Below are 144179 nucleotides of genomic sequence, written 5' to 3' on the forward strand. Positions count from 1 at the left end.
CAAGATTGCTGACAGGACCCTGATATAGCTGTCTCTTATGAGGCTATGCCAGTGCCTGGCAAATACAGAAATGAATATTCATGACTGTTGGATGTTCCATCTATTGGATGGAACAAAGGGCCCCTAATGAAGGAGCTAGAGAAAGTACCCAAGGAGCTGAAGGGGTCTGCAACCCTATAGGTGGAACAACAATATGAACCAACCAGTACCCCCAGAGCTTGTGTGTCTAGCTGCATATGTAGCAGAAGATGGCCTAGTTGGCCATCATTGGGAGGAGAGGCCCTTGGTCTTGTAAAGATTATATGCCCCAATACAGGGAAATTCCAGGGCAGAAAGCAGGAGTAGTGGGTTGGGGAATAGGGCTGGGGGAGTATATAGGGGACTTTGGGGATAGCATTGGAAATGTAAATGAAGAAAATATCTAATAAAAATTGTTAAAAAAATTATGTGCATTTGTTTATCTGTAGGTTAGGTTAATACATTTTTGTTGTTGTTCGTATTTAATGGAGCCTTCAAAGCCAGGTCCTTACAGCAATTAAGACAAGAAAACGCATATGTTACTCAAGAAGAAAAATAACTACTTATAAATTTCTTCTTATTTGGAAAAATTGAGCTATGACAAGAATTTCTTTTAGTACTTAAAAGGTGAACAAATTGGAAACATAAAAAATAAGAATTAATATCCACATATAGCACAAATAAAATGACTAAGCTTTTAAATACATAAGCCCAGAGAGAATTAGAAGAATATACAGTCTTGTGATAACACTAGTTATGGGAAATCCCTAAGCCATATGAATTCAATTCTTTATTATTTTCTTCTGTCAAAACAGTTGCATGCATTTTCTGTATTTTTGTTATGCAAATAACTATTTTCATATTATTTTTTTAATTAATTATTTTGAAATTTGAATTTTTCCTGCTTTCATGTGTAAACTAAGTGGTCAGCTACTACACTTTATAGGTCTATAGGCATATTTATTTAACTAAACTGAATTATAATAATAACTTTAAAAATAGTCATATCAGCAATGCCCAGACAATACTTATAGAAAATATTCTTCTGATTCCAGTAACTGGATATACTTTAAAATATCTCTTATTTGAAAGCAGTTTTTATTTTTACAGTAATAACTTTGTAGTTTTTGACTAATTTATAGGTCCAACATAAGTGAAATCAAGTCTATAGATCAACATGAAAATATGGTAATGTTGACATACTGTTAAAATTTTAATGAAAGAAAAGCAAAATAACCATGATACATGGCTTAAACAAATAGCTATACTAATATAAAATATTTTGGTTATTTGTAAATTTCTATTACACCAATAGTAGCTGTACTATAAAGGGTCCATTTTTTTCTGATGCTGGTGAAGGTTATATGTTTGAGTGTTAAGTAAATGAACACAAATACATAAATTTAGACTATTGCTTCTCAGCAATGTATGTCAATGATAAAAAGGAAAAGTCCTCAGTTTGGAAGATAAGTGGTAACAACCTGGTCGTAACTGGCCACATTACAGAAGCATCAAACGCTTCTTACTCAGAAATCCCACATTCAGCTTATTACGAAGTTATTTTCACTTGTTGTTGTTGTTGTTGTTGTTGTTTTTGAGACAGGGTTTCTCTGTAAAGCTCTGGATGTCCTGGAACTTGCTCTGTAGACCAGGCTGGCCTAGAACTCAGAAATCCACCTGTCTCTGCCTCCCAAGTGCTGGGATTAAAGATGTGTGCCACCACTGCCCGGCTTATTATCACTTTCTTATAGAGAATTGGTTTTTGGTATGAGTTCTCAGCATCAAAGTAGAATCAAAATGTTCAGTAATGATCACTTACTGCTATATGAATATTAATCATGATGAACAAACACCAGGACATTTTACTCTTTTCCGGTATCTATGTATGGTTATTAGTCATAGCTGTATGGATAGATGACCTTAAGGCTCCCAAATATAGAATAATTCAAGTACTTAGAATTTTAACCTACAAAATAATTTTGGAGAATAATATTTGGCTACTAGATAGCAACAAATTTTATTATTTCACCTCTAAAACAAGACAGGTAGACTACTGAGATTGCTCAGTGGGTAGAAGATCTACCTCGAGGCCTAAAAACTCTCATCACTGGGTCCTGCAAAATGATAGGAGGGGATTGAAACCCCCTATCTTCTAAGTTCCAGATGCACTGAGGTCCATGTGAACCTGCGCACATGCACACAAATATACACAAATAATAATAATAATAGTTATTAATACATTTAAACTTTGAAAAAGAAAAATATTGTAGGCTAATAGCCCATATTACAATTATGAGTATTTTTTTTAACAAGCCACAAAGCTGGAGGCCTATGGTGATGACTGATTTTACATGACTTCTGGCTCTGTTACAGTATGCACATAACTGCTAAAACATTATTGGTGGGTTGCCGGGAGCCATGGACTCAGCCATGGCCTTGTGGATATTTTCTAGCTTACATAAACAATCCTGAGAGAACATTAGTGGTCATAACAGTAGAGATGTTTGTGGAAAAAGAGGACACTGTGACTGTTGGTTCCAGGAGCTGAAGATTGCCACCTGACCTTCAGAGAACCCCTGGGCTCTTTCCCCCTCCCTTGGAGCCTCCCCTTGCTTATGCTTATATTGCCACTCCTGGATAAAGTTTTCAGAGCTTGATCAGTATGATTGACTTGCTCTCATTCTTCTCATCTCCTTTCCTCCCACTCTTTCACTCCCTTGCTGATTATCCCTGCATGTCAGGACAAACTGGTGCCCAGCCAGCATGTGGCTCACAATGAGTTGCAGTTTCATTAGGAAGTGAGTGAAGATCCTCACAGAGATCACTGCAGTGTCACCCACACTGTGAGACTGACCCGAGAAAGGTAGGAAGAGTGGTTAGACTATGGGACAAGCATTAAGTAAACATGAATTGTTTTTAAAGGGATCTCAAGGAATCCCTCAAGACACAAGGAACATGGGTTAAAAAAATATGTTCACAGCCAAGAGCTGCTCCAGGTGAGAGGAATATGGTTTAAGATACAATAAAATAAATAAAAAAGAGTAAAATACAAAACTACAGAAACAAAATAACAGATGTTAGAAAAATTCTTAGCTCAAGTACATTTATTTTGTTCTTAATTCCCAGAAGTAGGAATGGTAAATATGTAAATGAAAGAATTAGACAAGTTGAGGAGTAATTAAGAAAGTTAGAAAAGCAGGGCACTGGGGAGAAACTATCAGAAGCTACCACTGTGCCCCCTCTCCCTTCTCTGGCAGAATTTCCAAAAGAAGGAGATAAAGAATTAGACTTTGAATGAGAGAGAGAGAGAGAGAGAGAGAGAGAGAGAGAGAGAGAGAGAGAGAGAGAATGGGTTTCAGAAAAGCAGTTATCCCCTGTTCAGGACCTTTTAACAAAAGAGAAGGATTATGGAAATAAGCTATTTCAGAGCTCTCCTAGGGACAGGAGGAAACCAGGAGACAGGAGACTTCCTGCTTCCTCTCTGGCTCCTATGGAGATATTCTTAGTTCTGGTTAGGATATCTGGATATCAAGTTCTCTTCCCTCTCTGTCTGTTGTCTGTCCTTGGTGCACCAATTTGTCTATATGTCTGTCAATTTATGTTTGCTTTTGTTTTGTTGTTTGAATGATTGTTGTTCTGTGTTTCATGCTGAAAGAAAAAAAATGATTAAAACTTTATCTACTGGCTGTCTATCCTTTGATTTAGTTTAACTTGTTTAAAAGGCACTCTCAATTTGCAGAACAGAAACTGATAAGTTACACTGCACTGTGGCTGGGAGTCAAGTACAGCTGGAAAAGCCCTGCTAGAGGCTGATTATCTATCTACACAAGCAGCTCTTAAAGGGGCCAACAGATTTTGCTCGAAACAGAAAGTTAGCTTAAAATTGGTAACTCAGGGTTGGAGTCATTCTAAACAACACGTGGCATGAGCGAACTCAGGAAAACAAGTCTTTAAAGATACTTCTAAATTGGGATAATATTTTGTGTAATTCTTATTCTAGAAACTAGATTTATAAGGGATAGAATTTAAAATGATGTCTCTTCAATGAGGTATTAAAAGCTGCACTGTCATGCTTTCATATATAAGAGCTGGCAGCCAAACTTTGTAATGTGAAAGTGATGATTTTGGTATTGATTTTAAAGAGGATAGATTGTTTAAAATTGGATTTTGCTTTCCAAAAGTTTTGCATATATTCTAATATTGCAAAAGAAACTTAAAAATTATGGTTAAAATTACCAGTGTTCCATTGACTGCAGTTTGCAGTTTGATCGCAAGCTCAGGATTTTAAACTCAGCCATATATTGTATTAGGATGATTACAAGAGTTTATCTTATGAGAACACTAATGCAGCTCCCTGCAGCCATCCGGCCATACAAAGCAAACACAGACTTATCTGGATATATTTATCTTTGTACAGAAATTGGACCCTCATACAATCAGTTTGGCCATGGCTGCTGCCTTGCAGGGGACTACAGTATAAGCAATCCTTCCAGCACTAAGGTTATAAGGAATGTTTTAAGTGTAAATCTTCTTAAGAAAGACTGTCCAAAAATTAGAGGCATAGACAGACAGTAGAATTGTTCCCCTGGAATCTGTCCTCACTGCAGAAGGGATAATCTTGGGGCCAGGACTCTGGCAGTATGCTCAGATTATATTTGAGTTAATGCAAAGCTCAGAGCAGCCTCAGTGAGGCTTGTGTGGCATTTCTTTTGTTTTGAAAACCCTGGTAGGGAAGTTTTAGGACCTCATCTCTCCTTGTCTCCCAGGAATTATTTTTAAGCAAAAACATTTTTACAGATCTATTCAGATGTTGTTCAAAATAAAGTTTAAGTTTAAGATATGAAATATCAATGAGGCTGTGGAACTTCTAAAGGCATTACAATCTGTCCTGCCTACTCCATATAGAGTAGAGGAAGTTTCTGTAATCAATTGTTATCAATTGTAATAAATGCTAATCAAACATTAGCTGCCTATTTTAGTTATTGTATCTCAATGTGCCCAGAAGTTGCCAAGGATTTCCTGGAATAAACTAGAAATGGACTTGGTAAACTGAGGAAAGGTCATCCTGATTTATCAATGTAAAGATGTATTATCCAGCCTTTCAAGGGCACAAAATGGAAAATATGAAGGAGTAGTATTTTGGCTGTCTCCTAGATCTGTCCCTTCTACTCGGCTTTTGGGCCATTATTAATTTCCTGATTCTTTAGCCTTTTGATTTAGACTGGAACTAAACTACCATCTTTCCTACAATTCCAAACTGCAGATAACTGGTTATGGGACTCATCAGATTTCATAGTCACATAAACCAGTCCTTCATAACAGGTTTCTGTCACCTGTGATTAATCTTTCTGTTTTTCCATCTGTCTGTCTACCCATTGTCTTTTATTAATTGTTTCTCCCAAGTATTTCATCACAACTGTTTCATCAAATAAAGGGCTAAATGTCCCTGGGTTTGTTATGCACATGAGAGACATATTATTCAAATGGATATATATTTGAACAGTTAAACACCTTTCAAGATAGACAGATACATGTTCATGTTCTCTGTGATGGTATTCAGCTGCTATTATAGCATATGTTGCCTCACAAATAAAGATACTATTGTTCATTGATGATATGACAAAACTTACAGAGTTGTAGGAACCTCTAAACTGATGTCATCATTGCATGTGATGTGCTCGTCCTCATGGTTATCATGGTTATCAGTAACTAAAGAGTTATTTAATGGTTCAGCACTATACGGACCTAGAAGAAGGTCTCATAATCCCCTACTCTCATGTACTTCATTTCTATAATAAGTTAACTGGAACCACAAAGTTTTATTGGTTGGCAACATTTATAAAGGACTGTTAGGTCTGTTGACAAGAACTGTACAAGGACAATGTGAAGGGAAACATTCTTTGAATAGTTAATTGAAATGAAGACATGGTTCTCAAATCTGTATTTTTCATGTTTTAGCATTTCTCTGAACTCTAGAATTCATAACTTCATAGAGTTCATCAATTCTCACATTTTCAAAAATATTTCCTTTGACATTTATTATCCTATAGCAAATTCCTTCACATTTTAATTTTACAAACTATTTTGGAGGAATTCTCAGGTTGCACCTTATTCTATATTCATGAAAATTGTTATCAAATATAGTTATATGTGATCAGCCCTCTCAGATTGGTGACTAACCTAAACTTTGGTTTTGTTTAGCTTGAACAGCTTTAAAAACATTAAGAAATAATATTTCCAATAAATTACTGACATATAGCATGGCTTCATAAAATGAAGCCTCTCTCACCATGTTACTCTCAACCACAACTAAGTAGGGCAGGGTTACTACATTTAGAAAAGAATGTGCCCATCAGAATCCCCATGGCTTATTTTCCTATAGGATTGGCCTGACAAGTATAGGTGTTTGGTTTTATAGTCTCTATTTTCATTACAATGAACCTTTGTTTCTTATCAACAAATAGATACAATTCAGAATAGAAAATATATAGAACTAAGACTATATCCTCTTTAAAAACAGTGAGGTTTTTTTTGCAGCCCAGAGAATTTTGTTTTTCCTGATAATCAGTAGTACTAAAAGTAATGGTCTTAATGCCATACTAGCATCAAGATAACCATTTCAATCAAGTAAATACTAATAATAATGGTAATAGTAATAATAACAGGTTGGTGGTGGTGATCTCATGTGCAGTTTCTTGGTTGGATGTGTTTGAGGAAAGATCATTCAGGAGAATGGTCCAAATCCTGTGCAAGCACTTTCAGTCACAGATCATACAAGTTTCCAGTTAGTAGTTTAGAGGAAGCCAAAATAAAACCAACTATATAATTTGGGGAATGAATCTAAAGCAAAGTACTTACAATATGATATGATTTCTATTGATTGAAACTGAGTGAGTTTCACCTTTACTAATATGATTTTCAACAAATTGTAGAAACAGCATTTTTCAAAGAAACATTTTTCAATCACTTCTGTTTTTAGATTAAGCTCTGAGCAACCACACTGTGACTTGACACATGAGCTTGGCTAGACTTTAATATTCTTTATTGTAAAAAGAATCACTAAATTTATAGTTTGATAGTTTCTTTCATTCAAACCACAGCGGCTAAGCATTAAGACCATTAGGATATAGAACGTATAAATAAGTAAAGATGAATAAAGATAAATTATAGCACAGAAATAGATTACTTGTAAATGAAATGTTTTTCTTTGTGTCCTGAAAGAACTGGTCTAGTTTAATCCATTTAGAATATTTTACAAACCATTACAGACCTTTCTGAGAGTTTAGCTACTGAAGGAGAACTTAATCCTGTTTCTTACTTTAATCAAACATTTCAGCATGAATAAACCCGCTCAATTCTAAGGGTCATTTCCTCTAAAATTATTCATAAATCTTCTATATCATATGCAAGAGAAATGTAAAATTGAATACTTTTAAAGTCTTGAAATTAAACCAGTCTACGGTTTTAATGTTGCTTTGGCCTGTGTGCAACTTAAACAGTCCTTCAGGAAGCTAATCACACATGAGCAAAGCATGCTGGGAGAGATCTTCTGAGATGTTACTACAAATCCAGAACCAGTCATCCTGGTTTCATTTCTAGGAACATGCTCTTTACTTTTCTAGATAGAAAGTATTATGCCCTGAGGAGATGACTCTAGAGATCTTGGGACTCTTATAAAAACACAAGAACCTGAGCTCAGACCTCAATATCCCACCTATGAAGAGTCCGTATGGCCTCACATGTGTGCACTGAGTGGCAGAGCTGTGGAAGCAGAGAAACAGCAGATCCCTTCTCAAAGATAAGAGAGCCTAGAGCAGTCAATGAGCTACAGTTTGGAGAGAAAAGAAACATGTCTCAAAACTCAGATGGAAAGGAATTAAAGAAGACATGTATTGTCAAGTGCTAGCCTCCACATTCATATACACTCACCCCCCACACACATGCACAATGCATATACTCACATGAATATGTACACATGCACAAAGACAAAAGCCTTTAATCTTCAGCAAAATTTTCTACTATTTCTAATATGTTCTGTAATCTAGAGCAAATTATTTACTTGACTAGGCTTTTAATTAACCTCAAGATTAATTAATATGCTAGTCATTTGAGCTTTTAAAACATCCAAAATTAATTATGTGTGAACACTTTAATGTTCTGCAATTTGAATTTGTGATTTTGAAGTAATTGCAGATTGACGGAAGTGCTGCAGACCAGTGAGGTTCCATTTCATCCTCACTGGATTTCTGTCAATTTGAATGCCATATGTTCTGATAGTTTTTAAACTGAGATATTAACATTAGCATATTATAATCAGCTAAACGTTCAACTCTGACTAGTTTTCATTGGTACTCCTTCTAAAGCCGTTCATTTTGTCTTGAATCTAATCCCAGATTCCATCGTGAATTATGTTTTTCTTTATTCTCCATTAGTTTATAAAGATTCCCTTTCTTATTTTCATGATATTCACTCTTCTGATAATACTACTAAAGAATTTTTTATGTAATGTTTTCTCATGAATTGAGAAGGTTTTAAGTCTGAGGTAAAAATATCTCATATTTTGTGTTCTCTTTCCATGTCATCATCCCCTGGGTACTACTGGTCCATGGTAAGATGCTGTTTACTGCATTTGTATTGTCAAGGGAATGATACCAGGAATTTGTGGCCATGTGTTATAACCAGTACACAGTTAAAGTACAGTAATGATATGCCATTACAAGAACTCTATATTCACATATAACAAATGAATTCTCATTTTAAATATTAACAACATGAAAATGAATGTACATTATTTCAGAAAGAATAAAGTAGTACATAAGATGAAAAAATTATTTCATTGTGGATAGCCATTCACATTGTCAGTAAACACCCCAAATATAATATCAACATGAGTGTGTTTTATTTATATGTGTATACCATTATGTAATGCATATTTCCTTTCAATATTGTTATACTCTTTTATTATTATTATTATTACTATTACTATTATTAGGTATTTTCTTCTTTTACATTTCCAGTGCTATCCCAAAGTTCCCCATACCGTCCCCCACCCACTCCCCTACCCACCCACTCCCACTTCTTGGCCCTGGCATTCCCCTGTACTGAGACATAAAAAGTTTGCAAGACCAGTAGGTCTCTCTTTCCACTGATGGCTGACTAGGCCAACTGCTAATACATATGCAGCTAGAGACACGAGCTCTGGGGAGTACTGGTTAGTTCATATTGTTTTTCCACCTATAGGGTTGCAGATCCCTTTAGCTCCTTGGCTACTTTCTCTAGCTCCTCCTTTGGGGGCCCTGTGATCGATCCAATAGCTGACTGTGAGCATCCACTTCTGTGTTTGCTACGCCCCTGCTTAGCCTCACAAGAGACAGCTATATCAGGGTCCTTTCAGCAAAATCTTGCGAGTGTATTCAATGGTGTTAGCGTTTAGAGGCTGATTATGGGATGGAACCCCGGATATGGCAGTCTCTAGATGGTCCATCTTTCGTCTGTGCTCCAAACTGTGTCTCTCTAACTCCTTCCATGGGCGTTTTGTTCCCAATTCTAGAAAGAGGCAAAGTGTCCACACTTTGGTCTTTGTTCTTCTTGAGTTTCATGTGTTTTGTAAATTGTATCTTATATCTTGGTTATTCTAAGTTTCTGGGCTAATACCCACTTATCAGTGAGTACATATCATGTGAGTTCTTTTGTGATTGGGTTACTTCACTCAGGATGATGCCCTCCAGGTCCATCCATTTGCCTAGGAATTTCATAAATTCAATTTTTTTAATAGCTGAGTAGTACTCCATTCTGTAAATGTACCACATTTTCTGTATCCACTCCTCTATTGAGGGACATCTGGGTTATTTCCAGCTTCTGGCTATTATAAATAAGGCAGCTATGAACATAGTGGAGCATGTGTCCTTCTTAGCAGTTGGAACATCTTCTGGATATATGCCCAGAAGAGGTATTGTGGGATCCTCCAGTAGTACTCTGTCCAATTTTCTGAGAAACCCACAGACTGGCTTCCAGAGTGAGTGTACAAGCTTGCAATTCCACCAACAATGGAGGAGTGTTCCTCTTTCTTCACATCCTCGCCAGCATCTGCTGTCACCTGACTTTTTTTTTTTTTCGTTGTTCAAATTTGTTTCCTTTTATTTCCAACTTTTTGGGGGTACCTTAAATTGTAACTTCCAAGAACCTGCTTCTACTAGGGGAGGCAAGCTGACTTTAACTGTTAGTTTTAAGTAGTTCTTCATCAGCATGCAAGACAAGGCCCTGTAAGGTGGGAAATTTATATAAAAACCTTTGATAAAAAACTACCTTTCTGCTGCAGCCTCCCACTCTTAGGTGTCCTTTGCTGTGGACCTGGGATTTTCCTCCTCCTTTTCATTCCCTAGGCATTGTTTAAGTGGTTCTTGTTTTGGTACAATTCCCCATAATATTCCAGAAAATACTGTTCTGTGAGTAGACGGAATAGTTTTTGCTTCTTCACATCCAGTGCAGAGCTGTAATTGGAGACAGATTTCCACCCACAAAGACTCAGACTCCAGATGTTAAAACATTTCCCAACATCGACTTAGTACAGTGATGGCAACACCTCCCTCTCACCCCTCCCAGTAGGGTTGGAATTGTACTGTATTCCCTACTGGTTTACCCTTCCCCCCTGTAAAGGGTAGCATTTTCCCTGGGTGCAGAGGCTCCCATAGTCTCTAAGACTGATGGACCCCTAGTTTTGGGACTGCAGCTTAAGTGTATTAGATTAAATACCATAAAAAGCTGCAAGATGCTCTTTTAAGGGAAGAGGAAACTGGTCAGAGAATCGCCTCCAATTTTCATCCCCAGCTTGGTTTTTAAATCCATGAAGGATCTTACAGAACATGTCTCTGAGATCGTCTTTTGGGTTAATCCATGATGCAACAGCATCACAAAAAATATAAAATCTTGGATTATGCCACTGGGATTCACACTGATCATGGTACAAATTCCATGGAATGCTGAATCATTTTTTCATCATCTCTTAAGTTTCTCAGAGAGATACACCAGAGTCTTATAAACTGCTGTAGCATGGGGGCCACCTCTTGAGGACAAACGTAACCAAGACGACCAATTGTTATTGCTGTGTTCTCCAACAGCGTCTTTGGGGTGTTGGGTCTGTTAATGATCTCCACAAGCTGGTGCAACACCATAGGGATGTAAGGCTGCATCTCCATGCCCACTTTAATTGATATTTCCCCAATCGCTCAGGTGGCATTGTTGCAGACTGAAATAAACTCTGGATTTAGATTGGTTCCCAATATTGGCATGAAATCAGCTATACAAGGCTTAACATGCTGGAAGCACGCTTTAGTCAGGTCACCTAGCAATGCAAAAGAACTCTGCCGAACTTCGGGCATTTTATCCTGCATGCACTGATACATTAGTGTCAGGATGTTACTTCGGGCCACTAGATGCTCAATGTTTCCTCCCAGGCCTTCAGCCAGGCCACTGAGTAAGTCAAGAGCCACAATCATAAAATCTTTATCTGGAGCTTCATACTGTTCTGGTTTGAGCATGGTTTAGCATAGCTTGTGCTAGTGTCTTCTGTACTAGGTTTACACAACGCTGATATACAGGTTCACAATATGGAAGGAAGCCAGACTGCAAGGCTGTGGCAACAGATGAGAGGCACTCAAGCAAAGGGAAAAGATCCTTGTCTTCATCCTTCAGCATGTTCCATTTCTGGATCAAAGGAGGCATTAGCGTCTGAATGTATTCTGACTTGTTTAAGTGATTTCCCACTGAATCTGCCAGTGTCCCTATGGCATCATACAGAATGAGCAGGTTCTTATGCTGGTATTTACTGAAGGCAAAGACAAGGGCAAGGTAAGGGACGAGCTCTGTACAAGCCTCCTCTTCTAATGTCACCTGAATTTTTGATCTTAGCCATTGTGACTGGTGTAAGGTAGAATCTCAGGGTTGTTTTGATTTGCACTTCCCTGATGATTAAGGATGCTGAACATTTTTAAGGTGCTTTTCAGCCATTCGGTATTCCTCAAATGACAATTCTTTGTTTAGCTCTGAGCCCCATTTTTTAATGGGGTTATTTGATTTTCTGGAGTCCACCTTCTTAAGTTTGTGGACTTATATGTATTGGATATTAGTCCCCTATCTGATTTAGGATAGGTAAAGATACTTTCCCAATCTATTGGTAGCCTTTTTATCTTACATGGTGTCTTTTGCCTTACAGAAGCTTTGCAATTTTATGAGGTCCCATTTGTCGATTCTCAATCTTACAGCACAAGCCATTGCTGTTCTATTCAGGAAATTTTTTCCCCTGTGCCCATATCTTCGAGGCTTTCCCCCACTTTCTCCTCTATAATTTTCACTGTCTCTTGTTTTATGTGGAGTTCCTTGATCCACTTAGATTTGACCTTAGTACAAGGAGATAGGAATGAATCAATTCACATTCTTCTACATGATAACATCCAGTTGTGCCAGCACCATTTGTTGAAAATGCTGTCTTACTTCCACTGGATGGTTCTAGCTCCCTGGTCAAAGATCAAGTGACCATGGGTGTGTGGGTTCATAGCTCTGAGTGACTCCAAAAAGAAACTAGAGAGAGCACACACTAGCAGCTTGATAACACACCTAAAAGTTCTAGAATAAAAGGAAGCAAATTCACCCAAGAGGAGTAGATCGCAGGAAATAATCAAACTCAGGGACAAAATCAACCAAGTGGAAACAAGAAGAGCTATTCAAAGAATCAACCAAACGAGGAGCTGGTTCTTTGAGAAAATCAACAAGATAGATAAACCCTTAGCTAGACTCACTAGAGAGCACAGGGACAGCATCTTAATTAACAAAATCAGAAATGAAAAGGAAGACCTAACAACAGATCCTGAAATCCAAAACACCATCAGATCCTTCTACAAAAGGCTATACTCAACAAAACTGGAAAACCTGGATGAAATGGACAAACTTCTAGACAGATACCAGGTACGAAAGTTAAATCAGGATCAGGTTAATGATCTAAACAGTTCTATATCCCCTAAAGAAATAGAAGCAGTCATTAATAGTCTCCTAACCAAAAAAAGCCCAGGACCAGATGGGTTTAGTACAGAGTTCTATCAGACCTTCAAAGAAGATCTAATTCCAGTTCTTCACAAATTATTCCACAAAATAGAAGTAGAAGGTACTATACCCAAGTCATTCTATGAAGCCACAATTACTCTGATACATAAACCACAGAAAGACCCAACAAAGATAGAGAATTTCAGACCAATTTCCCTTATGAATATTGATGCAAAAATACTCAATAAAATTCTCGATAATTGAATCCAAGAACACATCAAAACAATCATCCATCCTGACCAAGTAGGTTTCATTACAGGGATGCAGGGATGGTTTAATATATGGAAATCCATCAACGTAATCCATTATATAAACAAACTCAAAGACAAAAACCACATAATCATCTCTTTAGATGCAGAGAAAGCATTTGACAAAATCCAACACCCATTCATGATAAAAGTCTTGGAAAGATCAGGAATTTAAGGCCCATACCTAAACATTATAAAAGCAATATATAGCAAACCAGTAGACAACATCAAAGTAAATGGTGAGAAGCTGGAAGCAATCCCACTAAAATCAGGGACTAGACAAGGCTGTCCACTCTCTCCATACCTATTCAACATTGTACTTGAAGTCCTAGCCAGAGCAATTCGACAACAAAAGGAGATCAAGGGGATACAAATTGGAAATAAAGAAGTCAAAATATTGCTTTTTGCAGATGATATGATAGTATATATAAGTGACCCTAAAAATTCCACCAGAGAACTCCTAAACCTGATAAACAGTTTCAATGAAGTAGTTGGATATAAAATTAACTCAAACAAGTCAATGGCCTTTCTCTACACAAAGGATAAACAGGCTGAAAAGGAAATTAGGGAAACAACACCCTTCTCAATAGTCACAAATAATATAAAATACCTTGGCATGACTCTTACTAAGGAAGTGAAAGATCTATATGATAAGAACTTCAAGTCTCTGAAGAAAGAAATTAAAGAAGATCTCAGAAGATGGCAAGATCTCCCATGCTCATGGATTGGCAGGATCAATATAGTAAAAATGGCTATCTTGCCAAAAGCAATATACAGATTCAATGCAATCCGCATCAAAATTCCAACTCAATTCTTCAATGAATTAGAAAGAACAATCTGCAAATTCATCTGGAATAACAAAAAACCTAGGATAGCAAAAACTCTTCTCAAGGATAAAAGAACCTCTGGTGGAATCACCATGCCTGACCTAAAGCTGTACTACAGAGCAATTGTGATAAAAACTGCTTGGTACTGGTATAGCAACAGACAAGTAGATTAATGGAATAGAATTGTTAGTCTTTTGAAAATCTTCAAGATTTATACTTTTTCTTATTTGCTTGTTCTGACTGGATCTTTCAAGGTAGCTCAGGTGGTAATATATATTAATAACATAGATATGACTGATAACACATAGATGTTGTGATATCTACATAGTGAACATTTTTGCTGATGCTAGAAAATAGGAACTTTTTGAAATAATTGATATAATATACTTCTTTATTTCCCAAAATTTAGCTTGTCTTGTTTCTCAGTATTGGTCTTCAATTGTTATCCAACCCTAAAGAATTATTCTTCTTAAAGTACACATTTATACTTTATAAATAGATAATTTGGGGGGGTGTTTCGAGACAGGGTTCCTCTATATAGCCCTGGCTGTCCTGGAACTCACTTTGTAGACTAGGCTGGCCTTGAACTCAGAAATCTTCCTGCCTCTGCCTCCCGAGTGCTGGGATTAAAGGCGTGTGCCACCATGCCAGGCTAAATGGTTTCTCAATTTTAAAAAGTATACACTGCTTACTAGTGATGCAGGTAAGGTCCTGCTTTTCAAATGATTACTTGGAATTGTGCACACAGGCATACACACACACACACACACACACACACACACACACACATATAATTTAGCAAAATGATTCATGTGAAATTTTATTTCATTTATTCAATAGTCTCCTTCTTAATTTCTTTTCTTTTCTTTTTTTTTTTTTTCTTTTTTTTTGTTTTTTCGAGACAGGGTTTCTCTGTGTAGCCCTGGCTGTCCTGGAATTCACTCTGTAGACCAGGCTGGCCTCGAACTCAGAAATCTGCCTGCCTCTGCCTCCCGAGTTCTGGGATTAAAGGTGTGCGCCACCACTGCCGGCTCCCCTTCTTAATTTCTAACAGTCTTGATCTTATCAAATATTTGTTGACAATTAAATTTATTTTTAATCTCTTCCAATCCTTGAATCATTTTACATATTGTTACCTAGAGAAAGTTTTAATTCACTTAGGCAGTAAATCATATTGATTTAAAAGTGATGCAAAGATCACTATGCAATCTATACATTTTATTTTAATTTGCATGCATATATATGTATATATGATACATAAATATTAATTTTCAATAAAGTGGCATGAATTATTCTAATTGTTGTTGATAGTGTGTATGCATGTATGTGTATATTTGTGTGTGTGTTTATATATATGTTTGAAGAATACTATCTGCTGGAGTTCTACAAGCATTATTTTAATATTATTTACTTCATAATGTTTTGGGAGAAACAAGACAAAGCAAAATATTTACACTTGTCTTTCTTTATGTTTGATTTTGTTTGTTTGTTTGTTTGTTTGTTTGTTTTGTTTTGTTTTGTTTTTCCAGACATGGTTTTTCTGTGTAGCCCTGGCTGTCCAGGAACTCACTCTCTAGACCAGGCTGGACTCGAACTCAGAAATCTGCTTGCCTCTGCCTCCCACGTGCTGGGATTAAAGGCATGTGCCACCACTGTCTGGCTCCTTTATCTTTGAATATCCAACGTTTCCAAGATAATCCATGATCTCTCTAGGGATTCATTATAAAGCTTACTCTGAGTTCTTCCAGTATTTTGTGCTTATCTGTTTCTGGAAGTCTCTACACCTTTGTTTCCAATGTCTTGATCATTGTTTCAATGCAATGATATACTAATTTAAATATGTCTTGATATTTAGTAAGCAAGGTCTGGTCTTCTAATTATTCACTAAAGCAAATTATTATGGAGTATTTAGATCCAAAGTACTAGTTCAGTGCCAGTTTTGTCCTCTTGGCAATGTGACTTTGGCTAGCTTATCAGATGCTGTTCCTCCGTCTCTTTATCTGAAAACTCACTGTCTTGGTGGTTTCTGTATTGGAGTTTTATAGATAATAAAAGTATCTTCTTACTAAAAGATTATATCTAACAAAGAATTCTTACTAAGCTTTATGTATGTCTTGGTTTTATGCACCTCTTATCCTGTTAGATAGATTTTATGAGTAGCACTTAAGATAATTTATAATTGTTCTCTAAATTTTTAATGAAATTTGACTAGTTTTATATAGAATTTACATTATTTACCTGTGTTTTAAGTTTAGCCTTGCCGGGCGTGGTGGCGCACACCTTTAATCCCAGCACTCGGGAGGCAGAGGCAGGCGGATTTCTGAGTTCGAGGCCAGCCTGGTCTACAAAGTGAGTGCCAGGACAGCCAGGGCTACACAGAGAAACCCTGTCTCGAAAAACCAAAAAAAAAAAAAAAAAAAAAAAAGTTTAGCCTTATCTGGGCAACATTAACCCTTTAGTGGGTTTATTTAATTTTTTCTTTATATATTCTTTATTTTTAATCATTTTAGTTGTTTTATTATTTTTATCTCTCAAAGTCATGCCTTCTCATTATGACACATTCATATAAATATGTCATTCTTCAGTACAACTCTCTCTTAATGAAGATGATACTGGTATTGAAGCTTTCCAGAACATTTCTATAACGTAGCTTTAGAAGCATTCATGAATGGGAAGAGGGGTAATGTTAAATTAATATAAGTAAATCCCTCAATTTACAACTGTAGCATGTGTTTCTCAGAAAACCTGAATGATTCTTAAGTCTCGTGTAGTCAAAAGCAACCCTAAACTTCCTGCTGATAGTTGTTGGTTCTTTTAGATGCTTGAGTGTCTCTTATCAGGGCTAGGATCTAACAACGTGGAAGAGCATTTGGCCTGGAATGTGATAAGGTCTAGATTTTATCTTCATATCCATAAAACATAAAGTAAAATAACAACAATGATAATAACAAAATTTATTGGGAAATTAGAATATAATTCCACTGAAAATTATTTATTTTCATTTTGTGATTTTGAAGGCACTATTTCAGATATTTCCAATTCAATGTCTCAATGTACCTCCAGGATAATAGAAATGTGAGTTGGAGCTTGGAAGAGCATTAACAAGATAATTATCATGATTCTCAGGTGAGAAAAATAGAATATGTGCATAGCTTTTAGTATGTTTCAAAATTCTCCTCAAAAGTACTGCTATATCCTTCCCAAATTGTAATTCATTTTTACTTCTATACAGTCTGCTAAATACTCTCATACTTGGTAATAGTTGAATGTTAGGAGACATTGAACAGTTCTGCATAGGGGTTGATGTAGATTCTGGCTAGCATAGCATTCAGAAAGTCCTTTCAGGTGTTGGGGTGGGAATGAATTAAATTGTTCTAATTAGGTGATTTTTGAAAATACCTACTCTTGTAGTAAAATTCAGCTTTGCTGTAGTTTGTCATTCATAACTCTAGCTAGCTCTCATCAATTCTGTAAAGTCTCCTTTTATATACACCAGGGCAACAGGAGAAACTACTCCATTTTTGGCTTTCTACTTAAAGGGATCAGAGTCATATAATCACACCATGATTTAATAAAAGGCTCCCAGGTGACTTGTAATATGTGTATCAGCAAGAACTTGCACTTGACAGTATTGTATATAAAATATAAGTAAAAGTCCAGGTTAACAGAAGAAAGATAATACCTCTTTTCTCAGATCATTTTGATTCCTTGACCAGCCAGATCATTGACCACAGGTGAAAAAAAAAAAAAAAAAAAAAAACTTTCCTAAAGAGACAAGATCATTCTGCCTTTGTTGCTTATTTGTAGCCCATTTCCCAGTAATTCACCTTGGGACTTATAATTTCTAATCTTCTTTGGAATGCACCTAAGCAGAGAGATATGACTGAGGGATGCTTCCATATCAGTATTTTGTCACAAAACTAATTCACTGGTGGAATGATATGATTTCTGCTTATTGTCAGATAAGAAGTGAAATTTGCAATATAGAAACAAAAGCTTTGAATATATTATAGAGGAACAGATTAGAGTAATTATGCATTTAGATAAAAAATTTAATTATATAGGTGAAAATTGGTTCTGAGCAGGCTATTTATATGAACTATTCAACACATTCACACATTCCATGCCTTTTTATTTTCTTTGTTAAAAATTGAGATGAGATCTTATAGAAGTTACTGACTAAATTACATGTTTTATAATCAATGCAAACTATTCATGTTTGTAGCTATATACATGGACTTTTCTCGACCTCCATCAGAGAGGCTTCTTTTCAGAGATGACAATAAAGACTCAAAACTGGTCAGAGTCCCGAGAATAAAAGACTGAGAGGTCAACACTCAGGACTTTGGTATCAACCCCCTCTCCACTCAGCACCAACGCTCAAAGAACCCCAGGAAAGAGGAGGCAGAAAAATGTGTGGGCCAGATGAAGAATACAATGAAGTATTATGAAACACTGTGCTATAAAACTGTGCCATTGCACTCACATTACTTGTTAAAGTAATTTTTAAGAGTGAAAGCATAGAGTTGAGAGATATAGGAAAATTGGAGGGGTGAAATGGAGTGGGTGTGGTCATGTTTTACTGTGCACGTAGATATCATTTTAGGAATTAAAGCTATTGTAAAAGTATATATAGTGTGTGGTGTGGTGTGTAAACATTTATGCCAGTTGAATGGAGAAGGAATTTTTCTGTTTAGTTTCTTATTCTTCCAGAAGAATAGAACTAGTCATGGAATGGTGGCTTAAGTTCTATTTGATTTAATAGAAAAGGAGACCTTTCATTTCTAAGCATGGGAAGAAATCAGATGTTGACCCAAAGCATGAAAGGTGGGCTCACCATCATAGCATATGTTACCCCTCATTGGAAACTACTTTTCTTAGATTTCTTGTTAGATATGTATTGTGTAGTATCAGATGAAAAAGAATATGTAAGCTGCCAAATGTTAACCATGGCAATATGTGAGTGAGACTAGCCATCTTCTAGTTCCGAAGATGCTATAGTGGGGAAGATGGGCTTGGGCTCCATAGCAATGCACTTTGAAAACCTCTAGCACCATGTCTGTTAATTGTCAAAAAATGTGAGATGATAAAGACTCCTATCTCCACCTAATAAAACTGGCTACATTCGGAATTAAATATACATGTCTCACTTCCAGGAAGAAAGACAAAGATAAGAATGAAGAGTAAGAACCTAGAATGTCATTGAGTCAAGGAAGAAAACAAAACCCAGTTTCCTGAAGAATTAAAATCAGGTAAATGGTGAATAAGGAACAAATCTTTACATTGGGCAGTGGTAATGGGGTTGAATGGAACAGTACTGGTAGAGGTAGGGTGTGTGGATCTAGAATGTGATGGGTCTGTGAAACTGGGACATGATTCATAAAAATCATAGACTTACTTATGACACATAAGTTAGATGAGGAACTAAAATTCAATTTGTCAGAAAAACTTCATCTATTCAGAAATTATACTTCTTTATTGCACAAGTATAAAATAACAGATGATTACAAACCCATTTCTTTTTTTCACAATTTTTTATTAGATATTTTCTTCATTTACATTTCAAATGCTGCTCTGAAAGTCCCCTATACTCTCCCCTCACCACAATCCCCTACCCACCTACTCCCACTTCTTGGCCCTGGCGTACCCCTGTACTGGGGCATATAAAGTTTCCAAGACCAAGGGCCCTCTCTTCCCAATGATGGCCGACTAGGTCATCTTCTGCTACATATGCAGCTAGAGACATAAGCTCTGGGGGTACTGGTTAGTTCATATTGTTGTTCCACCTATAGGGTTGCAGACCCCTTTAGCTCCTTGGGTACTTTCTCTAGCTCCTCCATTGGGGGGCCCTGTGTTCCATCCAATAGATGACCATGAGCATCCACTTCTGTATTTACCAGGCATTGGCGTAGCCTCATAAGAGACAGCTATGCCAGGGTCCTGTCAGCCAAATCTTGCTGGCATGTGCAATAGTGTCTGCATACAAACCCATTTCTATGAATTTAAAACAGCCCGATTCAGTGGGGACATACCCACTGAAGTGCAGTGTCCCATTAACCTACAAAGTAAAGAGCTGATATTTGATTGTGGCAAGGTTACCAAGAATGAAAATGTTCCTGTGAATTTGTCCTTTGTATTATATTAGATTCTTTTTCCCCCTATAACTTCTCTTACAAATGATCCTGCTGAGAATCCCTGTTGTAATTTTCAATGTGTCCATTTGCAAAAATGCTTAAAGGGCTTTAGGCTTTATAATAAAGTTCGACCATTATGCTACATAAACTCTCTCATTTCCAGAATGATTTTCAGTAACTCTTATAAACAATTTCTTGAATAAAACTTAAGCCCATATTTTTTTCTGAGAGATCTATCTAGTCTATTGGGATCAGATGCCATCTTAAAGGACCTAACCTAGGGTTGAATTCAAGTTAACTAACAGGCTGATTCCTAGTGCCAGTTTTCAGGTTATTCCATGACAAAACCTGTTTCTCCAGGTTATTTATTCCTCAACAAATCGGCACCTCTAAGTTATAAGCCTGCCTCTGACACTTCACTTCCTAACAACCACCAATCAGGAGGAAAGCAGAAGTTAAGTTTCCAGTTTGGCTCCCAGCACCAGGCAATTATGCTAAAGGCCATAATGGCCCCCCAATCAGATTTGTGCCAGGCTAGATACCCCCTTCTTGTCTCTATAAATGCTTGCCTAAAACTAGGCTCAGGGCTCTATCTTCCTGCTGGGTCAGGGTTGGCAGGGAGCCCAAGCTGTAGCTTGAATAAAGAAACCTTAATGTGATTACATTGGAATGGGCTCCTTGGTGTTTTCTGGGGAGTTCATGAGTGTTTCCTGACACTAGAGTACCCTCCAATAAAACCAGAGCTATCTTAGTCTATTTTGCTTTTCGTAGAGTTGTATCAGCTTATAACGGCACACACCAACTGAATTTATGCCCATTTGTTCTTGAAAAGTTCTTAGGTTTATTCATAATACGAATGATTCAGCACTCATTTTGTAAAAAGAACTGACCAGAGCCATTTATAGGAGGTGCTCAGCCAAGTAAGTGAGGATGTCAGCAGGTAGCAATCATGACAGCATTCAACTTCTCTCATAAAGATTACACACACTTCTACCCACTGGGCATCCCACTGACCTGGTGCATTCTCAAACCAGTATTCTTAATTGAGTTAGGATTTGCACTTGTAAATTTTTGTTACCCAATAACTCACAAAGATTTTTCTCCTTAGTTTTACTGCATAATTAGTTAAAATGTTCTAAACAGTTCTGTGCACTTCAAATTGAATATACAAACTTTCAGATAGCTTTAATGATATGAATAATAGGAATCACTAAAGCTAAACTCTACATACATTGGGATAGAAGAAAAACAATGGGCTTCCTTATTTACCTAAAAGACAGGTTCATTTTAAATAATACAAATGTTTTTCATATTCCACCAACAGGTTATGATAGAAAATGACTTTGCCCTGGTAAGTAAAGTACACAAAATTCGGGGCCTTGGTATTTCAACTGATACAAAGTAGTAATGTCTGGACCTTATAAACTATACATAGTCATATAATTGATAAATATGTTATGATTGCTGCCTCAATGAAGCTCAATAAGTAGATGTGTTGATCATAATAACCATCTTCCTAGCCAGGCGTGGTGGCGCATGCCCTTAATCCCAGTAGAGGCAGAGGCAGGCAGATTTCTGAGTTCAAGGCCAGCCTAGTCTACAAAATGTGTGCCAGGACAGCCAGGGCTATACAGAGAAACCCTGTCTAGACAAAATTAAAAATAAAACAAGACAAAACAACAACAACAAAAAACATCTTCCTGATGATTCCCCCACATGCAGAAGGGAGCATGGCTCTTGCACCTTTTTTGAAGCACCCAAGAATTTTCTGTCTATTGACTCCATTTCACCTGATAAAACATCTCATTTTTTTATGTACTACTTAAAAACATACTGTTCCAGTTTTAAATTAACATATTATTTGAGTATAATATAAATCTGTCTTTGGATTTAGTTTTTTGTTTGTTTGTTTGTTTTTGTTTTTTTGTTTGTTTGTTTGTTTGTTTTTTTGATAGCTCACACTGCTGTAGTCTGAATATCTGAGTCTCCTTAAGATCCATATGTGATGATCATAAGGGTTATTACCAATCATGAATAAGTTTAGAACTTTGATACAAGAAGATGAAAAGCTTGCTTGTTTGTTCTACTATGTGACCACATGGTTATAGTGAGCTGTGACTTCTCCAGTTCTCATATACAGTAATACAATAATTTAATCAAGTATTCTGTTCATTTGAAACATCTTCAGAACTTAAAATACAGTAAGTCATACTTGAATACACAGTAAAATTAATGAAAAATACACTGTCATAAATGCAATTAATTTTTATTATTAATTATTTTATATTACAAAATGTCAGGATATCACTCCACCTTTTGAAGGTAAAGACATGCACAGTATATCTATGGAATTTCTTTTCCTCTTTATGTATTATATAGTTGTGATTTAAAATTATCCCAGAATTTGATCACTAATAAAATATTTAGCTCACTTCGTTAAAAAAAAAGTTAAATCCATGAAATCACCAGAAGTGAGATTACAGGTTAAATAGGTCTCAATACACTTAATTTAGCTAAAGCCACAATTGGTAGGAGGTTTATGGACTGCCGATTCAGCTTTTCCTTGCTTGATTCTATCAACAGGACATCATTGTACCAGGATCCCCAAATTACATTAGTCTGGAGTATAGGACTCACAGGTAGAGTTCTAAAGATTTGCCATTACAGACAATCTGAGCTTAAATGATTTTAAAAACAAGTAGTTAGCATGAAAACATAAAATATTTTTAGATATATGTGCCTATTTTTTACATAAAATGTGTAATTATCATGTATAATAGAGCTTTAATTATGATAATCACAGTTGGTTCAAAAGGTATCCTCCCAGGATTTTCATATTTTACATGAATTTTAAAGTGCTTCTGAGGATGAAGTTCATGATGATCTTAACAGTTTTGTTGAAGGACAACATTGTTAAACAGGCTAGCAGTCTCATACTTTAGTGCCCTTGATTTATTACTGTTGTGTGTAGTAGGCCATCAAGGAACAACAGAAAACCTTAGAATGCAATTCCACCAAGCCAGCTGCAATGAATCCTGCAAGGCACAGTAGGAGCAGTAGGCAGTGTCTGGGGAGCTCAGAATCCACTTGTGCTAATACCTTTCCTCCTTTGGATAAGACACATGAGTATTTATAGCTTAAAATTGGCCATGTTGAAGATATTACACCACAAAGGTCTGCAGCACAACAAATAAACTCAGTCCACTTTCATCTTTCCATATTCCTCTAGAGAGCTGGCTCTTAAAGATTTATGGGAACGCTGGTAGATACAAATTATGAGTAAGAAGTTTCTAATAAATTTTCAAGTATGTTTTATTTAGACCTATACTCTATTGAAATGTCATTCTTATCTAGAATTGTGATGAATGACTTGAATAAGGCCATGAGAATGAGCCACAATCAATAGCAATAACACTGCCCGTGCTTTAGGCATCAGACTATAGATTATGTATTAATTTAACCACTGAATCCGTTCTTGGTTTTTCTCTGTATTCAATATGTGGCTGATCAGAAGTTTTGAAGGTCAGAAAAAAAGGTCTTCTACTTAAAGAGCCTGTATATGAAGGGGGATGGGCGACAGGTGCTGGGAAGAGAAGGGAAAAGGTTATGAGTGCAGGAGGGCCGGAGTTTAAATCTTCAACACTCAAATAGCAGCAAGCTATCCCCACATGTGACTATGCCTCAATAATCTGTGAGGAAGAGACAGGAGGGAACTGCAGCTTGTTGGCCTGCCAGCCAAGCAGAAATGTCACTTCATGTCTGTAGAGAGACCCCATGTTAAAACATCAAATTAAGAGACTTCATTCATGTCTGTAAAAAGAGCCGATGTTCAAACATCAAGTAAAGAGCCAAAGAAGAGGACATCAGTTTCTCTGAATTCCGCATGTGCATGCATAGTTAAACATACATACATACACACATGCACACACACACACACACACACACACAAACCAGCATCATCTATACACACAAAGTAGCCAGCTAGCTAAGTAAATAAATAAATAATACATACATACATACATACATACATACATACCTGCATACATACATATGTACATACATAAGAGACAAATACCAAACTCAGAATACTTTTAAGGTACAAATACAGAGAAATGCTCAGGTTAATTTAGGCATGTTAAAAAAGGCTCCCAATGGAGAAGCTAGAGAAAGTACCCAAGGAGCTAAAGGGATCTGCAACCCTATTGTTGGAACAACATGATGTACTAACCAGAACCCTGGAGCCCTTGTCTCTAGCTGCATATGTATCGAAAGATGGCCTAGTCGGCCATCACTGGAAAGAGAGGCCCATTGGACTTGCAAACTTTATATGCCCCAATATAGGGGAATGCCAGGGCCAAAAGAATGGGAATGGGTGGGTAGGGAAGTGGGGGGCGCTATGGGGGACTTTTGGGATAGCATTGGAAATGTAACTGAGGAAAATATGTAATAAAAATTAAAAAAATTAAAAAAAAGAATAAATCTTAGAAAAAAAAAAAAAAGAGATCTATACCAGATCTCTTTGAGTGTTTCTTGGATGTGTGGAGGAGGTAGGATCTCACTGCTGAATATCATTTTGGAATTTTACTTGAAGAAATATTGTATATTAAATCATCATCAACAACAGAAAGACTATTGATATCAAGGATTCTCAATTTAATACTAGATATTTAATTTTCTTTTTAATTAATTAATTTTTTATTTACTTTATATCCCGATAGCAGCTTCCCCTCCCTGCTCTCCTCCCAGGCCCTCTCTTCCCCCCCCCCCAACCCCATTTCTCCTGCTTCTCTTTCTCAAAAAAGGAGAGGCCTTCCATGGGTATCAAGTTGCAATAGGGCGAGAAACATCTTTTATTGAGGCTAGATAAGGCTTAGTAGAAAGAGATCCAAAGGCAGACAATGTAGTCATAGACTGAGACAGCCCCTGCACCCACTTTAGGAGTTTCACATGAAGACTCAGCTACACAACTGTTACACAGGACCTAGGTCTGTGCCATGCTTGTTCTCTGGTTGACAGTTCAGTTTCTATGAGCCTCTATGGACCCAGGGTAGTAGGAATGAGGGGGAGCGAGCTAGCTATGACAACTAGTAATGGGGAATACAGAGCATGAACTGATCTCCTGTAGACTTCCAATGCAAGACTTCCAATGGAGGGACTGGGAAACTAACCTAGCCACAAACCTTAAGCTCACAAATTGTCCTGCCTACAAGATGTGCAGGGGTAATGATGGAAAAGAATTTGAGGAAAGGACCAAAGAGTAACTGGCCCAGATTGAGACCCATGTAATGAGAGGAAGCCCACCCTGACACTATTAATGATATTCTGCTATATTTGTAGACAGGAGTCTAGCATAACTGTCAACAAAGTGGCTTCATCCAGCAACTTATAGAAACAGATGCAGAGACTTAAAACCAAACATTAAGCAGAGCTTAGGGAATCCTGCAGAAGAGGGGAAGGGATTGGAGGAACCAGAGGGATTGTGAAATAAAAGAACTGTTTTCAACATAATTTTCCAATGTAGGTAAAAATATGCAAACAACACAAAGGATAAATCTGTCTGATAAACAATATAGTCTATTTCAAACAGAAAATGTTATCACCCATTGAGCGGTTCCTAAGAAGAAATATCAGACATGCTACATAGAATATTACCATGGCCATTCTGATCACTGTATAATGAATTTTAAAACCAGCTAAATGGATTGAAGAACATGATTTTGAGGGCTAAATGGGAAGGTTACTCAAAGAAATAAATTCTCAATTAAAAATAATGAGCACTGCATTTTCAAATACTTACCCAGACTTCATCGTATTTAATCCTATCAAATACCCTCTCAGGATGGAAATGGCTTTATTATCTTAATGCACATAACTCTCAAGCATGTTATTTAACTAATCATAGTTTGAAGACTCAGGCAAAAGAAAGATGGGTATAAAATTGATCATAATCATTCCACCTCAAACTTACAATTGCTTCCTGTTATGAGATTTCTTTCATTCTCTCTTTTTCTTTTTCTTTTTCTTTCTCTTTCTCTTTCTCTCTTTCTCTCTCTCTCTCTCTCTCTCTCTCTCTCTCTCTCTCTCTCTCTCTCTCTCTCTCTCTCTCTCTCTCTCTCTCTCTCTCTCTCTCTCTCAGAATTCCTTCAGCCAGAATTGAAGTGCATTCATTACTCAGCTATAGTTATGAACACAGTGAAATGTACCATGATCCTGAGTGGTTTGTCCTAACAGTAGAGTTCTCTGACCTTGTGATATATACGGTGGGTTCAAAACTGTGGGATTTTTTTTTTTGACATTTTATCACAGATCTCTTTCCTTTCCATGAAATGCATAGGAAAAATGTAAGAAGTGTCTTTCTGAGTGCTTTATAGGCAAATAGGTTTCTAAGAGTTTATAGTGACAAGGGGATGAGCCTGTAAGAGTTACTGAGCATTATTTCAGGAAAGGGAGCCAAGAAGAGGGGAAAAAAGTGACTCTTAAGTATGGATAACAATAAATCACTGGGGGAACTGGAGTTAATAAATCAGAAAAGAATCAGATAGGAAGGAATGCTTAACAGGTAGAAAGACTGAAGATTGTGGTCACATTAAGAGGTTTGAGTTTACACAATTGGCTACAGTTCAAAGTGATAAAAAGGGCAGTTGATTCCAGGTACATGAGTGTGCATATATGTGTCACATGTGATCCTGTATGTGTTTGTGTGTGTGTGTTTGTGTATGCAAGTATATGTGTCACATGTGTGTATGTGTTTATGTATGCATGTATGTGTCACATATATGTGTGCTTGTGCATGCAAGTATGTCATATGTGAGTGTGTGAGCATGCACATATACATATGTGAACATGCATGTTCGTGTGTGTGTGTGTCTGTATGTGTATGCTCTCAAGCATGCAAATGCTTGAACTTCTTTTTAAAAGAACCTTTCTCTGAGTTCTGAAGTCCACTTTTTTTTGTGGAGATTCTAATGGCTAACAAGTTGCCTATGGTTCTTTGCCAACTAATAGATGGAGAGCTTTCTTCCTTTAAAAAGAAAAATCATCTGAGCAGCTGTGCCTTCTCCTCAGCTCTGAGAACTGGCTGAGAGGTCAGCCTGGAAAACAGCCAAGGTTCCTGTGTTAGCTGATTCAGCTGAAGTAATGTAGGTGGGCCTTCACACACAACAGGGAATCTGAGAGCAAAATTATCTTAGCAGTGAAACTGTAAATAAACCAGCACTCTCTGCAGGAGCCTGGCAAGTGTACCAGCTGCCTCCAGCTCATCTCTCTCTCTACTCCCTGTAATTATGACCTGCAACCTCAAACTGTGACTCAATAAACACTTCCTACCTTAAACTGCTTCTGTCAAGTATTTCATCACAGCAATTTGAAAGACAACTAATACACTTGACTGTTGTAATCAATGTTAAATAAGGATACTATATTAACCAAAGAGAAGGAAGGGGGAAAACCTGCTTTTTAAATTTCTTATGACAAACCTGAAAATTAGAGCTTTCCCAAAACTTCCTCAGATGAGCAATGATATTAACCTGTTTTTGGTAAATTTAGAATTCCTCACATTAGTGTGGTAATAGCAATAAGTGTCCACACATATTAACCTACTTCTTTGTGCTCAGCACCTTGCCAGAGGTTTAGAAAACACAGACAGCACAGGAAACATAGGTAGTGTCCTAACAATCTACTAGGGACAAAGTATCAGGAAGAGGGTGGTGAGGGTCAGAAAAACAAGGTAAGAGTGCAGTCTATATACACACACAGCAGTAAATGAACTCAGCAGGTGGTATTTGTAAATGTACATGTGATATATGCGTGTATATACACATACACACATATATGCATATATATGTAACAAAATTACTTAAAGCTAAGAGGCAACCCATTTGATGAGTCGGAGACACAGGAGGAATTAAAGGGAGGAGGGGGAAATAGTCCTCATTTATAAAATACACAAAAATATTAAATTATTTATAAAAAGAATAAAACTATCCCAAAAATGCTAACATTTACTCTCCACAGTAGCCTGTCCCATAGGTTACCTACTAGTACTTCTCCCAATATGAACGCTTTGGGTGACTGTGCTTGGGAGTCTGATTTTCCCCGAGTGGAACCAAATCACTTTCCTATTTGCCTCCTACTGCCTAACGGACATAGAACAATTTTCCCACAAGTTGACACCAAAAACAAAAATGAAAATTGCAGTAGGGAGCCACTGGACTGTAAAATGCAGTAAACTCGTAAATGGTTACTCCAGAGCGGTGCTTAAGGCTGTGGAGGATTGCTTACTACAAGATACATTGTAAGTGGTCTGAGATCCGTGAAATCTCCTTTGCTGGGTATGACCTTTAGCAAGTACAGAAGATGGGAGAAAGATGCTTACCAACGCTGACCCACCTATAGGGCACTTTCTATTAACTCTCTGTGGTCCTCAGTACAGGGTAAAGTTCCAAAGCCTAAGTACTTAAACATCAAAGTTTCCTGTTTGCGAGTCAGAATTTTGAAGGGGTCATGAGAGAATCTTGTGAACAATTAACCACAGGGTTTCAGTCATGTTTAGCAAATATTTGGTGATTAGGGGTCTTTAATATACTTTATAACATCTAAACGCAGCAAGCCACATGAAACTGCAACCAAGTCCTTTGACACGCGTGTAATTATTTATGTGCAGAGAATGGGGAGCAATACGGAAAGCCGGGCTACTCAGGTGGGACTCATGGAGCAAAGCCACGGTTTTCATGATGCTTTTGGTTAATGATGTGTCAGGAAGTGTAGCAGCTCCCGCGTGCATGTCCCTCACTGGAGGTTTTCCTGTTATCAGTTCGGAAGCTTATGTTACAGAGAATGTCTCATCTACAAAGTCACCAGTATTTGGTCTTAGTTTTCTTGGTATTAACGTTTTGTGCTTTGTTTTGTTTTTATTTTTATTTTTAAAAAGTTTCTGCACCGTATATTTTGATTGCTTTTGTCTCCTTCAACTCCTCCCAAATTGTCTGCACTCCCTACCCACCTAATATCATGTCCTCTCGCTCTCTATCTCAAAACAGACAAACTACAATAAAAACAAAAAGACAAAACACAAATGTTAAAACAAAACAAAAGGAAGGTAAAAGCCCATAACAACCAACCAACCAGTCATAGAGTTCCTTTTGTGTTGGCCAGAACCTCTGCGGTGGAGAGTGATTGGTATGCCCAGTGGAGAAGTCAGCCCTGCTGTAAGAGAAGCACCAAGTGTGTGGACAATGTTACTGTAAGATATTATGACAGTCTGATGATGGAGGGCAAAGGAAAGAGGGCAGAAGAGATTGACACTGTCATTGGTAACATTCCTATTTCTTCATTGTCTCAGGTTTCGCACGGCTAAAAAACCTGGCCACAATCAGATCTGGGTCAAGGTCTGACGGCAGAGGCACTGTCCGTTTCATCATGCCTCACTTCAGAAACACCTCTGTAGGGATACTGCCTCCTGTGCCTTTATGGACATCCTTTCCCCCTATAGCTCTACACAGTGAAGTGAAATGTGCTGTGGGATGCTTTCATTGTTAACACAACAACCCTAATCAGAGCAGGATCATGCCTCATTTAAAAAAAAAAAAAAAAAAAAAAAAAGGCCAGTGAGCCACTGTCTATACCGAAGTCAGTCCAAAGAGTCTCAATGAGGGGCAGACAAGGACTCTGTTGGTGTGAATGCCACCTCTTTTCTTTTGCTGTGTGTCTCCTTGTATAGTTCTCTCACTGTGGAACTTCACTCTTGGGTACCAGACAGTCCCTGAATGCCACTGCCTACTTAAGATTTGAGCTTCCACATTACACATGCTTTATTTTTTTTCTTCCCAAAATATAAATAGATTTCCCCCACAAATTATACAGCAGGAATTCTTTTCAGTTGCCTTAAAGAAAGACAGTTATTTTCATCCAGCAAAGTAATGCGAACACTATGAGCGTGCAATATGGCACCCGATTTTTAACAATCATGTTGCTTTACCACAGCGGTGAGAAATAGGCTGCTGTCATTTTTCTCGTTCTCAGCCTCTATGTTATAATAGCAGCGGTGTTATCTTGAAGCTATATGAAAGAAAATTGCCACTTCTGCGGATCACGGAGTAAAGGTAAAACAAATGAGAAACCAGTGCCAATTACATGCGACATGTGCTCCTGTTCACTTAAGGACAGATTTGTTGTGTTTATAGAGGTGAACAGCACATCTTTTCTCTAAGGAGAGCCTTGCATTTCTTCTGTCTCATATATAAAATTTCAGTAGACAAGTCCCTATGTTAGCATACGCCCTCCTCCCTCATAATGAAAACAAAAACATAAAACCTAACTTTTATTGTGCAATGGAAAATCGACATTCTAATCTACATCATCATCATCACCATCAAATCTTCTTTTACAGTCCAGTCGCCATCCTCTCCTTGTCCACCCCCAGACAGCTCCCCATCCCATCCCTCCTCTCCCATCTCCAAGGGAATATCCTGACCCCACCAGACCTCCCCACTCCCTGGGTCCTTGAGTCTCTTGAGGGAGGGTTAGGTGTGTCTTCCCTCACTGAGGCCAGATCCAACAGTCCTCTGCTGCATATGTGTCAGGTGCCTGCTATTCTTATTGTAATTTTGACAGCTTTAGAAATCTTTGTTTACAAACCTGAATTGACAGACAACAAGGAAAGCCAATTATCATCTGCTGCAAAACACTTAAATTCTTCCTAAGGAACTATGTGTCTTCTTATTTTTTGAAGCAGATTTTAATTCTAGTTAATGCTGGGATAAAAGAGAAAGTCCAGAGTTTTTGCATCCTATTGGTCTCAGAACATGTTCACATACCAAGACATCATATTTCAAGTCCATTTTGCTTGCGTGGGTTTCACTACTTGGCATTGAGATTGTTAAATAAAGAAGGAAACACTTTGATATATTCATTAATTTTTCTAATTTTGATAAAATATGCATAATGGTAATATAGAAAAATTTACCATGTTAAATTCTAAACATATAATCTAAAGTTTATAGTATATCTATTTCCTTTTTAAAATTACAATACATATCCTAAAATGATGGTTAAGCAGTATAATGAATAATGATAATCAGCATCATTGACATGTTTTGATGAAAATTACAATTTTATCCTAAATTATCATTGCTTTGCATATTTGTATATCATTTCAGTGTCTCGCTTGACAGAAACCAATTGTATTCCATACCTGTTTCTACACTATAGAAACATGCTACTTTGAAATTTTGGCTATATATGGACATGCAACTAGAAAATAAGTATTTCAATTGTTGCTTAAAATAATTGTGGATTTTTCATGTAGCCTATAAGGTTTTAAAAAAGAATGAGTACACAAAAGATACATAGCATCATATTACAACATAACAGGATTTAAATAGTTCAGGCATTATGATCAGAAACTAATAAACAGAAATAATGAAACCGAAACCTCTTGTACAAAAGGATGCCATCATTCAACTGAAGAACCCACCTACAGAATAAAAAGTCTTTACTAGCTAGACATTAGAGGAATGGTGTCTAGAATATATCTGATAGGGTTAGTATCATAATATATCTGGTAGATGAAATAAAAATGGCTGAGAAACATTTTTTTAAATGCTCAACATCATTAGTTATCAATGGAATAATTATTAAAACTGCTTTGGAATTTTATCTCATTCCAATGATAATGACCAACATAAAAGAAAACACACACACACACACAAAGCAAAACAACAAAAACTGCTATACTGATGTAGGAAAATGGAAAGAAACTCCATAATCTCCTCTAAGCTATGGAGTGCTCAAACGTGTATAGTCACTACAGTCATTATGGAGATCATTACAGAAATTCCTCAAAGATCTACAACTAGATCTACCAAGTAATTGAGTTATGCCGCTTATTTTAATAGGATTTTTGCTGTGATAAAACACCAAGCTACAACATAAAATAAAGGAATGTGGAAGAAACAAGATTATACTGATCTGGAGGCTTCATCCCTATTGCCTAGGTTTTCAAAGTGCTGGAAGATGCTACACAGATTTCTAGAAAAAAAAAAAATCATCAGTCTTACCCAACAGTGAATCTTGCTGACATAACAATGAGTAGCCTGGGAAGACAAGCCCACTAATGAAATAGTGGCATGAGTGCCCTGGCAGCAACCAAGCACTTTACTATTTTACATAAGTCCACAGCACAAGTTGAAACCCATATCTGGTACCAATTTAAGGGCCAGGAACCTATAACAAGATAGATCATTGACAGTAGAGTATACTACTACTACTGTTACTACTACTACTACTACCATTTTTCAAAATGGACATAGTATTAAGCTGACTCTTAATGACATCATTGTATCCAAAGATCAGTAAATATATCAAAATAAGGGATAGTGAATTATGGCTGGGCAAGAGATGTAAAGAGACACAGTGAGAACAGGGCATTCTGATACAATGGCTATTAAATCAATTGTATATAGTGTTAAGATAAGTCTCATCTAAACCTGTGGGGTTAACTATGGCACATCAACACTGTGAAATAGAAATGCAAATATTGTGAAACTATATTTTTTTTAAAAAATTACTTCTACATCTGTCTGTCAAGTTATATTAAACATTTTTCTTTCATAAAGACTGAATGCACAATTATTTAATTAAAAATAAAGTGGCTAGCATTATTTCCAAGTGGTAAACATCAACCTTGATTGTCATTGTTGCTGCCATAGTTTAAATAAGAAATTTTTGAAGAGTAAATTTTTGCATTATTCCATGTCTCTTCATATTCTATGGTGCTTACTGATTCTATCAGTATTACTAGCTCCAGAGTACTTGAGAACCCCTTCACCTGCAGCCTATTGCCATTGGGATAGAATTTACAAAGATTATAATCTTTCCATTTCCCACAGAGCATCTGAGGAGTTAGGTTCCCTTCCCTATGCTCCTGCACATTACTGTTTTGTAGAAAAAAAACAGAACAAAATATATGTATTATGGACCCTAACATCTATCACAGATAGGTAAGTCCTGGTGAGCAGTCATTATGAAGAATATCTTAAACATAAGTACATAACAGAACTAAATTCACAGAATTTAAAAATCAAGCAAATTAAAATATCAGGCACTTACAATATATCATGGGAAATTCTTAAAACTTTTTAAGGGCAATGGCATGCCTGCTGATCACTTTCTCTACTCTGATCTGATTTTCTGGGTAGCTCTGGTGAGAGTTGGTGGGCATTTGTAGAAAAAAAAACAAGTTGGTAATTATCATGAATATATGATCTCAGAAACCAAAGTATACTAGGAATAAGCTCTTTCCACAAATAATTTCTGAATTTAAGAGTACTTCAGTTAAACATTACGTTCAACTACTCCTTGTTGATGAATAATCATGATAGTAGATTTTGTTAAATCTCGTTTTCTAGCCCTAAAGCATTTTAACATGCATGATCTCTTTCAGGAACTGAATTTCCCACAGTTTTAGGAACAGGAGCTCTAACTCATCAAAATGAGATAATTTACCTAATATATTGAATAGGTGTCAGGTTTGGGCTTTAGGCCATGGCTCTTAGAGACCCAGCTAATGATCTTTTCATATAATGGTATTTCCATTCTTAAAAAGAAAATTTAGCATTTTGAAAGGATGTTTATATTTCAAGTTCTGAGTTCACTGGTAATTTAGCAACCTAAAAATGTCATTAAGAGTAATGGGGAAATTGGAATTGTAATAAGTACAGTGAATTAATTTTGCAGCTTAAGCCTAACTCAGAATGCCCAGTCATTACTGAAAAAAGCTTAAACAACTTCTGGGTCAATGTGAGTTGTATTTATCCCTTAAAGTGATGACATATTTTCTTACTGCTGACTTAACTTAATTACTATATTTTAACCAAGTGAATTTAAAGCAATTTCCATTATAATATTTTGGAATAGAGATGAAAGAATGTTATTTTTCCCCAAAGATAAATAACTACCCAAGATGGTAATAACCTGCCCCACTTTTTTCTATTTATTGCATAGCAGCTTCTCTGAATGAAGGCTCAAGAGACTCAGGAAGTCAGCAAATGTCTTGTGTCTGGGAAAAAGCTGAAACTTGCAAGATTCACAAGGTTGTCTCTCCAGAATTACAGAAGCAGTAAACCGCAGCCCGCAGGAGACTGACCAAAAGGCTGAGGAGAGGACATTATTTCAGAATAAGAGTCCAGGAGGTAGGGAGAAGGTGGATTTTATTGCAGTTGACTCTGATTTATTAAGGAATTTCTGATTCTTGAATTAATTAAGGTGTTGTTGAATTGTCTCTAATGAAGCAAGCCTAACTTCAGGGTTGCATCTTTAGTGGGTTTACACCCTTTTAGGGTGGTCTTTGTGCTAATACAACTGCTTGTGAGTTATCTCTACTCCTGGGAATAACATTTCACTCATCCTCTTGTTAGTGGACTGGCTACTTTGAGGTTCCCTTTGCACTATGCACTTAGGCGTGTGTTCTTGGACTCAAAGGGCTCTCCCAGATAACAGCTACATTTCTCCTCAATCATGAGAAAACCTCTGACAAGGAACTTAAAAGAAGAGCTTTGACTCGAAACTCCAAGAGATGGAGTCTAACATGGTATAGAAGGCTTGGCAGCTAACAGGTTCATGGAGGCAGGAGATCAGTGGATCAAGAAACAAAGATAAGTCTTGAAGCAGGGGTAAGCTCCAGTACACTGTCTAGCCAAAGGGGATTTATAAAATGCCTCCATGACTTGCTTATTGCAGGCCTGAAAACCAAACCACCAAACAAACAGTAAACTAAAATAATTCAAATCTGTTGCAATGTCAAGGTATAACCTTGTCTTGAATGACAGAAACAGTAACTCCAGCCTATTTCCTCCTCCACCCTGGGAAAGCATTAAAGCCATTGGCCCATAAATGGGAGAAGGAAACTAAATAGCCACAGTTTGAGCTTATTAACTGACTATCTGTCCCCAGTAACAGTTGTGACACCCCCCCCCGTAGCAGTGAGTTTCTAGTTCTCTAAAATGCAATCTGTTTACTCTCATGTGCAGTGGGTCTTTCTGAATCTATTACATGAGAAAGAGCAGAGATTACGCTTTGCCCTCAGTCAAGCCAATCAACCATTCGGACAACTTCAGACCAATAGAAAAAGGGATGAAGGATCACCAGGTGGGACAGTCGAGGTCCAAATTAAAAACTCAAACTTAGAATTAGTGGCACCCCCAGACCTGGGTGGGGTCCCCTACTCTACCAGAGAAGTCTGCAGCTTTAGCCAGTGAACTTTACTTTTAGTTTGGCCTAAACTTCCTTCCTTCCTTCCTTCCTTCCTTCCTTCCTTCCTTCCTTTCTTTCTTTCTTTCTTTCTTTCTTTCTTTCTTTCTTTCTTTCTTTCTTTCTTTCTTTCTTTCTTTCTTTTGTTCATTTGTTCTCTCTTTCATTCTTTCTCTCTCTCTCTTTTATTAGATTTTTTTGTTTATATCTTTTTATTAGATATTTTCTTTATTTACATTTCAAATGCTATCCTGAAAGTTCCCTATACCCTCCCCTCGCCCTGCTCCCTTATCCACCCACTCCCACTTCTTGGCCCTGGCCTTCCCCTGTACTGGGGCATATAAAATTTGCAAGACCAAGAGGTCTCTCTTCCCAGTGATGGTCTAGGCCATCTTCTGCTACATATGCATCTAGAGACATGAGCTCTGGGGGGTACTGGTTAGTTCATATTGTTGTTCCACCTATAGGGTTGCAGACCTCTTCAGCTCCTTGAGTACTTCCTCTAGCTCCTCCATTGGGGGCCCTGTGTTCCATCCTATAGATGACTGTGAGCATCCACTTCTGTATTTGCCAGGCACTGGCATAGCCCCACAAGAGACAGCTATATCAGGGTCCTTTCAGCAAAATCTTGCTGGCAAATGCAATAGTGTCTGGGATTCATGGCTGATTATGGGATGGATCCCTGGGTGGGTGGAGTCTCTGGATGGTCCATCCTTTCATCTTAGCTCCAAACTTTGTCTCTGTAACTCCTTCCATAGGTGTTTTGTTTTCTATTCTAAGGAGGAATGAAGTATCCACATTTCGTTCTTCGTTCTTGATTTTCCTGTGTTTTGCAAATTGTATCTTGGGTATTCTAAGTTTCCACTTATCAGTGAGTGCATATCAAGTGACTTCTTTTGTGATTGGGTTACCTCACTAAGGATGATATCCTCCAGATACATCCATTTCAAATGCTATTCTCTTTCCTAGTTTCCTCTCTTAAAGTCCCCTATACACTTCCCCCACCCTGCTCTCCAACTCACCCACTCCTGCTTCCTGGCCCTGGCATTCTCCTGTACTGGGGCATATGATCTTCGCAAGACTACGGGCCTTTCCTCCCATTGATGGCCGGCTAGGCCATCCTCTGCTACATATGCTGCTAGAGACACGAGCTCTAGGGGTAGTGGTTAGTTCATATTGTTGTTCCTCCTATAGGTTTGCAGACTCCTTCAGCTTCTTGGGTATTTTCTCTAGCTCCTTCATTGGGGGCCCTGTGTTCCATCCCATAGTTGACTGTGAGCATCTACTTCTGTATTTGCCAGGTACTGGCATAGCCTCACAAGATACAGCTATATCGGGGTCTTGTCAGCAAAATTTTGTTGGCATATGCAATAGTGTCTGGGTTTGGTGGTTGTTTATGGGATAGATCCCCAGGTGGGGCAGTGTCTGGATGGTCCTTCCTTCCGTCTCAGCTCTGAACTTTGTCTCTTAACTCCTTCCATGGGTATTTTGTTCCCCATTCTAAGAAGGAACGAAGTATCCACACATTGTTCTATCTTCTTCTTTGGCCTAAACTTTTATTCTGTCTTTTAATTCTGTAACTGAGAAAGAAAAATGCCTATCTGCTGGACATATAATTTTCTTCATAAAACTTGGACTGTTTCAAGTTAAGGCATATGAGACAATTTTGAAGGCTGATGTGATACTATAAGTGGAGAACTCTGCATGTGATTTCATGTTACTATATGAAATGTCGGCACATCAAAGATGATGAATAAGAGCTGTGGAGAAGGGTTATCTGGTAAAAACCATGCCTAACAAGCATGTGGACTTGGATCCCAGTCTTATCTCCTCTTAAAGCCAGGAAACAAATGCATTTTTTTGACAACACATAGAAGAACACTTTAAGATTGTGGTGGTTTAAATATGCTAGGCCCAGGGAGTAGCACTATTAGGTAATGTGGTCTTGTTGCAGTAGATGCAACCTTGTTGGAGGAGGTGTGTCATTGTTTGCATGGGCTTTAAGACCCTCTTCCTATGTTCCTGGAAGCCAGTCTTCCCCTAGTGGCCTTCAGATGAAGATGTAGAACTCTCAGCTCCTCCTGCACCATGCCTGCCTGGATGCTGCCATGCTCCTGCCTTGATGATAATGGACTGAACCTCTGTAAATGTAACCCAGTCCCAATTATTTTCCTTTATAAAAGTTGACTTAATCATGGTGTCTATTCACAGCAATAAAACCCTAACTAAGACAGAACTTGGTACAGAGACTGGGCTATTGCTGTGATAAGCCTTACCATGTTTTTGTTTGAAGGAATATAAATTTTAGGACTTTGGACTTGAGAAGTCATGGAATGCTTAAAGTGGGGCTTAATGGATCATCCTAGCAAATGTATGGAAGACTGCTGCTGAGAGTGATTTGAACTGTGCAGACTGGCAGAGGAGGTTTCAGTGGAGAAGAATTTCATTATGTGTCAACAGACTGATTTCGGGATATTTTGGTGAATAATGTGGCTGCCTTTTGTTCTTGTCTGAAGAGTCTACCTGAGGCTCAGGTAAAGAGATTTATATTAATTTGCAATGACAATGGAAGTCACAAAGAATCCCAGAAAATACTTGGTTCTCTGGTTAAGTCTAATAAAGAGTGTTTCGAACAAGCAGAGAAAGCATAGAAAGGAAAAGTACAAAATGTATGGTTCATGTAATAAAGGGGCACCAGGAAGTGAAATGGGGCTGAATCCTATGTTCATTGAGATAAAAATATTAAGAGAGTGGTGACTTTGTGGCAAGATCTTGCCCAGCCTAGTGTACTGTTTGTACATTTGCTACTGAACAAGAAGTAGTTATATCATATTACTATTTTCACTTTTAATTTGGAATGAAACCAATGCAGAAATGAAAGACATAGGCTTTTGATCTGAATCTTAACGCATAGCAGCCATGAAAAGTTTAGGCCCATGCATGGTGCTACACTCCTTTTTTTTTTTCAGTGTTATAGAACAGTAGGACATTTAATAACCCTGATGTTAATCTTGATTTATGAAGAAATAATAAAATATGTTAAGAGTATCTTCAGGGAACAAGACTATATCTATATGCATTTCTTTTTTTTAATTTTTAATATTTTTTTATTTTAATTCCAATAGACAGAGGAATGAAGATCTCTGAATTCGAGGTCAATCTACAGAGCAAGCTCCAGGACAGCCAAACGTAGGCAATGAAAAAGTTGGAAAACAGAAAGCTGATGATAATGTAATAGAAGGGGGAGGGGGCATGTTCCATCCCCAGCAAGCAGTAGAACGTAGCAGCTTTGGTCATGTGATTCTGGTTTTAGAGTCAAAAATAGAAGGAACTACTGGGATAACTGGTGATTGTTAGCTGGAGCTACAATGTGATTCAGAAGTTACTAGTGATTAAGCAGAGACCAGTGGGCTGGTGAGATGGCTTAACAGTTAAGAGCACTGAGTACTCTTCCAGAGGTCATAAGTTCAATTCCCAGCAACCACATGGTGGCTCACAACCATCTTAATGGGATCTGATGCCCTCTTCTGGTGTGTCTGAAGACAGCTGCAGTATACTCACATACATTAAATAAATCAATCTTTTTTTTAAATTTTATTTTTAAAAAGAAACAAGCATCACTGAGAACAGAGAAGTATTTTCTTTCTTTCTTTCTTTCTTTCTTTCTTTCTTTCTTTTCTTTTTTTTTGGCACTTTGTAAAGTGCATTTATTTATTTATTTATTTATTTATATTTTTTATTAGGTATTTTCCTCATTTAGAGCACAAGTAAGCCATGTTCCAGAGATAGCCACAGCTGGACTTGATAATATATAAGAATCACCCAGGTCTTACTGATTTTGAAGGCATGAAGGGGTACTAGAGAGCAGCTGAGACTTGGCACTATGAAAACTCAGGCAAGGCCATTGGTGGAGGTGCAGCCCCAGTTGCAGTTGACAGCCCAGGACTGAAGGGGTCATGTAAATAAATTGAGGCTAGGCACCATGAAGGGAGCCTATCAGAGACATTGGTGAAAAATTGCAGCAAAAATAGTCCAGGATGTTAGAGATTCCAGTACCATGAGATGATCACCAAGAATCATAGCAGCAGTGGAGTGGAGTTGATCAGAGCCTAGAGTGCTACAGAATACAGAGCTGGAGAAGTGATGCCAGCCCTTTGTGGGGAGCACAGAAGATCATGTGTAGATCCCAGGCATTGGAATGAGAAGCTGTAAAGTTGAAGCTGCCTTGGATACTTCAAGTTCTTAGTGATGTTAAAGTACTTTAGGATACCAGCCTAAAGTTGCTAACAGGGAGTGTAACCACCCCAAAAGAGTGAACTTTGTTGCTGCCGAATGTCAGATCTGCCAACAGAACTCAACAAAGATGAAAGGAGTTAGAAATCTGAAGAGGATTCTGACATGGAGACATTGAGTTTGGAGTTTTCCCAGCTGGTTTTCTGTCTTGCTCTGGGTTAGTATTTTTGGCTTTATATGGGATTATTATTAAGAGACTGCATTAATCAGAAGAGACTTTGAACTTTGGATTTCTAATACTGGTGAAACTGCTATTGACTATGGCAACTTCTAAAGGTGGATTAAATGTATTTTGCATTACTCTCTGGCTAGTTATGAACCCCATAGGCTCATGTGTTTGAACAAGCATAAGGATGCCAAGTTTTGGAATGTGGTGTTTTGAATATGCTTGACTCAGAGAGTGGTACTATTAAGAAGTGTGGCCTTGTTGGAAGAATTGTGTCACTGTGGGGGATACACAAGGAGACCCTCCTCCTAACCATATGGAAGCCAGTCTTCTCCTGGAGGGCTTCAGATGATGATGTAGAGCTCTCACCTCCTCCTGCATGGATGCTGCCATGCTCCTGCCTTGATGATTATGGACTGAACCTCTGAACCGGTAAGCCAGCCCCAATTAAATGTTGTCATTTATAACAGTTTCCTTTGTCATGGTGTCTGTCTCCAGCAGTAAAATACTAACTAAGACAATGATTTCAATAGTGTTGCACAGTTACACAGGCATTAATTATAAAATAAAAGTGTATAATCCATAAATAATCAACTATACATAAGTTTTGATGTAAGTAACTAGCACAAGCACACATGGACACATTGATATGAATATGAAATACTCTAGTTGTAGGCTTAAAGGTTAATTTTAATATGACTGCAAATTGGGTAATATGATTGTGGATACTCAGTATATGTGCTCATTGCTGCTGTTAGGTCCACCAAGAAACAGGGAAAGTCAACAGCCTCAGTCTTCCACTTAGCAGATATAAACAGTTCATCATCTCAAGCTCAGGACTCCACTTGGCCTTTTGTTCAGTTATTAAGTGTGAATTTATCTTCTTGGATTAAACCAAAATAAAGGCTAAATATTTTATAAAAGTTGACCAACACATCACATATTTAAACATAGCACTTTTATTTGCTAATTATTGTACTAAGCTGTGAATTATGGGTTGGAGGAATACATCTTAACTACAGTATATTCATCGAGGGTCCTCATCCCTTGGAAAGACTAAATCTTCAATATCTGTAGTTTCAAATTGTCTATGACTCTTTATCTAGAGGAAAGACCCTGAGGTAACTCTTATAGGGATATGACCCCAATGTGATTATTACACCAACATTTACATGTCAACTGCTAGTGTCATTGTTCAAGTCTTGTTGAAGCTGCTGTATTGTTGAGATTTCATGGATTCAACTTCTACAATCTGTCATATATAGAAGACATTATATCAGCAGATACTTAGGTTGTTTTGGCTCTTACAGTATTTCTACACTTCCTGCAATGTTCCCTGAGTGTAAGGTACAGAGGTAATGTAGATGGATCCACTATGATGGTCACTCCATGGTCTGTTCTCTGAATCTTTCTGATTGTCAATAAAAATAAAATACATTCCCTGGTCTGCATATTTTAAATCTGATTTAATTTGTGACTATTGCAAAGGGTTTTGATTGGCTTAGAGTAGAAAATGCTCAATTTCTTTTATTTTCTTAAATTTATTTTTTTATTTAAACTCCAGATTTTATCTTCCCCTAATCTGACTGTTCCACATCCCATATCTCCCCCCCACCCTCTGTCTCCACAAGGATGTCCCCAAACCCATCCCTGACCCCACATGACCTCTAAACTACCTGGGGTCTCTAGTCTCTTGAGGATTAGGTGCATCATCTCTGATTGAACACAAATCCATCAGTCCTCTGATGGATATGTGTTGGGGAGCTCATTTCAGCCGATATATGCTGCCTGTTTGGTGGTCCAGTGAGCCAATCTCCTTAGCCCTAGAAACAGAGGATGCAAATTTTTCAACACAGAGCACTTTTCTGTTATTACTCTGGTTCTGGGAGGTGGTTTGCTACAACTGCCGATTCCAAAGGAAGAAATGAGTTTTTAAAGAAAGTTATGTTGCAGGGCAAGCAGTGTAGCTTTCCTGTAATTGTGAAATGGAGGTGAAAGGTGAATTGGTAGCTGGAGGAGCATTGAGAGCTGAAGGGGAGCTCATGAAATAAAATGTTATGTATGAGATTTATGAATTACCTGAGGCAAAGAGCACTATAAATATAGTGGATGGAAAAGTTTGATTCGAAATGATCTCAGTAGGCAGAAACAAGAGGCATAAAACACGATGTAATTTCACAGGAGCAGATATAAAGTCCCACATTTAGATTCAAAGAGTTGGTTTTATATAAATAAAATCTAGATATCAGGATTTATAGCCGTTCTGCCGAACTGAAAGGAGAGAAACATGAAGTTTTGTTTAGCTTCAAGTTCAGTAAGACCTGACAGCGTTACACTGCTGCCAAGAATGTAACCCATCCCACTAGGGATGTTTTAGAGGAAAGTTGACTGTAGCCTTCCATGTTCTATGTTGATAGGATTAAAACTGTATTACTCCTACCACTTTGGAATCCAACACTTTAAGAGTGGCATTAATAACCTCAAGGGATACTGAGCGAGATGAGTAAGTACAATACTATATTTAAAACCTGGACAGAATGAACTCTTCCCTAGTTTTCACCACAGATGAAATGACTTCAGGGATATGATAGCCTCCTTTTACTGTGTTCTGATGGCTCAAAGAAAAGCTAAATAAATAATTCAAGCACATAAAAATATAGAAATTTGTCAGTGGCAATACATAAAAAGGAGGTAAATATAGCATTGTAAAAGAATCACTTCTGCTCATGAAAAGATTGCTAAAATAGTGTGGTTTATATTACTGAGTGATATGGTGAGTAGTAAGTAGTAGGGCTCTGAATAGCAGTAAGAATTCCCATGTACTAGTTCCTATTGGAACGCTTAAAAATATAACTTGATTATACATATATTATATATATATATATATATATATACTTTATTATTATTTTTATTAGATATTTTCTTTATATACATTTCAAATTTCAAATGCTATCCCAAAAGTTACCCATACCCTACCCCCCCACACACACTCTCCTACCCACCCACTCCCACTTCTTGACCCTGGCATTCCCCTGTTCTGAGGCATATAAAGTTTGCAATACCAATGGGCCTCTCTTCCCAGTGATGGCCTACTAGGCCATCTTCTGCTACATATGCAGCTAGAGACACAAGCTCCGGGGGTACTGGTTAGTTCACATTGTTGTTCCACCTATAGGGTTGCAGATCCCTTTAGCTTCTTGGGTACTTTCTCTAGCTCCTCCATTGGGGGCCCTATGATCCATCCAATAGCTGACTGTGAGCATCCACTTCTGTGTTTGCTAGGCCCCAGCATAGCCTCACAAGAGACAGCTATATCTGGGTCCTTTCAGCAAAATCTTGCTAGTGTATGCAATGGTGTCAGCGTTTGGAGGCTGATTATGGGATGGATCCCCATGTATGGAAGTCTCTAGATGGTCCATCCTTTCGTCTCAGCTCCAAAATTTGTCTCTGTAACTCCTTCCATGGGTGTTTTGTTCCCAATTCTAAGAAGGGGCAAAGTGTCCACACTTTGGTCTTCTTTCTTTTTGAGTTTCATGTGTTTTGCAAATTGTATCTTATATCTTGGGTTTCTAAGTTTCTGGGATAATATCCACTTATCAGTGAGTACATATCATGTGAGTTCTTTTGTGTTTTGGTTACCTCACTCAGGATGATACCCTCCAGGTCCATCCATTTGCCTAGGAATTTCATAAGTTCATTCTTTTTAATAGCTGAGTAGTACTCCATTGTGTAATTGTACCACATTTTCTGTATCCACTCCTCTGTTGAGGGGCATCTGGGTTCTTTACAGCTTCTGGCTATTATAAATAAGGCTGCTATGGACATAGTAGAGCATGTGTCCTTCTTACCAGTTGGAACATCTTCTGGATATATGCCTAGGAGAGGTATTGTGGGATCCTCCAGTAGTACTATGTCCAATTTTCTGAGGAACCGCCAGACTGATTTCCAGAGTGGTTGTACAAGCTTGCAATCCCACCAACAATGGAGGAGTGTTCCTCTTTCTCCACATCCTCGCCATCATCTGCTGTCACCTGAATTTTTGATCTTAGCCATTCTGACTGGTGTGAGGTGGAATCTCAGGGTTGTTTTGATTTGCATTTCCCTGATGATTAAGGATGCTGAACATTTTTTCAGGTGCTTCTCAGCCATTCGGTATTCCTCAGGTGAGAATTCTTTGTTTGACTCTGAGCCCCATTTTTTAATGGGGTATTTGATTTTTTGGAGTTCAATATAACATATAACTTATAATGTACATATATAATATGTTGTTCATATTAATATTATATATTATTTAATGTATTATATATTATATAATGTATGATATATATCATATATTGTATATATGATATAATATATACTTCATATTATATATATTTATATATTTTTTGTATACCTACATCTGTATACATATTAAATGTGTGTATATATAGTATACATACACATACTTTATATATAATATACATTCTATAGTATATTATATGTCACATATAAAATATCTTATATCATGTCTTATAGTTTATATTTTATTTTACATTTTATATTATATATTAAATATGCATATAATAAGTAAACCATGCTTTTTGTTCTAGTTTAGGTAATTTATGAGTGTATTAGACTATTTGTTGTCTTTGTCTAGCTCATTTAGTTCAACATTACAACATTATTTTGTAATTTATTAATACTGATTCTATAAACATGTAATTCCTGAGTTGTAATTCCTATATTAGCTACCATATTTTGCTTTATATTTTTATAAATTTATGAATACTTGTGTTGTTCCTAGTTTCAATATAGACTCACACTTTCATACTTGATAACTACCTAGGTATAAATGGTTGGACTATAAGGCAATTATGGAATTACCAAACTCTTTACCGAAGAGAATTGTGTTAGCTTATGTTTCCACAGAAGTTGGTAAGTGTTCCAGTTTGTCAAATTCTGATTAGCTTATCCTATTTGAGACTGTCCAGGATGTATAATGCAATATTGGTCTGTAGTTTTAATGTGCATTTCCTTAATTGCTAATTATGTTATTTTTTTTCTTGTGTATAATAGCAACCCTTCATCTTGTTAAAGTGTTTTTGCACATTTTCTAAAAATAAGATTTCTTGATATTGCAAATTCTGGACCCAATTCTTCCTTCAGATTTTATATGTACTAATATTGCTTTAACTAAGTAGGGTTTCAAGTTGGATTTCATTGACTCAAGAGATTAGTTTGAGGAAATTACTTTTTTAGAAATAGGAACCCTGTTGGCTTGCAAGTATGTTATAATTCTCCACATTTTGTTTATTTCTCTTTCCTCATCATATTTTGTAATTTTCAGTATGAGAGACTTATCTATAATGTATTGTTTTATCTTTAATTATTGGTGTTCTTGTTCTTACTGTAAATAGAACTATTCCATCATTGTAAACTCTAACATACTTTCCCATACGCAGAAATTAAATTCGTGTTTCCATTTTATATGCTGCAGTTTTCTTCATGATACCATAAAATTTAATAATATGTCACATATTACCTTAGAATAAAGAAAATGGTTCATACAAAATTGATGGCTTTAGAAATTCTTTAAAGGTGTTACAGTATAGCTAACAATGATAACAGAATACATACTACAAAATTATTTTCTTTTAATTAAACTAGCAGATAGATTCACAATATGGAAGACAATATGAAGGAATAAAACTTAAAAAGATCAAAAGATACACACCACTTACAATCATTAAAATTCTAGATATTCTGTTTTCTTTGTTGGGGTATGCATACTTTATTTTCTTTCCCTAAATTTTTGAAATCCTCATACAATCACAATTTTTTTTCTTTTCCTCTTTTCTCCTTCAGCCTTCGTCATGTGCCCACATCTCTTTCTCTAAGATTCATGGCCTCTTTTTCTTTAATTGTTGTTAGACATTTCTAAATATGTAAGAACAACCTGCTCCTCAGTCTACATATTACTTACATATTGTTTTGGACTGAATACTTGGTATGCATAACAAGTTTGAGGACTCTTCTCTGGGAAAGACTATTTCACAACATCCCTTAGTTGCTGGTCATTCTATATCTATGTCATTTTTTTTTGCATTTTAAATCCTTGACAATTGAGGGTGTAGCATGTATGTTCCGGTGTGCATGCACATGAATGTTGTTCAATCATTTTTTACCCAACTCATGTTTCGAAGCAGGGTCTCTCACTTAAACTTGGACTCATGAGTAAGCTAAAATGTCTGGGCAGCTACCTCCTCTGACCCCCCTGTCTCTGCCTCTTGGTACTTAAGTTATAAGCAAGCAGCACCTGACATGACTTTTATACCATTGGTGCTGGAGATCTCAATGAAATTGCACAGCATGTTCTCACTGACCACCCCTTCATTGTATACTTATTAAATTCCCCATCATTTCATTCTAACACATAAGTTCAATTAGCCTTTGAAGGACTTATAAGTGAACTGTTTTTGAAAAAGAGTAGGCATAGACATGAAGTCACAAAGATACTGCTTTATAAATCAGTTTTACATTGACTTGCACACTAGATAGGAATTCAGACTTCCTTGTCTTTCTGTGAAGGGAATAGGTTTTTGCTTTTACACAATTTTGACAAAAATCCAAGCCTCAATGCAAACCCTTTCTCCTGCAAGAGGCATCATGTATTCTTGTGTGTGTGCGTGCATGAGTGTGTGCGTGTTGTTAGAGGTATGTTTTCTAGCACTGACACATGGGTTCTGAAAACTAAGACTGTATTTTATATTTAATTGGATTCCATTCTGGTCGCTGACATTAACTCATGTTTTGAGAAGTTCTTTGTCAATGCTTCCTTATAGAGAGTCACATTTTATAACATAAGACTGAAATTTGATAACTAGTATGACAGGTGTGGAAATATAGGGCTAGCTCAGCTAACTGTATCTGTGTTTGTAAAATGATAGAATAAAATCTGATTGATGGTTTTTGCTGTGATATATAGAAAAAACAAAAAAACAATCCTACCTAAAATGAAGCAACACTTTGATGAGAGGTGAGGACTACTCTTATTTGTTGATACAACTACTTAGAATGCACTGGGAAGTTATATGGCTCTAGTAATAGTTGATTCTCCTTTAAGATCTCTGATGCAATTAGCCCTAGGTAATTGCATAAGTTTCTAGTACCTGGCATGATTACCCTTCTGTTGAGTTGGCCTTAAGTACAATTAAAAAGCTATTGGTTACTACCAAAGTATGAGTGCCTCTATGACACCTTTAGGAATATCTTCCATACTGGTGAGTGTGGTTCATAGATGTTACAGTTTGGTAGACCTATTGTGGTACTATGGAAACAATCCTCAGGGAAAAGGCTTTCAAGTCAGGTCAGATCCAGTTGCAATCCTTGGAGCCCTGTGTCTACAATACATAGTATCTTTAGCAATAAAGACTTAATTTAAACTTTGGAGAGGCAAGACTGGGTGATAGCAATAGCCTATATTGTTTTGGGTGTATCTTGCACTCCCATGATCAACAACTCAAATGAGATTTTATATCCCTAACTCTGGGGTTTTGTTAGATAGTATATGGCTCCTGAAGCAGGAACATCAGCACACCAAGTGGCATAGCTATTAAGATATTTACCTATTTCTGAAATTTTATTTTTACCATATATGTTTACATTATATAGATATATTACATATAATAATTATTATATATATATCACATGTGGTAAATATGAAAAAATATGGTAAATATGCAATAAAAAATTCCTTAAGGCTTAGGCAGATATACTTAGTGTTATTTATTCCTAACTACCTTTCCTTCTTACATTGACCTCTACTCCCTCTTGAGTCAAAGTTCCTATCCCCATTTTTTATTTCCTCCTTTATATCTCTTTATATATCTTATATCCTCCTAATCTGCTCTTTATTTCCATCATGATTGGTTTTTAGTTACTTTAGAAAAGGTTTTTTCACCTATTATTTTGCATCATAGTCCATCATGAAAGGAAGTCAAGGCAGAAACTCAGGGAAGGTACCTGGAGCCATGAGCTTACGGAGTTATTGAGACATGTTTCCTGTCTTATTCTTTATGGCTTGCTTAGCATCAATTTTTTTTTTTACACCAAAGTTCTGCCTGCCCAGTGGTGGCATCACTCACAGTGGGCTGGACCCTGCTATATCATGCATTGTCTTAGTTAAGATTTCCTATACTATGATGAGACACCATGACCAAAAGCAAGTTGGGAGGAAACAATTTATTTTACTCAAGATTCCACATCACTGTTCATCATCAAAGGAAGTCATATGAACTCAAACAGGAACATGAAAGCAGAAGCTGATGCAGAGGTCATAGAGGACTGATCCTTAATGGCTTGCTCCTTGTGGCTTGTTCACCCTGATTTCTTTTAGAACCCAGGACCATCATCCCAGGGATGGTGTCATCCTTAAAAAGCTCAGCCTTAAATCATTAATTGAAAAATGCCCTACAGGCTTTTCTACAGACAAGATGAGCAAGAACCCGTGGCATTTCTATTTCCAGGTCCGGGTTACCTCACTCAGAATATTTCTTCCTTTCTTCCTTTCTTTCTTCCTTCCTTTCTTTCTTTCTTTCTTTCTTTCTTTCTTTCTTTCTTTCTTTCTTTCTTTCTTTCTTTCTTTCTTTCTTTCTTCTTCCTTCCTTCCTTCCTTCCTTCCTTCCTTCCTTCCTTCCTTCCTTTCTTTCTTTCTTTCTTTCTTTCTTTCTTCTCTTCCTTCCTTCCTTCCTTTCTTTATTTTTCAATTTTTTATTAGATATTTTCTTCATTTACAATTCAAATGCTATCCCAAAAATCCCTTATACTCTCCCCCACACTGCTCTCCAACCCACCCCCTCCTGCTTCCTGGCCCTGGTATTCCCCTGTTTTGGGACATATAATCTTTGCAAGACCAAGGGCCTTTCCTCTCAATGATGGCCTATTAGGCCATCTTCAGCTACATATGCAGCTAGAAACACAATCTAAGGGGGTACTCGTTAGTTCATATTGCTATTCCTCCTATAGGGTTACAGGCCCCTTCAGCTCCTTGGGTACTTTCTCTAGCTTCTCCACTGGGGGCCGTGTGTTCCACCCAATAGATGACTCTGAACATCCACTGGCATAGCCTCACAATAGTCAGTTATATCATATGGATCCCCAGATGGGGCAGTCTCTGCATGGTCATTCCTTCCATCTCATCTCCATGCCTGACCTCAAGCTGTACTACAGAGCAATTGTGAAAAAAAAAAAAAAACCTGCATGTTACTGGTACAGCAATAGACAAGTAGAACAATGGAATAGAACTGAAGACCCATAAATGAGCCCACACACATATGATCACTTGATCTTTGATAAAGGAGCTAAAACCATCCAGTGGACAAAAGACAGCATTTTCAACAAATGGTGCTGGCTTAACTGGCGGTTGTCATGTAGAAGAACGCGAATTGATACATTTTTATCTCCTTGTAATAAGCTCAAGTCTAAGTGTATCAAAGAACTCCACATAAAACCAGAGACACTAAAATTTATAGAAGAGAAAGTGGGGGAAAGCCTCGAAGATATGGGAACAGGGGAAAAATTCCTGAATAGAACAGCAATGGTTTGTGCTGTAAGATTGAGAATTGACAAATGGGACCTCATAAAATTGCAAAGCTTCTGTAAGGCAAAAGACACTGTCTATAAGACAAAAAGTCCAGAAGATGGACTCCAGAAAATCAAATAACCCTATTAAAAATGGGGTAAAGAGCTAAACAAAGAATTCTCACCTGAGGAATACTGAATGGCTGAGAAGCACCTGAAAAAATGTTCAACATCCTTAATCATCAGGGAAATGCAAATCAAAACAACCCTGAGATTCCACATCACACCAGTCAGAATGGCTAAGATCAAAAATTCAGGTGACAGCAGATGCTGGTGAGGATGTGGAGAAAGAGGGACAATCCTCCATTGTTGGTGGGATTTCAAGCTTTTACAACCACTATGGAAATCAGTCTGGTGGTTCCTCAGAAAATTAGACACAGTACTACTGGTAGATCCAGCAATTCCTCTCCTGGGCATATACCCAGAAGATGTTCCAACTTGTAATAGGGACACATGGTCCACTATGTTCATTACCAGCCTTATTTATAATAGCCAGAAGCTGGAAAGAACCCAGATGTCTGTCAACAGAGGAATGGATACAGAAAATGTGGTACATTTGCACAACGGAATACTACTCAGGTATTAAAAATGAATGAATTTATGAAATTCTTAGGCAAATGCACGGGTCTGGAAGATATCATCCTGAATGAGGAAACCCAGTCACAAAAGAACTCACATGATATGCACTCACTGTTAAGTGCATATAATCCCAGAAACTTAGAATACCCAAGATACAATATGCAAAACACATGAAACTCAAGAAGAAGGAATACCAAAGTGTGGATACTTCGTCCCTCCTTAGAATGGGGAACAAAATACCCATGTAAGGAGTTACAGAGACAATGTTTGGAGATGAGATGGAAGGAACGACCATGGAGAATTGTATTTTCTAGTTCTGCCCATTCATGTGCACATTTCAAATTTTCTTTTTTATTTACAGCTGAATACTATTCCATTGTGTAATGAACTATCTTTTCATCATGTATTCACTTATTACAAGATATTTAGTTTGCTTTAATTTTCTAGTTATTGGGAACAACAGACTGTCAATGAAGAGTTTTGAGCAAGTGTCTGTGAAGTCTTATGTCGTGTCCTTTGAGCACATGCCACAAAATGATATGGCTGGGCCATAAGGCCGACTTATTTTAGGTTTCTGGGAACTTTTCACACACACCTTACACTAGATAGATATAAATTATGTAAAGCCACAATGTCTTAGAATGCAGAGAACAATTAGTGATGTAGTTCAAGAGTTAAAAGATACATCTACAACACAAGTCCTGTACCTGAGGATCAGGGAGCATCACAGAGGAGGAGGTGGACACACTGATTAGCTAGAGAATCAGAAAACATGTAGTAAAAATGTATCTCCTAAACAAGACAGGTATGCTACACTCATGAAATCTCATTCATAGGGCTGCCAAAGTAAGACTTGAACAATGATAAAACCATGGTAACATAGAAAATACCATCTCATAAGCCCCCATCCCTAGAAAAAAGTGCACGCAACTGATAACTACTGACAGAGGTAGAATTAGTCTTCCCAAGGGAAGATACCCATACTTAGTTAACCAATATCAAGTAGTGTGTGCAATATGAACATACTAAGTGGATGCAGTAGGATGTGCATGTATGTGTATATTCTTTGAATATGTATGTGTGTATCTACATGTATGTGTGTGTATCCATATCCATCTATATCTATACAAACACATACATATATAAGCTCATATTTTTTACAACAACTTTAGTAAAAGTTAAACATCCCCTAGAGCTCACCACCCACCACAGGTACTAGAAAAAAAGGTTAATAGGAAACAGGGATGGTGGACCTGTTTAGAAATTGTTCTTTGGGGCTATTCAATCTTTGTTCTCAGCTTGCTAGTCTTCTATCAAAATAACAATCATAGTCTTCTATCAAAATAACAATCACTAGCGGCAGTCCAGTCCATTCACAATCAACACTCAGGAATCAGCAATGGCAGTTCAATCCAGAAACCACCAGGCTCTGCTAATGGAACCAGGCCCAGGTCCAAGGAAGCAGCAAGAAGCCACAGGAACCTCATGAAAAGTTCTTTGGTAAGTTTTTTTCTATGAACTCCCCACAAACAAAACTCAGCAATGAAATGTAAGGTGAACAAATACATGAAAGTCATCAGGGAAGAATAAATAGGCACAGCAAAGAAGACCAATGCTCTAAGTCCCACTGTCTGTGGGGTCATATTTATATTTCTTCTAAACATTACTCATCCTTTCACGTGTCTGTTATAGCAAGACGTCCTTTCACCTGTGTCTACTTAAGCAAAACATTCTTTCACATGTCTACTTCAGCTAAACATCCTTTCACCTGTGTGCTCCAGCAAAATATCATTTGACATAACTGTCTTTCCAAAGAAACTAGAAGTTTCTACTTGTGTGTGTGTGTGTGTGTGTGTGTGTGTGTGTGAGTTCAAAGAAAGGAGGTCATAAATTTGATATTAAATAAGTAAAACATTGGCAGGAATGAATGAAGGGCACATGGAAATGTTTGGAGAGAGGAAAGGAATCTGTGAAATGATATAATTAAATTTAAACTTAAAATTAATAGATTAATAATGAAAAGATTCTATTGACTATTTTCTTGTCTGACTGGCTTAAAATGTTAGCTTACTTCTCACTCTACTCTGTTAGCTGTGACAATTATAGGTTTTCTTTTATAATTTCATATTCTGTGCATATGGACAGCACTAATTGAACTTGTGTTTAAAAAAAACAGAGTATATGAAATGCAAAGGATCTGTGTTGGAAGAAGGAGTGTGGACTGGAAATGATCATGATATACTCTATAAATATATGAGATTGTCAAAGAACAATAAATAAGGGTCAAAGTTATAGATTGCAATAGATAGTGAATTGAAAGCCAATCTTAAATATATCACTTAGCCATCTAATAAAAATAGATGCTTTTCTCAATGTTTGATGCTATAAAACCTTTTAATATAGTATTCCAATATGTGAATTAATATTAATGAATCTTAGCAAAGGTAACTCCCACTTTATTTTGAGGCAAATTGCTTATGACAATATATGAAAGATTTTTTTCTGTTGATAATGGTTATCAGACCCAGAGCCTCTTATATGCCAGGCAAGCATCCTATCAACGAGGCTAGTGTCAGTCCTCTACTTCATTTTTATTTTCAAAATAATATTAAATGATTTCTTAGAGTGATGTAGAGATATTTCAGTGGTGTCTCTTTCAAAGAACCCCAATTCTATTTGTCCACTTATATGATAGTTCTTGAGCATCTACAATGCCAGTTCCTACAGATTCAATTCCTTGTCTGCTCTCTAAAGGGACCAGGCACTAGAGACACATGATGTGCACAAACATATGTGCAGGCAGAACACCCATACATGTAAAATAATAAAATGAAAATAAAATTTTAAATATTTTCTGGTTAAATTAATTCTGTAACTCTTAAGTATAAGATAGGTCATACAAATAATTTAAAAATCAGCAATATATGTACATAGCTAGTTATGCTCATGTATTGTAAGTTTATAAACACTAGAAATTTATACACAGTTATGAAGGTCAGGATGCCCAAGTTCAAGGAAATAATAGATGTAACTTTCCTTTGCCTTCATGTCTGGCATTTCCTACCCATGTTTCAAGTGGCTGTTGGAGCAAGGGATACCTTTTGGGCATCTTCTTTCATACTTATATTTAAAAGTTTTTTATGCATGAATAATATATTCACATGTATACATACAGGTTTAAATCAGGTTGAACATTTCTTTCTTCCCAAACATTTATTATTACCATGCCTTTACAGGGCTAATAAGCAAATATTTACTTGAAACTTTTCATATATAAATTAAATTATTGTTATTTATCATTACTCTCTCAAGAAACCAAAGCACAGAATTTGGTTTTCATGTCTAATTATAACTTGACAAATAGATTGGTTAATTTTCTCACTACTGTGACAAAATCCCTAAGCTTAAATAAGGAAAAGTTATTCTGGCTCAGATCTCTAGAAACATAGTCCACAGTGGCTCAAACAGAATGGGAGCTGTAGAGCCATGGATTCTGGTGGTGGGAGCTAACAATATAGCTTGTTCACACTAAGGCAGATCAGGAAGCAGAGAGCTATGGCTAGACCCAGAAGCCAATGACACCACCCAAGGCCTGCTCCTGTGATCTTTATTGAATTTTTCAAAGTAGGCCACATTACCCAAAGTCCTGAAAGCTCCTAAATTAATATCACAAGCTGCTAGGTTCAACTGTTTATTGAAATCCAGCTCAGGGTGAGGCCCCAAGTCCTGACACTATTACTGAGGCTATGGTGTGCTTTCAAACAGGGATCTAGCATGACTGCCCTCTGAAAGGCCCAACAAGCATCTGAAAGAGTCAGATGAGATGCAGAAATTTACACCTAACCAATGGACAGAAGCTGGTGACAGAGTGGTTGAATTAGGGGCTGGAAGAAGATGAGGAGTAGAGCGACGCCATAGAAGACCAGCCATCTCAACTAACCTGGATCCCCGGGATCTCTCAGACATTGAGCCACCAAACAGGTACCATACACCAGCTGATATGAGGCCCCCAACACATATACAGCAGAGGATTGCCAGGTCAGGACTCCGTCAGAGAAGATGCACCTAACTGTCGAGAGACTTGGGGCCCCAGGAAGTGGGGAGGTCTGATGGAGTTAGGGGGTGTGAACATCTTCTTGGATTGAGGTAGGAGATGTGGGATGTGGAACAGTCGGAGGGTGGACCAGGAGGGGGATAAAGTCTGGACTGTAAAAAAGAAAAGATTAAAGAATAATAATAATAATAAATGAATCTGTGAGGAACATTTCATAATCATCTCTCTGCTTCAGCCCCACTGCCCCCCCCCCCCAACAACTACCACACTCAAATCTCAAGACATCTATAGGTTTTGGATTACACAAATGAGAGAAGAGAAATTTAAATTTCTGTGCCTGGCTTATTTATTTAATCAATTGACCTGTTTTATCTGTACCATCACAAATGATTGAGATGTTTGCTTTTATAGATAAATGGTATTTTAATATGTACACATATACAATGCACCCACTTCTCATTTATAATGTGTTTTTAATGGTTATTATAAATAGTGATGTAATGATCATGAAAATATAGACTTTTTGAATATACTGATTTCAGTTTATTTTTTAAAATATAGTCAGTAGTATGATTATGAGTCAGGTGGCAGTTGTATTTTTAATTTTTGGAAAGCCTCTGTAGTTTTCCAGTGACTGCTATTATATACTTTCCCAGCAACACTATGAGAGGATTCTCTCTGCAACCTTTGTCATTTGAAGGGTTGTTGTTTTGTTGCTAGTTTAATAATTAGATATCAGTTTCTTTCCTAGCTAAAAATGTAGTTGAAGCATTTACCCCAAAGGAAGAAAATTAGAAGAAATAAGAAAGCAAAGAGCAAATGGATATTTTATCTTAAATAGAAGACACTATTACAACATAGAATGATTCATTGCAATGTACTAGTGATCTGGGTTTGTTCCATGCTGCCCTCTCATAACAGTTATTGTTCAATGGATAGGTAGGAAGAATATTTTGCTCTTCAAAATGCATATAGTATATTTTCAAAACCATCTTCAATGTAGATATCCCTCTCTTTACAAGTGTGGAAACAAGTTAGGATTTTAATAATTTATCACGGTATATTTGATTAGTAAGTGTTATGACTGATATTCTTTTCTGTAGCGTTAACTTCAAATCCCAGTGCCTTCTGCCCATCTCACAGTGTATTTCAAATTCAATTTCTTTATATGTGAAATAAGGGGCCTGGGTCAGATAATCCTCCAGCTCCTTCTGCTTTGCAAATCTCACCAAGGGACAATGAAAGTCTTCTTTAAATCATCTATGTGTGACCTTCACATGGGAGGAAATCAGGACAGTTGGATTTCTACCTGCCCGTGTTAGCATCTCACTTCCTGGAATTCCCAACACCAGTATTTTATCTGAGTGTGATTTTCATCAATTGATTAAAACCATTTTTTCTTGTAAAGTAGTTAAATCAGCCAGAAAAAGGTACAGATTTAATTTCTAATGCTAGAGTAGTGCTGCTGGGTAATTTTTCACTAACCAGAAAATATACCTTCATCTCTCACTAGCCTGGCTCATATTTCTTTTATTAATTCAATATGGAGTTCATAGCACAGTGCCTTTTATGACTATTAATTCACAACTAGTCATCTCAAGTTTCAAGTGGAACTTCCTGTTAAGAGTTCCATGAAAAAATCTGTAAAATATGACTATGATTTTGTGCCTTGAAAATTCATCAACAAAATTACAACTCTATAATTCATGATTAACTGTTTGCAACTTCCATGTCTGACAGTGTATATTTCAAGTAAATTTCAATAAAGGCAATGCAAATATTTCTAAATTAACTTTTGGCTTTGTGTTGTAAACTGCTCCCTGTATGTGATACTTTTATTGCAATCTAATGAATTAGAAGTAAATCATTTATTAATAAGTAAAAGCCCATTGAAAAGTGATTCAAATTTGGAAAATAACATTTATAGAAGACTCAAGTGTCATTTCCTTATATAATTTTTCAAGATAGTTGAGGAAATTATGTATAAATGCTAATTGAGCTACCCCACATGGCCTTTGTGACATCCTCCTCAAATTCTACTATATGTAAAATCTCTGCAAATAATTTTATTTTTAAAAACTTCTTTTCCTAATCTGAAGGTTATAAAGATAGATTTATTTATTTATTTATATACTTATTTATTTATTCAACCATCTGTTTATATATTAGTTTAAATAGATTCCATACATTCCAAATACCTTCTGAGAGGTAATATTTAAAGTATTTTTTTATTTTGTTTTTCTTTGTAAAAATATTTTTAAAAAATATCTTTAACCTTTTTTTTTTGGTCCAGTCATTATCCCCATCCTGTTCTGCCTTTGACAGTTCCTCTTTCCATTCCTCCTCACCTATCTCTAAGAGGATTTCCCCACACCCCCAAACACATACCAACACCCACCTACACTATGCCAGGCTTCCTCATTCCCTGGGACTTCAAGTCTCACGAGAATTGGGTGCATTTTCTCTCACTGAGGCCAGACCATGCAGTCCTCTGCTGTATGTGTGTCAGGGCCTTGTATCAGCAAGTGTATGCTGCTTGTTGGTGGCTTAATGTCTTGAGAGGTCTCAGGGGTACAGGTTTGATGAGACTGTTGGTCTTCCTATGGGGAGCCCTTCTCCTCAACTTCTTCTAGCCTTTTCCTTAAAATATTTGTTAATTTAATCAAGCAGTGCTAACTTAGTAACAACTAGATTCCATGCAGTGATTTGAATAATAGCATAGGGCCATAAAGAAGTCTGTGTTTAAAGTAAAAAGTCACAATGGATGGAACCCCTCTAGAGAGATCTAATTGAGAATAAAATTAACTGTTAAGAAGTTTGTAAAATAGAATTCTAGGTGTAAGAGGATAAATGTGATGATGTTGGAGCAAAAGAAACCCAGGTATGCCTAGACGATGGAAAAATAAGAAGTTTAAAAAAATTATTATATCGAGATGCAGGGTGAAAGTGATCAGGGCTTTGAAATTCCTAGATTTTTGTTTCTAAGTATACATGAGAGCTTTTAAGAAAAGAAATAATTTAGCCCAGTTTGTTTTTCAAAATGATACTCTCTAATAAATGTTCATTGTATGTGGTATTTGCTTTCATAAATGCATTTTTTTACCATATACATTGTATACCATATACATTTATCGTGTCCTCCCTCTTTTTTCCCCTTCCTACTATCCCCCCTCATTTGCTGAGCTTAGCATCTAGTTTCAAGCTACACACACATCCACACAAATACTACTTAATGTCTCTTAATTAAACCTAGGAACTACAAGTGAATACAAACATAAGATGTTTGTCTGAGTTGGGCTCAATTCCCTTAAAGTGATTATTTCCAGTTCCATTAATTTTGTGTGAATGGTATCATTTCATTCCTTGTGTATTTATGCCACTCAGTGCTTGATGGACACCTAAACTGATGGAAAAGCTTTACTATTGTGATTGATGCTGCAATAAAAACAAATATATGAATATACAAGTAACTGTGTGAGAGAAACTGTGGGATCCCACAGTTTGGTCTCTCACATCTGTTATGTTTGTTTATAATCTTTAGCATATGTACCCAAAGTGGTTTAGATGAATCACATGATTATTTTATTTTCACTGTTTTGGGGGAACCTCCATGTTGATTTCCATAGTAGCTAAACCAATTTATGATCTGTCCTGCTAATCCCTCCAGCATTGTTGTTTATGCCCAAGACTGTTTTCATTTTCTGTGGTCATTTGTGGATCCACAAGAATTTTGGAATACTTCTCATATTTCTATGAGGAATGATATTGGAATTTTTACTGTTGTTAACTCAGTTTGGTAAAAGGCTCATTTTCACAAGGTTAATTATACTAATCCATTGTAGAGGTATCTTCACTTCCTTGGCTAAGCATCTTTTTCCTCAAAGGCTATTTTACTGGCACTGTGCTCATAATAACCTTCTCTGTATGCTTGTTATTGGTGTATAGAAAAGCTCTTGATCTGTGCAAGTGTATTCCTTATCACATTGCTAAAACAGTTTATTATTTTTAGAAGTTCTCTGTTAGAATCTTGGGGATCTGTCATGTATAGTTTCATGCCATCTGAAAGTAGAAATCATTTGATTTCTTTTTCTTTAATTTTTTTCTTCTTGATTATTGCTCCATGTAAAACTTTGAGTGCAGTAGGAAAAGAAGCAAGGGTAATGGACAACTTGTCTCATCCTGCCCTTAGTGGGATTCTTTCTAGTTTTTCCTCCATTCGGGGGGATGCTGGGTCTGTTTTTTCTAGATGTTCTCTTATACATTTATGTCTATTATTTTAAATTTTACAAATATAACAAAATATGATGTTTGCCTTTCTAAGTCTTGCTGCAGCTTTCTTAATATGTAGCAGCACAATGATTGATATATACCCATTCTTAGTAGGTATTAAAAATATATAGTGAAGTATTATTCGTCTATGAAAAAAGTTAATAACATCATTTGTAGAAAAATGGAATGGGAAACCATCATGTTAAGCAAATTATGCCGTCATTTGGATAATAGCTATTCTCACAAGGTTATATATATATATATGTATATTTGTGTGTGTGTGTGTGTGTATTACATGTTTCTATACATTCATATTCATTGAATGCTTTGATTACTTTCATGTGTACAATGTGCTTCAATTGATTGTCAGGAACATTCGTGTTGCTGGATATTGTTTATTGCCATGGTGATTTTATATTTGTGTCTCCTATTTTGAGAAATGTTCAGGAGTTAGGCATCTTTACTTTATGATGATTTTTTAGAGTTTATAATATATTTTCAATATTAATTCTGAGTTTATTTTGAATATTAATTCCTTATCAGACGCTTATACTCATATTAATGACGCATGTGTTTTAAATAAGATAAGACACTATGTTTTATTTTTTTAATTTTTAATATTTTTTATTATGTATTTTCCTCAATTACATTTCCAATGCTATCCCAAAAGTCCCCCATACCCTCCCCCCCAATTCCCTACCCACCCATTCCCATTTTTTTGGCCCTGGCGTTCCCCTGTACTGGGGCATATAAAGTTTGTGTGTCCAATGGGCCTCTCTTTCCAGTGATGGCCTACTAGGCCATCTTTTGATACATATGCATCTAGAGTCAAGAGCTCCGGGGTACTGGTTAGTTCATAATGTTGTTCCACCTACAGGGTTGCGGATCCCTTTAGCTCCTTGGGTACTTTATCTAGCTCCTCCATTGGGAGCCCTGTGATCCATCCAATAGCTGACTGTGAGCATCCACTTCTGTGTTTGCTAGGCCCCGGCATAGTCTCACAAGAGACAGCTATATCTGGGTCCTTTCAGCAAAATCTTTCTAGTGTGTGCAATGGTGTCAGCGTTTGGAAGCTGATTATGGGTTGGATCCCTAGTTATGGCAGTCTCTAGATGGTCCATCCTTTCGTCACAGCTCCAAACTTTGTCTCTGTAACTCCTTCCATGGGTTTTTTGTTCCCAATTCTAAGAAGGGGCATAGTGTCCACACTTTGGTCCTGTTTTCAATGGTTTTGTCAAGCATACTGAGTGTTATTTATCATTTCTCCTTCCCTCTCCTTTGGTATAACCTGGTCACTCCACTCCCAGTTAAAGTACACCACACTTTTGTCCATTTCCCCTTCCATAGCATATGCATCCGACTATCTTCCTTTCTCCAGCCCCATCTCCACACCACCATGATCCTTTCCTGGTATCTTCAATTACTCCTGATTACCATATCACATCCAAACGTTCAGAACTAAGATACCCTTATTGGACAGAACACCGTGATGTTTGTTTTTCTGGGCTGGAATTAATTTTTCCAGAAAAATATTTCCTAGGTCTATCAATTTACCTGTAAATTTTTTTGTTTTGTTTTTTTTTTACAACTTAATAGAATTTCATAATGTATTTACAGCACATTTTATTATCTGTTCATCAGTAGGATATTTAGGTTGTTTTAATCCTCCAGTTATTGTAAATACAATACCAAGGAATATGTATGGAATAGGCACCACAGTTACACAATGGCAGAACTTTTATGTTGGGAATAACTAATAGAAGTCTAATTGGTCTTAGGAGCTCATCATTAGGAGGGAATTTATGCCTGGTAATGTAAACCTAGCTAACTACTATGGCTGGTGAGTCATGAAACCTGAAGAGAAACATACACCTGTCACTTTATCAAGCCAGTTTAATTGAAAACTGCTTTCTAGATGGCCTAGTCGGCCATCACTGGAAAGAGAGGCCCATTGGACTTGCAAACTTTATATGCCCCAATACAGGGGAATGCCAGGGCCAAAAGAATGGGAATGGGTGTGTAGGGAAGTGGGGGGGGGTATGGGGGACTTTTGGGATAGCATTGGAAATGTAATTGAGGAAAATACGTAATAAATATTAAAAATTAAAAAAAATGCTTTCTAAATACAGCCACAGATAAGTGTAGCTCTCACCCACTGTCAAAGAAGCCTCATTCCTGATACATGGAAACCATTGCAGAAAGCAGCAAGTAAAGCAGACATCGACTGAATATGGATTGCCCAATCCCGACTGATACATTGACATTCCAAACACCTAAGGCTCAAAGAACATTGCAGAAGGAGATTTGAAAAGATTTTAAGAACCAGAGGACCATGATGACTGCTCTGAAATAGTGAATTTTGTACAGGAAATGGAAGTGGCACCCATGAAACAAAACAAAACAAAACAAAACAAATAGTTTCCTAAATAAGATCTTCATATTAACACCAGTTGATGAGGTGTTGATATGGATTAGAGAAATTCTAACCCTTATGTGCCCAACCATTAAAAGAACTAATAGCCAATCAATGGCTGCTGAAAGAGAGAGAAACTATCTTCTGTGCTTAAGGACAAAATCACTGATGAGATATCCAATACTAAGTGGTCAGTCTTAAACACAGATTTGTATGGATAACACCTAACAGACTTAGTAGATTGCATGTATAACCAAAGTAGTTAAAATTCACATTCATAAATTTGGTAGGGACAGGCACAGGTACAGAAGGAGTAGAGAGAAGAAGAATACATAGAAATAATGTGGATAAAATACATATATAGCTAATACTTAAAATAATTAACCTAGAAATTATAATAAATGAAGAAAAGACAAATGGTTTCAAAATGTTGCAAGTGTCTCTTTCTTCTGTACCCTCCCTGGGTACTAACAAGTTCAAAACCATTTAAGGAGGTGATATAGTGAAGCAGATAAAGGGGCTGTCCACCAAGGCTGGTGATTTACATTTAATCCAGTTAATACATGAATAAAGGAGAGAGCTGACTACCATAAGTTACCATCTCAGCTCACAGCATGTGCTGTAGCACAGTTATCCCTCAGTCCACACAAAAAAATGCATAGATGTCATTTTAAAATTGACAAAAAGCACAGTACAAAACGACACCTGCCTTTAAAAGGAGCATTTGGGAGGCAGAGGCAGGTGGATATCTATCAGTTCAAGGTCAGAATGATCTATAGTATTTCAGGCAAGCTCTGCTAATTAGTGAGACTTTATGTCAAGAAATAAATACAACATTGAAAAGGGATTAGAGTTCATGTCTATTGGTAATTCTGTGACTGGTAGGTTTTGAATTTGCCATTTAGCAAGCTAGCTATGCTATTCACTATTATTAACTCTCTATACATCTTCTTGAAAATGCTTTTTAAAAATCCCTTAGAAGACATTGATTGTTATTGGTAGACTCTTTGCTTTGATGCTGAAAATGATTTTTCTGCAATTTATAAGAAGCTTCACACTATAGTTCCCATTTTCATATCCAAATTGTTGTCTGACAAGTACCTTCATTTAAGGATCCCAACTGAACATACATTGAAGTTAGTCTAGCTTCTTTCAAAACAAATCAGTTGCTAGAGAACAAATCCTGCTTGTTGTAATTAGAATTGGAAATGTCAACTTGTTTGAGAAGAGTTTTCTAGAACATCACATGGCCATTTCTGAAACATCATAATGTGTTGCTGTATTGACCAGACATCAACAGACCATCTGAATGTTAATGTCTGCTGAAAGGAAATTGGTATTTCCATGTTCACAAAGAGAGTCAATTATCCAGATTTCAATATGAATGCCAAACAGCAAATGTGTACCCCAGGTCCCTCACTCCATGCCCTATAATTGCTCCAGAAATCACTCTGTGATTGTGAACACAGCAACTAAAACAAATCTTAAGAACTTCCATGTCTTGGAGCCAGACATCCCTGTAATTATAAAGTCTCTGCTTTCTAACCACAGTGGCTATGAGATTTATGAAGCTCATCGAGAAAGAGGTTGCATTTGAGAATACTGCCATACTCTGTCTGAACCAAAAAATTAATGGCACAAGAAACTGTCCAAAGGACAAGAAGTAATGGCAACACTCCAATTTTCAATAATCGCTCTGGTATTTAGTACTCTACGATAAGAGATGGTTTCTCCAATGTATCATTCTGCTAAAACAAAAGAGTACTTGCGAGGAAAAGAAGAACCTTTGAGTGTTCTTAACAAGAAGTTGAAAAAAGATCTTAATATTGTGAAAGGAGATGAAAAAGAAGCTGTCACGGTTAGCCCTTAGTTTTTAAGGCTTAATGGATATATTGAGATATATAGTAAAAGCAGGAGCCTTCAGTTATCAGTGTTTGAAAAAGAAAATCGTGCAAGGGTGTGTGGACTCTGAAAATAAAATGTAAATTAATGTTTACTGTTCTTAAATTATAAAGGTTCCCAATCTTTTTTTAAAATTTTTAATATTTTTTATTACACATTTTCCTCAATTACATTTCCAATGCTATCCCAAAAGTCCCCCATACCCCCCCACTTCCCTACCCACCCATTCCCATTCTTTTGGCCCTGGCATTCCCCTATATTGTGGCATATAAAGTTTGAAAGTCCAATGGGCCTCTCTTTCCAGTGATGGCCGACTAGGCCATCTTTCGATACATATGCAGCTAGAGACAAGAGCTCCGGGGTACTGGTTAGTTCATCATGTTCTTCAAACTATAGGGTTGCAGATCCCTTTAGCTCCTTGGGTACTTTCTCTAGCTTCTCCACTGGGAGCCCTGTGATACATCCAATAGCTGAATGTGAGCATACACTTCTGTGTTTGCTAGGCCCCTGCATAGTCTCACAAGGGACAGCTATATTTGGCTCCTTTCAGCAAAATCTTGCTAGTGTCTACAATGGTGTCAGCTTTTGGAAACTGATTATGTGATGGATCCCTGGATATGGCAGTCTCTAGATGGTCCATCCTTTCATCACAGCTCCAAACTTTGTCTCTGTAACTCCTTCCTTGGGTGTTTTGTTCCCAATTCTAAGAAGGGGCATAGTGTTCACACTTTGGTCTTCATTCTTCTTGAGTTTCATGCATTTAGCAAATTGTATCTTATATCTTGGGTATCCTAAGTTTTGGGCTAATATCCACTTATCAGTGAATACATAATGTGTAGATTCCTTTGGGATTGTGTTACCTCACTCAAGATGATGCCCTTCAGGTCCATCCATTTGGCTAGGAATTTCATAAATTCATTCTTTTTAATAGCTGAGTAGTACTCCATTGTGTAAATGTACCATAATTTCTGTATCCGTTCCTCTGTTGAGGGACATCTGGGTTCTTTCCAGCTTCTGGCTATTATAAATAGGGCTGCTATGAACATAGTGGAGCATGTGTCCTTTTTACCGGTTGGGACATCTTCTGGATATATGCCCAGGAGAGGTATTGCTGGATCCTCCGGTAGTACTATGTCCAATTTTCTGAGGAACCGCCAGACTGATTTCCAGAGTGGTTGTACAAGCTTGCAATCCCACCAACAATGGAGGAGTGTTCCTCTTTCTCCACATCCTCGCCAGCATCTGCTGTCACCTGAATTTTTGATCTTAGCCATTCTGACTGGTGTGAGGTGGAATCTCAGGGTTGTTTTGATTTGCATTTCCCTGATGATTAATGATGTTGAACATTTTTTCAGGTGCTTCTCTGCCATTCGGTATTCCTCAGGTGAGAATTCTTTGTTCAGTTGTGAGCCCCATTTATTCATGGGGTTATTTGACTTTCTGGAGTCCACCTTCTTGAGTTCTTTATATATATTGGATATTAGTCCCTTATCTGATTTAGGATAGGTGAAGATCCTTTCCCAATCTGTTGGTGGTTTTTTTGTCTTATTGATGGTGTCTTTAGCCTTGCAGAAGCTTTGCAGTTTCATGAGGTCCCACTTGTCAATTCTCGATCTTACAGCACAAGCCATTACTATTCTATTCAAGAATTTTTCCCCTGTGCCCATATCTTCAAGGCTTTTCCCCACTTTCTCCTCTATAAGTTTCAGTGTCTCTGGTTTTATGTGAAGTTCCTTGATCCACTTAGACTTGACCTTAGTACAAGGAGATAGGAATGGATCGATTTGCATTCTTCTACATGTTAACAACCAGTTGTGCCAGCACCATTTGTTGAAAATGCTGTCTTTCTTCCATTGGATGGTTTTAGCTCCCTTGTCGAAGATCAAGTGACCGTAGGTGTGTGGGTTCATTTCTGGGTCTTCAATTCTATTCCATTGGTCTATTTGTCTGTCACTATACCAGTATCATGCTGTTTTTATCACAATTGCTCTGTAGTAAAGCTTTAGGTCCAGCATGGTGATTCCACCAGAGGTTCTTTTATTCCTGAGAAGAGTTTTTGCTATCCTAGGTTTTTTGTTATTCCAGATGAATTTGCAGATTGCACTTTCTAATTCGTTGAAGAATTGATTTGGAATTTTGATGGGGATTGCATTGAATCTGTAGATTGCTTTTGGCAAGATAGCCATTTTTACAATGTTGATCCTGACAATCCATGAGCATGGGAGATCTTTCCATCTTCTGAGATCTTCTATAATTTCTTTCTTCAGAGACTTGAAGTTTTTATTATACAGATCTTTCACTTCCTTAGTTAGAGTCACGCCAAGATATTTTATATTATTTGTGACTATTGAGAAGGGTGTTGTTTCCCTAATTTCTTTCTCAGCCTGTTTATTCTTTGTGTAGAGAAAGGCCATTGATTTGTTTGAGTTAATTTTATATCCAGCTACTTCACCGAAGCTGTTTATCAGGCATAGGAGTTCTCTGGAGGAATTTTTAGGGTCACTTATATATACTATCATATCATCTGCAAAAAGTGATATTTTGACTTCATCTTTTCCAATTTGTATCCCTTTGATCTCCTTTTGTTGTCGAATTGCTCTGGCTAGGACTTCAAGTACAATGTTGAATAGGTATGGAGAAAGTGGACAGCCTTGTCTAGTCCCTGATTTTAGAGGGATTGTTTCAAGCTTCTCACCATTTACTTTGATGTTGGCTACTGGTTTGCTGTAGATTGCTTTTACCATGTTTAGGTATGGGCCTTGAATTCCTGATCTTTCCAAGACTTTTATCATGAATGGGTGTTGGATCTTGTCAAATGTTTTTTCGGCATCTAATGAGATGACCATGTGGTTTTTGTCTTTGAGTTTGTTTATATACTGGATTACTTTGATCGATTTCCATATATTGAACCATCCCTGCATCCCTGGGATGAAACCTACTTCGTCAGGATGGATGATTGTTTTGATGTGTTCTTGGATTCGGTTAGCAAGAACTTTATTGAGGATTTTTGCATCAATATTCATAAGGGATATTGGTCTGAAGTTTTCTATCTTTGTTGGGTCTTTTTGCGGTTTATGTATCAGAGTAATTGTGGCTTCATAGAATGAGTTGGGTAGAGTACCTTCTGTTTCTATTTTGTGGAATAGTTTGTGAAGAACTGGGATTAGATCTTCTTTGAAGGTCTGATAGAACTCTGCACTAAACCCTTCTGGTCATGGGCTTTTTTTAGTTGGGAGACTATTAATGACTGCTTCTATTTCTTTGGGGGATATAGGGCTGTTTAGATCATTAACCTGATCTTGATCCAACTTTGGTACCTGGTATCTGTCTAGGAACTTCTCCATTTCATCCAGGTTCTCCAGTTTTGTTGAGTATAGCCTTTGGTAGAAGGATCTTATGGTGTTTTGGATGTCTTCAGGATCTCTTGTTATGTCTCCTTTTTCATTTCTGATTTTGTTAATTAGGATGCTTTCCCTTTGCCCTCTAGTGAGTCTGGCTAAGGGTTTATCTATCTTGTTGATTTTCTCAAAGAACCAGCTCCTTGATTGGTTGATTCTTTGAATAGTTCTTCTTGTTTCCACTTGGTTGATTTTGCCCCTGAGTTTGATTATTTCCTGCTGTCTACTCCTCTTGGGTGAATTTGCTTCCTTTTGTTCTAGTGCTTTTAGGTATGCTGTCAAGCTGCTAATATGTGCTCTCTCTAGTTTCTTTTTGGAGGTACTCAGAGCTATGAGTTTTCCTCTTAGAAATGCTTTCATTGCGTCCCATAAGTTTGGGTATGTTGTGGCTTCATTTTCATTGAACTCTAAAATGTCCTTAATTTCTTTCTCTATTCCTTCCTTGACCAAGGTATCATTGAGAAGAGTGTTGTTCAGTTTCCACGTGAATGTTGGCTTTCTATTATTTATTTTGTTATTGAAGATCAGCCTTAGTCCATGGTGATCTGATAGGATGCATGGGACAATTTCAATATTTTTGTATCTCTTGAGGCCTGTTTTGTGACCAATTATGTGGTCAATTTTGGAGAAGGTACCATGAGGTACTGAAAAGAAGATAAATCTTTTTGTTTTAGGATAGAATGTTCTGTAGATATCTGCCAGATCCATTTGATTCATAATTTCTGTTAGTTTCACCATGTCCCTGTTTAGTTTCTGTTTCCATGATCTGTCCATTGGTGAAAGTGGTGTGTTGAAGTCTCCCACTATTATTGTATGAGGTGCAATGTGTGCTTTGAGATTTATTAAAGTTTCTTTAATGAATGTGGCTGCCTTTGTATTTGGAGCATAGATATTCAGGATTGATAGTTCCTCTTGGAGGATTTTACCTTTGATGAGTATGAAGTGTCCCTCTCTGTCTTTTTTAATGACTTTGGGTTGGAAGTCAATCTTATCAGATATTAGAATGGCTACTCCAGCTTGTTTCTTCATACCATTTGCTTGGAAAATTGTTTTCCAGCCTTTCATTCTGAGGTAGTGTCTATCTTTTTCTCTGAGATGAGTTTCCTGTAAGCAGCAAAATGTTGGGTCTTGTTTGTGTAGCCAGTTTGTTAGTCTATGTCTTTTTATCGGGGAGTTGAGTCCATTGATATTAAGAGATATTAAGGAAAAGTAATTGTTGTTTCCTGTTATTTTTGTTGTTAAAGTTGGCATTCTGTTCTTGTGGCTGTCTTCTTTTAGGTTTGTTGAGGGATTACCTTCTTGTTGTTTCTAGGGTGTGGTTCCTGTCCTTGTATTGGTTTTTTTCTGTTATTATCCTTTGAAGGGCTGGATTCGTGGAGAGATAATGTGTGAATTTGGTTTTGTCGTGGAATACGTTGGTTTCTCCATCTATGTTAATTGAGAGTTTGGCTGGGTATAGTAGCCTGGGCTGGAGTTTGTGTTCTTTTAGTGTCTGTATAACATCCGTCCAGGATCTTCTGGCTTTCATAGTCTCTGGTGAAAAATCTGGTGTAAATCTGATAGGCTTGCCTTTATATGTTACTTGGCCTTTTTCTCTTACTGCTTTTAGTATTCTATCTTTATTTAGAGCATTTGTTGTTCTGATTATTATGTGTCGGGAGGTATTTCTTTTCTGGTCCAGTCTATTTGGAGTTCTGTAGGCTTCTTGTATGTTCATGGGCATCTCTTTCTTTAGATTTGGGAAGTTTTCTTCTATAATTTTGTTGAAGATGTTTGCTGGTCCTTTGAGTTGAAAATCTTCATTCTCATCCACTCCTATTATTCGTAGGTTTGGTCTTCTCATTGTGTCCTGTATTTCTTGGATGTTTTGAGTTAGGATCTTTTTGCATTTTCCATTTTCCTTGATTGTTGTGCCGATGTTCTCTATGGAATCTTCTGCACCTGAGATTCTCTCTTCCATCTCTTGTATTCTGTTGCTGATGCTCATATCTATGGTTCCAGATTCCTTTCCTAGGGTTTCTGTCTCCAGTGTTGCCTCATTTTGGGTTTTCTTTATTGTGTCTACTTCCCTTTTTAGGTCTAGTATGGTTTTGTTCATTTCCATCATCTGTTTGGATGTGTTTTCCTGTTTTTTTTTAAGGACTTCTACCTGTTTGATTGTGTTATCCTGTTTTTCTTTAAGGACTTGTAACTCTTTAGCAATGTTCTCCTGTAATTCTTTAAGTGAGTTATTAAAGTCCTTCTTGATGTCCTCTACCATCATCATGAGATATCCTTTTAAAACCAGGTCTAGCTTTTCAGGTGTGTTGGGGTGCCCTGGACTGGGAGAAGTGGAAGTGCTGGGTTCTGATGATGGTGAGTGGTCTTGTTTTCTGTTAGTAAAATTCTTATGTTTACATTTCTCCATCTGGTAATCTCTGGAGTTGTTATAATTGTCTCTGTTTAGAGATTCTTCTTCTGGTGCTTCTGATTACCGTCTATCAGCAGACCTGGAAGACAGGCTCTCGCCTCTGAGTTTCAGTGGTTAGAGCACTCTCTGCTGACAAGTTCTCCTCTTACAGGGAAGGTGCATAGATATATGGTGTTTGGACCTCCTCCTGGCCGAAGAAGAAGGCCCAAAACAGGACCTTTCCCAGATGCTGTGTTGCTTTTGCAGGTCACACTCTCACCTGCGCAGACTAAGTTCCTAAGTTTGGCGGAGTCCCGGATCCAAGATGGAGTTCCCTGCTCCTGAGGCAGAGGGCTCCTGTGCAGGGCAGACCACTGTCTTCAGGCTGGGAGGGTGCCAGATGTCTGTGGCCCCAAAAGGGTGCTGCCTCAGCAGCTCTGTGGCTCCTGCCTGTCCCAGAAGCTGTCTGCCTCTTTGGTGCACACTCTCACCTGTGCAGACTAAGTTCCTAAGTTTGGCGGAGTCCTGGATCCCCCCAATCTTTTAAGAATAATGTTGGGAGGCCGTTGGTCCTGTGAAGGCTAAAAGCCCCAATGTAGGGAAATGCTAGGTTGGTGAGGTGGGAGTGGGTGGTTGCCTCTGAAAGCTCCCTCATAGAAGCAGGGGGATGCAGAGGGGAATGGAAGAGTGGATACGGAGTTTGTATTGGGGAAACCCAGAGAGTAGATAACATTTGAAATGTAAAAGAATAAAATATCCAATAAAAAGAATAATGTCAAGGGGCTTTTAAAATTAGTAACATGATATCCATGCCTCATTTATGCTTTATGTGTTCTTCAGTAGAGGCTAATTTGCTGCCCAATGCTCAGAGCTCCATATTGACAAAATAAATGTGTTCCTAAATGTTGACTAGTATAGTGGCTCCTGATCGAAGCACTTGGAAGCTTAAGAAGTTACAAAATACTTTCTTAGTATCACGGATAAAGATATATTTTCTCTCAAAGAGATATGTTAAGGAAGGAATATAAACACTTTGGTCTCTGAGATGCAGAAATGATAAGACACAGGTAACATTTTCTGTAAGACTAGGGAGTAGGCCATAAATGCTCTTAAAAAGATAACATAAAATTGTTCTATGTCTAAATGTTCTACGTTTTATTTTATTTTTAATTACTGAAACACACATTTAACTTCAATAACTTGAAAAATGATATGATTTCATTAGCATAATATAACTTAATTTAATCCTTAAATCTACATTAATGTTACAGTGTAGCAGAGGAAGTAGCTTCAGACAGACCATATACACCTATTGTTTCATTTGCCCAGAATCAGCCACTGTCCACAATTTTTAAATATGTTAATATATATTTAAAGGAAAACTTAGTAGATAGAGCCTATGAAACAGAAAACACATATTCACATTTATTTATTTATTTATTTATTTATTAAATGTATTATTGTAACTGCTATGTTTTATTCCTTTATGTCAATGTATAGAAATTATGAATTATTTTTTCTTTTGTGTGTGTGTGTGTTTTTAAATTGGGTATTTATTTCATTTATATTTCCAATGCTATCCCAAAAGTTCCCCACATGCTCCCCCACCAACTCCCCCACACACCCACTCCCACTTCTTGGCCCTGGCATTCCCCTGTACTGAGGAATATAAAGTTTGGACGACCAATGGGCCTCTCTTACCACTGATGGCCAACTAGGCCATCTTCTGATTCATGTGCAGCTAGAGACAAGAGTTCCGGGAGGGTACTGGTTAGTTCATATTGTTGTTCCACCTATAGGGTTGCAGATCCCTTTAGCTCCTTGGGTACTTTCTCTAGCTCCTCCATTGGGGGCCCTATGATCCATCTAATAGCTGACTGTGAGCATCCACTTCTGTGTTTGCTAGGCCCCGGCATAGCCTCACAAGAGACAGCTATATCTGGGTCTTTTCAGGAAAATCTTGCTAGTATATGCAATGGTGTCAGGGTTTAGAGTCTGATTATGGGGTGCAACCCCAGGTTGACAGTCTCTAGATGGTCCATCCTTTCATCTCAGCTCCAACTTTGTCTCTGTAGCTCCTGCCATGGGTGTTTTGTTCCCAATTCTAAAAAGGGACAAAGTGTCCACATTTTGGTCTTTGTTCTTGAGTTTCATGTGTTTTGCAAATTGTATCTTGTATCTGGAGTATTCTAAGTTTCTGGGCTAATATCCACTTATCAGTGAGCACATAACATTGTGAGTTCTTTTGTGTTATCTCACTCAGGATGATGCTCTCCAAGTCCATCCATTTGCCTAGGAATTTCATAAATTCATTCTTTTTAACAGCTGAGTAGTACTCCATTGTGTAAATGTACCACATTTTCTGTATCCACTCCTCTACTGAGGGACATCTGGGTTATTTCCAGCTTCTGGATATTATAAATAAGGTAGCTATGAACATAGTAGAGCATGTGTCCTTCTTAGCAGTTGGAACATCTTCTGGATATATGCCCAGGAGAGGTATTGCGGGATCCTCCAGTAGTACTATGTCCAATTTTCTGAGGAACTTCCAGACTGATTTCCAGAGTGGTTGTAACCACACCAACAATAGGGAAGTGTTCCTCTTTCTCCACATCCTCACCAGGATCTGCTGTCACCTGAATTTTTGATCTTAGCCATTCTGACTGGTGTGAGGTCGAATCTCATAGTTGCTTTGATAATGCATTTTCCTGATGTTTAAGGATGCTGAACATTTTTTTCAGGTGCTGCTCAGCCATTTGGTATTCCTCAAGTGAGAATTCTTTGTTTAGTTCTGAGCCCCATTTTTAAATGGGGTTATTTGATTTTCTGGAGTCCACCTTCTTGAGTTCTTTATAAATGTTGGATATTAGTCCCATATCTGATTTAGTATAGGTAAAGATCCTTTCCCAATCTCTTGGTGGCCTTTTTGTCTTATTGATGGTGTCTTTTGCCCTACAGAAGCTTTGCAGTTTCATGAGGTCCCATTTGTCAATTCTAGATCTTACAGCACAAGCCATTGTTGTTCTATTCAGGAATTTTTCCCCTGTGCCCATATATTTGAGGCTTTCCCCCACTTTCTCCTCTATAAGTTTCACTGTCTATGGCTTTATGTGGAGTTCCTTGATCCACTTAGATTTGACCTTAGTACAAGGAGATAGGGATTGATCAATTCACATTCTTCTACATGACAACAACCAGTTATGCCAGCACCATTTGTTGAAAATGCTGTCGTGTTTCCACTGGATGGTTTTAGCTCCCTTGTCAAAGAACAAGTGACCATAGGTCTGTGGGTTCATTTCTGGGTATTCAATTCTATTCCATTGGTTTACTTGTCTGTCGCTATATCAGTACCATGCAGGTTTTATCACAATTGTTCTGTAGTAAAGCTTTAGGTCAGGCATGGTGATTCCATCAGAGGTTCTTTTATTCTTGAGAAGAGTTTTTGCTATCCTAGGTTTTTTGTTATTCTAGATGAATTTGCAGATTGCCCTTTCTAATTCGTTGAAGAATTGAGTTGGAATTTTGATGGGGATTGCATTGAATCTGAACATTGCCTTTGGCAAGATAGCCATTTTTACTATATTGATCCTGCCAATCCATGAGCATGGGAGATATTTCCATCTTCTGAGATCTTCTTTAATTTCTTCCTTCAGAGACTTGAAATTCTTATCATACAGATCTTTTGCTTCCTTAGTTAGAGTCATGCCAAGGTATTTTATGTTATTTGTGACTATTGTGAAGGGTGTTGTTTCCCTAATTTCTTTCTCAGCCTGTTTATCCTTTGTGTAGATAAAGACCATTGACTTGTTTTAGTTAATTTTATATCCAGCTACTTCTCTGAAGCTGTTTATCAGGTTTAGGAGTTCTCTGGTGGAATTTTTAGGGTCACTTATATATACTATAGTATCTTCTGCAAAAAGTGATATTTTGACTTCATCTTTTTCCAATTTTTGTCCCCTTGATCTCCTTTTGTTGTCGAATTGCTCTGGCTAGGACTTCAAGTACAATGTTGAATAAGGTAGGGAGAAAGTAGGCAGCCTTGTCTAGTCCCTGATTTTAGTGAGAATGCTTCCAGCTTCTCACCATTTACTTTGATGTTGGCTACTGGTTTGCTGTAGATTGCTTTTATCATGTTTAGGTATGGGCGTTGAATTTCTGATCTTTCCAAGACCTAATGACACAGATGTATTCAAATTCCTCATCTACTTCTTTATTTCCTCATCAATAGCTAGTATTTTAATTAGTGTGAGTCCTTAATATTCATGAGATTTATTGGCTATGCCCAATCCCCTTAATCACTGGCAACAACATTTCCATTAAATTCTGTGCTTCCCAATACACTCCTACTGATCCTGGTGTTTAAAAGTAATGCTACTTCCTCCTGATGGCATGTTTTTTGGCACAGCTATAATCAACCAAAAGTGATCAAGTGAAAACTGTGGTTTCAAGGTTAGGAGGAGATTTTTTTCTCCATCTTTACAAAAATGTAGTCAGAGAACTAGCTGAAATTTACTAGACAAGTCGTATTAGCTAAGTGATTAGAACATTCTCTCTGTGTGAGACCTTAGGATGAATACAAGTGTCTCTTACTTTTGCAAGTAGGACTGAAGATCTGTGCATGTTATATGTCTTCCCTAGAATCATATTGTATCTTTTAATTCAACCAAGTCTTTTTCAAATATGCCTGTTTGAGGATATTTCAAGAATCTCAGTGATCTGCATTGATAGTATCTTATTAAGAATTTCATTAAATATGAGACTTCATTTTTATTTACAGATTACTCTACCATCTTTAGCCCTCTTGCATTACAAGACCCCATCATTGGCAAGGTATGCCTGGCAGACTTGCTAGACAACTCTTGCTCTAATCTCAATGAAAACGTGTCCAGTCTCTGAGTATGTTAGTGAAGACTGAAAGCAACAGCATTCCCAGCTGCAGTCTCTAAGTTCAAAGATTCACATCAAGTTCTGACAGTCTTAGTGGAAAAGGTGCAAATGGTAACACCATTATCAAGACTACATCTGCAAAGACTTCACAAAACTAACCAGGTCTTCATTTCTAACCTCCAACACACCTGTATCTAACCTAACCATGGAAGATAGGTTGCTTCCCACCCTATCACCTTTCATAGTGCCAGTAATAAGAAAGATACCAGATGTTCTAAATAACTGTTAGCAGCTCACAACCCTGGGTGATGTGACCAGAAACACAGTGTGAAATTTCAGACTGTGGGCTGTCATGTGAGTCCTGTACCAGGTAATTCAATACTGTTTTTATTTCTTTTTATGGATTAATACTTTTTAATAAAAACAGCATTAATGAGACATAACTGCTATACAAATAACTGTATATATCCAATCTGTACTGCTCGATGAGCCAGGACACATGTAAAACTTTCCAACTTTATCACTACCACAAAGGTAATATACTCAAAATCAAATAATGTTTTCTTGTGTTGCTATTGTAATTCTTTAAAAAATGATAACCCATTGCTTACTGAAGATATCAGTATAAAGCTGGGTTTGTGAATGCATACCCAATAATCAGAAGATTGAAGCATAAGGATCAAGAATCCAGTCTGGGCTACATAGTGAATTCTAGGCCAGCAAGGGCTACACAGGAATATACTGCTTTAAGAAAAAATGGCAATACAGTAAATTATTTATTTTAAACAATCATTATCCTAATACACATTATCTTTCCTTTAGGAGGTCAAATAAAATCCTTTCATTTAAATTGCTTGAAATAAGCATTTCTAGATGTAATGCAAAACATGGCTGATTGCCATATTTCTAGTGCTTTGTGGATTTAGATGAATTTAGTGTAAGACATCCATATTACTAAATGCTAATGTTCTGTTTTAACATCAGACAAGGTATTCATCAATTGCTGGGTATCTCTAAAGTTTGTATCTCTAAAAAAATCAGTAACTAAAATCATTATTTTTGTTTTTAGTTAGTTTTTAATTAGCATGAATGCAATGGTTTCATATATGCCATTCATATATACTTTGTTCTTATGGATCTGCCTCTCTAAAATCCTGTTCTTTAACGCTACTCTAACAATCCTCTTTTACCTTGCTTTCATTTAATAAGTATTCTATTATTAACCTCTCTGAAATGTATTCTTTCTAACCTTCTTATTATCATGACTAACACACACAGACACACACACACACACCACATACAAAGTCAAATACCCACAGAAATAAAAATATTGGACTTGTATGTAAAAGAAAATATATTTTAGTAATTTGGATGTAGCTTATTTCACTTATCATAATGAATTCCACTTCTATCCACTGTCCAAAAGGGGTAATTTCACTTTTTGCTTGGGGCAAATTAAATTTTGCTGAAGTATGTACAACTGTTTTTTTTTATTATTATTCATTTTTACTAATTGTTGATTTATTATTGAATATATCTTTATTTTATTTGTTGATGAATATGTAGGCAACATCAGTATCTTGACTATTGAGAAGAGTGCAAAAATAAAAATGAGCAAATATGGGGATGGGGAGATGGCTCAGGAGTTAAGAGCACTGGCTGCTCTTCCAGAGGTCCTGAGTCTAATTCCCAGAAACCACATGGTGGCTTACAATCACTTATAATGGGATCTGATGCCTTCTTCTGGCATGTAGATAGAGTACTCATAGTAAAATAAATAAATAAATAAATAAATAAATAAATAAATAAATAAATAAATAAATAAGTCTTTTTTTAATGTGCAGATGTATCTGTAATATAACACAGAGACCTTTGGGATATATATCCAGAAGTTACATATCTGCAATATGTTTCCGTTTTAACCTCAGTATTTTAAGAAGCCTCTGTGCTGGATTCTACAGTAACTATAACACTCTACATTGCCACCAGTGGTGTATGAGAATCCCTTTTCTATAAATCCTAGCCCACAATGGTCGTTGTTGTTTCTACTTTTATTGATTTAATTTGTTTTTATTTTCATAATTTTATGTATATCACCCTGATTATTCTTATAAAACATCCTCTTGTTTCCCTCTGAACTCTGTCAATCTCTCCTCCTCTCTTAGGTAATGTCTTAGTTAGGGTTTTATTGCTGTGAATAAACACCATGACCAAGGCAACTCTTAAAAGGACAACATTTAATTGGGGCTGGTTTACAGGTTCAGAGGTTCAGTCTAGTATCATCAAGACAAGAGCAAGGCAGCATTCAGGTAGGTGTGGAGCAGGCAGAGCTGAGAGTTCTACATCTCCATCTGATCCTGGTGAATCTATTCTTTAGCAATAAAATCTTAGCATCAAGTTCTGGTGGATAGCCAAGAGTATTGACAATAGCCTGCTCCATTATCTCCATTAACCCTTTAGACCTCTGCATTCTCCCTTGTTATCCCTCCATTAAACACTACTAAATTCCCATCTGGTCACTTCAAAGAGAACACACGATTTAAAACTACCTTTCTCAGATAAAAGAAAACATGTTGACATTCAATTGTCTGTGTCTGAGTCACCTCATACAGACCACTTATAGTTTGATACATTTACCTGCAAATTTCATGATTTTACCATTTCAATATATATTGTTTTATTAAAACACAATTGAATCATCTCCCATTTCTTTTATGTCTTCGACCTCTTCTATGTACCCTTTTACTCATTTCTTGCCAAATTAATGACCATATTTTCTTTATTTTTGGTGTGTGTGTGTGTGTGTGTGTGTGTGTGTGTGTGTAGAATCTGATTAATTTATTTAGTATTAGTGTATGCATTTTATTTCAGGGCTCACTATTTAGAATTGGATAACCAATGTGGGGACTCATCCATAGAGATTATTAAATTCGGAACAAAATTCCATTGTATAAATGTACCTCACTTTCATCTTCTAACTATATACTTTATTCATTGCTAAGGATGTTTAACATTTTGATGAATATTTATTGGTTATTTGTGTTTCTTATTTTGAGAACAGCTTATTAAGTTAATTAACCTATTCATTGAGTAGAAGATTTTTCATGTTGGTATTTAATTTTTGCCGTTCCCTTTGAATTGATTTATTCTCGTAAGAACTAGAATCCCAAGGGAACGTCATTAGTCACTTCTTAGCATGACTGCTAAGTAAACTTATCACTTTCTACCTATACTATAATTACCTGTATTATAGGTGTTATAGTAATGGCTAAATTGCAAAGTTTTGTAAAAAACATAAAATATATAGCCTGAGATTTAGAAAATACTACAGAAAAATTTGTTAGATATGAAACCCAAAGATGTTTATCTCCATAAAAATAACAAGTTTGTCATGAATTTTATTTCTTTAACTTATGTTTCAAAAAAGCACATATTTTGGATTGAATATGAAAGGTACCTCAGTGGCTCACTTTTGGAATATTTGTTCCTCAATTTTGGTGCTATTTGGGGATGTTGTGGAACCTTTAAAATAAGGAACCTTGCTTGAGAAAGTGTGTTCCTTAGTGCATGCTTTGAGAATTTTCAGCCTAGCCAAACTTTCTCTCATCATCCCATGTGCCAATAGAATGTGACCCAACTCTTGCTTTCCTTGGTGCCTCTCAGAGCCCTATCCCTCTGTAATTCTAAGACAGAATAAAGTCTTTTTCCCAAAATTGCTTTTGGTCATAGTAGTTTATCCTATCAACAAAAAAGTGGCTATTGCAGAAATCACAAAGAGGAATAAATTTTTAACTAATACTATTTCCTGATATTACAAATTGACTAATGGTATTACACAATACTTAAGACATACATAGAACTGAGCACCACTATTTAATTTCTGATAAATGTCATAATGGGGTTATCAGTATATTTGCTGTCAGAGTAACTTGGACAATGTTTGCTTATTATACTTGACATTTTAAAATGATGAGAAAAATACACAAATTTTACAGAGAAACTGATTTTTATAAAACCATATTTCAAGACAATACAATGTTTTGTTTTCATTTAATATACACCATGAAAACATATAGAGTTGAAATGCAAATGCCATCACAGAAAGCCACAACAGAAAGTAGAGAGAAACAGAATTTGGGGACATATCCCTATGCTACACAGAGTCTACACCTCACACTCAGGGAACTTTGCAAAAGAAGATGTTGAAAGATTCTAAGAGCCAGAAGTCCAAGATATTTGATGAAAAGTCCTGGCTTCTATAAAGGACAGGGAAACTACCTCCATGAGGTCTCAAAAGTATGGTAGGATAAACAAGATTTGAACAGTGAAAACACATATGGACAGGCCAACATGGTTTTTAAAAATATCACAAGGCATCACCCCTATGTGAAGAGCTAAATTTCAGGGATGAAATCCCTGATTGGTTATCTAGTACCAAGCCATAAGTCCTAAAAACATATACATATTAAGAACATTAAATAGACTCAGTAGGTTGTATTCACATATTTATAAGCATATATATATATATATATATATATATATATATATAAACAATAATTAAGGGAAAAATTTAAATGGGATATGAAGTTAGAGATATATATTAATATCAGAGGGATTTGAGGAAAGAACAGGGGAGAATACACCAAAATATAATTATGCATATACAAAATTCTCACAAAATGAATGTAAACATTATATTTTTAATAAAATATGTAGGCTGGCAAGATATTTTACTGGATAGAAGGGCTTGCATGGAATATTGATGATGTGAGTTTGATCCCTGGATCCCAGGAAATGGTAAGAAATCATCAACTCCTAAATTGTTTCTTTTAGACCTCCATAACAATGGGAATCTTGGATTTGCACATACAAACACACATAAATATACACACACATGCATACACAGACACACACACACAAGCAGACACACAATTTTAAAAGTATGAAATATGTGGTCATGTGTCATTATTCTTCCATAAATAGACATATACAATGTATTCTTAAATATTTGCCTATGAACACCTCTTGATTAATACATTGATCCTAGATTCCTTACTTCATCTTTACCTGTACAGCTGTTACTTAATTTTAGTTTACTGGAATTCAATATACGTCGAGTTGAATTCCATCTTTGGCACAGAATGTCTCCTGCATAGCTAGGTGACTTAATAGTCCATGTTAACTGCTTCAGCTTCATCATGATTACATTAAAGAAACATTCTGATTGTCAACAGCACTAAGGAATATGGACAAGGTGATGTTTTTAAAAGCCCCACAATGATAATGGAAAGATTAATATACTTTAGAGAAACACTAGAGACCTATTAAAAAGCAACAAATCAGTGGGCCTATGATTGTGTAGTATAATTAATATGCACAACAATGAGGAGGGTGAAAATTTAACTGGGAATAAATAGAGGTATATTTAAATTTAATTACATTTGGAGATAAGTCTGATCATGCCCTGGTGATTGCACAAGAGTTGTTTGAGGTTATGAGGTTTTGGTTCTCTTGATATACACTCAGGTTAGGAGGGCATCTATGCATAGGATGAACTTATTTGACAGTAAGTACTCTGTGATGGTTTGTATATCCTTGGACCAGGGAGTGGCACCATCTGAAGGTGTGGCCTTGTTGGAATAGGTGTGACCTGGTTGGAATGGGTGTGTCACTGTGGGTGTGGGTATAAAATCCTCACCCTAGTTGCCTGGAAGTCAGTCTTCCGCAAGCAGCCTTTGGATGAAGACATAGAACCTGCCTGGATGCTGTCATGCTCCCACCTTGATGATAATGGACTGAACCTCTGAACCTGTAAGCCAGCCCCAATTAAATGTTGTTTTTTTATAAGACTTGCCTTGGTCATGGTGTCTGTTCACAGCAGTAAAACCCTAACTAATACAGAAGTTGGTACCGGGAGTGGGGTATTGCTGTGATAGGCCGGACCATGCTTTTATTTGAAAGAATGTGGATTTTGGGACTTTGGATTTGGAAAGCAGTGGAATGCTTTAAATGGGGCTTAATGGGTCATCCTAGTAGGAATATGGAAGACTTTGTTGCTGGGAGTGATTTGAACTGTGTTGACCTGGTCCAAGAGATTTCAAAGGAGAAGAATTTCAGAATGTGGCATAAAGACTGGTTTTGTGGTATTTTGGTGAAGAATGTGGCTACTTTTTGCCCTTGTCTGAAAAGTTTGCCTGAGGCTAAAGTGAAGAGACTTGGATTAATTGCATTGACAAAAAAAGTTTCAAAAGAGCCCAGCAGAGACTTTGTTCTCTGGTTAAGTCTTATGAAGAGAAGTTTGAACAAGCATAGCAAGCTTAGAAAGGCAAAATATAAAATATATGGTTTGAGTGTTAAAGGAGTACCAGGAAGTGAAATGGAGCAAAATCGTGTGTTCTAGGAGATAAAAGATTAAGGGAGTGGGATCTTGGGGCAAGATTCTACCCAGCTTAATTAGAACCAGGCATGGTGGTACACACCTTTAATCTCAGGAGACAGGCATGCTGATCTCTGCATTCAAGGTCAATCTACAGAGCACGAACCAGGATAGCCAAGCTTAGGCAGTGAAGGATTTAGAAAACATAAAGCTAGTGATAATGTAATAGTACAAGGGGATCCTGTTCTAGTTCCTGTAAGCAGCAGAACTTGGCAGCTTCAGCCACGTGGCTCTGGCTCTAGAGTTAAGAATGGAAGGAACTATTGGGAAAATTGATGCTGGTTAGCTGGAGCTAAGGAATTAGCAGTGATTAAGAAGAGACCAGCATCACTGAGGTGAAATCTTCTGGAAATTGTTTGCTGGGAGCACAAAGAAGCTGTGTTTCAGAGATAACCAAGGTTGTACCTCATGCTGCGGCTGGACTTGGTAATGTGTAAGAGTCACTCAGGTGGTGCTGCTTGCAAAGGAATGAAGGGATAATGGAGAGAAGCTGAGGCTTAGCACTGTGAGAGTCCAGGGAAGACCATTGGAGAAGGTGAAGCCTCAGCTGTAGTTGATGGCTTAGGACTGAAGGGGTCATGCAAAGGATTTGAGGCTTGGAACCCTGAAGAGAGCCTATGAGAGGCTATTGTGAAGCCTAGTTGGTGTGGAATACCCCAGTGTATTGGAGATGTCAGTACCATGGAGTGATCACCAAGAACTGCAGCCGTAGTAGAGTGGATCAACCTGAGCCTAGAGTGCTACAGAGAGCAGAGCTGGAAAAGTGATGCCAGCCCTTAGGAGGAGTCCAAAAGATCAAGTGGAATCCCAGACACTGAAACAAGAAGCTGTAACATTGAAATTGCCTTGGAGACTCAAAGGTGTTAAAGATGCCAGAGCCATGGGATACATGCTGAGGAAAGCTGCTAACAGGGAGTGGAACCAGCCTAGGAGAAAGCAGTTTGTTGCAGTCAACAAAGATGAAAAAGGAGTGGAGATCTGAAGACCGCTTTGACATCAGCCATAGAGATGCAGAGTTTGGAGTTTGCCCAGCTGGTTCCCTGTCTTTCTCTGGGGATTACAGTTAAGTGATTGGATGAAGCTCAGAAGAGACCTTGAACTTTGGACTTTTAACATTGTTGTGACTGCTCTAGACTATGAGGACTTTGAAAGTTGGACTAAATGCATTTTGCATTATGCTATGTTTAAGTGTGGCCCTCATAGACTCATGTTTTTGAACAAGTCTATGGGGACCAGGGAGTGGAATGTGATGGTTTGTATATCCTTGGACCAGGGAGTGGCACCATCTGAAGGTGTGGCCTTGTTGGAATATGTGTGACCTGGTTGGAATGGGTGTGTCACTGTGGGTGTGGGTATAAGATCCTCACCCTAGTTGCCTGGAAGTCAGTCTTCCGCAAGCAGCCTTTGGATGAAGACATAGAACTCTCAGCTCCTCCTGCGTCATGCCTGCCTGGATGCTGTCATGCTCCCACCTTGATGATAATGGACTGAACCTCTGAACCTGTAAGCCAGCCCCAATTAAATGTTGTTTTTTTATAAGACTTGCCTTGGTCATGGTGTCTGTTCACAGCAGTAAAACCCTAACTAATACATACTCTTAGCAGTATTTCTGTCTTTGTAGTGAGGAATGGACAGCATCTTGGTTTCAGGTGAATGGTATTTCCTCATTTCCTAGTTTTAAGTATTAAAATAGCTCAGATAATGATGTCTGGAGTGTTCCAGGTGAAAATACTCCATTGTTATTTTGCTACTTTTAACACTGAACTGGAAAAGGAAGATGAAAATGCATCTGTCACATTAAATGTTACCTGTATAGAAAACTGGAAACTCCTTATTGTACAGATGGCAAATTTAAAATATGTTAAACTTTAGTGAGTAAGAAGAGCTGAAAATAAACTAATATGCTGTCCTTGCTCTTTCATTAAAAATAGAACTTCATATGATTTCAATTCTACTATGGCCAATATTAGCATTCATGTTACAGTGTCACCGGAGCCTATGCAGTAAGAGTTCTGTTAGACGCACGTAGACATGTGGTTTAATTTAGGACTTAATTTCCTTAATTTTATGCCTATTTTTTCCTTTTTAAAAAAATAGATATTTTCTTTATTTACATTTCAGATGTTATCCCCTTTCCTACTCCACCCCTGCCCCCTGGAAAATCCCCTGTTCTCTCTCCCTCCACGCCCCTGCTCCCCAACCCACCTACACCTGCTTCTTGGCCCAGGCATTCCGCTATACTGGGGCATAGAACCTTCACAGGGTCTCACCTTCCATTGATGACTGACTAGGCCATCCTCTGCTACATATGCAGCTAGAGCCACGAGTCCCTCCATGTGTTTTCTTTGATTGGTGGTTTAGTCCCAGAGAGCTCTGGGGTTACTGGTTAGTTCATATTGATGTTCCTCTTAGGGGTCTGCAAACCCCTTCAGCTCCATGGGTACTTTCTTTATCTCTTTCATTGGGGACCCTGTGCTCCATCTAATGGATGACTGTGAGCATCCACTTCTGTATTTGCCAGGCACTGGCAGAGCCTCTCAGGAGACAGCTATTTCAGGCTCCTGTCAGCAAGCTCTTCTTAGCATCTGCAATAGTGTCTGGGTTTAGTGGTTGTTCATGGGATGGATACCCAGGTGGGGCAGTTTCTGGATGGTCTTTCCTTCAGTCTCTGCTCCAACCTTTGTCTCTGTAACTCCAGAATCACAAGATCACATAGAAAGAATTTTATGCCTATTTAATGTTATGATACTAGATTTATCAGTGTGTACATGCACCATAATGTTCCAATGTAATAAAGTGATTTTTTATAATTATCTCTACTTTTGTATAAATAAAACCAAACAAAGTCACAATTTTTTTTTACAGTTCTTCATTGTATGTATAGAAATTTGCCTGAGTTCTAAGGAAGCAGTTTGGGCTTATTACTCATTTGTCTTAAATGTCTTATTTGTTATAACACTTTCATTAGCAATATGTAAGGTGCTATTTTCACACTTGTCATTTCTGATTATAACTTAACATGTCGCTTCTGTGGTAATTTTATTTCAAATTACTTGACTTGTAATATGATTACCATCTTCCATATCCACTGTCCATTTGTAGTCTGTACTGTCCTGCCCATAGGTATACTGGATTTTTTAAACCTAATCAATTTAAGTAACTAATTTTCTTATCTCAAGTTGCTTTTGGTCTTTGATTTTATTGTGTTTGTTTTATTTAGAAGGATTTAATTTTATATAACCTAATTTGGAAGACAGAACCTTATTTCTGAAGCACCTCGTTTCCTTTAAAAATAAACATATCTCCTTCTTCTATTAATATGTTACATTAGGTCAAAATTAAAGAAATCATTCCAGAAGCAAATAACTGCTTACATTTATGTTTTAGATTTGCCAATAGCCATAACGTTGTAAGCTTGATGCAGGCTAAAGTTACAGAAGAGCAGGCCAACTTCCCTCAAATGCTAGAGACCTACAAATTAGAGAGATAATGAACAAGCCGACAAATGTGATTACAAATTCACAAGACCAAATAGCAAAACGCACTTGAAAAATGTAGTCGGTAACACATGTTTGACAGTGCTTCGGGGTAGACTCCTGAATGTCTTCTAACACATTCAGTGAAGGTAGTTTGCTGTAAGTGAGAATGAGGACTCACTCTGGCTGCCAGCTAATGACTTCCTCCTGAGAAATGGGGAGAGACTATTGGACAGTCAAGGAGAATTATAGGGTTTGCCAGCTAGAGGGATGGCACTTTACAGGTTTTACTTAATGGAGAAGTGGTTTCATCTTTTTAGATCAGGGTTCAATTTCACGACTCTCTGCTATTTTAAAAGCCTATGGTGACGACTCGGTGTCACTATAACTGTAAATGAAATATTAATGAATGGAATATGCTGAGTTGTAATGACTAAATCTACCTGTGATTTCACAGAAAATGAACTCAAAAGACAGCATTTGCAACTGCAAAAGCTATAAGGTTATGTATTAAACACCTATTTGGTGTTTCTATTAAATAAAATTGCATCTCTATTTCTACCTTTAGGATATAAAAGTACTTGTATAATATTTAATGTAAGGATGAGTTCATAAATTAAAATAATTTAATATACAATTTTGACCACAATAAACTTTTATAAAAAAGTGAAAAAGTTTCACAGTGGACCCCAGGACAGGCACTGTTTCTTGGGTATTTACAGGATTCTAAAAGCTGAAGTTACAAAGCATTCTGTGAGATGGTATCTCCTTCCAAACTTGTGAAAATGAATGATATTTATAGGAGAAAATTATGACAGAGGCTCTAGAAAAACAGATTAAACAAGTATGGTGCCAGTAGGTTACATATGAGAATTCTGTTCCCATCTGTCCTGTATACTCCATCATACACACATATCTCTAAAATACATTTAATTTTTAATGAAGAGATGGGATGGTTATAAAATAAATTACAAAGTCTATTACACTTTGCAAATTCAACTGTCTCAGATTCTGTTTTCTCTGATAACATGGTTTCTATTTCACTCCTCCTTGCCTCACTCTTCCTTGTGCCACCCCTCCTTAAGTCACCCCTCCTTATATCACTTCTTACTATTTTCCATCTTAGTCACTCTGTCCCCATGCATTCCTTCCCTTTCCCTTCTACTTCAGTTTTTACTTTTTTCAGTAAAAAGCACTGACTAGAAACTTGCTGAGAGTCAAGAGTTCAAAGCTACATATGCAGCTGGAGCCATGAGTCCCAGCATGTGTTTTCTTTGGTTGGTGGGAGGAGAGACCCATGGTCCTGTGAGGGTTCTATGCCCAAGTATAGGGGAATGCCAGGGCCAGGAAGCAGGATTGGGTGGGTTGGTGTTAAGGGGAGTGAGGAGGGGGTATGGGGTTTTTGGAGGGGTAACCAGGAAGGGGGATAACATTTGAAATGTAAATAAAGAAAATATCTAATTAAAACAAAACCAAAAAAAAAGAGTTCAAAGCGATACAAATACAGGTGAATTCAAAACCCCTTCCCTTCACTTATAGGATACCACCATCCAAAGAAAGAGTGTTATACTTGCAGGGATGGTCCCCTCTCACAGGGACTCTGGACAGGTCCTTGCTTTGACTCCTGAACGTGCCCACTAGATGATGGACCATGGTGGTCAGAGCTGTGTTGTGCTAGCAGTTATAGCTCCTGCCACTGTTTCTATCTCTTTCTGTCAAGCCATCTTCACTAGGAAGATTCATAACCTCATTCAAACAAACAAACAAAAAATTCATGGGAAAGAATTTCAGAAATGGAAGAGAATAGTTTCAAATAAATGAGAATTAATCCAAGCATCATTTGCTTTTAAGCAACCCCTGAACATAAAAATATATTCCTTGTGGAGAATGTTGTGACTTGGGATTTTTACTTTAGCACAAGAAGTGTCAATCAGTTAAAACTGCAAACTTTGATTCCACACTTACAATTTTACTGTTTTGACTGTTTTATTCATATGTACAGTGTGTTTTTATCACTCTGTCTCCATCAATCCCCCCTCTAATCCTTCCCCTATTATCTCCAACACTACTCCTTCCCAATTTCATATGTGCTTTTGGCTTTTTTTGTATTTTTTTTGTTTGTTTTTTGTTTTTTTTTTTTTTTTTTTTTTTACACACAGAATAATCTCAGCTTTGCCAGTATGTGTCAGACCATCAACTGGAGCATGGGTAGCCTCCCTCTCAGGCACATCTTGCTCGAAGAAAACTAACTCTCCTTCTTCTAGCAAAAATCAATTATCAATAACTCTTTAGCTATGGATGGAATCTTGTGGCCACCTCTTCCCTCCTAGCTGGTTTTTTTCTGACTTGATGCTATGCAGTCTTCTTCATGCTGTCAAAACCTTTCCAAATTCATATGTGTAACTTACTGTATCCTGAAATTTTTTTGTAGTTATCTACCTTCTCTGGCTTTTACAATCTTGCCTATCCTTTGTTCTGTGATTATCTCTGAAATTTAGGAGCATCATGTAATGTAGTCCCATCTAGGGCTAAGCATGTCTCTTATTCACTTCAGCTTGACTAGTTGTGGGTTTCTGTATTGTTATATACCTTTAAAAGGTGTTTCTTTGATGAATGTACTTAATACTGTGGTGACTTGGCAAAAAAATAGTGGCTGGTTCTGTAATCTGGTTGATGAAAAAAATGTAGTCTCTCCATCTGATTCCAAATAATAGTGCCAGACATGAGTCTAATCTTTTGGATCAGGCCCTAAAGCCAATAAGAAAATGGATGGTTATACCCATGATTCCCATGTCATTCTTGCCACTGTTATACCACATGGAATATCCTGACAGGCTGGTTGTTGTAGTTTGCAGCTTAGTAAGATCAATGATTAATTTTCCTTTCCAATAATATGCACCTTATCATCTAGCACTATGAAAAATAGCTAGTAGGGATGAGGCTTCAGGACAAGTAAAAGCTTGATTGCTTGATTTCTCCAATTTCAATGACTCAAATATGTTCTGATTATATATATATATATATATATATATATATATATATATATATATATATATATATATGGTTTCACCATCAAATTCTGAAGAACAATGCCATGTTTGGGATTTTTGGTACACCACTGAACAATAATTTAAAAAGAATCAAAATATTTTGACTAGGCTTTTTCTTTGATGGTGTATGGTCTCTAAAAGGAGTGTTATCACCACATCCCCATTACAGGATAAATCCTTTTTAATCCTCTTAAAATGTGTGTGTATATGTGTGTATACATTTTAAATAATTTAATATCTATTAAAATGTACATATATATAGCATATATTAAAATGTGTATATCTAAATATACACATTATATATTCATTATATATACACACATATACATAAACATACACATGCTATATATATAAATATATACATATATATTCAGATAGAGTGTGTGTGTGTGTTTGTGTGTGTGTGTTTATAGCAGTAGATTGCCATGTGACTCTCAAAGGTCTTCAGTGTTGGTTATCCCTTCCCAAACTCTTTCCTGTATCCTGACATCTCCTCGTCCACTCAACACCTCCTCATCTATTCTTCCCCATCTCACCATTTGCACCATCTGTCTTCCATTTCCCCTTTGTTGAAAGTTTGTTCCCATGGTTATGTACCGGCCTCCGTATCTCCTTGTCAACTCTAATTAGACACAAATATCCAAATATTGAAAGCCAGCATCTACACCTAACAGAACATTTGTCTTTCTGTGTCTGGGTTACCTCATTCAGAATGATTACTTCCATTTGCCTACAGATTTCAAATTTTCCTATTTCCTTAAGAGCTGAATAGGCTTTCACTGTGTGAACACAGTACAATTGCATTATTCGTTGATCAGTTGATGGACATCTAAGTTTCTCACATGCCCTGGATATTGTGAATAAAACTGCAATGAATTAAGATGAGAAAGTATTTTTAGAGTAAAAGGAAGAGTAATTTGGGCATACTATAAAGAGATATAGCTGAATCATGTGGCAGATCTATTTCCAACTTCTTGAGAAACTTCCACACTTGTTTCCATAGCAGCTGCATCAATTTTTACTACCTTTTTCCTATATCTTTAAATCACTGTCAACAATTGTTTCTCTTTTATTTCACCATTTTTATAATGTTTTACCCTTTGGCACAATTCCTACCAACTCCTCTTTCACTGAAGTTCTGTCTGTCTGCCTCTCTCTCTCTCTCTCTCTCTCTCTCTCTCTCTCTCTCTCTGTCTCTCTCTCTCTCTCTGTCTCTCACTCTGTGTGTGTGTGTGTGTGTGTCTTTCTATGCCATCCTTCCTCTCTTTTTCTCTCTAAGAAGAAATATGAAAATTTAAGCAAAAAAGAAAAAAAATAAGAAAAAATACCAAAACAAAACAAACAGGAAAATGAGAAACAAAATTTCACAAAATTCAACAAACAAACAAACAAACAAGGAATCAATTTTATTTTATGGCCACCTACTTCTTGCCATGGGGACTTCCTTGGAATATGGTTGTTTTACATTATGACAGTTCATTAGAGAAAACTTCTTCCCCCTGCCAGAAGTTTCATGGTTATGGGTGGGTCATTTTGTCCACTTCTACCTTCTCAATTCTAGAATTCTATTTGGTGTGTTCTTGTGTAGCTCTTGTGTATGCTAATAAATCACTGTAAGTTGATATGTGCATCATTCCTGTTGTGTTGAAAATATACTGTTTCCTTTGAGTTACCCACCACCTCATTTATGTCTCTTACCTAAATTCTGCCTCATCTTCCACATAAATGCATGAACTACTAGGGGAAGTGTTTGATGGAGACTTCTCTTTTATTCAATATTACTCTTCATAAAGTATCTGTGTCTTGTTGTCTGTGTTAGCGGTTATCTCCTGCAAGAAGGGGCTTCTCTGATGAAGTGATGCATTGTCATTGAAGCTGATGTTATATTAGCAGAAAAAATACTAGTAGATTTTCCTCTAGGCCAATGATTTATGTAGTCAGGTTTTTAGACATTTTAGGAGTGTCATGTGTGAATTACATCTCATATAGAAGTTTCCTGAAACATATACACATGTAAAACAAATCTTAGTGGAGCCATCATATAATGGTGGCAACAATGCCCCAACTAGACATTTTATATCATTGAGTGAAAAAAAGCTCCAGTTTCAGGAATTGTGTATATCTTGTTGAGCCATTGACCAAAGAAGTATCATGTACCTACCCCAAAATATCATAGTCTATAGACAAAGCTATCAATTGTTCTTGACAGCCTGATAGCAAGGCTCTATTGCTAAAGATGATATGTTTCTATTTCACCTAACAAGGAGAAGTTGAACTGCTGCACAACTAGAAGCTTCATTGTTACCGACTAGCATTCCCGATGCTGTAAAATACTCTGCAAACTACTAGAAGAGCAAAGAAATCATCAGTAATTACCAAGTACAAACTATGCAACCTAAAACAAAGACCCACCTGAACGATATAGTGGTGTAATAGTGTCACAATTGTTATGTGACTATGGTACTACCTAACCATTATTATTATTATTATTATTATTATTATTTATTGATATTATTGTATTTAAGGGCCACTCCATGAAATGGAACCCATACCTAACACTGCTAAAAGAGCCAAGAATTTAATACCGCATTGGTCATGTGACTATGGAAGAAGCTATTATTATTCTGCTAAAGAACTTAGCAATAAAAACGATTCCTAATGACATATTATTAGAACAGACCCTTCCCCCAACCCTCATCAGAAAAGCTTCCTCTTGCAGTAGATAGGGATTAATGTGGAAATCTACAACTGAACAATATCCATTGAGAGACTTCAGAATCCTCAGTCTTAAATACAGTACCCTTTTCATGTCAAGGCTTGGGGATCTATAGTGGGAAAGGAAACGTTAAAATTGTAAGAGCCAGTTGTGATGGGTGACTCCAAACAGTGTATTCCAGTCCCAATAGAACTGATGTACAAATGAACTCACAGGGGCTTTGGCAGTATGCACAGGACATGCATGGGTCCTAGCCAGATGAGGTCCCAGCACTGAGAGAAGAAATGGATGTGGCAGTCTGCCACTACCCAAGAAATTATTGCAATTGATGACTAGTGGGGAAAGGGAAATCACTTTTTCCTAGTAAAATGTCACTGAATTTATCCAACTACACTCCATGCCCTGGAGTAGTTGTGCAACATCAAACAAACTCTATGTTGTTTGTCTGTCTGTTTCTTTGTTTGATATTGTGGGCTTTCTGTTTCATTTGTTTTAACAATTTTCTGTCTTATTGAATCTTTATTTGTTTTGATCTTCAATTTTGTGTTTCCCTCCCTTGGAGAGAGAAAAAAGAGAGGTTCGTAAAAGAGAAGTACATGATCAAAATATATTTGATGAAAAATATTTTAAAAGAAAAGCAATTATGCATCTTTATATCAGAGTTGTGTCTATTTTGAAGATTCCCTTCCCCCAGGTACTTTACTGAGATTTTTATAAGACAGGGAGTTGATCTTACAGGCAATACCAACTCAATCCACTATATAATCATAATTCAAATTACAACTGAGTTTATAAACTGAACATAGTTATCAATACAGAGTTTATGGGACAAAACACCACAACTTGCTGTGCTTTTTATATTCCAGGAAAGAAAGGATGAGACTAGGAATGTACATCTATTCTAGTATTTTACTAAAGAGACTACACATATAATTCACGTATAGGAAAATACAGGTCAGCCGAAGTGTTAGAAACACTTAGACTAAAATAATATAGAAATGAACTCAAATTAAGTTATTTTGAAAATACAATTGCCATTACAATGATTTAACAACTATTTTAAGAAAGTTAATGTGCATGTTCAGCTGTGTCTTTTTAATCAGTAGCCATACATTTTTGTTTGCTTATGTAATAAAACGATGCATTCAAGTTTACATGTGTGTAGAATATGGATATCTGTATGTCAGTGTGAATATCATACATCAATATTTACACAATATCACAAATTTCAAGCTGTTCAGACGAGCATATCAACATTTTGCCAACATTTGATTATATCCTGAGAGACAGAAGCCTAAGTTGACGTTAAAGAAGAATATTTGATAACCCTGAGATGATATTTTCCAGCTGTCTAAATGTGCAAATATCATGCCTCAGTTTATTTAACTACAGTGAAATATTTAGGCATTGTTTATAATACTCCAACACTCAACTATTTCTTGAAATATCTCTACTGCTCTCAGGAAATAATAGCCCCAAAATAAGGAGTTGATTCCTACAGGAGTTCATCAAACCTGTACATAATTAACCTGTGGGGAGGTCAATTTGCCCACCTGCCATGTTAGCACCAAGAAATTGTTGTCTCCAACTCTTATTTTCTTATTGATTTTTACTTTTTTTTTTCACTTAGAACTATCATTTTCTACTCCAGTTCTCGCCTCCTTATTTATGTTTCACACTCACTTAAGATAGTCAGATGTAGTTCTGTTACCGTTTTTTATTATTATTAAATTATTTCATTTATTTACATTCCAAAATTTGACCCCTTCCAGGTCCCCCTCTCTGAGCTCTTCACCTCCCACCCTCCACCAACCTCTGGGAGGATGCTCCCTACCTGCCCACACTCCCCCCTCTTACCTATACCAGCATCCCTCTTCCCTGGAGCATCACGTTTCCACAGAATTAAATGTATCTTCTCCCACTGAGGCCAGAAAAGGTAATCCTGTGCTACACATGCGCCTGGGGCCATGCACCAGCCCATGTATGTTATCAATTTTAACTGTCATTAGTGTTCCTTGAGGTGCTTCAAATGTCAGGATCTGGATTGTGCTTATTAAAATACATCCATTACTAAGAGTAAATCAGGACATTAAAGGCAGTGTTTTCCTAACAGTTCTAGTGTCTGGTTTTATAATCAGCACAAAGCCATGTACTTCTCAGAGGCAAACAAATAAACCTGAAGCCAGCAGCCATATGTAACGACAGCAGCACCACTGAATGACTACTAACTCTGCAACCTACAGTAGTGAACTTCCTAGAAGGTATACTACATGCACAATAGTAGCACATATGTTATGGCAATGACAAACCACTTTTTGATTGTATTTAAGGTCAACTAAATGAAAAGGAACCTGTAATTTCATACTGTTGAGTGGGCAAAAATCTGAGATTACATAAGTCAAGGTACAAGGACAAAATGGAGTGGCCTCCACAGATGGCGCCCAACACCCATTTTATTATGCATCTTCTATACCTCTTCATTACAAATTAACTTTATCATAAGATAAATATGTTAAATATATATAAAGTGGGGTGATTCTATATTACAATCTGTGTGTAGTGTAATATTTGAGTAGTGTTAAACATTTCTTATTTTCAGCCCTAATCATTTCTTTTTGGTAACAACATTTAGAATCTTTTTTCTCCAGGCTGTGGAGGTGCATAGTCCTTGCTGTTATCTGTTTTTCTGCTACTTTGCAGTAGCAGCTTAGAGCTCCTTGCTCCTACACAGTTATAACTAAGTCACTGTTACTGAACTTTCCGAGTCTTTTTCCTCACTATTTGCCAAGGGCTTAGGCATCAAGGAGCTCAGTTTCTGTGAGGTCAGCATTTGAGATTCCACGTATGAGTGAGACCAGGCTGCGTCTCTTCATCCTGTCTGGCTTATGTCTTTTAACATAATAACATCAAATTCCAAATGTGTGTCACATGATGCCCCCCTTTAAATATGGCGTAATGGCGCTCAGCTTTGGATTCTAACCCATTATCTTTATCTGTTCATCTAAGTTTGGGCTCAGTTTGTTTTCCTTCCTGGCTTCTGTGAGCAGTGTTGTAGTGTGCATGAGAGCAAGGAAGGGCTCTTTGAGATGGTTATGCCATTCTCAGGGGCAAATAAACAATAATAAAATTTCCAGGTCATATGTGCTTCTATTTCTGGGTCTTTGAGGAGCCTCTATGCCGTTATTCATCATGGCTACAGTCATTCCCATCCCCATCCTTAGGGTGAAAGGCTCTCCTTTCCCCCTGATCTCACCCATCTTGGCTACTTTAATTGCTTTGCTTCTGGCCAGCTTTACTGACATAATGTGATCTGCATTTCTTCAGTGGTCACTGATACTGAGGATGCTTTCATTTACCTGTTGGCCATTTGTGTATCTATTTAGGAGGGTTAGGTCTAAAGACCATTTTAATGGATTATTAATACTAACCTGCTTTCAGTGTTTGGAGTTCCTTAGCCATTCTGAAGAGCAGCATCCTGTTAAGTATATCTATTGCAAACATTCTTTTCCATGCTCGGGGCTGTTTATGAATGATGATAGTTCCTTTTGCTGAGCAAATGCTTTTTTGGTTTGATGTAATCTCAGTCCTCTGTTTTAGCTTGGGTTTCCTGAGTCTGAAGTGTGCAGTGTCTTTGCAATCCTGACTGAACCTAACATGCCGGCAGGCAGCCAAGAGTGATGGCAATAGCTCTATTATTTTGAGAGGTTCCTGGAGTCCACACCTCCTAAAACAACTGAAAGGGAGTTAACTGACACTCAGCTCCTTTGAATGACACTCGGATTTATGTCAGTGTGACTGCAGAGAAAAGTATTGTCTTTCCACATAAAAGTTCATATTATATATTTTAAAATTTTTAATACAAATCAAAATTTCCCTATTTAGCAACTGGTAGTAGATGTGGTCTAATTTCATTTCTCTAATATGGGTATACTTTTTCAAATGCTACTTATTTAGAAAAGTATATTTTCTCCAGTGTTTTTCCTGGCACATCGGAGGATAAGCAGTTACCTTTAAATACATTTATTTCATTATGTTCTGTTAGTCTAGTTTGGAAGCCTAGAGAGTAATATTTTGATAAACATGCATTTTTAATATATTATGAAGTCTACTACTATAATGTTTATTTGTTCCTTTTGACAAGATGACTTTAGCTATTCAGGTTTTGCTGTTATTTTATGGAAATGTTTTTATTACATATTTTCCTCAATTACATTTCCAATGCTATCCCAAAAGTCTCCCATACCCTTCCCCCCACTTCCCTACCCATCCATTCCCATTTTTTGGCCCTGGCGTTCCCCTGTACTGGGGCATATAAAGTTTGCAAGTCCAATGGGCCTCTCTTTCCAGTGATGGCCGACTAGGCCATCTTTTGATACATATGCAGCTAGAGTCAAGAGCTCCGGGGTACTGGTTAGTTCATAATGTTGTTCCACCTATAGGGTTGCAGATCCCTTTAGCTCCTTGGGTACTTTCTCTAGCTCCTCCATTGGGGGCCCTGTGATCCATCCAACAGCTGACTGTGAGCATCCACTTCTGTGTTTGCTAGGCCCTGGCATAGTCTCACAAGAGACAGCTATATCTGGGTCCTTTCAGCAAAATCTTGCTAGTGTATGCAATGGTGTCAGCGTTTGGAAGCTGATTATGGGATGGATCCCTGGATATGGCAGTCTCTAGATGGTCCATCCTTTCGTCACAGCTCCAAACTTTGTCTCTGTAACTCCTTCCATGGGTGGTTATTTTATGGAAATTTAAACAGAGGTTTTCCTAATTTGCTAAAGTTTCCAGTGTAACGCCAGAACAGAATGTTTAAACACACTAGCTTCTTGCTTCTTTCCTCCTACAAGAGAGAATGTCCTTTAGAAGAATGAAAAAGAACATATATAGTGATTTTTATATATCATATAAGACTTTATATAACATATTATATAAACATATATTTAAGATTCTATATATACACTAATCACAAATTGTTTGCCTTGCATTTCTTTCATAACTGTATCTGACAACTGTATTTTTCTCATTGGCTTTTAGATACATTTAAACACTTCTATAAAAAAAGAAACAGCTCAATATGACCACTTCGTAATTTCCTTTGTCTGTTTTATAGGGGTTTTATCCTGACTTTAGCCAGTGTTGTAACTTTTCTAGAATGCTACCTCCATCATTTCAATCACTCTCATTACATTATTTTCTATGTATTAGTGAGGACACCAATCTGCTGCTGCAGGACAATAGATAAACAGAGCTCTAAAGTCAGCTCTCTCTCTGTCTCTCTCTCTTTCTCTGCCTCTGTCTTTCTCTCTCTCTCTATGAAAATTGAATCTGTAATTCCATAATTTTTCTACAGAATCTTCATAATGTTTTACTCTCCTCTCGAATGGCTCTGATATGCACCTCTCTGGTACGTGGGCACTCTGTCCACTTTTGAGTTACTAGACAAGGGATAAGGAAAGACATTGTACTGGCTATTTTTGTGTCAACTTGACACAGCTGGAGTTATCACAGAGAAAGGAGCTTCAGTTGAGGAAATGCCTCCATGAGATCCAACTGTAAGGCATTTTCTCAATTAGTGATCAAGGGGGAAAGGCCCCTGTGGGTGGGACCATCCCTGGGCTGGTAGTCTTGGGTTCTATAAGAGAGTAGGCTGAGCAAGCCAGAGGAAACAAGCCAGTAAAGAACATCCCTCCATGGCCTCTGCATCAGCTCCTGCTTTCTGACCTGCTTGAGTTCCAGTCCTGACTTCCTTTGGTGATGAACAGCAGTATGGAAGTGTAAGTTGAATAAACCCTTTCCTCCCTCCCCAACTTGCTTCTTGGTCATGATGTTTGTGCAGGAATAGAAACCCTGACTAAGACAGACATGATGCATACATTCTGTTACATTCTCAATACATCAACACTGACATTATCCCATGTAACTGCAATGAGAGAACTGTAGTTTGAATGAGAACAAACTCCATGACCTTTATATATTTGAATGCTTGGTGTCCAATTGGTAGGAGTGTTTGGGAAGGGTTAGGGAACAGGGCATTTTTGGAGGAAGTACATCATTGGCTTTGAGGTTTCAAAGGATTTATTTGGTTCCCAGTATTTTCTTCCTCTGTCTCTTATTTGTGAATCAAAAAATAAGCTTGCAGCTGTTTCAGCTGCCATCCCAATGTTCTGCCATCACAGAGTCTAACCCTCTGTGTATAAACCTAAATTAGACACTTTCCATAAAAGTTGTATTGTCTATGGTGTCTTATTTCAGCAGCAGCAGCAACAACAACAACAACAAAAATAACTGAGACACGTGGAAGCATTGCTCTTTGTTTTGTTGATACATAAGCAATGCTTGGAAGTTTGGATTTCCAAACAGAACCCAGAAGCTGAGGAATGTGTAGCAAGTTTTTATTCTTGTCCTTCTTATAGTAAAGCTGCTAAGGTCAGTGATCATGGCTGTCAATCTCTATTTAACACGATCTTTATCCTGCTCTTAAAGAATGTCTAGGTAATAACTTCACATTCATTCTCTTTTTGAAATGTTCTATTCACTTGACTTCATACCCCAGGAGTCACATTATTTGCTCTGATTTCTCTGTAAGATCTTTGAAAATTCATTTTCTTCTACCAGTGAAGTGCTAGAGTTCAGCATATGTAACACCAGAGTTGGCTTTATCTTTATGTATTGCTCTGTGTCCATTAAAAATTGTTCTGTCATTGACTTCACACCACATGTAAGGAATGTTTTCCAAAAATGTTTTCTCCTTTCTCCCCAAATTTATATTACCAGCTGAATATTTTAAAGGGCTTCCTATTGCATTCATGAAGCTGAGGTGTTTCTGTTTTGAGTGACGCTGTACTGTACCTGACATAAATTTTGGTGGAGTTCAGAACTTGAACCATTAAAGTAGCATTGGTGTTATATAAAAGAAAAGGAAAAACACTGATTTCAATGATTGACAGTATGAGTTTAAAGTACTGAAAATCTAGGTGAATTCTTCAATTGCTAAAAGTTATTCAGAAAGGTGATTCTACTTGCACCTCATAGTGATCACTAAAACATGGTATGGGCTAGAATTTGCGATAGAGGGAGTATTAAGATAGGAAAGACATATAAAACTTAACAGCTAACTGTATCATATCACCATTCTAGGCTATTCAATGTGCTTTTTCCATATTTCCTAAAGACCCTTTATTTTTTAGGTCACACTGATAATGCTACCTTTGCATGTTCTGGTGTTCCAACCATGAACCTCACCCATACCTGTTACTGAGTACGCTGTGAGAGGATAAAATTGATTTGATAGTCACATTCATAAAGCAAATTACAAATAAAAGAAAGAAAACAATAATCCAAGACAAGAGATCATTACCAATACATCTGAGGTTCATGCATAAAGGATAATGAACAACTTGTAGACAATTGATGGCCCAGTGGATATCAACTCACTGGGACTGGGAACATATAGAATGATCAGCATAAGAATGACAGACAAAGAAAATTATGAGCCTTTCCATCTCTTTTTTATTTTATTATTATTATTACTTTATTTATAACTTTTTATTTATTTGTTTATTTGTTTGTTTGTTTGTTTGTTTAGTCAAAGGCAGTCATCTGTTGGGACTGAGTAGCTACTTTAATGGCTCCAGCCATACCTTGTTCTTATGATGAATTTGAAGTTGGGTTTGAAGATGGAATTGAATGTCTCTTTGAAGGCAATTAGATTATGCTATTTGGACAATAAATTAACCGTGAAAAAAAAAAGGCAAGAAAGAAAGGAAAGGAAAAGGGAGGGAGGGAGGGAGGGAGGGAGGGAGACAGAGAGACAGAGACAGAGAGAAGAAATGAAAAGCAAAGCAAAGAAAAACAAAGAAAAGTAAAGAAAAGCAAAACAAGCAAAGCAAAGCAAAGAAAAGAAAAATGAAAAGAAAAGACCAAAGCCTTCTGAGATTCTTCTTTGGGGTGTGCTGACCTTGTTGCACTACCTGGCTGAAGCCACATAGTCGACTCTCTCAGTAAATGGCCATTGATGGAAAACTCCTATGCAGACCTTGATGACCTTACACATTTCTCGGGAGCGTAAGCTTCAGAATATTCACTGTCTTCCTCCTTGTGTATTAGGAAAATGATTTCTTCTCTGTAGTGTGACATTATTCTCTGTACATAGTCAGCTGTTAAAGAAATTTATTTATTTATTTATTTATTTATTTATTTATTTATTTATTTATTTATACTTATTCGCCTTATATCCCAGCAAAAAATAAAATAAAAGAAGAGAAGAGAAGAGGAGGGGGAGGAGAGGAGAGGAGAGGGGAGGGAGAAGGGGAGAGGGAGAAGGGCAAAGGGGGAGCAGTAGGGGGTAGAGGGGGAAGAGGGGGAGAGGGGAGGGGGAGAGGTGGAGGGGGAGAGGGAGAGGAGGAGGGAGAGGGAGAGGGGGAGGGGGAGGGGGAGGGGGAGGGGAGAGGAGAGGAGAGGAGAGGAGAGGAGAGGAGAGGAGAGGAGAGGAGAGGAGAGGAGAGGAGAGGAGAGGAGAGGAGAGGAGAGGAGAGGAGAGGAGAGGAGAGGAGAGGAGAGGAAGAGGAGAGAAAAGGAAGAAATTTGAATTCATGATTCACCTGATAATTTTTACTGAATATTCAGGATAAAAACCAGATTACAGATACATGTAGCTCCCTCACCTGACTGTACTTGTTACACTCACACACTCTTTCTTTCTTTCCATATTAAGATGTGAAATTGTTCCTAAGTATCACTTGATTTTGGCAATTCTGCAGATATATGAGGCTATTCAAAACAAACAAAAAAGTTCATGGAGTCCTTATCAATGAGCATCACTGTTAGAAGAGATGAAGCCAGTGGGTGCTCATCCTAATTTCTCAGCAGGATTCTAATGTATCAGAACTCTAATGTCTCAGAACATGATTTGCTCACTTAGCTTCAACAGTAGTTCATCCATTACCTCAAACTCAGGAGGCACTCAGCATTAAGACCTATGTTTTTGTCTGAAATCAAGGAAGCCAATGTATATTGAGACCAAATTTCCACTAAAACAAAAACACAAAGTACCTTTTATACATTTCTATAACTTTCATTATATAACCAAACTATCACTTAAAGCTCAGTAAATTATTGCAAGGACTTTTAAAGGACATTAAGTAAAAAGTTTCTGTTATTAGCATTTACAGAATGAAATCCCTTTTCTGGTTTTTGGCTGTAGTTTGTTTGATTTGTTTCTGAAACTGGAAATGCAAAAGTAAAAGGAACGAACACATCCCTCTTTTGACAGTAAAAAGCTTAGGGGAGTGTTTTGCTTTTCAAGAGAGTGTCACACAGTTTATCATGGTTGTGATAGCAACTATGTCTGCCTTTAGGGAAGTCCAAATCAGAACAGGGTATTAGGTTACTTCATCATGATTCTGCAGCCAGTGCATCACTGTGTGGTACAGTGCCATGCTGGAATAAACCACCCTGGACAAAGTATGAAAAATTATAACTTCTGATCCTGGCAAGATTCATGGCCATGTAACACTAACTGTTTTCCATTCTCTGGCTTTTAAAGCAATTATACTGTAGGCTACAGGGTACATTGTTAGATGCATTTTTCTATCTTTAAATCTTTTTTTCTATTAAAGTCATTTTCAGCATGGAAAGTCTCATACTGTTTATGAAATGTAGCATGAAACACAAAATTTCTAGAAGTACCTTTAAGGTATAGGTGTAGAGATAAAACAAGATACCCTATTAATTTGAAAGTCATTTGTGAAAAATTAACATTAGGGTACATATATATATATATATATATATATATATATTCCTCTAAAGAGAAATAATAAATGTATTTCAGTGTATATTCCTAATTTTCTTATTTAAAACTGTTATATAAAGACAAATAATGGATATTAATAGAATACCTAGTTGAGTGTTCATCTATGTTGTTTGCATTCTTTGACTACTGTGAATATCTTGAAATGAATATAGCTTCCTTGATAAATCCTTGACATAGTGTTTTAATTTGCTCTGGATACAAGCTTAGTTTAGTCATATGATAGTTTTTTAAATTTATTTTTTGTTTTATTAAATTTGTAGTTAATCTACAAAATAATGACATCTTTATACAAGATATCATTTGAGCTTCTCATAGTCATATCCATCATCCTTGCTCCCACACTCTCATTATTCCTTGTCTTCTGCCCAAATAGCTCCCCTTGTATTTCAAGTCACACACACACACACACACACACACACACACACACACTATAAACCTGGATATCACATACAAGAGAAAAAAGTATGATTTATCTTTCTGAAATTGGTTGGTTTCACTTACTACAAATGGCATAATTACTTTCTTCATCATGACTAAACAAAATATAATTTAATTAAAATGGCAAATAGTTGTATGAAAATCTTCAGTATTTATGAAAACAAAGATATATTAATGAAATTTACATTGAGTTTTCATCATATTCTGTCATAATGCCTATCAGTGAGGAAAAACAAGCAATAACTTCTTGGTAAGAAGACTTGCAAGAAAGTATAACCTCATATCCTGCTATAGATATATAGATAGGTATAGCCACTATGAAAATAAATATGGAAGTTCTTCAAAAGGATAAAACTAAGATATACCATAGACACACACACACACATGATGTGTGTGTGTGTGTGTGTGTGTGTGTGTGTGTGTGTGTGTATCACCCTACTATAAAAAGAATCCTGAGCACCCATGATCACTGTAATACTATTTTTGAAAAAGAACCATATTGTTTTGGTTAAGGACATGTTTTAGTATAACATAACTTTTGCTTTTGATGCTAAGTTTTTATTACTATGAGACAGGGTCAATGTAGCCCACGCTGACCTTGAACTTATTATCTTCCTTCCTTACTCTCCAGAGAACTGGTGCTACAAGAATTCACTATCATACATTACTGTCTTATATTTTTAATTAAAATTGGAGATCTTTAGTAAATCAGTGTATTTCATGGAGAATATCCATAAATTGCTTAAGAATTTATACAGTCCTCAATACTACTACAACAAATGATTTTTTCATAAACTATAGTAAAAGTAACTGTGGATTACCATTAAATCATTAGTGGTTCTGTTCATAAAATTATTTATGACCATATTTGAGTACATTTCCCAGGTAATATTTTTATAGAATGGTGCCTACTTTGTGCTTATGTTTATAAAGTGGCCAAAAATTGATGAAAATTAATTTTTTGTGCTGATGAGCCAAAAAAACAACAATCTGTCACTGTGTTATAAATGGTAGCAATACTCTAGACTACAACATGAAAGTTTTAAAAACAAGAAATAAAGCAACTTCACCCTATCTTCTTCATGTTTCTCAAACATGATTTGGCAATAGTCAAAGGTAAATGCATTCTATGAGTGTTTATGTCTTTTGAAATGAAAAAAAAAATTAACAAACATTTTTTCCCAAGAAGAAAGCTTAAATTTAGTAAGGTGATCAATTTTGAGTGAAGATTTGGGTCCTTTTATTAGCCTTTGTTCTCTAGTGCTTGGTTCATTTTCCTTCTCTTACATGCTTTCTGTCATTTCTTTCATGCTACCTACAGCTTTGTATCCTTTTGCAGGTATTATAGTATTATGCATGGCCTCTCAAACTAGCCAAAACTGTAAGCATTCTATACTGTGTTAGTAAAAGCGTGGAAAAAGGAGACACCAAGAGCATGTAAGTAGGATTCTAAACTCAATACTTTGTTCTCTGAATGAAAATAGAAGACGGCTTTTTTAGGAATATACTCTATGTTGCAGAATGACTGTATTGTTCATTTCATCTATCTGACAGATATCTTCAGATGTTCCTCTTAGTAGTCTGAAGTAACTATTTTCACCCACCCATCTCAAAATTTATAACCCAAACTTGTTCCTATCAAAAGAAAGAAAGAAAGAAAGAAAGAAAGAAAGAAAGAAAGAAAGAAAGAAAGAAAGAAAGAAAGAAAGAAACAAAATTGGAACAGAGACTAAAGGAAAGGCCATCCAGAGACCAACACCATTCTAGGGATCCATCCCATTTGCACACACCAAAGCCCCACATTATTGCTGATGTCAAGATGCACTTGGTGACCAAAGCCCCACATTATTGCTGATGTCAAGATGCACTTGATGACAGGACCCTGGTTTAGCTGATTCCTGAGAGGCTCTGCCAGCACTTGACTAATACAGATGCAGATGCTCACAGGTAATCATTGCACTGAGCCTGGTGACTCCAGTGGAAGAGCTAGGGGAAGGACTGAAGAAGCTGAAGCCGATTGCAACCCCATAGGAAGAAAAACTATCATCTGACCTGACCACACAGAGCTCCCAGCGACTAAGCCACCAACCAAAGAGTATACATGGATGACTCTACGGTTCCAGCTATATATGTAGCAAAGGATGGCCTTATCTGACATCAATGGGAGCGAAGGACCTTGTTCGTGTGGAGGTTTGATGCTCCAGTGAAGGGGGATGCTAGAGCAGTGAGGCAGGATTGGGACAGTGGGTAGAGGAGCACCCTCACAGAGGCAAAGGAGAGGGGAAGAGGGGGGATGGGCTGGGGGGTTTGTGGAGGGGTAACTGGGAAGGAGGATATCATTTGAAATGTAAACAAAATTATTAATAAGAAAAGAAGATAGATACTTTCACCTAAACAACAACAACAACTCAAAAAACAGAACAAACAAACAAAACATACATTCTCCAAGTGTTAAAATAAGGTTGTTCACTTTCAGACTGTATAAGTAGACCTTTATTTTGCCACACTAAGTTGCTCTGTTATTCAGTAGGAAAACTATATATATGGAGCACAAAGATACATCCTATCAAGCTTACCAAACAGGATCCATGTAATTATTGTCTCCAATAAGTGGGAAATGGAATGCAAGACAAAAGGAAATAAGCAATAAGCAAGTGTCACGTATCTAATATCTGATAAAAATAAACTTCAAAAATAAAAAAGCCAGGGATGGAGAGAAGGCTGAGTAGGTAAGAGCACTGGCTGTTCTTCCATGGAGCCTGAGTTCAGTTTTTAGCAACCGTATAGTATCTCACAGCCATCTATAATGGGATCTGATATCCTCTCCTGGCATGCAGGTATATATGCAGATGGAGCACTCATACATAAAATAAATACATCTTTCAAAAAGCCAAGACACATAATAACCCAACATAAAAATTTCAGGATTTCAGGTGACTTAATGCTCATCAATAGACAAGTCATCTCAACAACAACAACAACAATAGATAGATAGATAGATAGATAGATAGATAGATAGATAGATAGATAGATGATAGATAGATAGATGATAGATAGATAGAGAGATAAATATGAGAATATGAGAGAGAGATCTCAGTTAAATGGCATTGTAGATCAAATGAGCCTAACATTCAACAATAAAAAAATAAAATGTAGAAATATTTTTAAAAGATTATTTCATCTCATTGGGTTTGTTTGTTTTGTTTTGTGTTTTGTGGTTTTGTTTGTCAATTATCGAGCTTTTATAAATAAATTACACAATTGGGCACATAGAAAACCGTAACAAATGGAGTAAAATTGTAATGATTTCTGGCATTCTAGCTCACCACAAAGGGATATGTTAAGAAGTAATCCTCCATAATGCTTTCTGAACTGTGCAAGCTAGTCAATATGAAGAGTCCTTGCAGGTTAAGTGTGATTTATCTGTTTCCTGTAACCAAAGTACTAAGTGTCTTGCATGATATGGTTTCATCCTCTAGTTCTGCATATAACAAATAGCAGTAGCAAATAGTCTATATGTTCTGAGCACTTCAAGAACATCCCTAGCCAACACATCATAGACTCCTAACCAAAACCAAGCACTTGGATTTTCACTTAACAGCCTATGGCACCTTTGGTTACTTTCCCCACCTTTACAGTGTATGCTTTTCAATTTGTTTAACTGCTTTTAAACACACACCTCTTCTTTCAAATAAATCTCTGTGTATTTAGGCAAGTGGAAGAATCACTGGACAAATTTGTTCCCAGCCCTATCCAAGAAGTCAATATTTGTGAGATGAGTGTCTCCAATACTGCCAATTCCCTGGGAATGTCTATATATCATGCTGGAAGAATAAGGCCTTACTTGCTTGTAAGTTGCTTAAGGATTACTTATTGCTCAGTTGCATAAAACTGCTTGAAAGAAGCTTATGGGAGCTGGGTGTGGTGGCACATACTTTTAATCCCTACAACAAGGGGCAGGGGGGAGATTAGTGTTTCTCTGACAGAATGAGGGCAGCCTGGTCTACATAGTGAGCCTCAGGTAAACTTGAGATATGGAGTAAGGCCCGTTATCATTTTTTTAAAGGCCTAGAGTGATGTCTAGAGAACATAGGTCCAGAGAACATAATATCCCTCATTGACAGGCACAATATTTGTAATGGACTTGCTAACCTTATAAAGAACAAAGTTAGTGTTTTTTATTTTCAATGATAACATCAATCTGTTGTGACATAATGAGAAGAGTCATCATATGTTTGAACAGCAGAAATATTAGGATATTTCACAACTCTGACAGTACTGTTAGCTATTTTCTTTTTCTTTTCTTTTTTCATTTTTCTCTTTTTGTTTTCTGAGACAGGATTTCTCTGTGTAATGCTAGCTATCCTGGAACTCACTCTGTAGACCAGGTTGGCCTCGAACTCAGAAATCCACCTGCCTCCCAAGTGTCGGGATTAAAGGCATGTGCCACTACTGCCTGGCTTTTGTTGTTGTTGTTGTTGTTGTTGTTAGCTATTTTCTATCCTATCTTCACTCCTCTGAGGTCAGACTTTATGTGAAAGCAATAAGCAGGACCCATAGGGATTTGAGGGCATATGCAATCAATTTTAGTAAAAAACATTTGCTTCTTAATTATTCAGCATGACTCACTGGGCTATGAGCTGCCACATGAAAAATTAGTAGGATCTCTGACTCCTGTTGAAAACAGTATATATTTCTATCCGTATCTCTTTTTCTCACAGTGGTTGACAAGGTACCTACCAGTTCCCTGTTTCCATGGACAGAGCCCTCTACTGTCAGTAGGGAAATCAGCCAAATCCTGTTAGTTTATACCACTCACAGTGCTCTTAATCAGATCACTAGATACTTTCTCTCTTTTTGTCTCTCTGGCAACATGGTGTTTATGTTAATTTGTGTTCCTATGGCCACTTGTTCTTGTGCCCTTATATTTGTATACTAGCACCTATAGTAGTGGACAGCAAGCAGCCTCTCCAATCTGTTGCCTGGGTTAATTATTGATTCAATTCCTATAGGATGCTCAGTTCCTGGTAAGGACACTGGCTTCTGCACAACCTACTTGGTGGTACTAACAGGGCTTTTGTACAGTCTAATGTTACCCCACTATCATGAAGAGGCTTGCCCAAAAGGCCTTCAGTATAACCCTTATTTGGAGAAGTCACTTTGATTGTTACTGAAATGGAGGCAAAGATGTGTTGAACATGTTGCAGTGTTTTATGGGCAGCTAGTAATTATTGTTCTAAGAACTTGGCAGTGAACTTCCAACTGCTTTATTATTGGGACGAAACCCCTATCAAGACAGGGACCAATGCTCAGTTGTTTTGTACCAGATCTTCCCACTGCAGTCCCCTAAGCTTCTTGTTAACTACCAATAAAAATGACACTGCACTATTGTAGTTTGGTGCTGGTTTTCTTGTTTTACAAGAACCTTAGCTTGTTCAACTCTTTTGATCAAGTTGTACAAAGGACAGGAACCTTGGGTAAAATGGGATGAATGTGCAGTAAATAAAAAGACCACAACACACACACACATACAGACACACACACACATAGATACACACACAAAACAAACAAACAAACAAACAAACAAAACCAAAACCTGTAGGTGTCCTACATTTACCCCCAGAAGCTGTTGTGGAATTTTCTCAATAATCAATTCAGGAATCCCAGCTCTTACTTACACAATACTTGCAAGAATTTTACAATTATACCATTTTTGAACTTGTATGGGTCATCCTTATATCACTCATTTGGGTGAGCTTATTCATTGTTCAATTCTTTTTTAGACCTTTAAGACCTTCAGAGATTAGCATCATATAAAGAAATCTTTGCACAAGGACTGTGCAGAGTCTCTGAAGGCACACCACTGCTCACTGCAAATGCCAATTGATCTTGGGATTAAGCAGTCAAGAGAACACTAGGCCAAAAAGAAAATATGACTAGGTTCAAACCATCAGGAAAAGATGCCTTCACTGATCCTATGTCCCAAAACAGTAATATTTTGGTAGGGGCATGGAAAGGAGGCATTATTCTATGTAGCTCTCTGTAATCTGATAAGCACTCTCCACAAGCCTTCCAGCTCCTTCTTTTGTGTCACTGCTGTGGGGCTACTGCATCCCTCCTGATGCCTGAACAACAGGCTTACTGATATACTGTGAGAAACTTTCTTCTAATGGCCAGCGAGCCAGGGAACTACAGCCACAAGATCATAAAGGTGAACAACTGATATATCACAGAGCACTCTGTTGCTCTACTATTACACCACTCTATGGGCATCCAGTGCATTTGCAAATTAATTGTATTGAAATGCCCCAGGCTAGATGAAAGTATCTAATCCTGAGTGAGAATGTACTGGATCCACTATGGAGGTGAGAGGAGGTAAAAACCAATGTCTAGGGCATGATTAATCTTTTCTACCTTCTTCCATCTCGTCTACCTATTGATACCCTTTGCTCCTGATTCGATTAGGGGTGGTAATGAATTAAGCTATCTAGTTCTATGGTCCACTATAGCCAACCTGTTTTTCACAATACTGGGTACCAATATATTCTCAGTGCGACACAGCACCTTTCTTGGAAATAATCTTGGCCATGCTAGCTCCCTAGAGGAGGCTATTTGTACCCCCAGAAGATCTCTTTCCATCATATTGTGGGTGCATGGTGAGCCTCTATTTCTCACTCCTTAAAAGTATTTGGTGCAAATTTCACCACACTTGCTTGCTTTTTGTGATTTACATATGCTCCATTATCTACTTTCCCCATTCCAATTCCCTTTAGAGTGCTTCAGAACTTTATAAATTCATATTTTATATCAGCCTGAATAATTCAAATAAGCCAGAGCCTCCCATATCTTACAAAGATCACGACTCACCATAGGTCTCACTAAAGTCACAAATTCACCATAGCATCCCTGAGATCCTTGCTGAACTAATTTCTGTTTCAAGTCCTCTGTGATCATAGTCCTATTTTGTGTCCAGTGAAATGAAGATTACTGCATCTCTCATACGGTATTCTTCAAAAATGCCTAACTCTCTGCCATTATCTGCCAGTCCTCAAAATTTACAGGGATCGTAGCATTTGAAAATCAAGTACCCCTGGTGATTTTTATGAACCATGCATTAGAGATTGGCCTCTTCTGAATCAGAATTATTGAGCCTTTGTCTCAGAGAAAGGCAAATGTTATATCATCGGATGTATATCAGTTTCTGTAAAAGAACAGGCTAAAGTTAGTTATTTTTGCTCTGTTACAGCCTCTCTCCATCACATGAGATGCTGAAAGTTCCAGAGGCATTCTGTAATACTCCCTTCCCATTATGTCTATAAACATGTTTTGGGTACAAACTTAGTGTGAAATCAGGAAAAAAAGGAGAACAGTCTTGAAGGAGAATTTCGAGGAGAAGGATCAAACAATCTCTAGCTTTTCAAAGGACTTACAGGAAAGCAAAGAACTCTCCCATATGTGGGAATTTCCCACCTGTTGCCCAGTAGAAATCCTAAGCCTATTTCTCCTCTGTAAGTTGTCAAATGTATTTCTGTGAGATGCATGCTATCTATGCAACTCTCAGCAGCCAATACAGGAATAAAATTCTTCCCTACCACCTTCTGTCTCCAATGTTGGATAGAGGCAGAAATGAAACCCATAGGCCTGAATAACACTGCTGATATAGGCAAGGGTAGGGACAATTCAATCTTGAATGAATAGTTTATCTTTCATGGTAAGGCAAAACTCAGCACCTTCCATCTATGACTAATCTGTGGTCAGACACCTGGAGTAAAAGGAGAATTTGAAAAGAGCTAGCTTAAGTCACTTTTCATCCCACAAAAACAGAAAAGACCAGATTTGTCTTGATGCAACTTGAAAGAAAAAACTCTGTTTACTATCTCATGTATATGTATAAGGGGGCATACACACAATTAAAATAATCCTGTAAATGTGAAAGTCATACAAAGTTATGTAGCAACTCAACGGTCACCTCCCTTCATTTAATAACATCATAAGAGAAGATCGAGAAAAAGCAAGCAAACAAACAAATTCTCCAGAACAGAATTATGGGCTCTTGACGCCTGTTTTCTTAATATGCTTTCTTTCCATTTAAAATGAATATTTTGCTGCTAGCTGTTACTGTGTAGGGCTTTCTTTTATTCTAATTGTTTAGTAACATTTGCAAGAAACAGAAATCATGACAGACTGTGGAGACCTCACGGCAAGACTTTCTTTTCTTTTCTTTTTTTTTTTTTCCATTTTTTTATTAGGTATTTACCTCATTTACATTTCCAATGCTATACCAAAAGTCCCCCATACCCACCCCCCAATCCCCTATGCACCCACTCCCCCTTTTTGGCCCTGGCGTTCCCCTGTGCTGGGGCATATAAAGTTTGCAAGTCCAATGGGCCTCTCTTTCAAGTGATGGCCTATTAGGCCATCTTTTGATACATATGCAGCTAGAGACAATAGCTCCGGGGTACTGGTTAGTTCATATTGTTGTTCCACCTATAGGGTTGCAGTTCCCTTTAGTTACTTGGGTACTTTCTCTAGCTCCTCCATTGGGGGCCCTGTGATCCATCCAATAGCTGACTGTGAGCATCCACTTCTGTGTTTGCTAGGCCCCGGCATAGTCTCACAAGAGACAGCTATATCTGGGTCCTTTCAGCAAAATCTTGCTAGTGTATGCAATGGTGTCAGCGTTTGGAAGCTGATCATGGGATGGGTCTCTGGATATGGCAATCACTAGATGGTCCATCCTTTCGTCACAGCTCCAAATTTTGTCTCTGTAACTCCATGATGCTCCAACCAATACAATGTGCTACAACCCACAGGATTTGTTTTGGAACCCTGACTTGCAGCAGGGCGGGAGAGTGAAGAAAGAACAGCACATGTAGAGAAAAGATGGGTCATATGGTGTATGCACACTCTGATGGAGTGGTACCTAGCACCACTAGAACCTAGTGTTTATTGTGCATACAACACGGGAGGAAGAATTAGCTAGTCTCTGAAGGAGGTTCCTGTAGTCCTCAGGCTGCAGTAATCCAGGAGAGTTACAGTTGCTAATTTTTCTACACACTGATTAGTCATGTGTTTGATCACTCACAAGTGAACCACAGCAAGAAGGCTTTGCTTACTTAAACATGGCCCATATGGAGACTGGATTAGCCAATTTCCTGTGGGTCTGAGGCCTGTTTTAGTCATTGTCATGGTTATGTTGATGGCAACAATGAACTTCACAAAGGGTGCCACTCATTCATGATTTTTGTTCTTCCACACAACTATCTATATTTCTGTTCCATAGCTTCATAAGCATGCTGTCAGAGGCTCTTTCTCTTCTTGTTTAAAAGTTTCCCCATTTCAATTGGTTTAAATACCCAGTGCTCCCTGAATACCATTGTTTGTTGGTTTGTTTGTGTGTTTGTTCATTCATTCATTTGCAGTGAGATATCATTATATACCCTATGTGTATGCTAGATCATGGATTGTCACTTTGGTACATTAAAACTCAGGTTAAGGAGTATTTCTATCATGCCCTTCACCCTCTTCACTGTGTAACTCTTTCAGTATTATATTACTTTATTCATTGTTGTGATAAAAAGCATAGCAAAAACCAGCTAAAGGTATGAAAGTCTTCTTCTGTTTCACAGGTTGAAGGCACCATGCATCATGACAGGACAGCATGGTGGCAGGAATCTGGGGCATCTACTCACATGGTATCAGGAGCCAGTAAGCACTGAGAGATCAACACTGATGCTCACTGATGTCTCCTTTTACTCTTATCTTGTCCAGGAACGCACACACTACATAGGATGCTTCAGTCTGTGAATCTGTCACATAGCATGCTATTGCTCACATTTGCAGTGGATCTTCCCACCTCACAGAAGCCGAGCTCATAACTCTACTACCAATAGTCTTGGATCTTTAAGACTAACTAGGAGATTGTAGATACCACCAAGTTTACAGCCAACATTAACCATCACAAGCCTTTCACTGGTCAATCTGATACCCTAATATGTCTTTTATACCACAACTTCCACCTTTTGCCTCCATAGGCTGGTGACCATCTCATGACTGAAAATATATTTAGCCCAAACTCAAGAAACTCCATAGTTAGCTTTTAACAATTCCAACACTATCCAAAAGTCCAAAGCCTAAAGTGTCTTCTGAGAATCATAACCTCTTAATTGTTAGGCCCCTATAAAATCTAAAATAATCAGGTATGTACTTTCAATATAGGATGATCCAGTAAAATATTTCCATTCTAAAAGAGAAAACTAATGCATAGCAGGGAAATATTATACCAAAGCAAGACCAATATCTTGCAGAGCAAATACTTAATTCTGAAGTTCCATGTAAGGCAACAGGAATTTATTATGGAAACATCTGGGCAACAAAGGGTTTGAAGTGTACTGTGCAACAGCTCTGTTGAATTCGGCATCCATAATATCTCATTTGGGACCATGCATGTACCTTTCTTTGAGGAATGCCCCCATGGTTCCTGGCATCTTCAGTACCCTAGGGTGTTCAGTAAAAGTTTTAATTTTATGCCTCCACTAAATATCCTTAGAGCCCTTACAAGCAATCCAACTCTGAGATACATCTCATGGCCTCAGAATTCTACTGAAAACTTGGCCTCCATGAACTCATTGTTTCTGCACCTATCACATATATGAAACTGGTACCATGTAAGGGATGCTACCACATTATCCTGCCAGTTTTCTATATGGCCTGGCCTCTTCTTTTGTCTCCATGAACTGATTTCGGGAAATATTCATCTGAGTATTTGGTTTCAATCAGAGAACCCCTTCAGCAGGAACATTTAATCCCAGCTGTCTTCTTTCAAATGAATTTGTATTTTCACAAGTTGTATGCATTGATATGTCGCCTTAAGTCACCTTTCTTCTGCTTCAGTGATGAGCAGGATACTACATTTAAGTTTCTTTTCTCAGCATGTACTTTAACTGACACGTTAAACTTGTTCAGAATTCTTTTCTATTCAAATATAATAATTTATAGATTTCAGCTCTTTCTCTCTTGTCTTGAACTTTCTATCAGACTCATTAGATCAATGGTTTCTAATTTAGCATCTATCAATTTCTCACAAACCCAAACATAAGCAATCCAGGATATTTGTTAGAATATGATTCAAATAACCTGCACCCTATTTTCTTACAAAATCTTTATTGTCCTCTGAATTTCCATGAGATGGGCCACCTCCATTTCTCTTTCTTCTTTTTCTCAGCATTCTAAGTGTCCAAATCCCTACTGCCATGACCCATTAATCTTATATTACAAAATTCTATGGCTTTAGAAGCCTAAAGTTTAACAGTTATCTCTATTGCTTTAGCAACATGGTTTCCATGGCTTAAGGACAATATATTCAATCTATCACTTAAGTGGTCCCAGTTCTTGGTACTAAACTTCTCTTTTAGTAATTTCTTATTAATACATTAATATTCCTGATGAAAGTAGATAAGAAAGTATTTATTTTGGCTCGCACTTTGAGGGTACATCATAAAATATAGTTTGTGTGGCCAATATAGTAGGTTATGCTATATCTGCAACCAGGAATGAATTCTGATTCTCAGTTTGCTTTCTCTTTCAAAGGTACATTGAATCTGTGTTTCAGAGGCAGCCAGGGGATTTTGCCTCACACTAGCAGCCAAACATGGTGCTGTAAGAGACAGCCATATGATACTAGTTTTGAAGATATAAAGAGATTATGGGGAACAGCTGAGGCTTGACACTGTGTGGTAGGTCTGGGATCCCTGAAAAGAACCCGGGAAAGGCTTTTGGTGAAAGTCTAGCCCAGTTGCAGCAAGAGATACCAGCATTTTGGGGAGGCTAGTACCAGGGGATGTCCACCAAGATCGGCGGCCATGGAATGGAATCAGCCACAATGTCAAAGACAAGCTGTGCATGATGCAGGGTTTGAAAGAAAGAGTACTGACCTAAATTCTGTGGAAGATTCCAGAAGGTGGTGAGTAGATAGCAGGCACTGGGAGTTGTGTTGTTATATAGCTAGAGTTTAGTTGTGCTTTGATTTGATTTCGATTGTGCCCTGTTTCCTCTCTCCTGAAATAAAAAAAAAATAACTTATTTGCGATTCTATAGAAGTCCCCTGTTGAGAGATATTAGATTTTTAAAACTTTAGATTTTGTAGAAGACTATATATTTTAGAGACTGAATTTTTAAGCCATTTGAAATTTTAAAGACTGGGATTTTTTAAGTTTGTCAAACTTTTTATACTGTGGTGTCTTTATTAATGTAGGATCTTGGAAATGAAAGGAAAGGCTGTGCTTTAACAGTGGTATGTTTGTGTGTCAAGTTGACAAGGAATCAGTTGTTTGGAATGGTCTCATGTCAACTTGAAACAGGCTATAGTCACTGAGGAGGAAGCCTCAGTTTAGAAAGTTCCTCCATGTTTATCAGCATTTTTAGTTTTGAAGGGCTGGGGAGATGATTGAATGGTAGAGTGCTTGTCTTGTACGCACATAGCCCTGGACTCAGTCCCCTGCACTGAGAAATGGTAAAGATTTGTAATCCCAGCACTCTGAATGTAAAGGCAGGGGGATGAGAAGTGTAAGGTCATCCCCAGTCACAGAGAGAGTGGGAGGCCAGCCTGTGCACATAACATTTTGTCTCAAAAATTTTTAATGTTCAATTTTACTTCATTACATTTTGCTGAAAATGTGCTCAATTTCCACGATTGAATCAATGTATCTTCAAAAACCACCCTCCAAAAATTACATTTATATTGCATATTTAAAATACATATAATGTTGAATATCAACTTATTTAGACAAAAGGTTTTCTTTAGAATAAAGCCTTGCAAATATTTTTTAAAAAGTTCCTCCATAAGATTAAACTGTAGGGCATTTTCTTACTTAGTGTTCAGTGTGGGAGAGTACAGCTCATATGAGTAGAGTCCTCCTTATGTGAGTGGCCCTGGTTTCTATAGGAACCAGACAGAGCAAACCCTGTAGAACAGGACAGTAACCAGTACCCTGCCATGGCCTTTTCCATGTTTGATTTCCTGTCCTGACTTTCTCCAGTGATAGATTATAATGTGGAAGTGTAAGCCAAATACACTCTATTCCCCTCATGTTATGTTTGTTTTTTTGTTTGTTGTTATGGTGCCTCATCAGTGTTAATAACCCTAACTGACACATATGGTGATAGTAGAAGTCTTTAGGAGTCATTTTCTTGGTGCATAGCAAAGCAGTAGTATATGGTTTCCCCTGGGTCCCTGGCCTATCTCCTCTCGGGTTCTTGGCTACCCAAGTAGCTTCAGGCATAGACTCCATTTCATGGGGTGGGTTGGAATGAAATCAATTGGTTACTCCCACATCTTTCTTTTAAATTATTGAAAATAAAGTATCTTCTTTTCTTATACAATACATCCTGACTGCAGTCTACACCCTCCTTCTCCTCCCATCTCTCCATCACTGCCTTGTTCCCCCAGACCCACTTTCCCTCTATTTCCCATCATAAAAAAAGCAGGCCTCTAAGATACATCAACAAAGGTCATGTTTTAATTGAGGCCCATGCCACCAGAGGGAGCCCATGTCCAACAATGCCTGGATGCTCAAGAACCAGAGAAGAGATAGCCCAGAGACCTAGGGTAGAACAATGCATAACAAAACAAAGGGAAATGATTCCTAATGACATTCTGCATTATACACATAGATCAATGTCTCATTCAGCAGTCATCAGAGTGGCTTCCTCCAGTAGCAGATGGGAGTAGGTACAGAGATCTACAGCCAGACATTATGTAGAAAGACATTCTGCACTGGAGGTCTCCATCAGGTTCCTCCCCGTGGAGCTTAAGGAACTGCATGGAAAGGGTGTGGTTGGAAAGATGATAGGAGTCAGAAGGGATGAAGGACACCAGGGGAACATGGTACACTGAAAGAACTAAGCCAGGATCAGATGGGCTCCCAGAGACTGAAGTTCCAAGCATGGAATCTGCATGGGTCTGCACCAGGTCCTTTTTGTGTATGTTATGGCTATGGCAGGTAGCTTGCTCTTTATGTGTGAGACCTGAGAATAGGAGCAGGTGTGTCTCTGATTCTTTTGAGATAACTTATGTTTTTAAACTATTATTTCCTTAAGGTATCTTGCAGTCAGGTCACCATTGTAGGTGAAAGGGTTTGTAGCAGTTTTATTATCTTGCAGCATGCAAAGTTCCTTTCTGTAGCAACATCTGATATTTTCAAGCATAGAATTTCTACAATCAGAGATAGCAGACTCTTTTGTTATTGGGTAACCTCACTCAGGATGATATTTTCTAGTTCCATCCATCTGCCTAAGAATGAGTGAGGTAACTCAATCACAAAAGCACACACATGGTATACACTCACTGATCAGTGGATATTAACCCAGAAGTTAGGAATACCCAAGATACAATTCACAGACCGCATGAAGCTCAAGAAGAAGGAAGACCAAAGTGTGGATACTTCAGTCCTTCTTAGATGAGGGATCAAAATACCCATGGGAGGAGATACAGAGACAAGTGTGGAGCAGAAACTGAAGGAAAGGCTACCCAGAGACTATCCTACCTGGGGATCCATCCCATATACAGTTACCAAACCCAGACTCTATTGTGGATGCTAACAAGTGCTTGCTGACAGGAGCCTGATATAGCTGTCTCCTGAGAGGCTCTGCCAGTGCCTGACAAATACAGATGTGAAGGCTCACAACCATCCATTAGACTGAGCACAGGGTCTCCAATGGAGGAGCTAGAGAAAGGACCCAAGAAACTAAAGGGGTTTTCAGCCCCATAGGAGGAACAACAATATGAACCAACCAGTACCCCCCCCCCAGAGCTCCCAGGGACTAAACCACCAACCAAAGAGTACACATGGTGGGACCCCATGGCTCTAACTTCATATGTAGTAGAGGATGGCCTTGTGAGACATCAGTGGGAGGAGAGACCCTTGGTCCCGTGAAGGCTCAATGCCTCAGTGTATGGGAATGCCAGGACAGGGAAGGAGGGGGGTTAGTGAGCAGGGGGAGGGAGGATGGGATGGAGGTTTTTGGAGGGGAAACGAATAAAGGAGCTAACATTTGAAATGTAAATAATGAAAATATCTAATGCCTAAGAATGAGTGAGGTAACCCTATCACAAAAGCACACACATGGTATACACTCACTGATCAGTGGATATTAACCCAGAAGTTAGGAATACCCAAAAAGAAACTGGCTGTGAAATTTAAGAGAGAGAGAGAGAGAGAGAGAGAGAGAGAGAGAGAGAGAGAGAGAGAGAGAGAGAGAGAGCAGTCTCAGTTTTAGCTCATATAACCCATATTAGGAGCAGTGCAAAAGCAGCTAAATAGAGTAGGCATACCATACATACACCACCACCAACAACAACAACAACCACCAACACCACCACACATATCTCTCCCACCCACACATTCCTTTACCACACATCACTATACATACATACACCATATCACACACACACACTCACCTCACTCACACACACATAACACACAAACACACCACCACCACACACCATGTACATACACCACCACCATCACCACCACAGTTCATGTACAAATATCACACAAAAACCAACACATACACCACACACACACAAACTACATGCACATACACATACACACCACACATACACCACAGACACCCACACTCCTATCATCATATACACACCACACACCACCATAGCATATAAACTACACACCATACATACAGACACACAGACACACAAAGACACACACACAGATACACACAGACACACACACATACCCCACACTACCACCATGACACACAAATATGTCAAAATAAAACCAAGGAAAGAGAAGACCTCTATAAAGAAAATGTTAAGACACTGAAGAGAAAATTTGAGGAAAACAGCAGATGTTGGACAGAGCACCCATGCTCATCAATTTTCAGGATCAATGTAAAAATGATCTTCCTACCAAAAGCAATCTATAGATACAATTAAATTAAATTAAACTAAATTAAATTAAATTTCCAAGACTTTTCTTCACAGATATAAACAAAAACCAACAAAACAAAGAACCAAATAAACAAAACCTATCCAAATTTGTATGTCTGCATAAAAACCCAGGAGGGCCACATCAGTCCAGAACAAAGAATATTGCAGGAGTTATCAGAGTAACTAATTTCAGGTCATACTACCGAATGTTGTCATTTTTATAGCCTATCTTTCCCAATTACTATTCATACCTTCATGCATTTGATTAATGCACATACATTGAAGGGAAAATAACATTTCAAATGCTTACTGTTCAGCTTACCTGCTGGGAACATTTTTACATTCCCCTATGTTCCCATGAATTCCATTTTTCATCATATGTGATTACTCTAAGCAATTCAAAGCATGCCAAAGATTATGACAATGAGTATCACAGACTTAGAATAAAAATAGTTTATTGCAATTCAGTTCTCCTGAAAATCTAAACTATTGCCTTGATTTATCTGTTCCATAAATCTTCCGAGGAGATGCTTTTGTAAATATATTTTTCATAATCAACATTTAAAGACTTATTGAGAATTTGCACATTATTTTATGACATCTACCTTCAGACATATAACTCTTTTCTCCCTGAAGCATGGGCTAGAATTCAGCTACTCTTTAACACTGAGCACTGTTTTTTGCTTTGAATTTTAAACTGTTGACTTTAGTCAACACAGAATTTCTATAGTCACTGATTCTTGTGTGGCTTTTCTAGAACATACCACAGTACCACAACTATCTCTGTAATGGTTTTGAAGTCATTTCTTGGAGAATCTGAAAGGTAGAAATATACTTACAACATCATACTCTTCTGAAAATTACATGGCTGAGATAGCATTTTTACTTGTTATATCTAGTATTTCCCCATTTTGTCAAATGACCTATAAAAAAGTACAGAGGCAGATATTACTTGCTTTCCACTTAATCACTTTGTATGGCACTGGGCTCCTTGAGACGTGTGAAACAGCCCTGGAGTCATAAAAGCGAGGTGTGTTATATGACTGGGAACCAAAGGCCAAATGCTTATAATATCCGTTATGTACAAGTGTGGAATAATAGCAAGCCTCCAGGTAAGGCTTTTTTGCTGATTCTGAAGAATAGAGTTTTGGAAACAAAATAAACACTGAAAAGGAAACCTGTAAATCCATTTTATTGCCAATGGCCTGACGGTGAAGGTTATAGCAGGATGTTACTGCACCTGCTGCCTCATAATTTCATGCCTTCAACTCTCTTCTGACTTTTGCTTTACTTTTCACAATACCTAATGTCAAAAAATATTTAAAAAATAACTTTAAAGAATTTAATATAATGATTGTCTTGCCTTAAAAGTACTCGGCTATGTTACTATGTATGCCTCTAAACATAGTAAGGAGTGTAAATAGAAATTTTATTATTTTAAATCTTACAAAAGATTAATACCTTATTTTAGATATTTTTGCTTCATTAAACTTAATATCATAATGTAGAATTTGGTCTGAAGCATATCTCTGATGTGTCTTTTTAGTGGGTTACAGGGTCTGGGATTAATGAATGTGACTTATCTCTAAGGTATTTTGCTAATAATTATTAATTTATATGTTCTTAATTGATAGTTGGTGGAAATATACACTACAAAACAGTGAAAGATACTTTCCCCCAGACAGTTTACACTATATTTTGGTTAAGAATTTTGATGTTCTTGTGTGAAGATATGTATATATCGATGTTGAGACAGCCTCATTTATAATAAACCACACTGAGAATTTGTGAATACATTTTTAGAGTTTTTTGATGATGTTTTGCATTTGTAAAGGGTATCAATCTTATGCACAAAATTTATGGATATGATTCATGATACCTTGGGTGTATATGCTACCACCCACACCTACTACATTACATACAAATAAAACACTGCCCTTTTGCTTATTAACAGGGAAAATAAATTTAACTAAGAAAATAGTTTTTTGGGTAGCCAGAGGCTAGACATAATGATAAACAGTAATTGTCAACTTTCAGGCTATAGTACCAAATGATTCAAACACTAACCAGTTGGTACTATAAGTTTATAGTATAAATAGAATTGCTATCTACAGAGTCAACATTACAGGATTTCCCTTATCATTTGTGGAGTCCTGTTTTAAACAGTTGGGAATGCTTAAAGAAGAAATTTGATGTGAAAAATTTAGCACTAGATGCAATCCAGGGTAGTTGTTGAGTTGTTGCTTACATTTGAATCAGGCTATAGTATGTGTTATATCAACTCCATAGTAGCCTTCATTTTAGGAATGTTTTTATGGTTCTGCAGTCTTTTGATCAATGCCATACTAATTTTATCTATTTTCCCATTTCTCTCAGACCAGATACCACTAAATATCTATTCTTCTTTATGTACTTTTAGATAGTGGATTTTACAAAGAGGATGTTGCTCTGTTTCAATCTACATTCTCCTAGACTACACATTTATAACTGGTTTCAATTGTGCTTATTTGATAATAATCTCCATACATCATCTGTAAAAAAAAAAAAGTCGACTTTATTATTTCTAAATTCTCTGAGAATAAGTGTGTTAAAAATCTTTCAACCTAGGGATTCAGTCAAAATTTTTGACATGCCACATTAGTTATAAGATGTATATTATAATCCTGGTTGTTCTATAGAGAGAGATATATTAGGTCACATGAATAAATCACATTATTTCAGTTTTCTATATTCTGAGATTTTTCTAAATTTTTGAGACTCAGTCATTAAAACCAACCAATATTATTTAAGAAAAAAGGAAGAGAAAAGAAAATGAAAGGGAAAGGAAGGGAAGGGAAGGGAAGGGAAGGGAAGGGAAGGGAAGGGAAGGGAAGGGAAGGGAAGGGAAGGGAAGGGAAGGGAAGGGAAGGGAAGGGAAGGGAAGGGAAGGGAAGGGAAGGGAAGGGAAGAGGGAAGGGAAGGGAAGGGAAGGGAAGGGAAGGGAAGGGAAGAGGAAAGGGAAAGGAAAGGGAAAGGGAAGAGGGAAAGGGAAGAGGGAAAGGGAAGAGGGGGAAGAGAGGAAAGAGGAAAGAAAGGAAAGAGGAGAGAGAGGAAAGAGAGGAAAGAGGAGAGAGAGGAAAGAGGAGAGAGAGGAAAGAGGAACGAGGAAAAAGAGGAAAGGGGAAAGAGAGGAAAGAGAGGAAAGAGAGGAAAGAGAGGAAAGATGAAAGAGGGGAAAGATGAAAGAGAGGAAAGAGGAAAGAGAGGAAAGAGGAAAGAGAGGAAAGAGGAAAGAGAGGAAAGAGGAAAGAGAGGAAAGAGAGGAAAGAGGAAAAAGGAAAAAGGAAAAAGGAAAAAGGAAAGGAAAGGAAGGGGGCATTTAACCTTATGCACCATGGCTTTCTATGGGCATGTTCCATGTCCCTCATTTTCCATGAGCCCTGAATTCTCAAATTCAATGCACAGTTTTCAATTATACTTTCTTTTAAGTATCACTAAATAACAGTTAGCCAGAAGATTTTAATCATCTTTGGCAATTATTCCTCAACATAATTTTATTTTATGCTGAGCCACTTCTTTCTAAAAAGAGTATGTACTGGTATCCAAAAACCTAACAGTGATTTCATGTATAGCTATACACAATACACATGGTAAGACAGATCTAAATAATGGACACTTCAAATATTATTTTTCTTAATTTCTATAACATTTTAAGAAATATATAATATTGCCTCTACTTTGTAGCTAAGCCAACAAAGTCACAGGAGATAATGTATTTTCTTTATAGCTCTGGGCTGTGCAAAACTCAGATTCACATATAAATCAATCTGAAGTCAGTCTCATTTCAACTTGATAAATCTAGTGCCCTAAGTTTGCTTTCCTAGCATGTGGTATCAGTTTGCATGAAACAAAATAACGGAGCAGTTGGTAATTTAAACAATTAAATCAAGAACTTACTGCACTCCAACATACTGTAACTTCATGCATCTTCTCATATAAAATGGCATGGAAATATGGATTATATTTTCAAAATACTATATTCTTTATGGAACCTCTCTCAGGAGACTGCACAGTTCAGATGTATGTGTTTAAGGTCTCATGTTTTATGTCTGTTTACCTGTTGTTATTCTCTATTATTACACCCACAATCAACCTTTATGTTTAGCTATACTATTTTAGATAAGATTGTAAATTATCTCACATGAAAATGTTGTAATCTGACTATGAACCACTTCTTCTATATCACAACCTAATAAAGTATCTCATAGAATAGAAATGAATCTAGCATTTTGCTTTCTGCATCACAATTTAATAAAGTATCTCATAGAAAAGAAATAAATGTAGCACTTTCCTTTTCTGTATACAATTGAAAGGAAAAGCAGTTGATATGATTCTCTAACAAAAAGGAGACTTTGCCTCACACATTTTACAAATTATAAACACCTCACTCTGAAAATAAAATAAAATCTTTCATCTCTTTCAGTATAGGATAGGCCATTTATAAGGAGAAAGATTTGAATAGTTCCAGTTTTGAAAATATGAGATTTTTCTAGTCAATAAAATGTTTTAGATATAAAACTCATTCATGTAGTATTTACAAAACTAGACTGGTTACAGATTGTATATCTATATATAAATACATATACTGTAGAGATTTGACACTCAGTTGTCAACAAACCCTGGCTTATTTTGACTTTATAAAAGCTTTAGTATATGCATGCCGCTATGAACTTCATCTCCTGGAGTTGCCATTAATTATACTTTTATTGGTGTCATAATATGACATATATTTAATTCTTCAAAAACATTTTAATATAAAATAAAACCTAATTAAATGGCTTATTATAAATGAAGGTAGTCAAACATACCCAGATACATATATAATAATTCTTGTGAAGATGTTTATAAAATTTTAGTTGGAGTATTACAGGTCACAATTTTCTGACTACTTTTTTTAAGCTACTAGAATTTCAGGAAGAAATAAGAAAGGAGGAGATGTGGTAGATGGAGAATAGGCTTATCACTTAAAAGCACTGACTACTCTTCCAGAAGACCTGGGGTTTATTCCTGTCACTCACAATGTGACTCACAACCATCTGTATCTCAACGGACCTGACTCCTTTTTATGGTCTCTGTAGAAAGCAGGCATGCACATGATCGATAAACACATGTGTAAGTGAAGAATTCATACATTCGAAACAAAAATATAATTATATTTAGTTTGCTGAAAGAATCCAGAATATGCCTACTAAACCATATTATTAAAAATTACTTAAATTATATTTAAGGTAGATAATAATGAATGTATGGTAAGTATTAAGATTATACATAAAACTAAACTAGGTAATGAAAGTCTAAATATTTTTGAACTTCACTTTTACGGTAATTCTATTGTTTTATTTTACTTAGATACACTAAATAGCTACACAGCTAGAACTACCCTCAAACGCATTCTACTGCCTGTTTATGAGTTTACGATCATATGCATTCACTTACAGAGCCAGCCTCTTTTGTCTACAGTATTCTAAAATATTTGACTTAAATAGTCCACATAGGTTGAAGTAAGTATTGAAAATTTTCATATATATATATATATATATATATATATATATATATATATATATGTATATATCACATATATATATACATGTAGACATATACACATACATACATGTACATATAGTAATATATCGTATACATACAGATATATCATATACATATACACATACACACACATATACACATACATGCATAATGTTGTGCCAGAAAATGTTCATAAATGCCAAAAGACCACCAAGGAGTCAATTCCAATGCAATCACATTAGGGTCTCTTTATTCAAGCTTGAGGTTGGGCTCCCACCAACCCTGATACAGCAGGAAGGTGGAGCCCTAAGCCTAGTTAGCAAACATGTATAGAGGAAAGAAGTGGGTATCTTGTTACACATCTGAATGGGGAGCCATTATGGCCTTTAACATAATGACTGGTGTTGGGAGACAAACCACAAACTTCTGCATGTTTTTTGATTGGTGGTTGTTAGGAAGTGAAGCATCAGGGGCGAACTTGTAACCTGAAGGTTCAGATTTGTCAGGGAATATCTTGGAAACTGGTGGTAGATGCAGGTCTTGTTGCTAGGTAGCCTAGAAACTGGTACTAGGTACTGGCCTGTTAGTTAATTCTAGTTCAGCCTTAGGTCAGGCTTTCTAAGATGGAGTCTGAATCCAAAGGATCTGATCTCTCAATATCTTTTTTATATTAAAGCAGAGAAAAGTTTTCACAAACGTACTTGGTTTAGAACTCTCTCTAGAAAGCAACATTGCTAGCATGCTACATCATCTACCCCTGTGGGGGAAAATCTATTTGTCTGACATACAGAATAGCAAGTGCTGAAAGCTATGCCAGTGTTCAGTTTTTAGAATACCTCACATATAGAATGGTTCCCTACATAACTCTAGAAGAAAAGGGTTAGCTTGTGTTAATTTGTTCAGTATCTCTTTGTAATGTTTCAGAATGCTTTGTCCCTTTATAGCTGTGAGCAAATTTACTCAATTATCCATTTTGGTTTCTGGTTCAAACATCCAGACCACAGACTGACGAGCATGTTAAAGTTCTTTTGTGAGAACTTAGGTATGAAGTCCTTTGCATCCAGTACCTACTGCTTACATTCTGAAAAACAGCAAAGTTGCCGAGTTCCTCCAGGGAAGAGATATTTTAATGATTTGTCAAATGCTGCCTTGTTTTTAAATGCATAATTACAGGTTTTACATTTGCCTGAAGATCTTAACCACTTAAAACATGCTTATCTAGTAATCAAAATAAAATAATTTTTCCTAATAATTGCCTCAGTTACTTTTAGAGTCGAAGATGAACAGATGCATGCTGGGAGACATGCAAAGGTGGCTAAATACAATTTAGGACTAAATAAACTTTTCCCTCAGCTACCTATTGAAATTGTTGCCTAAATTAACTACTTTTGAGTAATTAATATTTTCATAGTGAAGTTAATTTGTGCCATATTTTATTGTGTAAAACACAGTTTTTCTTTTCTTTCAAGATTTATGACTAGATTATAGGAGGACACTGATCGCTCACAAGGAATTTGTGGCAAATTATTTCTCAAAATGTTTACATCTTGGTAAGAAAAGATGGGTGATGAGCCCCTCTTAAAGATGGCCTTCTGAACAGTCTCATATATGAAAGACCATCTTTAAAGAGGTATAAGGCTAAATTTTAGGATGGTTCAAGAGAAAGTAATATTAATAATGTGAGAGAACAAACACACACCTCAGGGAATCTCTTTAATAATCAACTCATCATGTAGATATTCTCTAGTCCTCAGCTTTATTTAACAGCACAGGATGATATACCTTCTTTGAAAGAGGACTAGCTAAACCAAGGCTTGGTAAAGTGCATGTGCACACATGTGCACACACACACACACACACACACATGATACTACTTGGGATCAAGTAGAAAAAATATAAAGCAATATGTTAGTATTAGGAGAAAACTGGGAAAGAACAAGGTAAGTGTGTAGAGCGAGCAGTAAAGCAGGCATTCTGCCTCCATTTTCCTCTGAAAGCATTGGGAATGGCTGTATTTTAAGAACTTACTGAAGAGGAAGGTTTAAACTACTGATGAATGAACAGGACTATTGAGCAACACAAAACCCAACATAGATTCTTTGAGAAATTACATACTGAGTCTCTGCCAATGTATCTTTTCAGTGTGTCACTTCAGAATACATCAAAATTCAAATTTAACTTTTAGAAAGTCAGTGTTTACTAGGGAGACAGAGCAAACCCTGGAACTGTTGAATGTTCTTAACAGCAATATAGAAAATAAACTGTAAAAGAATCAATGTAAGAGAAAGAAATCTCCTCCACACCCCTATTACAGTGTCTGACATGTACCCTATGTCCTAAGCAAACATAGAATTAAAAATCTCAATAAAGTTTTGGTGGGTTTTTTTTTTTTGGTAGACACAATGGGAATTTTAAAATATTGTTCTTTTCTGGAGATTACCACAAATCACAGATGGAGCTGATTAACTCTGCTTTATAAAGTAGAAAGTTAATATATATAGATTGCTTTCTCTAATTGATGAGTTTCTAGAAATTAAATATATATTTTATGGTGGCAAGTTAGTATTTGTTAAAAAAATAAGAATAAAAAAGCAAATTCATAATTTTGCAGAACACAATCTACATACTAATTCTCTCCAGAAAGAATAGAAAAATTAAAACAAAAAAACCTTTAATTTCAGAAAACTTATACTTTGCAAAACCATCTCTCTAATATATGAATAAGCTTAGATGGTAATGAAATTTCTCTCTATTATCTTTTGGTATTCATATAAAATATTTCTGTATGGCCAATACCTATTAGACATTAAACTTAAAGGGATGATCTATAAGATAATGAAAATTCATATACTATGTTTAAATCGATAATATTTTACCAATATTGATTTTCTACTTTGATAGAGTGTTGTGGTCATCTTAACTGATATATTCATGAAAAGCTGCATAAACACATTCTGTTGATATGTACACCTGCTTGTGAGCAATATTGTTAAGAGTATTATAAACACAATAAGGCAGTCATGGTGGCAAAATACTCAAAACGAGCTAACATTCAAACAATCATGAAATTGTATGGAACCAGTTCTATTCGATATCAGTTCTTTTTTTTATTAGATATTTTCTTTATTTACATTTCAAATGTTATCCCCTTTCCTGGTTTTCCCTCCAAAAACTCCCTATCCCAACCCTCCCCCTACTCACCAACACACCCACTCCTACTTCCCTGTCCTGGCATTCCCCTACACTGGAGCATTGAGCCTTCTTGGTCCCAAGGACCTCTCCTCCCATTGATGTTCAACAAGGCTGTCCTCTGCTACATATGCAGCTGGAGACATGGATCCCTCAATGTGTGCTATTTGGTTGGTGGTTTAGTTCCTAGGAGCTCTGGGGGGTACTGGTTAGTTCATATTGTTGTTCTTCCTATGGTGCTGCAAACCTCTTCATCTCCTTAGGTCCTTTCTCTAGCTCCTCCATTAGGCATCAATTCTTTGAAGCACAGGACTGAATATCAAAAGCCTTATGGAAGTCTGTCCCTACCAGACAGCTATGACACTTACCTTATGAAAACCAGAATGTTATTGGAACTTAACACTGAGTGGAGAAGAAGAGAAGGCAACAGTAGGAATGTGGAATAGAATAGCTGTGTTGTAGAGATACAGCTAATGCAGGAGACTTAAAGAAGTTGTTCATCAGAATCAAAAGCATTCTTCCTTAGAATAGTGAACAAAACACCCATGGAAGGAGTTACAGAGACAAAGTTTGGAGCTAAGACGAAAGGATGGACCATCCAGAGACTACCCCACCCGGGGATCCATCTCATAATCAGCCACCAAACGCAGACACTATTGCATATGCCAGCAAGATTTTGCTGAAAGGACCCTGATACAGCAATCTCCAGTGAAGCTATGCCAGTGCCTGAAATACAGAAGTGGATGCTCACAGTCATCTATAGGATGGAACACAGGACACCCAATGCAGGAGTTAGAGAAAGTAGCCAAGGAGCTGAAGGGGTCTGCAACCCTATAGGTAGAACAACATTATAAACTAACCAGTACCCCCAGAGCTTGTGTCTCTAGCTGCATATGTAGCAGAAGATGGCTTAGTCGGCCATCATTGGGAAGAGAGGCCCCTTGGTCTTGCAAACTTTATATGCCCCAGTATAGAGGAATGCCAGGGCCAAGAAGTGGGAGTGGGTGGGTAAGGGAGCAGGGCGGGAGGAGGGTATAGGGGACTTTCGGGATAGTATTTGAAATGAAAATAAAGAAAATATCTAAAAAAAAAAAAACAAAAACAAAACAAACAAACAAACAAACAAACAAACAAACAAAAAAAGGATGCAAGGCTGGCTGGGCCTGGCCTGCAGATAGTGACTGATTTGTAAGATGTGATCAAGGTTTTTAATGATCAAAAATAATAAGGAGATGTCATTGAAAGCCTCTGAGATTATGGCGCACGCCTTTAATCCCAGAACTCGGGAGGCAGAGGCAGGTGGATTTCTGAGTTCGAGGCCAGCCTGGTCTACAAAGTGAGTGCCAGGACAGCCAGGGCTACACAGAGAAACCCTGTCTCGAAAAACCAAAAAAAAAAAATAATAATAATAATAATGTTATATGATAGTTGGTCAACTTTTAAGATATGGTGTGTGTGTGTGTGTGTGTATGTGTGTGTGTGTGTGTGTGTGTGGTATTCTTGCACTGCTTAAGGTAAATAAGGTTCATGGCACATAATTTTGACATCTTTCCAAAACCAACATTTCTCAATATGAATTTCTTCCATACTTTATAAAGAAGCAAAGTACCTCACCCCCCTGGTTCTCCCATCCCAATCTGTTCTTACCCCCCAGCCAGCAAGTTGCCACCTTCTTAGGATCTTTCTATTTCACTGTAAATGAAAGTAATTAATGTATTCTTTCACATCAGGATTTCTTATAGAGTATGATGGTTTTTATTCATCCACATTATTGTGTACCATTTGTTCATTTTCATTATTTTTATTCACTCTATATGTGGAATATGTATTGATTCATTATTTCACTTCATATTAGAGGTATGTTATTTCCATCCATCTGATTTAAGCCACAGAGTATGATGATTAATATCTCAAATTTTATGTGATGTATTCTTTTTATTTTTAGCAATTTAAGACACAACACATAAATAAATGGAATTGTATATTTTACAAAAGAATCATAATGATGTAAGGATATTAGAGAAAAATTAAACAAATTCTTATTAATAAAAAGTTTGAAATACTAATGTAAACAGAACTTATAGCTCATAAAATAATATATAAATTAGCAGTATGAGAATAAAAATTAATATTTTGATATGATAATGGTATTTTATTTCTTAAAGAATTAAAAAAATAAAAATGAATTATAGAACTCCATATAATCTTTATAAAGGGATGATGACTTAATATCAAAAAATATATATTTATATATTTTAGATAATATATTCATTTCTATTATATTTTAATATATAAATTAATATATTTATTTTATTATAAATGTAATTTTATGAGTAAATACCTAAATATATAAAATCATGGATTTTGAGATATATCTACATGCTTTCTTAAATATTTTACAAAAACTTGAGAATTTGTCAACCTGAACCATATCTGTGCTTTACCGACATGGTCAATGTTGCAGAAATGTTGTATTTCAGTTCCTTTGATAAGCAGCTGTCAAAATTCTGTAGGCTTACATGAAACTCCATAAGGAGCATCTTTGAAGGACAAAGGGCAATAAGCTAGAAAGAGGGAAGGAGGCATCAGAACAGAGTGCCTTTTGATGACTGTGAAGAGATGATGCAGAAGAAAGACTTTGTAAGCTTGTAGGCATGTGTCTGCTTGAGCATTGCTGCCATCGACAGAGAGCACAGAAGTGATGACATAGGAGAACAACGCTGAGGTCTCAAATATACTCTCACATTAGGAAATCTGTAAGGTGCTCTTTTGTGAATGCTTTGGTCCAACACTAGAACTATGCATATCAGAGTGGTACATCCTTTGAGTGAATGAATTTACAGTCCCAACCCTTCATTATGTATCCTCAAATTCTCTTCTATTCATAATGGTACATTGTAAGAACTTGATTTTCTTCCATATTAAGTCACAATCCTCTTAGCAAGATTACACTAATATTAAAAAGTATATCTGTGGTCCAGGAGAAAGTATAGAGATATATATTAGATTGTAAGTCAGAGCTTCTGGGGCAGGGGGATAGTTTTACAAACTCAGGGTTAAGGAGATCTTTGGTAAGCATACACAAGGACATTCACCTCAAGGTGATTTATTGTCCCTGGGTTTCCTTTTCCTTCCTTTCTCCTTTCTCTTTCCCTTCCCCTTCCCCTTCCCCTTTCCCTTTCCCTTCCCTTCCCCCTTCTTCCCCTTCCCCTTCTCCCCTTCCCCTTCTCCCCCTTCACCTTCTTCCCCTTCCCCTTCTTCCCCTTCCCCTTCTTCCCCTTCTCCCTTCCCCTTCCCCTTCTCCCCATCCCCCTCCCCTTCTTCCCCTTCTCCTTCTCCCCTTCCCCCCCTTCCCTTTCTTCCCCTTCCCCTTCTCCCTTCCCCTTCCTCTTCTTCCTTCCCCTTCCCCTTCTCCCCCTTCCCCTTCTCCCCCTTCCCCTTCTCCCTTCCCCTTCCTCTTCTTCCTTCCCCTTCCCCTTCTCCCCCTTCCCCTTCTCCCCCTTCCCCTTCTTCCCCTTCTACTTCTTCCCCTTCTCCTTCCCCTTCTTTCCCTTCCTCTTCCCTTCTCTTCCCCCTTCTTTCCCTTCCCTTCCCTTCCCTTCCCTTCCCTTCCCTTCCCTTCCCTTCCCTTCCCTTCCCTTCCCTTCCCTTCCCTTCCCTTCCCTTCCCTTCCCTTCCCTTCCCTTCCCTCCCCTCCCCTCCCCTTCCCTTCCCTTCCCTCCCCTCCCCTCCCCTCCCCTCCCCTCCCCTCCCCTCCCCTTCCCTTCCCTTCCCTCCCCTTCCCTTTTTCTTCCTTCCTTTCATTCATTCTTCTTTCTTTTTTAATTATTTACTTTTTTGTGTACATGTGTGTTTTCTGCAAGTGTGCCTGGGTACTTTGTCCATTCCTGGTATCCTCAGAGGAATTGAAATGAATGTCAGATACCCTGGAATTAGGATTGCAGTTTCTGCAGTTTACAGATGGTTGTGGGCTGTCATGTGGTCAAGTAGGTACCAGGTATCAAATCTGGTCTTCAGCTTTTAACAGGTGATCACATTCTCCAGCATTGTCTCTCGTTTTTCTTTTCTTCTTCTTCTTTTTTTAAATCATTCCAGGCCTTCATTGATTGGTTAACTGATTGATTGATTGATTGATTGATTGATTGATTGATTGGTTTATGGTTAATATACTTATTTATGAGAAACCAAGAGCAATCCTAAAGGATTTGACTTGCTGGGAGACAAAAATATTTCCTTTAAGTAGCATAGAGACACTGAAAGGACTCAGAGCCAGTAGGAGTCAGCATGTCTCATGTGGACTCTTTGCAGCATAAATGGTACCTGAAGTGTTACTGATGTCGTGTCAAAGCCTCAGATGGGTCCAGATATAATATGTATGTATAAATAACATGTATTATAATAATATGTTTGTTTATTTATGTCCTATAAGTACATGTAGTGAAGGAAACTCAACACATTCTCTTCTGGTGCAGACCCATGAAGGCCCTGCATGTACTGCTTCAGTCTCTGTAAGTTTGTAAGAGTTTGAACATGTTGATTTACAGGACCTGGTTTTCTTGTTGTCTTCCCTCTTCTCTGGTTCATATGCACTTTCCTTTTATACTTGCACAGGGATACTAAGCCCTAAGGAGTACAATTTGATAGAAACATCCTTTTTGTGTCTGAGTGTTCCAAGGTCTCTTAATCTCCAGATACTGTCTAGCTGTGGGTCTCTGTAATTTGTTCCCATCTGCTGTAAAAGGACAACTCTCTGATGATGGCCGAATAAGTGAGGTACCATATGTGTCTTTAGAGTCTGAGATACCTTATTCATGATTACTTTTGCTTAGTTCCATCTACTTATCTGTAAATTTTGTGATTTCATTTTTAATAGCTAAGTAATACTCCATTGTATAAATCTATTTTGTTATCTATTCAGGGGTTGAGGGATATCTAGTTTGTTTCTAGTTCGTAGCTATTATGAATAAAACTTCAATGGACATGGTTAAGCATGTGTCCTTGTGGTAGGATGGAGCATCCTTTGGGTATATCCCAAGCGTGGTATAGCTTAGTCGTGAAGTAGATCAATTCTCAATTTTCAGAGGAACCGCCATATTGATTTGCACAGTGGCTGTAAAACTTTGTACTCCCACCAGTAACAGAAGTGCTTCACATGCTTGCCAGCATGAGCTGTCACTTATGTTATTGATCGTAGTCATTCTAACAGGTGTAAGATGAAATCTCAGAGTCATTTTGATTTGCAGCTCCCTGATGGTAAAGGATGTTGAAAGTTTCTGTGTACTTCTCAGCCATTTGGCTTTCCTCTGTTGAGAATAGTCTGTTTAGGTCTGTAGCTCAGGTTTTGAATATCTAGTTGCTTGAGTTCTTACGTACTTTTGATATTAGCCCTTTATTGGATAGGAAGTTGGTAAAATTTTTTCCCATTCTGTAGGCTGGTACTATGTCCAAATAATGGTGCCTTTTGCCATGCAGAAACTTTTTGACTTATCTGCTTTTATGTTGACTTTGTCACCATCCATTTGGAGTTGATTCTGTGAAGGGTGATAGTGTGGATTATGTGATTTTTCTACATGCAGCTAACTAAGCTGAGAAGCACTATTTATTGAAGATTCTGTCTCTTTTGTAGTGATTATTTCTGACTTCTTTAACAATAAAATTCAGGTGTCCACAGGCATTTGGATTTTTATTTGGTTCTTTGATCATGTTTCATTGACTATGGTATCTATTTTTTATTATCATGCATATTATTCTCTTTTTCTTTTTCTGTTTTCTTTTAATTGGGTATTTTCTTTATTTACATTTCAAATGTTATTCCCTTTCCAGGTCTCTTCTCTGGAAACCCCCTCTCCCTTCACTCTTCTACCTGCCTCTCTGAGGGTGCTCCCCCACCTATCCTCCCACTCCCACATTTCAGCCCTGGCATTCCCCAACACTGGGGCATTGAATCCCCTCAGGCCCAAGGGCCACTTCTCTCACTGATGTCCAACAAGGTCTTTCCTTTCCACCTAAGCAGCTGGAGGCATGGGTCCCTCCATGTGTACTATTTGGTTGGTGTTCCAGTCCCTAGGAGCTCCAGGGAGTCTGGCCCATTGACACTGTTGCTCCCCACCATCGGACTGCAAATCTCTTCATCTCTTTCAGTCCATTCTCAAACTCCTTCATTGGGTGAACCCTCACTCAGTCCATTGTTTGAATGCAAGGATCTGCCTCTGTATTTTTCAGACTCTGGCAGAGCCTTTCAGGAGACAGCCATATCAAGCTCCAATCAGTAAACACTTTCCAGCATCCACAATGGCGTCCAGGTTTGGTGACTGTATGTGGGATGGATCATCCTTAGTCATTAGGGGAATGCAAATAAAAAAGACCCCGAGATTCCACTTCACGCCAGTCAAAATGGCTAAGATCAAAAACTCAGGTGACAACAGATGCTGGCAAGGTTGTAGAGAAAGAGGAACACTCCTCCATTGCTAGTAGGACTACAAGCTGGTACAACCACCCTGGAAATTAGTGTGGTCATTCCTCAGAAAATTGGACATAGTACTACCTGAGGAACCAGCTTTACCATTCCTGAGCATATACCCAGAAGATGCTCCAACACATAAGGACACATGTTCCACTATGTTCATAGAAGCCTTATTTATAATAGGCAGAAAAACAACCCAGATGTTCCTCAACAGAAGAATGGATACAGAAAATGTGGTACATTTATTCAGTGGAATACTATTCAGCTATTAAGAACAAGGACATCCTGAGTTTTTCAGTCAAATTGATGGAACTAGAAAATATCAACCAGAGTGATGTAACTCAGTCACAAAAGAACACACATGGTATGCACTCACTGATCAGTGGATATTAGCCCAGAATTTCAGAATACTCAAGATACAATTCACAGATCATGTGAAGCTCAAGAAGAAGGAAGACCAAAATGTGGATGCTTCAGTGCTTCTTAGAAGGGAGAACAAAATACTGGTACGAGGAAATATGGAAACAAAGTGTGAATCAGAGACTGAAGGAAAGGCCATAGTATCTGTTTTTATATAAATATCATGCTGTTTTATTACTGTAGATTTGTAGTACAAATTTAAATATAGGATAGTGACATTTCTAGCAGTTCATTAATTATTCAAGATTGTTGTAGGTATCCTGGGTTTTGTGTTACCATATTATCTTAGCATTACCATTGCATTAAATGCCAATGCTTACTTACTGAAGTGATAGGGTCAGTAGGAATAAAAACCAAGCCAAGTTGGAGAGGTCTAAGTAAGACTGAGACTGAGACAAGTTTTTTATGTAGTATGCATTTTACTTTTTGTTGATTTTGTTGTTGTTTTTTTTTTTTTCAATCAGACTTTTTATGTACTTATCAGAAACAGAGTACAATGGAGATTGCCAGGATGAATACAATAATGGTTGCTGGAATACAATACAATGGTAGTTGCAAACTAGATAGAGCATATAAGATTAATGTATAAGACTAATTTTCCTGCCTAACTTCTATATGCTTTGCTCACTTAAAGACACAGAGAAACATCCATGGTCTGAATGCATCACTGCCTGAGGAAGTGCCTCAATCTCTCAGGAACTGAAAGACTTGCAGAACCATAGGAGCCATAGACTCTAATCTGAAAGATCTATGACTCATGCCTCTCAAGGCTACTAGACCAGAACAGCTACACAATTCCCTGGATCATATGAAGCTGAAAATTGTTCTTTCAATATCTGCAAAGAAATATGCTGCAATATTGATGGGGATTGCATTGAATCTTTAAATTGATTTTGGTTGGATGGCCATTTTTAACATATTAGTCCTACTGATCTATGAGAATGAAACATCTTTCCTTATCTTCTGAAATCTTCAATTTCTTTTCTTCAATGTCATAAAGTATTTATTATACAAGTGTTTCATTTGCTTTGCTAGAGTTGTCCCAAGGTTTGTTATACTATTTGAAGCTATTGTAAAAATTCTTATTTTCCTAATTTATTTATCAGTCCCTTTGTTGGTTTTACATAGGATAGCTACATTTTTTTTTATGTTAAAGCTTGTATCTAGCTACATTGTTGAAACAGTGTTGTATCACTTATTAGAATTGGGTTTATCAGCTGTGGTAGTTTCCAGGAGGAGTTTTGTAGGTTAGCTTTTATATAGTATCATATATCTGCAGATAAATACATTTTGGCTTCGTTTTTCCAATTTTTATCCCCTTGATCTCCTTAAGATGTCTTATTGCTCTAGCTAAGACTTCATGCACTGTATTGAGTAATATGTCTTCTTCTTAATTTTAGTGATATTGCTTTGAGTTTCTTTCCATATAAATTGATGTTGGCTATGGGATTGCTATAAACTGAATCATTATGTTGAGGTATGCTCCTTGTATTTCTAATATCTCCAGGACTTTTATACTGAAAGGATGTTGTATTTTGTCAAAGACCTCTTCTGAAACTAATGAGATGATCCTGTTTTTTTCTGTCCTTCTACTTTTTATATTGTAGATTACACTTATTGATCATTACATGTTGAGCAATCTGTGAATCTCTATGATAAAGCCTGATCGATTATGGTTGGTTATCTTTTTGATATGTTCTTGGATTCTGTTTGAAAGTAATTTTGCATGTGTGTTCATAAGGGAATGTTGTCTATGGTACTCTTTCTTTGTAGGGTCTTTTTGTGTTTTGGGTATCAGGTAACTATGGCCTCATAAAACACATTGTTCAAAGGTCCTTCTGTTTTTATTTTATGTAATAATTTTAGTAGTATTGGCCCACCAGACCAAAAAAAAAAAAACTGGTAAGGTAGTAGCAAGGTTCAGAGCCCCAGTAATAATCATAATTGAGAACGGCAAGAGTTCAAACTAGCTCCTGACCAGATTCCTGTCCTGGAGCATGTGACCACAATACCTCACTAAGAGAACCTGGCAACCAGTCACATAGAATAGAGCATAGAGTTCTCCATACTAATCAGGTATCTAGAAACCTCAAGTGTTTAGCTAGTGAGCATCCCTTTCTAAGCATCCTTTCCTGCAAAAGGTATTCAAACTCTAGTCCATCCTCAGTAAGTCATATACATCCTTATTTGCCATGAATAAAGCAGTTGGTACAAGCAAGTATTGTCTCCCTCATCAAGGACTGCCATGTAGGGAGGTCTTCATCATACAGAGCTTCACCTATGTCTCAGATAGAGGACTTTGCTTCCAGACCCTTTTCACTCCTGTCACTCACTCAGAGCTAAGCCAGATTCCAAAAATAGTTGAAGTTACCATTTGATGCTCATGATTTGAGACAAGATCAAGAAACATGAAACTTTTCATTCATTAAGGAGAGTTTCTAGCTTTCTAGTGGTTAGGATGTACTCTTTAAAACCCTGTGTAGATCTCTCTTTTCCCCAAGGATGCCCAGTACACACCTTACTCCAGAATAAGCTGATGGGTGGTCCCATAACTGATTATATCAAGCTTTCCTGTTTGAAATCCTTAGCGTGGAGAATTGCTTATAAGGAGATCATAGGAATCTTAGATTGCCATTGGCTATCTGAAGTACACTTGAGCCTTTGTAGATTTTTGTATAATATGGTTTGAGGGTTGAAGAAAGGCTGCTGTCTTGATATTCTCTGAAGTGGATGCCAAAGAACAAGAACCAGCAACACAGTTCTTATTAGAAAATGTCACAATTTGGGCTGTTGTGGTATCTCAGCAGAAAACACTTGCTGTTAAAGTTTGACACACTAAATGTGATCCTAAGTACCCACCCAAATTGCACCATGGTGGTCAATAGCTGTAATCCCAGCATTCTAATATTGAAATAGGAGGTGTCATTACTTGCAATTTTGAAGGCCAAATAGTCTAAAATATATAGATCAGCACAAACATGCGGTTAAATAAGAAGCTAACCACCCAGACATTTCCTCTGACCTCCAGATATGCAGTGGAGTAGGCACAAACATGGACTCATACATGCACAATTATAATAATTTTAAAATCATAATATAATTAATATAAATATTTTAATATATTATATATCATAATATAAATAATTTAAATGATATAAAATTTTAAAAGAAAGGATTGATTTATATAACTTCATACATATCAAATATGGTTCTGTAAAACAATACTGTAGAAAAAATATTAATTTCCACCAAGCTCAGTTTTTCTATTCATGTCCCTCTTATATTAAAAGAACTGACTATCTAAAATGCAGATACTGAGAGTGCTTCCAAGGGAGACTGGTCAGAATAACTGAGGAAGGAGACTGTCTAGTCAGAATATCAGTGGAGTCCAAGATGCAGATGAATATATTCCTTATAGTTCACTCTAAATGGCAAGCATGAATCTCTGTGGTAGGTAAATGTGTAGATATATAGTCTACTTAAAATTACATTAACAATTTTAAATGCACCATTGAATATTTTATTACTTTTACATATCAGCCAGAATTTTCAATATATAGGAAGAAAAATATCCAAATTAATATAAATTTCTATGTGTAACATATGTGTATTGATTTAGTTTTCAACTAATTAATAAACTTTTTAAATGCTAAGATCAACAATATAGAATTGAAATTGTGTGCCTTCAAGTATAAATGCTATATAACTATAACAACAACAAAAAAAAACATGTTCATAGAAGGCAATTAACTCACATTTTTATAGATTTTAGTATTATGTTATTTGAAGCATATGTTATAGATAAAAAGATAACCCTAAACTTGATAATAATTTTAATAAATTAAATAAATAATTTAAATAAAATTAGGTCATATTATCAGAAAATAATAATATTGAAGTTTTTGAAAAGCATTTAAAAAGCTACTTTAAAAAACTGAATTTTATGTTATTTGCACTAAGCCTATCATCTGTGGCAAATACAAACAACATCAACACTTATAAACATGAAAAAAGGAATAGAACAGATGAGATATTCAGGTAACAGAAGAAGCTGTGGAACTTTCAGAATATCTCGCCAGGATGGTCATTGTTATGTTTCACAGGAATTAGAGTCAGAGAGGACTGTAGAAAGCTTCTCTCCTTTAGCAGCTGGCATAGCTTCTTCTCTTACCATAAAAGCTTGACCCATTCTTCATTTGAGGGACAGTTAGGTTGTTTCCAGTTTCCAGCTATTACTAATGAAAGTGCTATGAATATAGTTGAGCAAGTGTCTCCTGCTCAATCCATAAATTATTTGCATACATATGATTTTTTATGCTGACATTTTGATGTTGAATAAAGTCTTGATGCATTCACCCATAGGGAAGACTATTTCTCCTGTTCTTATCATTCCTTAGTTGCCTGTAATTATTTGAGTAGGCTTGAAGTCTCCTGAGCTGCTCCTTTTCCTTGTTAGCATACCTACTGGTGTCTTCCCAAACTCAAAAGAGGAACTGACTGTACACATTCATTAATAGAATAAGAAAAGACAATCAACTCAAATACAAAGGGGATCCTAGAACACATGGAAACCAGCTATCTGACTATATTCTGGAATCATTCCTGGTGCTGCCCAGAAATTACTGTGATACTACACAACCCAAGGGTTCCATGAGAAATGGACCCACAAAGAGGTACAAGTTAATGGTAGAGAAACACAAAGATAAAGAGTGTAGAGAGAGAAAGAGGGGGAATAAGAAAGATCTGACTTCTCTCAAGGTCTGACTAGTGCTGTTCATGGACTTAGTGATTGTGGTGGTTTCAATAGGAATGGTTCCTATAGACTCCTGTGTTTGAATGCTTGACCTACATGGATTCACATTATGAGGAGGTATGGCATTGTTGGAATAAGTATAGCCTTGTTAGAAGAAGTGTGTCACTGTGGTGGTGGGAGCTATGAGATGTCCTATGCTCAATATATACCCAGTGTGGCACACAGCCCCTGCCGCTTTCTGTACTGGGTCTGCCTGCATGCTGCCATCCTTCCTGCCCTGATGACAATGTACTAAACCCCTGAACAGGTAAGTTATCCCCAACTAAATGTTTTCCCTCATAAAAGATGCTATGGTCATAGTTTTTCTTTACAGCAGTAAAATCCACACTAAGACAGTTGGTGTCCTTTGAAATTGAGGACAGGAAGATATGTTGGATGGCCTGAAAATGTGTGGCAGAACCTCTGCTGAGGAAATACAACCAAAAGACTTCTGTTGCTTTGCTGCTGGATCTATCTTGTATTCGCAGCACACTTTTGGAGAATGGAGACATTAATACAGCCCCATTGCTCCATGGCATGTTTCTATTTAGCAAGTAATTGCACCCTGAAGCCCTCTCTGCCAACTTAGTCAATGTTGTCCAATGCTACACTGTACTTTGACACACTTTCTTCTCAACTCCTCATTTTTCCTCCTTCTGTTTCAAAGGAGGCATATGGCACTGCTCCCTGAAATCTCCCCTGTTGCTTGTTCTTGCAATTTTTCTTCACAGGATTGCTTCAAGACATCTATTTTATTTGACTTTAGAAGCACACAGAAAGCTCTTGTAGTGGACTGGATGATTCAGCTGAGGAGGACTGAAGTTCTGATAGTCAATCACAGAGTTCCAGTGGCATTAAAAAATTCAATCAAGGAAGGTGTCTTGTGCTGTGGTCGGCATCCTGTTTAAGGCCAGACTACAAGGAGAGAGAATATAAAAATCAACAAAATCAGAAATGAAAGAGGGGACTTAACATCAGATATTCAGGAAATCCAGAGAATCATAAGGATGTACTTTAAAAACCTATACCTTACAAAATTGGAAAACTCTAAAAAAAATGGATAATTTTTCAACACATACCATTTAACACAATTAAATCAAAATCAGATAAATAATTTAAATGGATCTAAAATCTCTAGTGAAATAGAAACAGTCATTAAAATCTACCAACTAAACCAACCTAGTGTCAGGTGGGTTTTGCACAGAATTCTACCAGACTTTCCAACAAGACTTAGTGCAGTTTTGCATTTCTTACTGCTAGGGTGTCAAGACTGCTGCTGGGGAGGCAAAATGCAGGGGTGCTAAGCTGAGTTTCTTCCTCAGTGGCAGTGAACATACACTCAGGGGAGGTGAAAGGCAAGCTAAGATAGGGGACCTACCCCTTGTTTCTCCAGGTGAGAAACAGTGGGGGCTGAGGCAGAGGCTATGGTTCTCAAACTCCTGAGCACCCATATGCAGTTGGGCACCTCAAAGAGTTGTGGAAAAAAGCCTGCAATGAGTCTGAGATGGGTGGAATCTGGCTTAGCTCTGAGTGAGTGACAGGAGTGTGAAAGGTCTGGAAGAGAAGTCTTCTAACAGAGACTTAGGTGAAGCTCTGTATGACAAAGACCTCCTCATATGGTGGTCTTTAATGAAGGAGACAGTACTTGCTTATACCAACTGCTTTATTCATGGCAAATAAGGATGTATACAATATACTCAGGATGAACCCAATACTGAGTAAAACATCTAAAGCACAATCTTTACATCTGAGGCTCAAGGAATATTGAGAAAGTAAGATTGTAAAAGCTAGAGGATCTGGATATCTTCTGTGAGACCGTGTCTTCTAAATATAACAGGGAAGTTGAACTCATGATATATCAATAACGTGGTTGCCTAAAGAAGACATACACAAGGGACAACACTAATTGAGTTGCAAAATGTATGGAGGAAATCTCAAAAGACCATATATCTACATGAAGTGCTACAAATAATTACTGACTACTGAGGGAGGAAGAATTAGTTCTCTCAAGTGTGAGTGCCCTGGTTGGTATGTGTGTGTGTGTGTGTGTGTGTGTGTGTGTGTGTGTGTGTGTGTATTGGCCTTATCTCCAACACTCTCTATCAAATTCATCACATCTTTAGATACACACACACACGGATATGTGGTATATATGTATATTATATATGTATGACATAAATATACTTATATTATATATATGACATATATATACATACATATAATATATATATATGGACATATGTGGCATATATCCAAATATGTATATATCTATAAACCATATATACTCATACAAACATAGAAATATATTTGAATATTATTTATCTAAATAAATAGTTAGAATGCAGTTATAAGTGGAGAAATAGGAGTCCAAATAATGTAAATTCAGTACCCATATTTGAAATTCTCAAAAATTATACAAAATTACCCAAGGATGTCTGTAGAGAATAGGAAGTTTGTAAAAATTGCTCAATGTCATTTATAAAATATGTGCATTTCATTTATTCAATATATATGATCTCCATTGGTTTAACAGGAATTTTATTTTCAAAATAGCTCAAACACCGTTTTTCAGAGTACCAATATTTTATCACTACTGACATGGAGTTCTAAAAAGACTTTTAGATCAATGTACAGGTGCAAAAGTTAAAAGGAAAAACAAAAACAAAAACCAAGCCAGCAAGCAAGCAAACAAGCAAGCAAGTAAACAACCATGCCTGCTCTGTCCTCACAACACACAGAAGGCTGAGCTGGAGCTGGATCACTGTCACGATTAGGCCTTTGTTCATTTGAAAACTTATTGCCAGATTTTTTTTTTTCTTTCTGACCAATGGCATATTACATGGTTCTCTGTTGAAGATGTGGATTTCCTAGCAAATCACAATCTGCTCTTGAAGCATTCTTCAAACTCCATTCTCAATTAGGTCCCACTATTGATTAATTTTTAATTGATTTATGTATTCATGAAGTCTGTGCCTTAGCTTTATGTTACTGTCTCATTCACACAGGCTTTCTTTTCTAGTCATTTAAATACAAAATAGAATTATTTTAACCAACATTGCAGAGAAACAGGTTTAAGTTCAAGTTGACTGTCCTCCATTCTTCTGTTGTTCCCTGGGGGATGTAATTCTGCCTGCAGTCTAAAAACAAAAAACAGAAAACAGAAAACAAAAAACAACAACAACAACAAAACAAAAACAAAAACAAAAAAACAATAACAGTGTGTTCACAATTGCCTCTGTTAGAACCAGAGCCCATGGACATTGTACTAGGACTGCTGTTGCTAGGACTGTTACCACAACTGTTTGAAACTGACCCAGAAACCCACATTGCACATGACTGCTGCTGCCACATAGGGATCCAAGAAGGACTAAAAGGCATTGTTATTGTTTTCATACCATTTTATATTCTCACAAGATTACCCCATTGGTAGAGCCCAGATAGAAGTCAGTTGCCAAACAGTTCTCTCTTTTCTGGCTCCTTGTCCAATTGATTTAATTTTTAACGAAAAAAAAAAAAAAAAAAAAAACATTGAAGGGTGAGAGTAGATCTGAGACCAACATGTACTACCAGCAATGGTCCCTCTCCCCTGCCGTTGTCCACTTAATGTCATCATGTTGTTTATGTTAATCTGTTTCACATAGTATACAAAATTGCCATGCACTCTGGTAGAGTCAGCTTGACAAGCCGAGAGGCTTGGAAGCTACTCATGAGGCAGAAGAGTTTCACAGAAACTCACTCCTGGAGTCTGGAGTTCTCTCTAACCCATACATTAATTCTCCATTCCTGCATTAGTCTAGTGTATGGATCCACGTTCTCTCTTTTAGTATTATCCTATTATAAGTGCCTTTTAAGATTGAATTTTGACATAGTTAAAGCCTTCGCCAGTTCCAATGTCCTAGAAAGTCCTTGAGCAGACCATGGGCTTGGAATTCAGAATGTTGCTATTCAGTGACATTCAGAATTGCCTCTGATACTACACTATCACTTTGAATAAAAGCTAAGTCACTGCCCTACACAGGACTTTACCATCACCTAGGAAGAAGGAAGTTTCAGACCTAAGGAGAAACCAGAGTAGATACTTAGAACTATAGATAGCTGAGTTACACCCATACACACGTATTTACAATGGCCTAAGGGAAAGGTGGACTATACAATAGACTAAAATAGGAACTATGACAAGGGCATGAAGCCCTTGACCCTGCTTCTAAGATTAAGTGAATCTTAAGTGGAGCCCTTTTTGATACCAGTTGTTAACAATGAATTCTATCCCAGGTGGTTCCTGTTAGACCTTCTGTGATTGCATTCCTCTGTTTTATATAAGAATCCAGTAACCTCTTTGTACCTTGCTGGTGTGTCACCCAACTTCCTTATTGTCTTCTGTATAAAAAGTTTGATGCTCGATTTGACAAATTACATTCAGATTCTACACAACCTCTCCTGTGTACATCTGTCTGTCATTCCATCCGACACTTTGCCCCCTGCGACTAGAGACCCGTTCCACACAAACAAAGGGACCCAGAGGGTCTGCAGCACAAAAACATTCATACATTCACCTTAGAAGACACCTATATTTCATACAAGTAAGTTGACTTAATAAAGGAAAAAGCAGAAGGGACTTGAGTTTCCAAATTCCTTTTGTGATGATGTTAACTTTCCAGCTTTACTCACAACCTACCACAGTTGTTGGTACATTTCATGCAACTACCCTATAGTGTGTAGTCGACAGAATAAATGCTAAATTATAATGCTACCTAATAATATCCTTGAAAGAAAAGTGTAGGGAACAGGAAAGAGTTAAATAAAGAACAAATAATTAATAAATACATTAAATTCATATGTTTTAATAAATATCAAAATCACAAATATAAAATATGTAATATTTTTGATATCATGCTGTTTTCTAGAAATTGCTGCATAGCAATCTATGACATTGATAATTATGTAGCTGGAGATAGAGATATAAATGCACCTACGTTAAAAGATAGTCATTAATGTACTAGCAATAAAATATTTTTCTTTCAGATGTCAAGAATTTAAATAATATTGGCCAACACTAGAAAGGGGCACATAAGTAAGAGACTTCTGTGTCTCAAAGTTTTCACAAGCTTCTCAAACACTGAAAGTTCATCAATTCTTTGTAATATTATAATGCTTATTTATTATTTTTCTAAGAAGAAAACAATAAGAAATACTCAAGAAAATAAAGAAAATTCAGCCTACCCAATAGCAAGTTTCTTTATATATAAGAGATGAAACCAAAATCTTTACATAATATTAAGTTGGACATTTTAGAGAGTGCAGGGTATTGTTCCTGGATAATACTTAATTATTGTACAGTTGTTTATTTTATATTCTTTGATAATATAAAGCCAAAGTAAATCAAATTATCTACTCCAGATAGTCATAATAATTTAAATATTTCCGTAATGACATTGTATTTTATGTAGTTCATTTCCAACTTACTTATTTGGGAATTCCATTCTTTTTGCATTGCAACTTAGAAGACTCGTGGAGTTTCTGATATGGACACAACAAGGATTCTCTTCCTGTATATATGAATATCTTACTTTCATTAGTATCAGACATGTGGTTAAATATAGTTTCAATGTTTTTTAAAAATGAAGCATTTCTCAGGGGAATTGTCTATCCAATATTTTCATCTTTTCTTCAGAGTCTATAGATAGCCAAAGAGTGAAATATCTTCTTATAATTTTTGTAACTAAGTTCCTCTGGTTATCAATTACAGAATTGACTTGTTCAAACTCATAAATATCACATGCAAATCAATTAACTGATGGTGGTGACATTGATAGTGTATAAGATTAATCTTTGAGGACTACATTGATGGCTCAGTAGCTAAAGTACTTGTTATACAATCATAAGGCCTTCAGTTCAAATCTCCAGCACAAATATGGAATGCATGATCTGTACATCTGTAATTACACAAGTATTTAAGCAAAGGTGGCAGAAAGCCTACAACATGTTGGCCACAGGGACTGACTAAACTGGTGAACTCCAGCTACAGTGGAAGACCTTTCTCAAAAATAGATAGGTGAGTCACTTCTAGAATTTTTCTAGTAGAATTTTTGGGATGATTTTTTGTGACTATCAGCAGAAAATATGAATAATTTGAATTCACTTTCTACTTACCACTTAATTTTTTTCATTTTATTTTACTTTATTTATTTATTTATTTATTTTGAGATGGGGTTTCTCTGTGTAGCCTTAACTGTTCTGGAACTCACTCTGTAGACCAGGCTGGCCTCGAACTCAGAAATCCACCTGCCGTTGCCTCCCAAGTGATGGGATTAAAGGCATGCACCACTTCACCCAGCTCTTGCTCCAGCTAGAGCACTGTATTTAAATTGAGTAGGGATAATGAACAACCTTGTAAAATTCTTGATTTTACTGGGATTGTTTAGAATTTTCCCCATTTAGAATGATGTTGACTGTGAATATTTTTGTCATATACAGACTTTATTATGTTAAAGTCATATTGTTTCTAGAACATTTGTCATGAAGGCAAGTTGGATTTTGTCAAGAGCCTTTCTGCATTAATTGAGATCATGTGATCTTTGTGTTTAAACCTATTTATATGATTTATTATATTTAATGACTTATGTAAGTTAAGCCATGCCTGCCATCTCAAGTATAAAGCCAACTTGATTACAGTGGATTATCTATTTGATATTTGTCTGTATTTCTTTTTCAGGCTTTGTTTGGTTGTTTTGAGAAATTTTTATCTATGTGCATCAGGGATATTGGCCTATACTTTGAGAATTTTTTAGCTTTTGGCTTGGTTTGGGTTGGATTGGGTTGTATCTTTTTAATTTTAATTTTTATACCTCTTCCCTAGACTCAATCCCTTGGTGGTTTTGATATTACAGTAATACTTTCTTAGAGCATTCACTTCTGTATTTGTCAGGCACTGGCAGAGCCTCTCAGGAGACAGGTTTATCGGGCTCCTGTCAGCTAGCCCGTGTTGGCATCCCAATAGTGTCTGGGTTTTGTGGTTGTTTATGGGGTGGATCCCCAGGTGGGGCAGTCTCTGGATGGTCATTCCTTCAGTTTCTGCTCTACACTTTGTCTCTGAAACTCCTTCCATGGGTATTTTGTTTCCCCTTCTAAGAAGGATCTAAGTATCCACACTTTGATTTTCCTTCTTCTTGAGTTTCATGTGTTTTGCAAATTGTATCTTGGGTATTCTGAGATTTTGGGCTAACATCCACTTATCAGTGAGTGCATATCATGTGTGCTCTTCTGTGATTGGGTTACCTCACTCAGAATGATATCCTCCAGATCCATCCATTTGTCTAAGAATTTCATGGATTCATTCATTGCTTTTAATAGCCTCATAGTACTCCATTGTGTAAATGTACCACATTTTCTGTATCCATTCTTCTGTTGAGGAACATCTGAGTTCTTTCTAGTTTTTTGCTATTATAAATAAGTCTAAGGAGCATGTGTCCTTATTACAAGTTGGAGCATCTTCTGGGTTATGCCCAGGAATGATATTGCTGGAAGCACAGGGTCTCCACTGAAGGAGCTAGAGAAAGTACCCAAGGAGCTGTGGAGGTTTGTAGCCCCATTGGAGGAACAACAATATGAACTAACCAGTAACTCCAGAGCTCCCTGGGATTAAAACACCAATCAAAGAAAACACATGGTGGGACTCATGGCTCTAGCTGCATATGTAGTCATCAATGGGAGACGAGGCTCTTGGTCCTGTGAAGGTTCTATGCCCCAGTATAGGGGAATGCCAGGACCAGGAAGCAGGAGTGGGTGGGTTGGGGAGCAGGGGGGTGGGGAAGGGCATAGGGGATATTTTGAGGGGAAACTAGGAAAGGGGATAACCTTTGAAATGTAAATAAAGAAAATATCTAATAAAAACAAAAAAGAAAGTAAAAAAATGAATGTAGTTTCTTAGAGTTTAACAGAAGGAAGAACATACCTGAAATTCATTATCCAAGGAAGAACAAATCAACATTATTTATTTTATTTAATATGTAGCTAACAATGGATCCACTATAATTGTCTCTCAATACATTTTTTAACTTATATGATTAAAGTTATTAATATCAAATGAAGATCAAAATTATGCAGATTTAATAGCATTTCTTTATTTAACATCTAAACTTAAAAAAGAAGAAAAACATCTGGTTCTTATCATGAAAATACTTTCTTATTGTGAAGTTTGTTAATTACGTTGTTGTGTGCTATGTTGTTATTGATCCATTGACTTTTTTTCATCTCTTACCTTACCTTGAGATTTCGAGGCTGTTTCCTACATTTCAGTCTTTGGTTTATAACTAGAGACAAATGTTACTTAGATGTCAGAATATAAGCT

General features: G+C 37.1%; 1 pseudogene; it reads right to left on the bottom strand.

The window, feature by feature from the left end:
* Positions 1-10667: 10667 nt before the first annotated feature.
* Positions 10668-87302, bottom strand: LOC110287006 (transportin-1 pseudogene; annotated as a pseudogene).
* Between the last annotated feature and the right edge of the window lie 56877 nt (positions 87303-144179).

The sequence above is a fragment of the Mus caroli genome, unplaced genomic scaffold, assembly GCF_978045245.1.
Source record: "Mus caroli unplaced genomic scaffold, Mus_caroli_1 scaffold_1, whole genome shotgun sequence".
NCBI lineage: Eukaryota > Metazoa > Chordata > Mammalia > Rodentia > Muridae > Mus > Mus caroli.